General features: G+C 36.2%; 16 protein-coding genes and 1 non-coding gene across 30 annotated transcripts; 9 read left to right on the top strand and 8 right to left on the bottom strand.

The window, feature by feature from the left end:
• Positions 1-11359: 11359 nt before the first annotated feature.
• LOC122301487 (high mobility group B protein 1-like) lies at positions 11360-14734 on the bottom strand. 8 transcript variants are annotated; one of them, XR_006240191.1, is made up of 9 exons: positions 14463-14734; positions 13690-13776; positions 13374-13502; positions 13199-13280; positions 13063-13107; positions 12464-12544; positions 12279-12376; positions 11746-11852; positions 11360-11597 (listed from the first exon to the last, which is right to left on the bottom strand). XR_006240191.1 is itself a non-coding variant. In XM_043112871.1 (8 exons), exons 2-7 carry the CDS (start codon positions 13758-13760, stop codon positions 12287-12289), a joined length of 498 nt encoding a protein of 165 aa, XP_042968805.1. In that variant the 5' UTR covers positions 13761-13776; positions 14463-14734; the 3' UTR covers positions 11360-11597; positions 12279-12286. The 8 variants fall into 8 exon arrangements, 4 of the variants coding, with proteins under 4 accessions (XP_042968805.1, XP_042968803.1, XP_042968806.1 ...); XR_006240192.1 differs by having other exon boundaries at positions 11750-11852; XR_006240193.1 differs by having other exon boundaries at positions 12302-12376.
• Positions 14735-16771: 2037 nt separating this feature from the next.
• On the top strand, positions 16772-20070 carry LOC122301486 (protein yippee-like). Of its 2 annotated transcripts, XM_043112868.1 has the most exons (6): positions 16772-16926; positions 17120-17247; positions 18920-18963; positions 19468-19576; positions 19672-19727; positions 19824-20070. In XM_043112868.1, exons 2-6 carry the CDS (start codon positions 17152-17154, stop codon positions 19906-19908), a joined length of 390 nt encoding a protein of 129 aa, XP_042968802.1. In that variant the 5' UTR covers positions 16772-16926; positions 17120-17151; the 3' UTR covers positions 19909-20070. The 2 variants fall into 2 exon arrangements, with proteins under 2 accessions (XP_042968802.1, XP_042968801.1); XM_043112867.1 differs by lacking the exon at positions 16772-16926 and having other exon boundaries at positions 16933-17247.
• Positions 20071-20908: 838 nt separating this feature from the next.
• On the bottom strand, positions 20909-26895 carry LOC122301485 (arginyl-tRNA--protein transferase 2-like). 3 transcript variants are annotated; one of them, XM_043112864.1, is made up of 7 exons: positions 26716-26895; positions 26437-26636; positions 25510-25548; positions 24529-24703; positions 22443-23576; positions 21756-22062; positions 20909-21276 (listed from the first exon to the last, which is right to left on the bottom strand). In XM_043112864.1, exons 2-7 carry the CDS (start codon positions 26579-26581, stop codon positions 21145-21147), a joined length of 1932 nt encoding a protein of 643 aa, XP_042968798.1. In that variant the 5' UTR covers positions 26582-26636; positions 26716-26895; the 3' UTR covers positions 20909-21144. The 3 variants fall into 3 exon arrangements, with proteins under 3 accessions (XP_042968798.1, XP_042968799.1, XP_042968800.1); XM_043112865.1 differs by having other exon boundaries at positions 26437-26619; XM_043112866.1 differs by having other exon boundaries at positions 24553-24703; positions 26437-26893.
• A 3267-nt stretch (positions 26896-30162) lies between these two features.
• On the top strand, positions 30163-34355 carry LOC122301482 (uncharacterized protein PB18E9.04c-like). Its single transcript, XM_043112862.1, has 6 exons — positions 30163-30615; positions 30752-30956; positions 31225-31342; positions 31858-31972; positions 32513-33499; positions 33657-34355. The coding sequence occupies exons 1-6, from the start codon at positions 30601-30603 to the stop codon at positions 33912-33914; spliced, it is 1698 nt and encodes a 565-aa protein (XP_042968796.1). The 5' UTR covers positions 30163-30600; the 3' UTR covers positions 33915-34355.
• Positions 34356-35293: 938 nt separating this feature from the next.
• Positions 35294-37799, bottom strand: LOC122301484 (clathrin light chain 2). Its single transcript, XM_043112863.1, has 3 exons — positions 37333-37799; positions 36791-36944; positions 35294-35876 (listed from the first exon to the last, which is right to left on the bottom strand). The coding sequence occupies exons 1-3, from the start codon at positions 37719-37721 to the stop codon at positions 35520-35522; spliced, it is 900 nt and encodes a 299-aa protein (XP_042968797.1). The 5' UTR covers positions 37722-37799; the 3' UTR covers positions 35294-35519.
• Positions 37800-39752: 1953 nt separating this feature from the next.
• Positions 39753-43735, top strand: LOC122301481 (zonadhesin-like). Of its 2 annotated transcripts, XM_043112860.1 has the most exons (6): positions 39753-40454; positions 40744-40867; positions 40940-41054; positions 41511-42563; positions 42721-42974; positions 43445-43735. In XM_043112860.1, exons 1-6 carry the CDS (start codon positions 40259-40261, stop codon positions 43509-43511), a joined length of 1809 nt encoding a protein of 602 aa, XP_042968794.1. In that variant the 5' UTR covers positions 39753-40258; the 3' UTR covers positions 43512-43735. The 2 variants fall into 2 exon arrangements, with proteins under 2 accessions (XP_042968794.1, XP_042968795.1); XM_043112861.1 differs by lacking the exon at positions 43445-43735 and having other exon boundaries at positions 39755-40454; positions 42721-43133.
• Positions 43736-44927: 1192 nt separating this feature from the next.
• Positions 44928-49863, bottom strand: LOC122301480 (probable zinc metalloprotease EGY2, chloroplastic). Its single transcript, XM_043112859.1, has 12 exons — positions 49549-49863; positions 49340-49412; positions 48909-49049; positions 48365-48415; positions 48156-48266; positions 47654-47728; positions 47460-47565; positions 47243-47336; positions 46622-46775; positions 45865-46072; positions 45482-45642; positions 44928-45288 (listed from the first exon to the last, which is right to left on the bottom strand). Exons 1-12 carry the CDS (start codon positions 49692-49694, stop codon positions 45034-45036), a joined length of 1575 nt encoding a protein of 524 aa, XP_042968793.1. The 5' UTR covers positions 49695-49863; the 3' UTR covers positions 44928-45033.
• A 1168-nt stretch (positions 49864-51031) lies between these two features.
• On the bottom strand, positions 51032-56840 carry LOC122301479 (auxin transporter-like protein 1). The gene is made up of 10 exons (XM_043112858.1): positions 56665-56840; positions 56045-56573; positions 55769-55957; positions 55460-55645; positions 55241-55353; positions 54915-55098; positions 54676-54773; positions 53107-53314; positions 52536-52793; positions 51032-51520 (listed from the first exon to the last, which is right to left on the bottom strand). The coding sequence occupies exons 3-10, from the start codon at positions 55934-55936 to the stop codon at positions 51311-51313; spliced, it is 1425 nt and encodes a 474-aa protein (XP_042968792.1). The 5' UTR covers positions 55937-55957; positions 56045-56573; positions 56665-56840; the 3' UTR covers positions 51032-51310.
• A 7887-nt stretch (positions 56841-64727) lies between these two features.
• LOC122301478 (60S acidic ribosomal protein P0) lies at positions 64728-68355 on the top strand. The gene is made up of 5 exons (XM_043112857.1): positions 64728-65225; positions 65330-65398; positions 67289-67387; positions 67464-67856; positions 67991-68355. Exons 1-5 carry the CDS (start codon positions 64968-64970, stop codon positions 68135-68137), a joined length of 966 nt encoding a protein of 321 aa, XP_042968791.1. The 5' UTR covers positions 64728-64967; the 3' UTR covers positions 68138-68355.
• A 5059-nt stretch (positions 68356-73414) lies between these two features.
• Positions 73415-75206, top strand: LOC122301477 (nematode resistance protein-like HSPRO2). The gene has a single exon (XM_043112856.1). The coding sequence runs from the start codon at positions 73543-73545 to the stop codon at positions 74950-74952; it is 1410 nt and encodes a 469-aa protein (XP_042968790.1). The 5' UTR covers positions 73415-73542; the 3' UTR covers positions 74953-75206.
• A 2404-nt stretch (positions 75207-77610) lies between these two features.
• Positions 77611-80872, top strand: LOC122301475. Of its 2 annotated transcripts, none has more exons than XM_043112853.1 (3): positions 77611-79443; positions 79597-79726; positions 80356-80493. In XM_043112853.1, the coding sequence occupies exons 1-2, from the start codon at positions 77987-77989 to the stop codon at positions 79691-79693; spliced, it is 1554 nt and encodes a 517-aa protein (XP_042968787.1). In that variant the 5' UTR covers positions 77611-77986; the 3' UTR covers positions 79694-79726; positions 80356-80493. The 2 variants fall into 2 exon arrangements, with proteins under 2 accessions (XP_042968787.1, XP_042968786.1); XM_043112852.1 differs by lacking the exon at positions 79597-79726 and having other exon boundaries at positions 77621-77815; positions 77907-79443; positions 80356-80872.
• A 291-nt stretch (positions 80873-81163) lies between these two features.
• LOC122301476 (glycosylinositol phosphorylceramide mannosyl transferase 1-like) lies at positions 81164-84728 on the bottom strand. Its single transcript, XM_043112854.1, has 5 exons — positions 84254-84728; positions 82695-83091; positions 82006-82169; positions 81810-81880; positions 81164-81607 (listed from the first exon to the last, which is right to left on the bottom strand). Exons 1-5 carry the CDS (start codon positions 84448-84450, stop codon positions 81447-81449), a joined length of 990 nt encoding a protein of 329 aa, XP_042968788.1. The 5' UTR covers positions 84451-84728; the 3' UTR covers positions 81164-81446.
• Positions 84729-91603: 6875 nt separating this feature from the next.
• LOC122301474 (probable aquaporin PIP-type 7a) lies at positions 91604-93434 on the top strand. Its single transcript, XM_043112851.1, has 4 exons — positions 91604-92061; positions 92255-92553; positions 92684-92824; positions 92976-93434. The coding sequence occupies exons 1-4, from the start codon at positions 91725-91727 to the stop codon at positions 93066-93068; spliced, it is 870 nt and encodes a 289-aa protein (XP_042968785.1). The 5' UTR covers positions 91604-91724; the 3' UTR covers positions 93069-93434.
• On the bottom strand, positions 92131-92203 carry TRNAK-CUU. Its single transcript has one exon. It is a non-coding gene; the product is annotated as a tRNA-Lys (tRNA).
• A 1862-nt stretch (positions 93435-95296) lies between the features above and the next one.
• On the top strand, positions 95297-98865 carry LOC122301472 (eukaryotic translation initiation factor 3 subunit F-like). Its single transcript, XM_043112850.1, has 6 exons — positions 95297-95625; positions 96072-96151; positions 96753-96982; positions 98012-98133; positions 98208-98321; positions 98559-98865. Exons 1-6 carry the CDS (start codon positions 95404-95406, stop codon positions 98646-98648), a joined length of 858 nt encoding a protein of 285 aa, XP_042968784.1. The 5' UTR covers positions 95297-95403; the 3' UTR covers positions 98649-98865.
• Positions 98866-101273: 2408 nt separating this feature from the next.
• Positions 101274-105104, top strand: LOC122301471 (putative receptor-like protein kinase At3g47110). Of its 2 annotated transcripts, XM_043112849.1 has the most exons (3): positions 101274-101411; positions 101544-104100; positions 104395-105104. In XM_043112849.1, exons 1-3 carry the CDS (start codon positions 101385-101387, stop codon positions 104829-104831), a joined length of 3021 nt encoding a protein of 1006 aa, XP_042968783.1. In that variant the 5' UTR covers positions 101274-101384; the 3' UTR covers positions 104832-105104. The 2 variants fall into 2 exon arrangements, with proteins under 2 accessions (XP_042968783.1, XP_042968782.1); XM_043112848.1 differs by having other exon boundaries at positions 101283-104100.
• Positions 105105-106349: 1245 nt separating this feature from the next.
• Positions 106350-108150, bottom strand: LOC122301470 (uncharacterized acetyltransferase At3g50280-like). The gene has a single exon (XM_043112847.1). It carries the CDS (start codon positions 108096-108098, stop codon positions 106626-106628), a length of 1473 nt encoding a protein of 490 aa, XP_042968781.1. The 5' UTR covers positions 108099-108150; the 3' UTR covers positions 106350-106625.
• Between the last annotated feature and the right edge of the window lie 10976 nt (positions 108151-119126).

Raw genomic sequence — 119126 nt, 5'->3', positions numbered from 1 at the left:
TATGTTTTAGATCTTCAACAAGTAGGACATCTTCAATTATGAGAGAAGATTCATTACCAATTTTACATATTCCCACGATCTTCCCTTTCGAGTTGTCTCCAAATGTCACGTGTCCTTCTTCTTTAGATCAAGATCAAAGAACTTAGTCTTGTCTCCCGTCATGTGTCTTGAACATCCACTATCTAAAAACCATTTGTTTTTGCTTGTGGAAGACTTCATGCATACCTATAAAAACAATTAAAATGATTTTTCTTGGTACCCAAGTTCTTTGAGTCCTTTATTTATTAGTATTAGAAGAAACAAGATTTTTAGGTACCCATATGGCCCTAATAGTCATTGTAGAATTTCTTCTAATAGGACAAGTATAATAATTATGACCATTTCTATTACAAAAATTGCAAATAGCATGTGACATATATGAAAAACTTGAATGATTATAATAATATCCTTTTTTGACCAAATTATTTTTATGAAAAGAATTTTGAATATTAGTCTTTGATGTAAAATGATTATCAAAAATTTTTTTATAAGGTTTGTATTTTTGTTTTGGCATATATCCCAAACCTGCCTTGTCAAAAACACATCTTTGACTATCAAGAAATTTTTCAAAATTTCTTTTTCCATTCGTAAAGTTTTCAACAATATTTTCTAAATCGGTTTTCTTTTTATTCAATTCAAGATTTTCATCTTTCAAAATGATACTTTCTTTTCTTAAAATTTCAATTTCGTTTGTTAAAGAAGAATTTTTCTTTTTCAAAGCAGTATACTTGATACCCAATTTTTCAAATTCCCCATATACCTCTTCTAAAACATTTTACAATTCTTCATATGAAGGATCTTCAATATTATCAAGATTTGTTACCTCAATGTCATCTTTAGCCATAAGACAGATTTGCTGATTCTCCATTGCTTGCTTCACTATCTGAACTACTTGAATCATCATCCCATGTAGCTTTCATTACTTTCTTGCCCTTGTTTCGATCTTTCTTTAGCCGAGGACAATCTGGTTTGATATGACCAGGTTTATTGCATTTATAACAAATTAAAGTGTCATTTTTACCCGAATCTTTCTTGGAAAACTTTTTGAAAGATTTCCTTGGAGGAGTTCTATTTTTCTTTAAGAACTTCTGAATTCTTCTTGTTATCATCGCAACTTCTTTATCTTTATCTTCATTTTCCCCATCTTCATCACTTTCACTTTCATGAGGAACAGCTTTAAGTGCTAAGCTCTTCTTTGGCTTTCCTTCTTCTTCTCCTCTTTTCAATGTGTACTCATGGGTGAGAAGTGACCCGATGAGTTCATTGACTTCGAGTTTCTTGAGGTCTCTAGCTTCAAGAATCGCTGTCACTTTTGATTCCCAGCGTTTTGGTAGAGAGTTGAGAATTTTTCTTACTATCTCCACTTTGGAATAAATTTTGCAAAGAGTTGTCAAACTGTTTATGATGTTAATAAAATGAGTGTGCATACTAGAAATAGATTCATCATCATTCATCTTAAACATTTCATATTCATGAGTAAGAATATAAATTTTTGATTCCTTTACTTGCGAAGTTCCTTCATAAGTAACTTCCAAGTTATCTCAAATTTCTTTTACCGTAGCACAAGTCATTATTCTATTAAACTCATTTCCATTGAGAGCATTAAATAATAAATTCATAGCAGTTAAATTCAAAGTATAAAGTCTATCGTCTTCACGATCAAACTCTTTTTCTTCCTTTTTGACCTTTACTCCATCAACCACTTTTGTTGGAATATAAGGTCCATTTACAATACATTTCCAGATTTCTCGACCTTGAGCCTGAAGGAATATTCTCATTCTAACTTTCCAGAATGAGTAATTATCTCCACAAAAGAGTGGAGGCCGACTGCTAGATTGACCTTCACCAAACGAAGCTGAAATGTTAGCCATAAGATCTTAACTCAAAAAATAGTTAGTCTTATAATAGAGCTCTTAGCTCTGATACCAATTGTTACTGATCATAGGCCGCACCTATGTCACCTAACAATTGTACCTACCAGACTAGCAGGCCACCGTCTCTACCAGTGCACCGTCACCCATGGTCGGAGAGTCTTGCTTCGGTGACACAGTCACAAGCGAGAGTTCCCATGAGTGATCTGCCTGTATGAACAGTACAGGTCAACTGGCTCTGATACCAATTGTTGCCGAGATGACTAACACAAGAAGGGGGTGAATTGAGTTGTATTAAAAAAATAATAATTATAAATCAAATATATAATATAAAATATAAACAAAATATGAAATAACAATAAATATAAAGAGTAAGGGTAAAAGAGAAGCAAACTCAGTATGTTAACGAGGTTCGGCCCCACTGCCTACGTCCTCGCCTCAAGCTACCCCTTGAGGATTCCCAAATTCACTATTCAACCTCCTTCAGGTGGAGATAGAAACCTATTACACCTTTGAACAACACCGTTACAAAGGATCCGTGTAGAACACCCTCTACACTTGCAATCACCTTACACGTGGTGATTCAACTATTCTCCGTGTAGATACTTTCTACACACAAGGGTTATACACACCCTTTTTCTGATACAAAAGCTGATAGTGGGTAGGTTATCAGAAAACACTCTTCAATGAGTGAAATAAGAACAATACATCGCAAACTATATCTCTCAAAATGAACAAAGATTAAGGCTCAATGCTTAGAAAAGAGAGAATGAAAGCTTTGAATGAATGTTGTATGCTCTTGGTGTTGTGAATGTGAAGCTCTCAAATGATCTATTTATAGGCATATGAGACTTTATATTCAAAGTTAAAAAGATTCACATGTCAAAGACAACATCATTCACTTTTTCAAAAAATTCAAATAAAAGGTTCTTCCTTTTCAATTGTCAAAGACAGCATCATTCATTTTTCAAAAACTTCAAATCTAATCTTTTACTTTTGGCATATGACAAAAGGAGCACACTTTCATTTTTCAAAAATTCAAACCTAATCTTTTACTTTTTGTATATGACAAAAGGAGCATACTTTACTTTTCAAATTTTTCAAACAAAATCATCTACCTTTTGTATAAGTCTAAAAAAGCATCAATCACTTTTAAAAATATTCAAATAAAACATGCATATGTGAAAGATGACAATCAATCATCTTTAATATTTTCAAAGTTTAACCCTTTAATCAAGGTATGCACATGTGAAAGTTGATAATCAATCATCTTTCAAAATTTTCAAATTTAATTTTCAAAATATTCATGCACATGTGGAAAATGTATTTTAATGGTTTATGATAAAATATTAATTTTTGAGCATTAATCCTAATTTTGAATTTTGAAGAGATTTACAACATTACTCTATAACTTTAATGTGAACTTGTTCCCTTCTTGCTTATGCTTGTTTCCTTGATGTGCTTAACTCCATTGTGTAGACAACTTGAGTTTGAGACTTCTTTATTCTTTGAATTCATTTGTTATCATCAAAATTTATGTGTAGATATATAATTACACAAAACTTGAAACCTTTGGTTCAACAAGATGAATTGAGTTGAATTAAGTTGAGTTGACTAACCAAACACAGCCATTAGTATATCCAACAATAAATGCTGGGCAGCCCGCTTGCACCGTCCGTTTTTATTTCTCTAGTTTGTGAGGTAATATAGAGGGTACCATCATGACGTCTAAAATGGGTAAAAACTAAAGTATTATTAGTGGTAATCGTACGTATGAAGAGTTCTTATTTTCTGAGCACCGTATAGTTGAAGTAAATTGGTTTAAGATTTTAATTATGTGTTGTTATGATCGAAAGTTTGGAAGGCTGGTAGGTGAGTGGTAGGCACGACATCATAGAAATCAATTATGATATTGCGGAAGGAGTTGGGGAGTACGTTAATTAGGCTCATGCTCCTTCTAATTGTTTCAAAATAACAAAGCTTTCTCTCGATCTCTTGTTTTTCCTCCTCGATCATGACTTTAAGACATGGCATGATTACGCACATATGCATGCACCTGTTTTAAGACTCTCTCTCTCTATATATATATATATATATATATATTGTATATCTCTGTTGTGCATGAGTATTATTATGCCTTCGACAAAAGATTGTCTGACCTTTATATGTAATTATCTATCATGATTATTAATGACTTGTACCATAGTCTATCAAATAAAAGAAGTTCCTTAAAAAGGAAAATTTTTGAAGATGTGTTTAATTTATGGAATTTTCTGAAAATAGTTAAATGCATTAAAAATATGTTTAGATTGGAAAACTTTTCAAGAGATCATGTTTTTACTGAGATTCGACAAAAGTTGTGAGCACAGACGTAGGTATTGATCATCAGCAACAAATTTTCATAAAAATGGCGTCTGGTGTTGTTAGCTGCTAACTCTTCTAATTTCCCTGCTAACTCTTCTAATTTCCCTGGTCCTGTTCTTCTAGTTATCAGTAATTAATTGCTGTTTTAACTCGGTACCAATGATGAGCTACTTCTAAACTAGCCAATCCCGATCGAGATCAATATTCTTTACATAGTTGATATATATATAGTAAGAAGATGCTACCTCGTTCACAAGATCGAGTAGTACCACATGCATGATATTGCGGTTTGTTTATGAAATTAATGCACATGATATGATCATCTTAATAAATTTCCTGCTAATTTGATTGGGCAAACCGAAAATCCTCTTTTCAGGGAGATGAGCCGGCCAATTGGATGAGAGGCAATGCAGCAGTACTCTTTTGGTCGATCGGTGAAGCTGAATGGATGGAATTTATTCGCAGTTGGCCAGGCTACGTAGATTGAAGTGGCCGGGAGGGATCGGACTAGCTATCTTGGGAAATAAGCGATCGATTGTACTAGTTTTAAATCTCTTCGTGATAAATAAAATATTAAAGATATATAGATGAGGAGTAAGAGATCAATATCCTCGATCGATGGAGTGAGTTGATGATCAAGATCAAGATCAAGATCGAATGATTTTTTACAGCTAATTGTTGTCGTACTTACGTGCTTTTTTATCATCTAATAAAAAATTATTTATATATATATGAATTAATTCGTTAGTAGTAAATATTGGCAGAGCTGTACGTTTTGGATTAATATTGATTGATTCCTTTACTTGAAGGATTAATATTGTAGTTTTTATTATTATATAAGCATATATATGAAAATTGTTAAATTAACTGTGAGTGAGTCTCTACTATCACGTTAAAGTACTATCACTTATCCTAAAAATTTAAAGTACTGATTAGAAAATATAAATTTAATTATTTATATTATATCTTAATAAAAATATCTTCATTTCATACAGATCTCATGATGGCCACGTAATAAGTAAAGCTAGCTTAAGAACCGCCGGCATGTGTTGATAAATAATGAGGAATATGGTTCGATTATAGGGCTAGGACGTTTTAATATGATATTATGCATGTAGCATGTTCATCCACATGGTCCCCATAAAGGGACATCAAGCTTTTCACCCACTAGACAGCGCCATTGAATCATGATCTCGATCTAAGTACGTAGCACCCACATACACCACCTTTTTTTATATTGCAATAAGAAGCTTTAGATGAGAGATAATGATCGTGTCATGTGTTTGTGCCCTCTCCAACCTGATCTTTAGTTCATTTGATCAGCTGTTCATACATGAGAGATACATGAATCATGTAACATTCTTAAAATCCCATTATTATTGATGTTACATCAGACAATCTCTTCAAAGCAAATATCTTGCGTTTTTTAATTGAAGAACCTGTCATTGTCCATTTAATAATTATTGGAGGTATAAAAAAAAGGGATAATTTAGTTATTTTGCGACAAATTAGCATCATGATTTCCGGCATTCAACAATTTAGATTAATATATGCAATTAATAAGCTTTAAACATTTAGATTATGATGTTTTATAGGATGGATGGATGCTAGATTATGAAGCTTTGGCACCTCTGTCGAGAGTTACGGCTTCGTAACACCACTTGAATTTTTTGTGCATGAATCATTAATGCATCGTACGTTCGAAGTCGAACAGCTAATTAAGTTTCATTTCTGATTTTATTTTTTTATTGCATTGCAATTAACGTTTTTTTGGAATATGTTTGTTGGGATTTTTCATCTCTATGTATTGTAATTTTATTTTTATTTTTTTCCATGAAATATATATATATATATATATATATATATCGTTCTACCATATCAAACAACTAATTACCGATCGAATATTCTCAAAATAATTCCTTGCTTCTTTCTTCTACATGAGACATGCAATTACAACCATCTCTATAATGTCATTATAGGAGGCAATTTCCCATACTTGTATGCATGAAGAAGTGACGGCTTTAGGCAAATGAAAGAGTGATTGGGTACGTATGAACGTAAAATGTCCTTTCTTGGGGGACAGGGTCCCATATCAGTTATTGCACTTAGGAACGTACAATTGGTGACAGTAATGGCTAACCGAAGGAGAGCTTCAACCAAGAGAGTAAAACTCGACCGCGCGCACTCAATTAATTGGTATGGGGCGGTGCTCTAGCTAGCTATCTGATGCAAGTTCTAGGATCAAATTAAAGATGAAATATATAGTTAGATTATTGTGTTAACAGGCATATCCCTAGCTCAACATTCCAAAGATCAAAAATCAGATCAGCATGTTATAGTTGGAAGGTTAGCTGCAAATTCGAAAGATTCTCATAGCTTGCTCATATTAAGTTTTAGATGAAAAGAAGTGATCAGTACCTTAGAGACTATGTAATATTTATGTTTGGCTGTACATGATATGCATGCTAGTATAATCTTTCCTTTAATTTGTATAGTATTGTAACTCGTACCAAGAGTACGTTGCATATATATTCATGTATAAAATTAATAGAAACATGCACTGCATGGTTTGGTCTGGAAAACCAAACCATTTCTCTGTCCAATTTTTTCGGTTTGAACGACGTAAGCGAGAATGATATTATACCTTTTAATATTATAGCACAATATTATTCAATTGAAAGTTATTGATCATGGGAGAACAAAACACGTGCAAGCTGTCATGTACGTACTGATCAGGTCAATTGCTTTTTGAGGAAAGAACAGGCTGCATGTTCGTCATAGGTTGTTCACGTGAATTGAGTGCCACATATAAAATCTATGTGCATTAATGCATGCTTGCCGACACTATTTTTCCCATGATGTACATGATATAATATTAATATAAATTCGCAAAGAATTGATTTTTCGTTCTATATAATTTGTGGTGCAGAACTTATAATTAACATGTCAATGAACGTCGCTATCGATCTAAAATATAGGACCGAGCAATGTCATCAAATATTAGACCCGACCATTTATTATTTTGTGAAGGGGACCAAAGAATTCATGCCAATTTATTAAATTTATAAGTTTATAACTCTTTGAATTAAGTGCTCTCTCTCTCTCTCTCTCTCTCTCTCTCTCTCTCTCTCTCTCTCTCTCTCTCTCTCTCTCTCTCTCTCTCTCTCTCGTAATTAGAACTAGAAATTACGATCTGATTATCAAATACATCGATGTCCCTAAGTTTCTACTTTAAAAAGTATAGAATTTTTTTTTCCCGAAATATTTTAGCTTCACAAAGTAGTGGATCCTATCCCTCTCGGGCAATAACATTATTCAGAACTACCTAACGTGCTTAATTTGAGATCTCTCTATGTATCATCTGTTAGACTTGTCATTTGATCAATTTTCTCTTCTTTCTTCTTTCTTCTTCTTTTTTTTTTCTACTCCATACTATTGATGGGGTTTGGCATTGGACATAATTTAAATTAATTATGGCGGCTAATTTAATTTAATGTATAATCGAAACAAGAAAGATAAAAGATTCTCCCAAAATACAAAGAAAACAACCATGTTTTCAATGGAGAATTATCAAAACTTCATAGTTGTCCAACTAAACCCACAAGCCAAGTTGAAATAGCTGTAAATTCAAAAATATCATAATTTTACTAAAAATAGAAAAATTCCAATAAACACGTCAAAAATAAATATGTAATTAAAGAAGCAATCTGACAAAAATTTTGCCAAAACCAAGTTCAAAATCATTTCTTAACCGAGAAACGAAATATTATCATAATAGGTAAAAAAAAATTTAAAGTTGGAGATTTGAAAGGAAAACAGCTTATTTTGGACTCGAAACCATGCATACTAATCGTAGGTAAGTGACCACGGCATGAGTCTCGAAAAGAGCTATTCGAATTAGAGTTATATACGAAAATCCGATACCCATAATTAAAGTTATAGCTAAAATACTAACACATACTCAAAACCATCCCAAATCAAACAAAATCATTATTTTCTATTATCTTTGTACTGATATGATGTCTCGAGATAGTTCAGTACCATCAACATGCAATCTATTCAACAACATCTGAGTCGGATCTCTTGCTTCAAAGTTTCAATTAAAAAAATAAATATTACAGTAGCTCTACAGATAATAAAAAGAATTTCATAAAACTAAATCAACAAACTTGTAATTTTACACTAAGATATAAAATTAATTTTTTTTTGCTTGAAATTGTAATTACGCTTACTCCAAACGTAAAGAGACGTCGTACAGTGGCGCCAGAATTCAAGCTGGTCAGGCTTCCGCTACGGGAACCGAGGTCTGTCGCACACTGTGGACCGAGCCCTGGCCTGCTATTAATAATATTTTTTTGATCTGCTACTCGCACGAATGGGTGCACGTGCGGTTCTATTGTCAAAAAGTGAGTTTAATGACATTAGCGACATTGACCCTCAGAAGAGATCGGAAGAGGGAGGCCAGGGTCGACGTCGGAGATAATTAATTAGAGGGCTACGATTAAAGGCGTACAAACGGGGCAACTTCACATGCATTGCTCAGTTGCTTTGTGGCTGTTTCTGTGTTTTTGGCGTATAGCTTTGCAAGCGAAAGTGATTGACATGAAGTTAAAACCACCACGTTCCCCAGCTGCTTAACAGCTCAGCTATATATGCATGTTTTGTTGTCTTTTCATAAGATATTTGTATTTATTTATACTGTTTTTAGGCTTTAAATTTTACTAAAGGAGAATATCTTGAAGAAATCCAAGTTACTCCTGCAACTCCCCATTAGATGGGAAAATATCAAATCATTAAACCAACTAACCAGCCACGTGCAACGTTTTGCTTGCCAACGCCAAGAAATTTGCATAAATCACTTAATTCACCACTGCCAGCTGATCACAGGCTGCGCCTTTTGGGCCATGCCTGTAATATCTTGAAACCCATGCATGCAAGATTCCCCCTCGTAATTAATTAACACGTTCAAGTTTCTACTGACATTCCAACCTCAGGATCAAAAGAAATGTTACATCACCCTCCATGCCATGCGCAGGTGAAAGCATACACTCATATCAGTCTACGAAAACCCATGCTCCGCCATGTACAGATCAATTTATGTTTCTAATAAAATTAAACATCGGAGACTTTCTACCGTGTTATGGATGGGGAGGGGTTTCCTGATTCCCTTTGCGCTGGAGCTGTTGGCGAGGTTGATATCGGTTTGAAAAATAAGTATTTATAATAAGTTATTTATGATTATTTGTAATTAAATAATTATTTTAATAAAAAATAATTCGGAGTAAAATAAATAATTTTCTTGATGAAAGTCTGAAACCCATTCCTCTATTTTTCGTCAAATTTCCTTTTTATTTTTTAATAAGGCCGGTGTGCTGCAAGTGGACTTGAGAACTCTTTAATAAAGTAAACACGTGCATGACACTCTTAAGGAAAAAAAAAAAAAAAAAAAAACAGGTGCATGACACAGGATGTTTTCGGCGTATAAGTGTATTAACTGTTAAAAATATAATATAAATAATGAAATTTGAAATTAAAAAACTAATTTCAAAATACGACAAACATTTAATGAATTAACTTCCTCCAAGCGGTGGTCAGTGATAAGTTTGACGGAAAATGTTAGGCAAATTCTGTTGAATTTTTAGTGGGTTTGGTTGCTTTATAATACAACTGTTGTTGCATGCTAGTTGCATGTCCTCTAGTGCCCAATACTTTATTCGAATATTGAAGCAGCATTTCAAGACTTTTTTCAACCCCATGCATGTGACATGTCCCCTCACCAATCATTCCCCAATCGACTCAGTTATTCATCTATAGCTTAATTTTCACAGAACTAAGCTAGCAACAGCGCAAAAGAATTCTGACCCTGCCACACGTGAATGCGTAAAATCAACGACAAAACTCCTACGCCAACAAGTGCAACGACATATTCACACTACTGACAGAACCATCGATCATGTTGTTGGAACTGACATCAGGAATTATTAATGCTGGAGATTATGCGATACAATGATAAAAGCCTGAGCAATAGGTTAAAATCGTGATTGGCATAAAAACACAAGAAAATAAAAGAAGATAGGTTTTGTGTTGCCATTGTGGGTGGCTTTTCTTTTAGCTTTAGCTTTAGCTTTTGGTTGATGATGATGATGATGGCGCTTGTAGTCCACTTTGGCGTGTCGGAAGCGACCATGTGGCCATCATGTTTTGGCTTTCCGGCAACATGTTCCGACATCAACACGTGTGAATCATGGTTAATTTCTAGGTGTCCGCATGATCATGTTCCGACATTTCAAAGCCGGATTGTACCCTATAACTGTGTATAATAATGGGTTAAAAAAAGTCTCTTGCTTTTTATATACAAGGATCAGCTTAAGATGGACAATGATTTGATAAGACTTCTTCACCATTTGATTAGGAAAAAAAAAAAAGACTTCTTCACCATTTGATTAGGAAAAAAAAAAAGACTTCTTCACCATTAAACGAACAGTTAATTTTCAGCTCAATATATATATGGACCACAGGAAACTCGCATCCAAATTGATCGAACGGCAGGTAACCTGCCATAAGAAAAGCTTAGATGATAATCACAAATTGTTATTCGGGTGAATCTGCAGGTAGCTTGGGTTGGAGTAATGGCATCATGGGTGGGCTGTGTTTCAGAACCAATTTAAAAAACGTAATATATTTCTTGAAAAGGGTAGGCCCATTTTGACCGATCTCGGATGTGTTTAGTACGTTGAGCATGTTTTATGGATCCTATATATGGGCTTCACATGGAACCAGTCGTTGGAAGTACGCACTTCTCAACTACCTGTTTCTCTCATGAATTGATCGGCAACACGTCGTGATCCGTGGACGTGGCTGACAACTGTGCTGGGAATCCACGGACGTGGATACGAGCCCCTGGTGTTGAACAGAAGCAACGGACAGGGAATATGCCGCCGAGTCTAGACGTGAATCTATGATCCAACACTAATATCGACCGACCTAATATCAACCTGAAAGTTATAGTTAAGCATGGTTGAATTCTTGTAGAATTTTAATATCTGTGTCAGATTGATATTGTAGGGCAATCCAAGTACTGCAGATACAAGAAACAGATGAGGAATTATTATAGATACACGTGAACTTTCAACTGACGAGGGTGGTTACATAAGCAGTCTGTAAGGGTTGCATTTTCAATCTCAGGTAATCAACCTTTATAAAAACATGCCCAAATGTACAACAGTACAAGGTCTATAGCTCGTGCACTGGACACTTCACATAATCAAATTACATGGCATGCAAGATTCAGTCATCGTCCTCATCCTCGTCATCATCTTCTTCCTATACACAAGTAAAAGCCAACTTGTGTTAGGAGAGATTCATATAAATGAAACAATCTGATGGATAATGGAGGGTAAATAGACAGCCAGTAGGTATATACGATAATGATAACAAGTTAACAACAACAAAAAAGTCAAGTACTGCTTACAAACCAATTGCCCCTTTCAGTTTTTACCAACAGCAGGCCAAATAAGTTCACAAGTTCGCAACTCTCCACCTAGGCAGAAGGGTAGTTCTCTCATGCATTCAGTAAAGCTAATTGTTTTCAATCCAAGGATGCGCGTAGGAGGCAGGTAAAACAAATTCTCTAATCAATATGATGAACAAAAAATACAGAGAAACACAAAAAATGAGGTTCAGAAAACTTGAGTTGTCAGTGATTTGATATGGACACAGAGAGACAGAGGAGAAGTAAAACAAGGGTGGTAGGATATTGTCTCATGATGGATAACTGATGACATTGAATTGTTTACGTAAATCTAGAATAATTCAGTGTCGAGTGCTTTAAAATTTGAATGCTTATGCTGCTAAATGGATTATTTCAAAGTGCAGTTTATATTTCTAACTGGACAACCAAAAACGTAAGCAATGGTTAGAAATTAGGAAAATGAGAAAATTTCTTTTACTATTAGATGAAAACCACTACAGTAAGGCCTGAAAGGAAGGATATGCAGCTAGTACATGGAGTTTTAGAGTGTAGCTACCTCCCCACTTTCCCCATCATCTTCATCATTCAGTGCAGATTTTGACTGTTCATCTTCATCATCATTGACACTTTCCTGAGTTAACAATTGAGTCAAGAGACTAAAAGAAGTAGCAAAGGATGAAGCCTTAGATTCTCCTAAACAAATGTTCCAAAACCTTACCTGTTTTTTGTTGTATGCTATCATAAGCTTCTCATAATCTGACTTCTTTTGCGCAGCTTTCACTTCATATGGAGATTTATCCTGCCAAAATCGATTCCAATAAAATATCAGTTAAGAAATGCAAAGAGCATCTATATTTCTGTAGCTACGAATCATGTAAGGAGAATAGAACTTACAGCACTAAAAAAACTTAATACCCTTTCCATAACTAGCTAGTTATAACAACCAGTTCACATATCTACTAAATTTCCAACTTGCAAAATCAGTCAAGGAACACATGCATATGTCCATTTCCGTCATCCAGTCCAGTCCTTTCCTCAGCCAAAGCAATACAAATTAGTTAAGGGCACCTGTAGGCTACACAAGACTGGCATTTGCCTGGCCACACCACTGAAGTTCCTAAATCTTCGAACATCTGCTTGGTGCGTAGCCAGGTCTAGTTGAAGCAATAGTGAAAGGTTTATGCAGCGCCTTTACAAACAGAATCCACAGGCTTTCAAGTTAAATTAACCAGCTTCAGAGGCAATTGCACGACTTATTGTCCTCAATTCATTTTAAACAGTTCAAGTACCTTTCAAGGGAAACACTAGAGTACTTACCGCAGCAGACATGGATTTCCACTTCCCACCCCCTGCTTTCCCAACCTTCAGCACAGCATCGAGTAGCTAGATTAGTTTCTATTCCAGATAAAATGGCTTATCAAAAACTCTCACAACACATGGAACTGATACGGACACATAATATTAGGAAGCTGCTTACAACTGAAACAGCCTTCTCGTTGGGATGCTCTTCCTTGTAAGTCTTTCTGAACTCTTCACTGCAGTAATTCCATTGTATGCTTTCAGTAAGTCTTTACGAATATGAAAAGGAAAACCCTGCACGCCAACCATTGGAAAAAGGATAGACTTACAGAAAAACAAAAAAGGCAGTAGCAGGCCTCTTTGGTTTGTTAGGATCTTTCTTGTCCAATTTTGTTTTCTTGGCCCATTTCAAGTGACTCTTATCAGCCTTAACTGCTGCCTTTCGCTTTCCAACCTTTCTGAAAATGGAAAACACGAAGACAACAGCATTCACTAAAGAATGAAACAAGGATGTCCCTAAGACTTGCTAATCAATATTCCACGTTGAACCTAACATTACAAAATCTGACGAGAGGTGGCACTTAAAATAACCAAGTTATTCAGAAAACATCGATGGATACAAAATTTAACAGACATGAATAGTACCTCTCCTCAACTGGCTTTGATACTTCCAATTTGTCCTTCCTTGTTGACGCTTTTCCCTTCGCAACCTTCATTTCAATATAAAGATCCCTGACATAACATAATTCGATCAAAGACAAGTCTATGCAGGACACCATTACCTAACTAGCAGATGAAGAAATGGAAATTATTTGAGTTTGGCTAAACTTCGATCATCACGATTGCAGTCCACGCAAGAGATGATTGTCATCGTTACCCAATTTATTCCTACATATGTTAAGATGTGTTTAGCGCGACATCTGAGTTTGGTTTCAGTAGCAGTGATCACATAAGGTATTACTTTTGATTGTTGAAGCTCTCATGCGCAGAATAAATGTTAATTCTTCGATGCATAAGCCACAAAGTACAATACTTTTGCCCTTTATTTTTACCAAAAGAAGATTGAGGTTGACCGTCTAAACACATCACATGTCAGCAGGCTCTTTCTTTCTCTTTCTTTTCTTCTATTTTCTTTGCAAGTAGCGCATGGCAGCTTAAAATAAATAACTCCTATAACAACTGAGACAAGATACCCAAAAAAAGAGTCTAAAGTTCATAACTTTGTAAATAAATAAGCCCAAACTCAAAGGAACAAATTTGGTACCCATTTTATTTACTCGAAGCTTGAAAAATACCCATCAACGGGGAGGAAGAGAAAAGAAAAAACATTTGATATAGCCGATGAATATCTTCACCATAGCGTGCCAATTTTGCAATTAAAATTTAATAAAACTATTAAAAACAGAAACCGGACGTACCTCTTTGATGGAAGAGAAAAGGGTATGACAAAAACAGAGCAAAAATACCAAATCCAAAGACAGGGTAAAGCGATGATCGGGCCAAAGATGCCAAGATGATATTTGTGGAAGGTTCATCAAGTCGACACGTGGCAACGTTTCGGGGCGACTTTGGTGCGTGCTTGTTTTCGCCCACCCCTCCGGGGTTTTCAGCTCAAGTTGCTCTGCTGCAATACGACGTACTGTTTTCGATTTTCTCTCTGATCTTTGAGTTGGGAGAACTGCCGTTTGTTGTTGCTTAAAAATTAAGGCCAACATTGCAAGTTTGCACGGCCCAAGAGGGAAGAAAATAAATTTAAGAAAAATTCTATTATTCGTCCCATAAATCACACATTATATTTTTTTATTAAATATGTAGTATATAGATAATAAATAAAAAAATTTAATTAATTTAAAATTAAAATTAAAAATTTTAAAAATTTTAAAAAATTAAATTAAATATAATATATGAGATGATAAATAACAAAACTCTAAATTTAAAACAATAAAATTAAAAAATAAAGAGTTATTTGCAAATTATAGGCCGCATATAATAATCGAAAAATATATTAACAAGTCTATTTTTTGACACCTCGATACCATTGAATTTTATTCTACAATTATAATACGAGTAATGATATATATACTTCAAATTTTATGTACAAATTCATTTTATTAATTCTTTTAAAAAATTTAAATTTGATAATTTCCTATATTTCATAGCTAACACGTGAATAAATAAGTTTTTCTTAACGTTTCTTTTATAATAAATACATTACCAATTTAGTTTCTTGGTGAGTAGAATAAGCCCTACAATTATTACAAAATAAACAAGTAAAGTCGGAAGGAGCTATTGGATGGCTAGTTTTCAATTATGGGCATTTTTTTTTTTGTTTGTAATTTTGTCATTTTGTAACCAATTGACATAAGTAGATCATATTCACGATTTTGCTTTCAACTTTTAGTTGACTGAAGGTTGGATTTATTATACTAATATAAACAATTGCATCATTACAAGATTAGGTTTGGTACCAAACGTAAGATATTTCATTCAACAGAGCATCCACTTACATAAAAAACTGCCCTTTTTTTTTTTTTTTTGGTTCTATTTTTACTCAAGGATCCAAGAATTGATCTGAACACTTAAAGCTGATGTTTCAACATACATTCCAAGGGGAAAAAAAAAAAAAAATGTTAACGGACTTGTACAAGCAAAATTAGGGGCTGGACAAAGAATTTGTTTCGGAGTTTGAGTAAAGAACTCGAAGGCACGTTTGGCAGTAGAAAATAATAATTCCTCAAAATAGAAAAACTAGTAATTCCTTTAAATAAGATTAATGCTATGTATAATAGTAGATTATACAAGTATCGTATAATTATTTTTAAAAAAATAATTAAATTTATTATTAAAAAATTAATATTTTTATATACATTCTGTATTTAAATATTTTTTTCAAAACGATTACGTGGCGCTTACATAGTTTACGATTATAAATATTATTTTTTTATTTAAAAGATTGTCTATGATGAATTTGGGTGTTGAGAATAATTATGAATAGTAATAAAAAAATATGTAACAAATAATAATAAAATAATAAATAAAAATAAAAAATATATAAAAATTAATAAATAATAATAATAAAATAATAAATAATAATAATAAATATTGAGAATACTGAAATATTCTTAAACGCTGCCTGAGTGAAGTTTTTTATTCAATCCGAATTTAATTTAAGATTTTTATCACGCATAATTATATAAATAGAATTATAATTATATAAAATAATATTTTATATAGTTTTAAAACGCAAAAGATCCGAATATTCCCTTTAAAAACATAAATTCACCGTTAAAAAATAGTAAATTTAAAAATTCATTAATTTATTTACAAAGATTTCCCAGTTGCCTATCGTAGCATTATTTAAATAAAAAATGATATTTATAATCATAGTTGTACAAGTGATATGTAGTCGTTTTGAAAAAAATAAATTAATATAAAATATATATGAAAAAAAATTAACTTTTTAATCGTGAATTTTATTTTTTTATAAAGTAATTATATGAGATTTATAATTTTACGACTGTGTATAATATTCTCTTTATTTAAATATAAATAATATTTTTTACTACAGCGCAACGCACCAGATTCAACATGTATTCTTTACGTGGCTTATATCTATTGGTTGCCGTTGTTCACTCCATCGGATAAATCTCTTTGAAGTTATTCTCTTTCTCCAATTAAGTTATTAACTGTGGCATTTTCCAAAGAGCTATGGCCAGACCTACCGAAAGAATCTAGCCTCGGGAGAGAGGGAAAAAAAACCGTAGTATACACGTCTTGTCTTGTCAGGGTTCACTTTTACAGACTCAGTAATTTAAAACGGATGGAATGTGATGGCTTCTCGGTCCGCGTTTATTGCAACTACAGCCTACACCGAAAGCAAGGGTAATATTCAGCGAATCTAGTTTTCTTCTTTCTCTTGCATCTCCCTTTTGCTTTCTTTGGGCACAACTGCTTCATCTTCTCTTATTTTTTGACGTGCCTTTTCATTCAAGCTAGTGTTTTTATTTTTCTGTCCACTTTCTCAACGACCACCCTCCTTCTGATTTTTCATACGCTCTTCGGTTTTGTTTGATAGATTCGGGTTATATAAGATCTTTGTGAGAAGGCATGGGGAGGTTGTTTGTGGTGAATCTCGAGGGGAAGATCTATAGCTGCAAGTACTGCGGGACCCATCTTGCACTTTCTGAAGACATCGTTTCCAAGGTTGCTTTTGATCACTTGCCTTCTTTTAATTAGTTAAACGTCTCTAACTTGGGACATCGATGGAATTTGCATCGGGGTGTTGTTGATTTGCTTGGTTATACCGTTTTTCAACTCGTTTGTTTGCTCTTTGATGAATTTTGTACTTGCATTTGTTTAAAAGTATGTTTATGGGATAATCAATACTGAATTGCATATGGTAATATCGTTTTTTAATAAGTTAGTTTATCGGTAATCTTTTTTGATTAGTAAACTCTATTGATAGTACAAAAGATTAGTAGGATTTTTATCATTGTGGAGAACTAAGTTAAGATCTGAACAATGAGAAAAAAAAAATATATATATATATATATTTAGGTGTGTGATCATCATTACATAGCAGTATTTCGTTCATTATGGGTAGTAAGTAATTGGTAAATCTGCTTATTTGGTTGAGTATTGATCAGACTGTTGGAGTATTTTGACCTCCAAAATTAGGGTTGATTCAGGCATTATGTCTTTTGATTGTAATAATGTACATATGATTCTTGTTTTTAAGTACGCTCAAAAGCGAGCTTGAGCTTGATAAGGCTTCCCGAGTCATGTAATCTAGGATATTGTGATTAGAATCCTGATTGCTTGCATTCCCGATACAATATAGTTATTTGTGATCTAGAAGCTCAGGGGATCTATCTCTTTCTCTCGCTCTGTTTGTAATTTCTTCATGGCAGGTTGTTTGTTTAATTGTATTTGGGGTTTAAATTGATTCTAATGCTTCATTGTTGGATATCACATATTTACCTTCTGTATCTTAGGCCATGTTTTGGGAAGGAAGATGAGTTGAGAACATCTCATTTCATCTTGAAACTTCTTATAAATTCATTACCAAACATCACTCAAATACAAAACACTTTAATTTCAAATTTTTAACCTTTTCATCTAATCATTACAATTTTCCCAAACTTCCAAACAAAACATAAAAGATTATACAAATTTTTCAAAATTCAAAATAAAAAGAATATTCAAACAATTTTTTAACTTTATAATATTTATATATTCAACTCTTTCTCTCTCTCTCTCTTCCCAAATCCATAAAACATCTTAACTCAAACTATTTCACTACCATTCATGAAATTCTCATCTCATCTCATTACCCAAACATGCCCTTAATGAGGTAAAATACGTATGAAAAAATCTAAATTGGGGTGTAATGATAGTAATCATCCCCAACAGTATTAAAATTTGGGTATGTTTTTTAATTGAGAAGTGAATTTCTTGTATGTTTGTGTCTTCAACTTGTGCTTCTTAACCTATCAAAATGGTTTTTAATCAGCTTCTAGTTGTATGAACTGCATGCATACAGAGGGAGCATAGACGACTTTCTCAGAACTTCAGGAATGTTTCTAATAAGGGAGAACTATCTTTGTCATTTTTATTTTTTGAGAAAAGCATCTATAACATTTTGACCATAATTGTGTCTTGCAAATTCATATAGATGCTTTTAAGCTTGGATACACAAGTCTATGTGTATATGTGCACGAATGTCTATCACCACAAGTAATACAATTGAACAGGACTAATTGGCGCCAGTTACTTTCTACATGTTTAATTTCCACCGTCCAACAACTGTTGATTGAGAGTTCTATAATTAGCAGATTTTCTGATTACATGTTCTGCGTGTGTTGTTTTTTTTCAGTCTTTCCAATGCAGGCATGGGAAAGCTTATCTCTTCAAGAAGGTGTAAGTTTCTTTAATTTTGGGCATATCATCATCATACAATAACACCAAGTAATCTGCCTATAGCTATTTTTGAATTGGACCAAAAACTCTAAAACTTGCCAATGAAAAATTTCAAGTTACAAATATTGTACTGATTGACCAAGAAAATGCTGTGCTATTGAAACATACTACTGTTTTGTGCTTCAAGAGACATGAACAAGATCCAGTTTGTACATATTATGCTCATTCTGGAACTGTCTAAAGATATACATTTTCTCAGTTGCCTTTACGCTTTACTTATCATATATGGTTAAATGAACTTGGTTTGTTGTCTGTAAGAAGTTGTTTTTCTTTATTTGCACCTATGTTTTTTTGTATCATTTTCGATCCTTAGCTGATTCGAGTAAATGGGATATTCCTGGAGGAGATGATTAATATGGCCAGCCCCACTCACATGCTTATTTGAAATCATAATAATTGATGCATTTTCTTTTTGGTTTCATTCTCATCCCCTATTCTTGACAGAGTGAATGTGTCTGTTGGTGAAAAAGAGGAGAGATTGATGATGACTGGGATGCACACTGTTGCAGACATATTTTGTGTTGGATGTGGATCGATAGTAGGGTGGAAATATGTAAGATTTAGAGGCAGGGAGTTAAAAAAATTTTGGTCCATATTTGTTCTGTGATAGCTGTTTTGATGGGTTTTTGTTTCCTTTTTCTTTTTCAGGAGACTGCCCACGAAAAGAGCCAGAAGTACAAGGAAGGAAAATCTGTGCTTGAGCGGTCGGTAGATACTTGGAGAAAGAAAATTCTGATTTTATGTATTATTATTATTATTATGGGTTAATGATGGTTGTAGAGTTCATTATTTTTGAGCAGGTACATGGTGTCAGGTCCTGATGGAAGCAATTACTGGGTAAGCCATGGAGCACATAGTGGTGGCAGTGATGCAGATGATGTTTGACAACTTCATTTTCAATTGTGCATTTTTTAATCCCCAGTCTTCTTATTTCAACTCGTGAAATGCGAACTTGAAATTCCTAATTTCGGATGCTGGCCCAACTGTCAGTAATGGAAGCATTTCCTTTTAAAAAAATTAATTAAAAGTATTTGTTGTTGATTCCAATTTTGTTGTTGTTCGGGCATCCGTTGAATCCCCTATTACTTTTTAAATTGACCAGTTTCTGCCCTGTTTGGATTGAAAAATGATATAATCCATCTCATTTTATTATTACAAGTTTTTTAAAATTTTATGTAAAATATAATAAACAATTAAATTTTTTTAAATTTTAAAATAATAATATTAAAAAATAATATTTTATTTAATTTTTAATTCAAATCATCTCATTTTAACTCTCTATTCAAACCACTCCTGACGTCGATTGGGTGTAGTAGGTGCCCTGTAGTTGTTTCTTTGTAGTCGGTAGAATAGGAACCTAGTGATCTATTCTTTATGAACTCACACCAGAAATACTAGGATTGCAGCCACTGTTAATCGGTTTTTAAGGGTCGCAAAAATTTTAAGTACAGTCATTTTTATGCACTCTTTTGTGCACTTTAATGATATGATTGGTTAGATATTAAAAAAAAATTTAATCCAACTAATCATATCAGTGGAGTACGCAGAGAATATGCAAAAGTGACTGTATATAGTATTACTTTTTAAAGTCGTGGTGGAAGCTTGTTTCTGCCTAATAAAGACTTTAGTTCACTTCTTAGGTTGAGAGACATTGAGTTGATATCTCTGATTTGGACTGAAATTTTGTCATATGGAACTGCCACTCAATTGGCCGACTTCAAACTACTCGTGACATTGAAGAACCAAAAATTCAATCTAGTGAATCTTTTTTTTTTTTCCAAGTACTAATCAAAAGTTGAATATATTGCAATGCCAAATATATATGGAAACGTCGGGTTGTATAAAAAAAAAAAAATCCATATCATTTTATCAGACAAGCAGAACATAAGCAAACATGTTGCTTAAACCACGATTAAAATCTGTACTTCATCATTGGAAATGGACGATGGATCAAATAAAATAAATCACAGGTTCAAGTAATGATAAAATTCCACAAAAGCTCTCACTTTCTAGCTCCCAATATGGTCAACATAAAACTCCAGCAGTTAAAACCGAGCTTGCATCCTAGAGCGTACATCTCTTACTTGAGATGAAACTCGAGGGAGTGCCCTTCCCAAAGAATCAAAACCATCCAACTGAAAAAACCATTCGCTTGGAGAGCTCTGCACCCACAACCTTCATGTATCTGTGCAACTGAGATTCCAAGGAGCCCAAGTAACCCCCTCCTGTTGCACCACAAGCTTCTTGTCGATCCTTCAGGAAAAAAAAAAAAAAAAATACAATATCCAAGTGAGTAAATGCATGAAGAACTTGAAAAAAGTGTTCAGCTGGATGGTAATCCCTTGCATAATTGCATTGGACTCAGGTTTATATAACTATAGCTCTATATAACCATATCATGCCAGTGTACGAGCGGCCTTCTGTTGGTGGTAGGATGTGATCTGAACCTACAGAGGAACACTAGAAACCAGCAACATTGCTAACAATCAGATAACCATATTCAGTTAGATGCAGAACCAGGACTCCCTCTTTGGGTGGCTGGCCTATTATTTTAATAATTAATGTTTTCTACATAATCTTGCTATAATGTAATTCATAAAAAACCTATAATGTAATTCATGAGTTTTTTACAGCCCCAGCCGTGGGGGAATTGAGATGGACGTGTGCCATCTGCCCTTAGAATAATAAGATGGTCCGGAGTCATCAGTGCACCTGGAAACGCTTACACATACCTTGTATCTCTGGCGAGATCCGTTAAACTCAATTAAAATATCACTGATGTCACCATCTTCTCCTTCGATAGAAACCACATCGCTGCTTTCTAAGCATGGTTCATCATCAGAGCTTCCATATTCAGGGTCAATCATTTCTACCCCAAGATCATTCGAGTCTTGGTGAACGTCAAATTGTTGCGTTTCTATGAAATCTTCAGAAACAGGAGGCGGGGAGGACTCTCCATTCTTTAAAGTTGCAAAATCTGATAAGACTACATATGGCTTCCTGTCAAGCAAAGGCCTCACAATGTGAAAGGGAATCCACCTGGAGACAAGATTTCAGCTTGTCAGCTCAATCTGAAACTTTGAACGCAACAGAGGCAAAGCAGAAAGTGAGCAGGACCCACGTGGTGCAGGAAGGCATCCGACATCTGGATGTCTGAAAGGAAAACTTTAATCCTCATTTTTTTTATATGTTTTAAACCAGTGTAACCATGTTATCTGTTCTCTAGGTAAACAGGCATTATAATAAGTTTCCAGGGATTATGGAGATAATGGAGAATGAACTCTGGTTTTCCTCAGAATGCTAGCAATTTGGAAAACCAAATTTTAAGATTTATATATGGGGGTGAACAGCATTCCGGTATACCTTAGTAAGATAAAAAAGAACAGGGGATTCAAAAAGTTGATAGATACAGAACTTACTGGTAACGAAGAGGACAGAGAAGCTCAGACGGGTGATATGCTGCTTTATATCTCATCTTGCTGCAGGAATGAATATAATACCCAAGATAGTAATACTGAAGAGTAGGACAATGGACTTGATTCTCTCTCACCCAACCTATTTCTTGCAGGGCTGTGTACTTCCCTAGTGATAGGGAGGCAAAGTCTGGGTCCCAGAATAAGTATTTACTTGACAAACATCTGGGAAGGATATCTATTACACCAACTGCAACTAGCCTACCATCAATCACATACTGCTGATGAAAAGAACCAAAGCCACAACGAGGGACAGTACCGTCACCAGTTGGTGGGACAAATACTAAGGGAGTGTGTACCAAAAAATTGCGGTATGAGCTTTCAGTAACATGATCTGGTGTATCCTTATGCACTTTAATCTGATATTTTTTGTATAAAGAAAATTCTTCAGGATCAAAGCAGGACCTTTTCAAATAGATCTCAAGCCTCCGCCCTTTCCCCAGAGGTTGTTCAGAGTTCTTCAAGCATTGCTTTTTAGATGCATGACCTGCTGCAGATTTTGAAGCAGTAGTTTGAACACTTTCATTAGATGACAGTTGGCTTCCAGGCGAATAAAAGTTTATATGTCCATTGCAAGCTCTGATTAACAGATTTGAAGTTTTTATTGGTTGACTTAAAGAACTTGCCAGTTTTTCTGCAATAACTTTTGGAGACAACTCATTTTCTTCTGCAGAATGTCTTGATTGTCTTAACTCGTGGTTATCACATGATTGTGCCCGCCTTATAGCAGCTGCTATTTGGAATGAAATATTGCTGGAGTAAAGCAGATCTTCAGATCCTTCAACTAGTATCTTCCTTTTGGCTGGTAAAACTTTTTTGACAGATGATTTTGGTAATTGGATGTTGTATATAAATTCCCCACTTTCCTTGCATAGGCGTACCGCATTGTCAATTTGATCGGACAAATAATGCAATACTTGTTCTGCTTCATTATTCGTTTCATTGTTACTGGGCAAGGATTCCTTTGTGAACGAGCTAGAAACTTCATTACCAGAAAGGCTGGATATATCATCCTTAGAAGAATTTGGACCCTCTATTGGCTCAACTGGTTTTGTAATATCCAATGCACCATCTAAGAACCTAGACACATAACGCTGTCAGTACCCTTTATGGAACAAAATTCAGACCAAAAGTAATCGGTGCTTAGAAACAAAAACTAACTAGCAACATCGAGTGAAGTAGTCAGCTGATATTGATGGTACACGTCATCAGCTAGGCCACAACCTATAAAAATCCATAAGAAGACCCAGATAGAAAAGAAACCCCATCTAATATGGGAAAGTGAGAAGATATTCAACAAATTTTTTTTTTTTTTTTGGGGGGGGGGGGGGGGGGGGGGGGGGGTTGAAGAACCATCAGATATCCGAAAAAATAATAGGGGAAGAAACACAGGCAAGATGAGATCATTTTAACTTCCAATGTTTGATTGTCTAATGGGACTTTTTGGTCTAGCACATGCAACTGGAGGATCAAGCCTTAAAAGACTTAAAACCCATCAAACCCATCTCCTACCTCTCTTATTTGCTCCCAGCCCCCGATACTAAGCCTTCTCTATACCCATTTTCACGGCCTCTTGGCTCCTTCACGCAAGCCTCATTTCATGGTGCCTCTTTCATTTTCCTCTCTTCATTTTCCATCATCAAGTTAAGTATACTCGAAGCCACTGTTTTTTTTGTTTCTTTTTCAGTTTTATGTTTCGGCATATAGATAGATGAAGTATGTGTGGAGGATTTTTGATTTTAAGAAGCATTGGGCTGTTTTGTTGAGCTGAGTTGCCTGTAAATGAGTTTTTTTTTTTTTTTTTTTTTTTTTTTTTTTATATATATATATATATCTACTCTATACATGTATTGAGGACAAAATACACCCCTTTCAACTCTTTACATTCATGATACTCGGCAACCAGGGTAGCTCAAATTTTCTAAGGAAGTTATATGAAAGTAAGGACAAGATATTCAATTAAAGCAAAACATAAAAAGGGGTCCTAAATAGTAAAATATAAGCTAATAAGGGAAATTGAGTTGCAACTGACTTAAAATTCAAAAGCTTAGCTAACCGTTGCATTCGTCTAGACACTCGTAGTTGTTCCTTAGAAGGAATAAAATCAGCTGCCCTTAAACGAATAGTATAAGAAGGGCAGCATGTCCTTTCCATCTCAGGTTTGTAGAGGAAGGAGCCAGATCTCCTCCAACCTCGGTCAAGAAGATCTGCCAAAAGTCAACAAATAGTTAGAACCAGCAAAAGTGCTGAAATCCTAAAATATAAATTAATAGACATTTTTTTTATGGTTGTAAAGCACTGAAAACTACCAAACCAGAAAACAAGAGAGAAGTGAAATTCTTTAATATGCATTGCAATATCACAATATGCATATGTACACTCTTGAGAGGCACTTGTGGCAACATCATTACTCACGCTAAATGTCCAACTTAATTAGGGCACGGATAGCACAATAAGTAATCATAAAAAAGATCTAACCTTTTTTTTCATAGGAAAAATAAGATTTTATTTGATCAAGTAAATAGGCAAAGCCCAAGTACAGAGGAAGTATAAATGGAGAAACCCTAAATCTAACCTTTCCTTGAATAGGTTGTCACTCCTACTTAGTGTCTTTCTTGTATATGTCCTGTTTACACAGGCTATGCGTATTGACTTCATCAATAAAATCCTTGATTACTTACTAAAAAACAAAAGTCTAACCTTTAACATACCAAAACAAACTAAATTTTTGCTCTAGGCCCTAATTATTCTCATAGTCTATTTCAAAGATATGCAAAGGCCCTCAGTTGCATCACTAGGCCCTCCGGGGATTGAGGCAAAGACTTGGCAGTGGACAGCAACAACGCGCCACCACAACTTTTCTGTTGGTAACAATGATGACTTGTGACCTTTTTCTGACATAAAATTCAATTGACTAAGATGGTATTAAATGCATTCTGAAACTCTATCCATTCAAGTGCAAATAACAAGTGTTTGGTTTTTCAAAATGGAGCAAGAAGCCATATTCACCAACCTTGGTAATCATCAACAGTAATGCTATGTGCCCATAAACCTGCAAAACAGTAGAAAAGTAAAAAAGAAAGTGAAACTATAAATGCTTTGCCTTATTTACATTTTTCTAAGACAAAGAATGAAGATAGAAACACACAAGCTTGTTTACATGTGCATGCACTCACCCGCTTGTATGTTTGTGTGTGTGGGTGCAACAGCTAGTTTATTTCGTTTTCAAAATCCTATTGGGGAAACTCAAGCCATGAAATAATAATAAAAAGTTTGTACGCATCTATATGCATAAGTCACTGCCTACGCTGGATTCCCGACAATATTGGTATTACCCCTGTGATACTCCATATGATAAGGATAAAAGTAGATGGTAAGGATAAAAGTAGATGGTATATGAGATTCTATATTGCTTTGGAATGAGAATTTCTCACTCTTTATAATATTCTAATGGGGCTCCAATTGAATCGGGCCTTTTGGAGTATAGGCCATATGGTTTGAGCCTTACAACCCATCCAGTCTCTTCCAGTGGTCCGTCAAAGAATGCTAACAAGCAATGTTAAAGGAGTTAAGAACGTTGACAAAGCTCCACAATTTATTGTGGATTCGCAAATTCTCACAGCTGCCCTCACAGCTCAACCCTCAAGAGTTTAGCAAAATTAACACATGAACCTGACCTCGGAAGTATCCAAGTATTTACGCATGGAAATGAACTAATAATTCCTCCAAAATCCATCAGAACGCACTCTTTCTCAATACTTATCCAGGAATTAAAATACAAAAGAAAAATCAACCCCGGGCAAACGCAAACAACTCAATAAAAAATTGTAGATTTTAAGCAAATGTTTTGTTCAATCACAACCAATTCACAAGCTAACAACTAAGTAAACATATATGTCTGTTCTTCAAGAAGAACATCAATTGAGAAAGAATGACGGACCGTGAGAGATGCTGGAGCGATTGGGGGATCTGCAATAGCCGCAAGAGCCCTTGCGCCTACCGCAGTCTATCACAACGCTTTCCCCTCTGCTATTGCTATTCGTATCGCCGCTACCACTGCTGCTACTGCTTCCGTCTCTCCGCATCTTCCCCGCCGCTAAACACCCCCAGACCCTTCGTTTCTCTGAAAATTACTCTCAGCTGTAAAAAAAAAATAATAATAATCTAAGAATCGATCTCTGCGCTGAAGATTGAAATTCTCATCGATTGTTTTGTGTACCTGTGAACGGTAAATGCTCCCCGATCAAGCCAGAGTACAAACGTAGAATGAATCGCAAGCTGCCTTAAAAAAATTAAAAGAAGAAAAATGGAATAACCATAGCCGTCTGATATATCAGATGCTGATCACAACATCTTCTCTCTCTCTCTCTCTAGCTTGCTGCTCGTGTTTGCCTTGCGGGCGGATGAATGAAAGTTGCACAGTAACAGGAGACACCATTATTTTTTTTTATTGAATTTTGATGCATATAAATAAAATCGCGTATTAATATGTATATTAATATTATTTTTTTATATTTAAAATTTAAATTAATATTATTTTTAATATAATTTATTTTTTGACTAATCATAATAAATTAGTATACATATTAGTATACAAATATACTTGCAACTAGATTTTTTTTTTATTTTTGTTTTATAAAATTTGGAAAAAAATGTTGTATCTTCGTAATTTTTTTCTTGTATATTGTTATTTTATTGACTTTTGATAGAATATTAGTAATGGTCTCAATAAATTTTAGTTAAAATTTGATTAAAAAATTTATTTTTATAAATTTTAACTAGTTAATTTTTACAATATCAAATAATAGGCTTAACAAATATTTCACTATTTTATTAAAATATTGATTTTAAACTTTTTATTATTTTAATTTTAATTATAATTAAAATGTGATTATATTAAATATTATAGTTACATTACAATTTATTGTTGTATTCACACCGTAATCAAACTCTCAAAAATCAAAATCACAATCCAAAAGTGGGGGAAAAAAAAAGTACACATGGAACCAAGAGAATCGCAAAGAAGAAGAACAAGTAGGCGAGGTGTCATAAATCCTATAATCTTACAACAACAAAAAAATAAAATAAATAAATAAAGGGAATTCAAAGTGGCTCATGGTGGCGACAATGGCGTTCCACAGTTGCAATGGTGGAAATCGATGGCATTTGGTGTGTAAGTTTTGTTCAAGTGAAAGAGAGGAAAGGTAGACAGCATTTGAGTTTGTCTTTCATTATTTCTTCTTGTACGAGAGACAAGCAGGCAACGAGAAGATAATATTTTAATTAAAAATAATATTTAGTCAGTCTCTTTGACTCGACATATTTGACCAGTCATATAGTTTTTTGTTAAAATTACTGTTTATTTTTTAAGTTAATTATTGTATTTTATTTTATATTTTAATTATTTTTCGACTAAAATTTAACTTTGTTGAACCTACTACTAATGCTCGTAGGGTTTGGAGATGATAACTTGATTTTCTAAAATTCATCATAATTTTCTTGGTACTTATCTCGAAATAATTAATTATTTTCTGAAAATTATCATGTCCGACTATAGCATTAAAATTAAGTTAAAGCATAAGTTTTAGAAATAGAAAGTAAAATCTCATAAAACCAAAATTATTTAAAAAACTAAAAACTCAAGCATTTTTAAAACTAAATATTTGTTAGAGTTTAATGATTTGTGCAGATGTAAAATTGGATAGAGATCTTTTAGAGTTATTGACCGAATTATAAAATTGGACAAAGTGAAATACGACACATGAATTGAGCCATAGCATTTAAGTAGGTATTTAGGTCATGTGTAGGTAACTAAAAACCACGAGACGTTTTATGGTTTCATCTCATTTAAATCCCAAGCATATAAACATAAAATTCATCTCACTCGAATTCTTAAAAATATAAAATAACATACAAAATGATTTCCTAAATTATATTTTATCATTTTCATTTTATTTCATTTCAAAATAAAATGTACAAGCAAGGAATTTCACCACCATGTTGGCTAGATATTGGCCTCGAATGTGGATGATATCATATATGGGTTGTTCATCGTGACCACGATTTAGGCCGCCCATGGTGGTGGTGGCAGCCAACTTGCCTCCAAGATTTGTCTTTTATAGATTTGTTTTTATTTTTAGTCATTATACTAAAAGTAAAATATTTTGTTATTATTCATCAAACACCTCAAAAACCTCATCTTACAAATATTTTATAACATATTTTTGTTATTTATGATCTCACCCTTACATCTAAATATAGTCTTAAAGTTGTTGAGAAATTCATTCTTCGAGCAAATATAAATGATGTGGAATTCAGGTCCATCTCTACGGCAAAATCACTCGCTCAATCATAAAGAGTAGTAACTTTCTCCCCCATTCATTCTGTCCTCTTTCATCTCCTTGGAGGATTTTAGACATAGAAGCTTTAGCTCTTACAAACTGTGGTCGAAATGGGAAATATTTTTCAATAATCTCTTCCAATGCAACCACCCCAAAAAAACGTAATCACAACTTCATTTCTAATTATAGATATCTATTTTTTCAAGAAAAATATTTTAGGTCAAAAAATAAATTCATAAATTGAAATGTTTTGATGTGGTATGTTAGATTGTAAAATTATTTTTATTTTAAAATAAATATAATAAATCACAAAAATAAGTCAATGTGTAGATATTAAAAATCTATTTTGCAGTTACAATATATATTTTTTCTAAATAAAATAATTATTTTACTTGGAGATCACATTCATGCTTATATGAACATTAAACTGAGTTGAGATAAGATGAGTTCTTTATAAATAATATTGAGTTAATATGGTTAAATAAATTTTATGAGATCCACTTAAGATAAGTTTAGATTTATTTAAATATTAATATGTATTTATAGAAAGTTGAAAAAAATTATAGATTTCATGTATAAAGAAATATTAAATTAAAAAATATCTTAAATTTCATGTGTAAAAAAATTTTAAATTAAGATAAATTTAATAATTTAAAAATTAAATATTTAGATAATACGTTGAACTTAAAATTAGACTGTTCAACTTTCAAACCGGGCCGACGGTGGCATTGACTGTTCAGAATGGTTCTAATAATTGGGCATTTCTTTTTCTGAACCAGCATGTGATAGTTCAATTATTTTGTATAGAAAAAGGCTTGGTCTACCGTCAAGATTACGATTGCCCACCGTCTCATCCTAAAACACATGTTACTGAACAGTTCAATATGAATTTGTGGTTTTATTGTCGCGTTAAATTAAAAACTCTGCCATTTACAAATTTATGTAATATCTATTATGAAATCAAATTAGTTATAAAATGTTATCAAATATAATTACTTTTTATCACAACCATCTAAGGTATGTAACAACTTGTAATGTTAGAAGTTTATGTCTTTAAAAATATCTGTTAAAATGAAAAATAAATTACAATAAAAAAATTTAAAAATAGAAATAAATATAGTATGTGGGGGAAGATGAATAGTAATTTTTTTATAAAAAAATTAATAGTTTTATGTAGTAAATATAAACAATGGCTCGGTCAACAGAAATGAGGGGTGGAACTGCAAAAATTACGGTTCAAAAAATGAATTCGAAGAAATAACTTGGGAAGAAACAGGGCGTTATCGTGAGCATATATTACCTTTAAGCTTAAGTGATAAAAAACCCCGCGATGCGAGATGTAACATAGGTCCGTCCGTCTCCCTCTAGTTTCTCCGTTTCGGACTCCAGTCCCCATATATTTACCATTAAATGCAACTCACCCTGTCACCCACCCCTCCTTCCATCTCTATTGTGGGATCCTGATCCCGATTTCTCTCTCTCTCTCTCTCTCTCTCTCTCTCTCTCTCTCTCTATGTCGTCGGCTTCGTTCAGCTCCATTGGCGATTCCTTCGATCTCTTTCGCCTATAGGCTTCATCTTTGCTACGATGCCGGCATTCTCGAGCTGTAGCTATTCTCTCTCTCAAGCTTTCAACATTTGCTGCAAGCCCCTGGCATTGGATGAGGTCGAAGTTCTGATTCGAAGTATGACTTGCGAAATGTGGTAGATTACGCTTCTGTCTCAGATCCAGATTGTTGTTGATTGTGAATCGGAGAAAGAAGGATGATGAGCAAAACGGTGCGTCTGGTGTTTTAGAAATTGTTGCGGTGGTTAGAGACTTGATAAGCTAAACTACGTTTTCTGTCAGGGCTTTGGGGCTTTCTTTACTTTGGTCTGATTTTGTTTGGTTTCTATTATTGGGGTTGTGAGCTAGGTCTTGGAGATGAATCGGAGTTTTAGGGCTCAGGATTCTCAAATGCAAGCTACGATGAGGCAGAGACAGCAGCAGTTGGCTCTGAGGGCTTCAATGATGAAGGACAAGGAAGAAGAACTCGCCTTGTTCCTTGAGATGAAGAAGTGCGAGAAAGAACGGAACGATCTTCTTCTAGACAACTCGGAAGAGTTCGATGCGCCATTAGGTACGTATTTCTTCAATCGATGTTGGGGAACTTTGTGCTTCTGAGGGCTTAAATAATGCACCATGTAGAATTAGTGTTGCAACTTCGATGTTATTCATAGAATGTAGAATTACAGAATAGATATATCTTGCTAATCTACAGGGTTTCTATTCTTCTCCTATACTCCTGATAACGGCGTTCTATTTTTGCTTGATTTGTACGAAATCTTGCTGAGTTTAGATAGAGCGATTGGTCTTGATGATTAACATTGTGTTTGTTCGAATTGCAGGATCAAAACCCGGAACTTCTCCCATATTTAATATTTCTACATCGACTACTGCACCAGCCCGCAAGACCGGTGCTGATGATTTCCTCAATTCTGAAAATGATAAAAATGACTATGACTGGTAATGCGGGCATTTCCTTTTAGATTTATATTGTAACTTCTACTTTAAAAAAAAAAAAAAAAGTGCTACGGCTACAAAAGGATTTCACAAAAATAAATACACAAATTGATATGGTTTTAATATGATACATTAGATCTACAGTAGCTTGACAATCTAAGGTACCACATTAAGCCACTCTAATTTGTGAGTTTATTTTGTAGGATATATTTGTGGCTAAAGCATTTTTTTTAAACGGTAATATGTTTAGATATTTAACTAATTTGAATAGGGTTTGTTGATTTCTCATGTTATTATTATCATCATTAGCTCAGATGTAATTCAGAGTGAAATCAATTTATTATAAGTCTTGCTTTTGCAAATGAATTTACCATAAGTATTGCTTATGCCAATGAAACTGTCTCTGGTCCTTCAACGAGTGAATTATCAGATTCAGGTTATATTTTTCACGGATGTGTAACAAGGTTTGAGTTAGTGTTAAATAAGTCGGTCCTAATAGAATTTTATTCTATTTACAGGCTTCTAACCCCTCCTGGTACACCTCTTTTTCCTTCGTTGGAGGTGGAATCACAAAAGACCATGAAGAGTCAGCTTAATACCCCAAAGGCTCGCCCCACTGTGCTGAAATCTAGGGTAAGCAGCATTTACAATTTTATAGGTTATTGCTAAACTTCCATCCTCAGTAATTGATGGTTGGTTGAGGTTCAGAATTTCGCTTATGCATTCTTCAGACCACTCTAATTTTTGGAACCAATTAATATATTACAGGTCTGGTAGGGTGCTATTGCGATTGCTTGCGTTTAAATTGTCGCCTTTCTTAACATGACTATAATAAATAACACATGTTTTAGAAGTACGAAGCAACTTTTTGCTCGTGTATGTCCCGAATACTTGGGCTTTTGCCTATTCTCTTTATCAATAAAATCTTGTTTACCAATAGAAAAAAAAGAAGTATGAAGCAACTTCAAGACTTTTGTTTCCATTGAAGTTCAAGATCGTGATAACCACCACCCCCCCTCCCCAACCAAAAAAAAAAAAATTCTCAAATATATATTAGTCTTTTGAAATTCCATGGTCACGAGGCAATTTTAATGGCGGTCTGCTATTTAGTTTTTTGGGGGTACCATTACGCTTGCATTCATGACCCAAGTCATTCATATGTTTGTGTTATAGTTAGCAAGCCTACAGCCAGAGCCTACTACAAGGAGCAACTTAGTATCTAAACAAGCAGCTTCCTCCCTTGGATTGAACACTTCAAGTGCGGGGACTCGCAGGCCTTCATCATCAGGGGGCCCAGGATCAAGACCTGCCACACCAACTGGGCGCCCCACATTGACCATGGGATCTAAACCTTCAAGACCCTCAACACCTACATCAAGGGCGACCTTGCCTTCAACTAAGCCCATAGTTCCTGCAACTAAGCCCATAGTTCCTGCAGTTAAGCCTATAGTACCAACAAGATCCTCTACACCATCTAGGTCTACAGCAAGGCCTTCAACTCCAACTGCCAGACCCACTTTACCTTCATCCAATTCCACATCTAGGGCCGCAACACCTACTAGGCGACCATCCACATCATCGAGTGCCCCTAGTATTTCTGCTTCACTAACTAAGTCATCTTCTTCAGTTTCAAAGCCAGCTCCAATGACATCAAGAAATCCTGTGCCATCACGTGGCACTTCCCCAACGGTGAAGTCCAGACCATGGAAACCCTCAGAGATGCCTGGTTTCTCACTTGATGCTCCACCAAATTTAAGGACATCAGTTCCTGAAAGGCCACTATCAGCCCCAAGGGGTAGGCCTGGACAACCAAGTTCTCGATCTTCCTCCATTGAGCCTGGTTCTAATGGAAGACCAAGAAGGCAATCATGCTCTCCTTCAAGAGGACGAGGGCCCAACGGCACGCTTCATGCCAGTGGTAGTTCTGTTCCATCTGTAGGTTATGGGTATTCTAAAGTCAATGACAATGTGAGCCCAGTCTTGATTGGAACAAAAATGGTTGAAAGGGTAATAAACACACGGAAACTGGCACCACCAAAGCTAGATGACAAACAATCTCCTCACAGTAATCTCTCAGGGAAATCATCCTCATCCCCAGACGGTTCTGGCTTTGGAAGGACACTCTCAAAGAAATCCCTAGACATGGCTATAAAGCATATGGTATGTATAAGTTCTGCAGATTATGATAACTCTGGCATGACTTGCTCATCCCTGTTTCATGTCAAGGCATGGCATATTTACTTTACTTTGAAGACTCAGCATTTGTTTCCTTCTCATTGTCAAACTCAATTTTCTGATTCAAGTTTCCCTCAAGCAGGATATAAGGCGGAGCATTCCAGGGAACTTACGGCCACTGATGACAAATATTCCAGCGTCGTCCATGTACAGTGTAAGGTCCGGGCCTGCAGGAAGTAGAGCTATTAGTGTTTCAGACTCTCCTCTTGCCACGAGCAGCAATGGTAGTTCTGAAGTTAGTGTGAACAATAATGGCCTATGTTATGATGGGATTGAACTAGAAGATGATAATGGCAGTGACAGAGCTGATCGGTCAGCTGCTAATATGCTTGGCAGGTGATTCTTCTGAGGCCTACTATCCTGATATATTAATTATTGAATTGTAGTTTTCCTATATTTTCATTTTGAATCTGAATCACCCCAACAGCTAAAGAGAATCCACTTCCCATAATGAAGTGACCGAAGTCTTGCTTCTGTGATGAATTTAAATGAGGATTTGAGATCATGTAATTCATGGTTGTTCAATTAGCGAAACTAGTTATGTACTGAACAGCCCTGCCCATTTTTCTACACGTGAACACTTGCTTTAAAAGCTTTGACCCTTGTAATCGAAAACTAGAATCAGATTACTTCCTCTCTGCCTTGACTCCCTGATTCAAGATCACGAATCAGCTGGCGAACAATTTACTTCTATTCTTTTCTATTCTTATGCTTTTGTCAGAGTCAAACTGCCGTGTTTCCAATCATTATGTATTTCAAAGTGTTTTGTGTATTTCATCAATCCTTTCTTTGTGTGTGCAAGCTTTTTAATTCTTCTTAATAATAGTAATAATAAAAACAAAGGAAAATGTGGCATGCATCCCTATTATTATTATTTTTTTTAAAAGGAGCATTTCAGCTTATAAACGTGATTTTGTTTTTGATCTGTCTAAATCGAAAGTTAAAAACTTGGATTTCAAATGTTCACTTTTTGAAAAATCCATGAGTTCCAAATCACCCGTGGGTTTGCATATCTTCCCACCAAATAATACAACAATTTAATAATGAAAAAACACCTCCTACTTCGCAAGGAATTCTAAGGCGTCAATTGCCTTTTCAGATTAAATAAGCTATAGAATATATCAATCCGGTATGGTACACGGAAGTTCTGATTAACTGCCAAAAGATTTACAGAAGCAATGCTCAAGCCTGCTGTGCAACAGAATATTTCTATCGTCTAAATTTAAAAGTTGATCGCATAAATAACCCCACCTAAAAGTTTTTGAGCCTGCCCTCTGAAAGGAACGGAAAGGAATGGGTCTGCCATATCAAACACGAATACGATTTCCCAGTCACAGATTCAGTTGATGGACCACATGTAGGCGTATCAGTAGCAAATTTCAAAAGCCATTAAACTGCTATCACCAAACCTTGCTGACTCCTGTGCCACCATTCTAATGTAACAAACACGTCTCAGATTGCGATAGTTGCATTTCACCAGGGTCACCAAGCTTAAGTACAAAGCAAGTTGCTATCAGTACTAGGAATTTGAACAGTCAATGAACTGTGAATGAAAAAATCGGCTTTCAGGTAGGTGAATATTTAAGGTAGTGACAACATGGGAGTAAAGCCGGAGGCGCCAAGAACATGTCCAGAGTGAATGGAGTTAGCCGAATCAAGACATGGTTTGCCCATGTACCAATCTTGAAAATTATCAGCAGGGGGCTTGAAACCAAAAAGTAAAATGGAATCATAAATTCTAGGTCATAGACCTGCCTAATTGAAATGAGTTTTATACAAAAGAAAAGGAAAAAAAAAAAACACATTAACTATTCGCAGTGTCGCACCATCAAACATACCCAAGTGATGATATTCAAAGGTCTTAACTTCACACAATCTAACAGTCTAACCTCTTACAGTGAAACATACTCGGGTTCAAAGGCTGGCATAATGCAACAAGAAACTATCAAGCAGCAACAACAGCCTCAGGAGTCACGGCAACTGTGGCCTTAGGAGGAGCAGCTGAAACACTTGGTCCACTGGTTTTAGCATCCTTTGCAGGAGCTGGTGCTGGTGGTGAAGGCTTCAGGCGGGGAGGCGTGTTGTGCTTTAGTTTTAAAATTATTTGGCGCATCCTTGAAAGGTCAGTTGGCTTTCCAGGTTTGGGACCTTGGACAACGGCTATGGAAGGCTTTTTGTCCTGATCTTTCTTTCCTCTTTTTTTCTCTATAGTTGGCACTTCATTAGGAATGAGCTCTGCAATTGACTTCCAGTAGCTCTTATCAACCTCAGCATGGAACTTCTCCAGATTGGCCAGAAATAACTGAGGCAAAAGAAGGTATGAGATACAATTTATGCAAAATAACAGGTGACATCTGCAGGTTCACAGGCTGCCCATTAGGTGGCCCCTAAAAATTACAGATTGAAAGTGTAAAAGAACTGCATAAAAAGGACAAAGTGGCCGTCTCATATTTTACCAAGGAAAATCACTGAGAAAGACATGAGAGACGATCTGTAGTGTAAAAAAAAAAAGGGGAAAATTTGTGCCAGCTTTGCAAGCAAAAAGTAAATCAAATCCTGATATAAATCCAGTGTTACCAGAAACTTTTTTTTACAGGACAGTATATGTGAGCATAATATATACATATATGTATGTATATGTACACATAATGACTGCCTAGTAACCAATACGAGTTACTTGCGGTGTGATGTAACACAACCATCATAAACCACCCACACGTCTCTCTGTTTATCACTCTCTCATCAGTCTTCTTAAAACATAACAAAGTTATAGTAAAGGTAACAGTCCTACACATAACCAAACCAAGATCATCTGCCTCATTTTATGGCAATGAATTACTTTTAAACAAAATGAATAGGTTTTACAGCCATGAATATCCCCCTATAGACTCTGTGGTATATAATGAACTCCAAAACAGCCCGCACCATATATAGTCAATTGCATATATATATATATATATCAGCAAGTGCATTTTTTTCTGGTAGTCCATCCAACAAGAAATCTATATTTGGTTAAAACTTTTAAACACGCTTCATTTAAATTAACCAAGTGTAATGAATTTTCAAATCAATTAGACCCAACATTTATTTCTATTGAGACTCCATTAGCTCCCAGAGTCCCATATCTTGCTGTCGTTCATGAGTTGGAAGTAACAAGTGTAGGATCTCGTGACGTGTGCGCACATGAATAGCTCTAAAGGAAAATATAAATTTTACCTTCTCCTTCTCCCTGTTAGTGCCTTTATTGTTTTCACAGGAAATTGTCCTCCTCCTGTAGAAGTCAACTTTGTATTCCTCAGCTTCATCGATTATCTGGCTCAACAACTCCTTTTCAATCTTCTCCTTCTCCTCCAGACGGATAGCATTTTGTCTGCGTGTCATAAATCCATAATGAAACATGTATTCTACTCAATTAGATCTATCAAAAAAGTTCTTCTTAATTACTGCACAAGATTCCATGAATATATATGCCAATGAACATTAAAAGAAAAATGAAAACATAAACCTCTTAACTGATCGGTGATTGTAAATTTCCACAATTTTATTTGAATGTCTGTATTTCCCTGTTTTGGGCTTCCAAAACAGTTTTGGAAAGAAGAAGTTAATTCAAAAGAAGATATTCTAGTGTTATAATTTCAAACATAATCCAACATTTTGATAGGATGATATTTTTCATTCTGTTCACAATCCAACGTAATCAGATCGAATAAGTTAGGTCCAGGAAAACTACATATACAAAGTAAAATTCGAAACCCTACCTCCTCCATTCCCTGAGAGCGAAGCCCTCCTCAGGCTCCATCTCTGCCGGTGGTGGCAGAATCGGACTGTCCGATCCGGCAAATGATCCATTGGAGCCCGTACCATTCTCTTCGGCGTACATCTCCGACGTTGACTGTGATACGAACACGTCATCTCCGGGGGAGAAAGAGTTGTAATTTTTGTTCTCGTGGAAGATCGGTAAGTCGGTAGCCAAGACCTTGACTGAGTCGGAGTCGGCAAAATGAGTCGCTGTGAACGACTCAAATTGCTGGGAATGGAGGCGGGGAACGTAGCCTAGGTATCCATCGTCACCGAATGGACGACTCGGACCGGCGTCGTGGACAGCGTCGCCGCCGTGTTGAGTGAACGAGTCAGTGAAAGATGCCATGGCTGGCCGTCAGTTGTGTACAGTTGTGTACGGACACTTGAAGGCCTGGCGTATTTTCAAAGCGAAATACTCACCACACGCGAGCGTGGTCCTTCGAGTAGGATAGAACTGGGCTATTGCATACCATTCTCAACTTTTGGCCCAAGCCCATTAGTAGTATGTGCCTTCTTTTTTTTTTTTATTGAGAAACAATAAAATACTAGTTTTATTTTTATTTTTTTATTTTATATATATATAACTTTGTTATAATAAAAAAATTATTTTAAAATATTTACATCAGTTTTTAAATTTTGATTTTTGTAATATATTTTTATGAACCAAGCCATTTTCCTAACATCAATTTTCACACGAATATTTTTTCATTTTGTACCTTTGCACGAGTTAATTAGTTAAAAAAATTAATTTACCTGGCAAGATCATTGGCCTTTTTTTAATTCTTCTTGGTTTATCATTCAATTGAAAGTATTTGGGGGTATGTGAAGTAGAGGATGGGGTTGAAGTAATTGTTTATAAATTATAATTATGTGATTATATTCACCCATTTTTCATTAATTTAGATACATGGTAGTATAACATATATGACTCTTGAGTTTGAATCTTACTTCAAATTTGCATCTCATTTTCAATTAATTATTCAATATATTTGTGATGTCTCGTATGATAAGGATAAGGGTAGGTGGTGAATGAGATCTCACATTACTTGAGAATAAGAAATTCTTGCTCTTTATAAAGTTATAATGGGGCTCTAATTATATCATTGACTAGCTCTTTTAGAGTATAAGCTATGTTGTTTGGGCCTTCCATTGAGGCATTACAAATGGTATTAAAACTCATCTCAATTAAAAATGTGAGATTTAAATCGTGTCACCTACAACAAATAGGTTCAACAATGACGTCATGAATTTAAGGGAGGGAGATTGTGATACCCTATATGATAAGGATAAGTATAGGTGATAAATGAGATCTCACATTACTTGAAAATGAGAAATTCTTATTCTTTATAAGATTTCAATAAAACTCTAATTGTATAATTGATTAATCATTTTAGAGTATAGATCATATGGTATGGATATTCTATTGAGGCATTATAATATTACATCAGATTACATAAAAATTCCATAATAAAAGTCACATGTCGTTTAACAAATTAACATGTTGATTTTGAAACTTTATGTGACAAGGGAGTTGGATCATTTGCATAGAGGGGGGGGGGGGGGGTTTTAAAAAATATTTTATGTTTGTTTTGGTTGGTAATCTGAATTCAAGGTACTTGGTAACTTCTAGTTGAGGACAACTCATAAATCTTTTTATTTGGACGGATAGGTACATACAAACGTGTTTGGATTGTACCACATGGCCAATCTTTTAATAATACTAAATACAATTATAGTTATATAAGTCTCATATAGTTATTTTAAGGAAAAATAATAATAATTTACCATAAAAAATTGGATTTTTATGTGTATCCGAAGTAAACTCGATTTTTTTTTAAAAAAAAATATATATAAATCATTTGAATCAAACAAGACACGTGGGCAATCAACTCATTTCAAGAGGTATGCCACGATCAAAAACCTTTGGATATAATCGTTATTTATAATTATAATAATAATGATGTTTGTTCCCGCTAACGTGGTATTATCTTAAAATAGTAAATTTAAATCATTGAGTTAATTGCAAAATTAATGATAGCTTGAAAACAACGTAACAACTTTAATAGTTTGACGTTACAAACCATCTTCACATCACCCTACTAAGCTCAACAAAATAAGATAATAATTTTAGTATTATTTGTTATAAACATCACAAAAATGCTAGATTTTTCAAAAAATATAAACATCGATCAATAGAAATTATAAACATACAAGAATTTGATTTATAATAAATCAATATAACGGTGCTATTTTTTAATTAAAATAATAGTCTTTTATTTAAATATTAATTTTTACATTAAAAAATTGCACGAGAAGATGGGAAAAGAAAGGAGGAGGAGGAGAGGGCATTATCGTGACTAATCCCACCTAAACGTCCAACCTCTAAACGTAGTCTTCAAGTTGAAGTGATAGAAACCACGCAAGATGTAATAGATTCGTCTCCCTCTATTTTCCCCGTTTCGGACTCCATTCCCCACCTATTTACCATTCAAATCCCACTATCTCTGCGATATTTCTCTGTGTCTTTGGCTTCGTTGAGCTTCATTGGCGGTTCCTCCTATCTCGATCTCTATCTCCTATACTTATAGGCTTCAGCTTTGCTTTGCTATAATGACGGTTTTCTTGAGCTGAGCTTTCGGATTTTTCTGCAAGCCACTGGCATTGGGTGAGGTCAAACTTATTATTTGAAGTGAGCCTTGCGAAATGCGGTAGATTACGCTTCCATTGCAGATCTAAATTGTTGTGGAGTGTTTAGAAGTTGTTGCTGTGGTCAGAGACGTGATAAGCTAAGCTACGTTTTCGTTCAGAGCTTTGGGGATTTCTTTACTTTGATCTGCTATTGTTTGATTTCTATTATTGAGAGCCGTGAGCTAGGTTTTGGAGATGAATCGGAGTTTCAGGGCTCAGGAGTCGCAAATGCCAGCTGCGATGAGGCAGAGGCAGCAGCAGTTGGCTCTGAGGGCTTCAATGATGAAGGAGAAGGAGGAAGAACTCGCCTTGTTCCTTGAGATGAAGAAGTGTGAAAAAGAACGGAATGATCTTCTTCTAAACAACTCGGAAGAGTTCGACGCGCCTTTAGGTACCTATTTGTTCGAGCGATGTTGGGAGTTTTGTGCTTCTGAGGTCTTTTAGATAGTGTACAACGTAGAATGAGCGTTCTCACTTCTATGTTATTAATGGAAAGTAGAATTACTGAAAATAAAGGACATATATCTTGCTTCTACTGCGTTTGTAATTGTTCTTCCATTTCCACTGATAACGGGGTTCTATTTTTATTTCATTTGTACGTAATCTTGCTGAATTCAGATAGAGCAATTGGTCTTGATGATTGATATTGTGTTTGTTATTTGGTGTTGTTCGTATTGCAGGATCTAATCCCGGAACTTCTCCTATATTTAATATTTCATCTTCAACGCCGGCGCCAGCGGCAGCCCGCAAGACCGGTGCTGATGATTTCCTCAATTCTGAAAATGATAAAAATGACTATGACTGGTAATTAAAAATGACTATGACTGGTACTGTGTTATTTGTGTTGGTGCTGATAGAATTTTCATCTATTTTCAGGCTTCTAACCCCTCCTGGTACACCTCTATTTCCTTCTTTGGAGGTGGAATCACAAAAGACCATAAGGAGTCAGCTTGGTACCCCAAAGGCTCGCCCCACTGTGCTGAAATCTAGGGTAAGCAGTATTGAAACTTTTATTATAGTTTTTGAGATACTTTTATCCTCAGAACTTGATGGTTGGTCGAGGTTCAGAATTTCACTTGTGCATTCATCAGACTATTTAAACTTTTGGAACCAATTAACATATCACATGTCTGACAGGGTGCTCTTGCAATTTCCTGAACTTAAAATTTCCAATTTTTAACATGACTAAACTAACACATCTTAGTTTTTAGAGTGTTAAGCGATTTCAAGGCTTTAGTTTCTATCAGAGTTAAAAATTGTTGTAGGTCCTCTATAAATTCTCCAATATATATTAATCTTTCGAAATTCCACAGCCACGAGGCAATTCTAATGGCAGTCCGCTATTTATATTTTGGCAGTAACATTATGCTTGAATTCATGGCGGATACATACTAAGTCATTCCTTCATTCTTGTTTTTTCTTTATAACTCCTTCATTCTTGTTTTAGTTAGCAAACCTACAGCCAGAGCCTACTACAAGGAGCAACTCAGTATCTAAACAAGCAGCTTCCTCCCCTGGGTTTAAGACTTCAGTTGCTGGGACTCGCAGGCCTTCATCATCAGGGGGACCAGGATCAAGACCTGCCACACCAACTGGACGGCCCACATTGACCACAGGATCTAAACCTTCAAGATCCTCGACACCTACATCAAGGGCAACCTTGCTTTCAACTAAGCCTGCAGTTGTTGCAACTACGTCCACAATTCCTGCAACAAAGTACACAGTTCCTGCAACTAAGTCTACAGTTCCTCTAACTAAGTCTACAGTTCCTGCAGTGAAGCCCACAGTACCGGCAAGATCCTCCACACCTTTATCCAGGTCTACAGCAAGGTCTTCAACTCCAACTGCCAGAACCACTTTGCCTCCATCCAAGTCCACATCTAGGGCTGCAACACCTACTAGACGACCATCCACACCATCGAGTGTTTCCAGTGTTTCTGCTCCTCTAACTAAGTCATCTTCGTCAGTTTCAAAGCCAGCTCCAATGACATCAAGAAACCCTATGCCATCACGTGGCACTTCCCCAACGGTGAAGTCCAGACCATGGAAACCCTCTGAGATGCCTGGTTTCTCACTTGATGCTCCACCAAATTTAAGGACGTCAGTTCTTGATAGGCCACTATCCGCTACTAGGGGTAGGCCTGGACAACCTAGTTCTCGATCTTCCTCTGTCGAGCCTGGTTCTAATGGAAGACCAAGAAGGCAATCATGCTCTCCTTCAAGAGGACGAGCATCCAATGGCATGCTTCATGGCAGTGGTAGTTCTGTTCCTGCGGTAAATCGTGGGTATTCTAAAGTTAATGACAATGTGAGCCCAGGCTTAGTTGGAACGAAAATGGTTGAAAGGGTAATAAACATGCGGAAACTGGCACCGCCAAAGCAAGATGACAAACATTCTTCTTACAGTAATCTCTCAGGGAAGTCATCCTCATCCCCAGACGGTTCAGGCTTTGGAAGAACACTCTCAAAGAAATCCCTAGATATGGCTATGAGGCATATGGTATGTGCAAGTTTTGCAGATTATTGTTTGACAACACTGGCATGACATGCTCATCCCTGTTTCTTGTTAATTTTTGGCATATTACTATACTTTGAAAACTCAACATTTGCTCCTCATTTTCCAACACAAATTTCTGATAAAAGTTTCCCCCAAGCAGGATATAAGGCGAAGCATTCCAGGTAATTTACGACCGCTGATGACAAATATTCCAGCATCGTCTATGTACAGTGTAAGGTCCGGACCTGCACTAAGCAGAGCTATTAGTGTTTCAGACTCTCCTCTTGCCACGAGCAGCAATGCTAGTTCCGAAGTTAGTGTGAACAATAATGGCCTATGTTTGTATGGAAGTGAACTAGAAGATGATATTGGTAGCGACAGGGGTGTTCGTTCACCCGCTAGTATGCATGGCAGGTGATTGTTCTAAGGCCTATTATGCTGAGATATTACTTTGTTGTAATCTTCCTATATTTTCATTGTGAATCTGAATCATTCCGACAGCTAAAGAGAATCCACTTCCTATAATGAACTGACCCAAGTCATGCTTCAATGATTATTTTAAATTTACTGGCATTATGGGAATTTGACATCATGTAACTCATGGTTGTTTAGTTAGGGAAACTAGTTGTGTACTGAACAGTCCTGACCATTTTTTACACGTTTGTGTTGTGTACTTGCTTTGAAAGTTTTGACCCTTTTCATTGAAAACTAGAATCAGATTACTTTCCCTCCCTAACTCCCTGATTCAAATCAAGATCACTAATCAGCTGGCGAACAATTTACTTCTATGCTTGTTTTATTCTAATGCTTTTACTGAGACAAGTATTCGAGGTAAAGGAAGAAGCATGCTTGCTTACACTGCCGTGTTTCCACTTATATGCAAGGATGTTGAAATTAGCGAAATCAAAGTCCTCGTTGTCACCAATTGGGCTGCATGTCTATGTAGAGTAAACCCAACAATGAAATCGGTTGCAGTGGCGCCAATCGTTCGGCTAGTGGTAACAGAAATACCAATCCATCAAATTGTGAGTAATGCAGTGGAGAGTAATCTTAATCCATCAATCTGCGCACCCTTTTCTGTTATATGTATTTCATCAATCCTTTCATATGTAGGTAAGCTTCTGATTGATATTTACAATATTAATAACAAAAATAACGGAAAATGTGACCATGCATCCCAATTTTTTTTTTTTTTTTTTTTCCTTCCTTCTTTTAAAAATGCATTCAAGATTACAAATGTAATTTGTTTTGAAACTGTAAATTAAAGATTGAAAAACTTGGATTTCAAAATGTTCACTTTATGAAAACTGGGGTCTCGAGACCCAAAAGTGCCAAATCACGGGTGGGGTTGCACATCTTCCCAATTAATAGTAATAACAAGTTTAAGTGATGAAAAAAGAAAACCTCTACTTTTCATGGAATGCCAAGGCTTCAATTGTCTTTCCAGATAAACTGGAGGGCGATTAACGGCCGAAAGATGCATACAAGCAATGGGTCAAGGTTGGTGTGCAACCGAGTAGTTCCCTTTTTCTAAATTAAAAAGCTGGATCACAAAACAGAAACCCCGTGAAAGGAGTGGGTCTGCCATATCATACATAGATATGTTTTGGGAATCACAAATTTAGGAGATGGACCACATGTAGGCGTATCAAATGCAAGCTTCAAAAGCCATTAAACTGCCATCACCAAACCGTCCTGTGCCACCATTCTAATGTAACGACACCCCCCATATTGCGACAGCTCCCCTTCATTTGGGTCACCGTCACCGCGTTTAAGTTGAGAGAAACGGGCAATCAGTACGAGGAGTCTCAACAATCAAGGAAGTGGGAAGGAAAAACTCAGCTTTCGGGTAGGTGGTGACAACATGGAGTAAATCCAGTGGCCCCCAAACACGTCCTAAAGTGGATGGGTTTAAATGAATCATGACAGAGTGCCCTTTCTGCAGAAAGCAAAAGATTATACAATCCCTAGTTTCTGCTATCAAAATTAAAGAGACCCAACTGCAATGACACAACTCGTCTCTAGCACCATCTTGAATTTCAAGTTGCCACATTATACTTGAAATCGTAAGTATTATTGCCAAATAGTCATTATTATACGTTATACCGAGGTACCTCATCATTCTCCTGGTGCTTAGATTGCATTTTAAAAAATCACAATCGCCATCTTTTATTTGATAGGCTCTCTGTTCTCGACGCTCTCTCCCTATTTATCTGCCAAACTGTAACCAAATATGTGTATAGCCAGACCTATTTGTATCAGGACCAAGACGTCAGCTGCCAATCATTGGGGGAAGAGAAAAGAATCTCTCGAAACCAATGTTTCCACCCTAATTTGTAGGCAGAATGGCTTTAGACGAACAAAAAATTTTGTGCAACATCAATTTTCTCAATGATGAAATAAAAAAATATCGAACATGTTTTTCAAAGTATAATTTTTGTCCAACAAATACATTTGGGTTCTAAGACAAATCCTACAAAAATGGACTGGTGATTGCTTCATCTGTAAAGGGAAAGGGGTATGGTAAGCATACCAGCAAACCTAAAGCCAAAACTAGTACTCCAAGGGCAATGTACTTTTCATCAGGATCAGTTATTTCCTCTGAAAGTGGAGCAATTGGCCCTCTCTGTAAGAAGAATATCAGAACTACCCAATAAAATGCCACATCATTAAATAGTGAGGATAGTCCAAGCAGTGCAATAGAGGCAGCTGTGAAGCGAGATGAAGCCTGTCAGATGAAAAGCTTAATCAGTATATTCTCTCTACATCTGAACATCCATAGAAGATCAGATGTTTCAAGGGGCTCGGCAGCTTAGTCCAGCTTATTAGCAACGTGAAAGAAGACTTTCAGTAGTAAGAATAATAATCAGGTTCAATGTTCCCCGGTTCTAGTAAAGTATATTCAACTTCAAAAGGAATACCTTTCTTCCCCATATGGCGAAACATATTCTTCCCCCATCAAGCTCTCCTGCCGGAATACTGTTAATGGCATTAATTAGGAGTCCAGCCCATGCCCATAGCACGAGAGGATTAACAGATATGGTACTGCCTTCCTTGAGCACATTGCCAAGAACCAGCTTAGCTATAAAAGAACCAAGAGTCACAAGTCAATGTTTTATTTATACACAAATGAAACAAAATCCAATATAACGCGATCACGGAATATAGAATACACGAGGGATTTCTGGAAAAATTTGCTGGCATATCCAGGACTGAACAAAATAAAAATCAAGATACTCAAACCCACAATTTAACATGTGAATGCATAAAGTTCTGCAGGCAACATATTGACTGAAGTGCTCACCAATACCCCCAGCGAGAAATGACTCATGAAATACAGAAGCATCAACGAGGACGCCAATACCATCATTAGGTGGTACGATGAACCCTAAAAGCAAAAGAACAAGACCAAGTGAAAACCCGGCTAATGGGCCTGCTGTTGCAACCTTCAGAAGATCTTCTCGCTTAGGTACAATATTTATAATCCTTGTAATGGTACCAAAAGAGCCTATCTGCCACCAAAACAACTAATTAGATTTTCACAAAAAAACAAAATACCACAAATTGGAAGATAGCACAAATTGATTGCCAACATAACTGCCCGGTGGTAATAATGCCACACAAATTGTTAGGGGATAGCTGTTTAAGTAATTCCATATCAGAGTAGGTAGGAAGCAGAAAAATCAAAATAACCGGTATAGCCACTCTGATTATACTTGCTCCACATTTCTTGCAACTTGGGTCAAGACAATCATTGAAAGTAACATCAAATGCTGCAGTTACTATTTGTTAGGGGTAGGAGAAGAGCATTTCCAGAAGACAATTTCTCATTTAGGTTATTTAAAGTCAGTCCGGCAACAATCAGATGTCAATCACCAATAAAGTTACTTCTAGATTCAGTGTCGCATTAGGACTGGTATCTCATTAAATGCATCCGGGAAAAATAAGATAAATATTAAAAAAAAAAAAAACTACAAAGATCCATCGACGTAAATGTAAAAATCATACATAAAAGATTTCTTTATAGAAAAGAATCACTACAGAATAAGCACATATGTCACCTGCCAACTGGGAACAAAATATGGCACCCCAAGCTTAATTCCAGTGCTTTTTGCAACTAAAATGTGGCCGAGTTCATGTGCCCCAAGTAGAAGTGCAGTTACTAATGCTCCAGGAAGTCCATCCTTTAACAAGTCGAGATTGTCAAAAGTTGATCTGGGACATTAATATTAAAACGTTTGAGGTAAAAAATTAATATACAGCTGACTGTTGACTTCAGTTAAAAAATAAATGCTAGCACAACAACACATCGAAGTTCAAGATAAAATCTCAGAAGCAGATAATTAACTAAAAAATTTCTTTAACTAAAAGAAACAAGCACTTATAATTAAGAACATTTTCAAATAGGAGGAAATGTCTCCATAAGCTAAAAAGAAGAATTTGATTAAGTCAATGTCCTCTTACATGATAAGTATGCTCGGCTTAAAGGAATCCTTAATAAACTAGTTTACTTGAACAAAATCTAAGAATCTTAAATATGATGTGTGCCAAAAAATTAGAATATTTAACTCTTCTAAATTGGTAAAGGAACAAGAATATGAAATTGATTTTGTGGGTTCAAAACAAGCCATACTTTGTAGTTGCTTAAATAAGACATGAAACATAGAAATAGGATTACTTACAATAAGTTGGACTGCAGTGCAGGGACATTCCGAAGCAGTAAGGTAAACGCTGTGACCAATCCAAAGGCCCCAGCAGCAAACCACTCTGGGACAGCTGCAAAACATAATAACAAATTCATCATATACAAAATATATAGATATTCAGATTCATAGCGTCTAATGGAAAATATTATGAAAATTAGAACAAGTAATTCATGTGCAAGATCTGAATTAATACCTGTTGTTTCTGGCTGCAATGTCTTCCGTGGAACTACGACTGCCACGGGTTTATCATCCTCAGGATTTACTAGAAGAAAAAGCTTATATGCATCCCCAAATTTATCCTAAATATAGAGGGTACACAGATTAAGTTAAACAAAAAATCAGTAGAACTTTATAAATACAATATGAAAGAAGCATAGTTACAGATACCTGCATTCGCTTTGCTATCTTTTCATAACTTGTAGCTGCCTGCCCTCGCAGGTTTCCTTTAAACAACACTCCACCCTGGCAGAAGTAACATAATAAACCCAACATGTTATAATGGGGAGACTTTAATAGGTAGCACCGTAGTAGGTTAAGCCAAATATGAAAAGAAAAAGAGAGGTAGAATTGCTGGGGCTAGAAAAAGTATAACATGTTGCAAATCTTTTCTCTTTTTCTTTTTTTTTTTCCTTTTGTTTCTAAACTTACTTTCAAATAGAAGTTGCCAACTAGCATTATGGGAGGGAACAGGAGGGAGGGAGTGGAAGAATCTTGCTACTTGTAACACCCCAAGTATAACAACCGTGTAATATCATTGACATGGTAGGCATTGGTATACCTGTCACATCAATTATAAAAAAAAATATTGTCTGACACGACAGTGAAGTTATATGGGTGTTACGAGTAGAATTCTGAGTGAAATTCAAACCTGTCTATGCAATTAACTCACCTCATACGGATCTTGGCTTGTCACAAAAAATGTATCAAAGCCAAATACTTGATTCTTAAGAATTTCAATCGTTTCCTTTGGTATCCTGATCAATTCATCCAGTTGCTGTGGCTGTTCAGAGATTTTTTACGAAAGAAATGTCAAAGGGGAGAGATAAATAATACAAGTAATTTCTAATGCAGGGTACGTTAAGCACTCATCATAATCACCTTCACACCTGGCAGAGGAGATCCGCTTGCAACTTCTACACTATCAAGGTCCTGTTTCAAACAAAATCTCAACACAATTAAAGGCGCAGAGTTCCATGCTCATGAAAATAACTGTCTTGCAGTAAACGAAAACATGTAAGGTAAACCAATCCTGAACACAACCCTTTCTAGAGGGGGAATGAAAATTTAACTGACAATTGCCTTAAGATGAAGTCAACATAAGTTCATGATCGAAAAACATAATGGAGTCGAATTTTCTATGTATAAAAAGCAACCTGGGGAAATACGGCAAAAAAAAAAAAAAAACTCTCTGGCTTTCTACTTTAAAGAAGCGCCGCTTGAAAAAGAATATCATCAAATTTTATTTACACATCCGTCAAGGAGAAAGGCTAAGAAAGTGACATCCAATTGCACTAAACATAAAGAGAGAAAAAAAAAAAAAAAAAGTGACATCCAATTGCTCGGAGTGTGCCATATTCATGTTCCGATCAAGCAGTAACTATGGCGTGTTGACTATTACTTCGTCCATATTAAACAAAAGTACCTGGACAGCACCTTGAGTCGGAGTTTCCTCATCATTATTGCTTATTTGTTCCGCAATAAAAGGCCTAGAATCAAGCTGAGAGTTATCTTCCACAAAGGAATCAGTGGAAGGTGAAACCTCATCTTTACTCACTTCTTTGTCCTAGAAATAGTCAGAAAAACGTCCAAAATCAATTATGGTTATTGCCAATTTTGAAAAAAAAAAAAACAAAAACAAAAGCAATTTTGTTGCATTGAACATAAGTTCGTAAAACATAGGAGTTAATTTTTTTTCATGGTTTCTGTTGCACCCTTTGAACAAATTTGTAACTAAAACTATGTTGCAATCGGTGAAAAAATTCATAAATCAAACGTTCTGTAATGCATCGAATCAAGCAATATAGAATACCATCCTCAACAAAATTAAGAATTAAAATAAAATAGTGGAGGTACCTTATCCTCATTGCTATCTGGTTCAGTCTGTGTCTCAGTCGCTCTACAGGAAATCTCTCGCTTCCCACGAGGTCTTAATTATAACAATATAACCAATTGGAAAAAAAAAAAAAAAAAAAAAAAAAAAAAAAACGAAATGTAAATTCGATAACCATTGTACAATTCAAAATCGCGACTGATAAGCCTATATACTTGCAAAAAATAGTTACCTAGAAACCTGGTACAACTTCGACTTCGAGGTGCTCCAACGACAAGGTTGTTTCCAAGAACCAGTCGAGAAAGCAAAGTAGGGCTGAAAACGGAGATCGCAGCAAGAGCTGCACTGTGATATGCGAATAGTAGCTGGAAAATTCATTTTCTGAGTGAACAACAGGCTTTAGTCTGATTGAAATCCCAAAGCCATAGAAAGCTTGTAAAATGGAAGATTCGAGAGTCTTTGAGGCTTATCCAGTGAGAGCGAGCAAGCCAAACTAGAGAGGGAAACGAATGACCTTGCAAGGTTTGTGGGTTGCTTAAATACCAGTTTGCTGATATTTTCCTTTTCTATGTCTATTTTCAGACCATCGAAAGAAGAACCCAGGACCACCAATTACAAATGGACACGTGAGCGATTTAGTGGATATGAGGGGCTGGCGAGAAATATATTTTAGTCCACGTCCCGGTGCCACATACCTCCGAAAGAAGTGAAACCGTTTTGGTTTACGGAGTTCCACGGGGCTATATAGATGTCTTGCCTCTTAAGGCGACTAGTTCAGTTGTTAAGGCGAAACACCATGCGCTCTTATAAGTTATAAATAGCATGCCATATCAAACTAGGAAACTGACGAACAAAAGCCTTAAACGAGAGCACCAAGCCTTTTCCTAAACGACAAATTTTGGTCATGGGGGGAAGAAAGCAACCATTTTTTTGGTTACCAAATCATCTTTTGGCTACTTCTTTCTCAATCAAGAATATAAAAATCCTCACAACAGCTGGGAAAAGAAGTTGAAATGTTGCTTTCACACTCTCTGTATGTGGAAAGTTCGATGCTTTTAAAGAAAAATAACATATTGGGAAGTTGTGCTTTAAAGAGCATTGGTAGAGCATCTTTTTAACCAAGCAAGAAGGCATTAAATTGATAAAAGAAAATCAGGAGAGGTTCGCTATAGGAGACAGATTCGCTATAGGAGAGCTACTATCTTCTGAATTTTCTTCGTTTTGGAAAATTAATCTTCGGTACCTAAGATTCGTGAAATCTCAATGAAAAACTCAAGTTTTTTTGCCCGTTTTGGTTTAAATGGATCACTCGCCAAACACATGAAAACAGCCTTTTCAAGCCATTCACATCAACGAGGACCCCAAGTAAGTCCTTTGTAATTTGACCAGTCAGCCTTATAAGACAGCATAATTATGCAGCAAAAAGATATGTAAACAAACCAAGAGGAAAAAAAAACGATACATAACGTTGTGGTTCATGTGAGTGGGAAAATAATAAACAAAGAGTCAGGCAAAGGGGGTTTAATTTAGACTATTATATTATACAGAGTATACGGTTTTGTACTCATGTGAACTCACATGTAGAGAGCTTAATGCTTGTCAGAACTCGGAAGTTTCCAAATGTGCAAGCCATGTGAAGCAGATACGACAATACAATGCCCCATAGAATTTCCTTGTGATCAAAGTATTCTTTAAAAATTTGGAGGCCCTAAGTATACCAAAACTCATAAAAAACTGACATCTTTTAGCTTTTGTAAGATTTGATATCAAATGATAAATGTTCTAGGTTGGCGCTCCCCTTCAGCCTTGGTATCCTTTGAATATATTTTCATTCATATATAGGGGAAAAAAAAGAAATCCAAATGCAAGTGTTGCTTTGATACTAAAGGAAACATCCCCTTTCACGATACTAGACTTAACAAAAGGATAGGGAAAATACACCACATAGCAAAAGGAGAAATGCTGATGCTGCTTATGAAAAATGCAGGAAGAAATTAGTGATTTTTTGCTCCTGGGACTCGGGGCGGGCACTGATAGCACTTGGCAAAGAGCCCGAAAGTGTCAACTTGGTTGATGAAATTGTTCATGCTAGCCCACCCTCCAAAGCCAAAGCCGACTACCAGCACCCAAACCACTATAAATGTGTTCACCACAAACATGACAGTCCAGTTGGGGAGGAAGAACGGAAGCTTCTCAGCCGCATTCTACATTCACAGATAGTTACACAAATAAATGTTAAAAGACAAGTGAAAAAGAAGTGTGCTACAAAGTTAAAGGGACAGTTGATTTTGAAGCTTGAAGTCTGTGAGTTTTGCTTGAACGAGAAGGGAAAGAAAGTATTGTCAACAGATTAACCAAATTTAAAGTAAAATAAGGAGATAGGATCTGTTGATTAGTATAACTTAAGTAGAGTCAGCTCGATGTATTAGCCCACCAAGTCAATGGAAGCATCAGTTAGGCCTAAGGATAAGATTGGTGGGTTAAAAGCACCCACATAGACTGGTTAAATGTTCTAGTTACTCTAAAATTAGGATGAAATCTATTAAAACCACCTGCATCAACTAGCTTAAATCGAGAAACACTATTATTTTGCTACAGAGACTAGCCAAATTTGAACCATTTATTGTGTTCCCAATCCAAACACTACAGCTCACTAGATGGACTATATAAGAAAGTAAAGCAATGGTGCTTGCAGAAAGAGTTTCTGAAAATTCACCCCAATGGAAAAGAAATAAAAAAGGAGTTTTGTGTAGAAGTTGTGAAGCTTCTCAGAAGCAACAAATCATGAGGTTAACATTGAGAGGAAGACAAAATGATAGGCTACCAGAAAATCTTTACACATGACCCTGAACAGATTACAATTAGGTAGGCTCTTGACTTGTGACTAACAGCCAGGGAGCCACTACCTCGCTAGGACTAGGAGGCCAGAATTAGACCCTCTCTAATAATTCAATTGCTGAGATTCACTTAATTAGCAAGTAGGTCCCATTTTAAGAACGTGTAAATGACCATTATGCCCTCTTACCTGACTATAGGAACTATTTAGGTCAAAGATATATAATAAGCAGGTTTGACCATTAAATTGCTATAGTCAACATTATGGATGGAAGTGAGGCAGGTGGTAATGCATTAGATGGTAGACTAGGCAAAGCCAGTTGGATAAGAGTTACACACAAGGTAAAAATGCAGAAAAGTGGTGGCCAGATTAAAACCATTTACCTTTCTGGCGGATGCAGATCTGAAAGTGAGCATATGTGCCAAGGAGGGGATGACATAGACCGTGAAACTGACCAAAAGAGCCCCCACAGCGGAGTTAATGGGACCAAAGAACGGAAATATAATGGCCAAGAACCAGATTGGAATCACCACAGGCAACCGCACCAGCGCCCTCAAAAATATGCTCTTAGTGTCATGCATTCCTATAACTTTCTCCCACACGAAATAAAGCGGCGTACAAGCAAAGCCAAATGTTATGAACTGCCAATCATATGAGGTACATCAGCTAAAACGTGTTAGATGATTTTTCAAAGGAAAAATGAAATTTGCTAAAAACTGCTGGTTTGTTTGCAATATGTATGGATCTGTTTTACATGTTGTTGAAAGCAACTGTTATATCTTAAGCAATTACAATTTCCCGAAATTTCATTTCATTAGTACATTAGGCTAAATTGGTATGCAATTACTATAAATATCTCTGCCAATTACATGCAACAACTCAATTCCTAAAATTCCATCAGTGCATTAGACTGTAGAGTTACAATAATCGAGTCAAAAGGGAAAATGCATGGACCTGGTGAATGAGCATTAAAATGACTGCAGCGTCACGCCATCCATTCCGGGGAAGGAGTGCAAATGCGTTGGCATGGGTGAGGAGTTTGTCTCCGTAGGCCCAGTACATTGCAATTGCAGATGGAAGAGTAAGGGTGAACACATAGAGGGTGGCCAGGAGGTAAATGTACTTGAATTTCTGAGGCTTCCACATTGCATGCATGATTTCCCTGTAAAGAACATGAACCTAGAAACTTTACTTTTCCCCACCACACATCAATTGCCATTTATCATACACAAAGCATTTTATTATTTTGTTAAAGACCGATGGGAAAAAATGACTACATGTAAGGATGACGCTTTTAAATTAAGAAACTGTCTATCTAGCCTCGTTTGCTTTGGTAGATGAGATAAGATGAGATGAGATAAAAATTGAAAGTTAAATAAAATATTATTATAATATATTTTTTTAAAATTATTTTTGTTTTGAGATTTTAAAAAGTTAAATTTTTTATTTTATTTTATGTGATAATTTAAGAAAATTGTAATAATTAGAGGAGATGGAAATGGTTGTTGAAAAGAACGAGGAACAAACTGAAAGGCCTTGTGACTTCCTACTTATGAGGCACAAAGTAGGACAAAAAAATGAGGCCTTTCACTTGTGACTTCTGACTTATGAGGCACAAATGAGGCCTTTCACTTGTGACTTCTGACTTATGAGGCACAAAGAAGACAAAAAAATCAATCCTTTGCACTTGTCTTGCTTAAAAATAAAACAGTACAAAAAGAACCAGGTAGCAAAATCCCACGAGATCCTGTGGCCTTCCACTGAGTGGACTCTTAAATACGAACCGGGTACAATGAACAGTGTAAGGTACACTAGGAGTCCAATATTAGATGTCTGCCAAAATATATTTGAAAGAAGATTCACTATTTTATGAAACTCCATTTACTGAACAAAGCATACAGCAATCCCAACTTGGATATAACAAACGCGTAATTTTTGGAACAACTATTCAATGAACCCACTACCTCAAATCTTCCATTGTACTGACATGCCATTTTTTTAATGGAAGGCCGCGGAGGCCATGTCAGATCAGTGGAAGACCAAGTGCATAAACTTTGTAAATGCAAGGCGACTGACTTAAAAGTTGAGATTTGTCAAACAAATACATCGCCACATGGTCTGGTATTAGAGTAATCAAAAGGCAGAAGAACCATAACTTATGCCGACACTTCGTTTATAGAGATTAGAGGGAACCTCACCCTTTGCTTACCAATTATAAAGAACAGAGCATATTTTGGAAATCAACCAGAAAAAGCAAATTTTGTAATGAAAAAATATATTTGTTATATACTTTACTTCCTTGCAAACGTCTAAGTGCAATTAACTACATGTCGTTCATTAACGAAGCCCATAAATAATTTGTTTCAAATCTCATTAACATCGGAATAATATCAATTAGTGCAAAACATGGATACGGGTTCCCATTCATCATGTGGTGACAACCTTTTTATTTTCTCTGAATTTTCCAAAAAGAAAACAGCATTATGGACTGTTTTTAAGAAGTTGAGATTTAATCAAACTCACACGGTGACGGCGTGCCCGCCGAAAGTATACAATATATTGGTGGCGCCTGTGAAATACAAAACCAACTTTGTCGGGCCACTGTGCTCGACACCCTCTACCTGCAACCAGTAGGAGAAGAAAAAAAAAAAGAAAAAAAAAAGGAGAATGCAATGGAGCTTGGAATTAAATCAAGCGCATATAAGGGAGGAAGAAGGTCAGGGGAGAGAAGGAAAGTAGTTAATTTTGTTAATATTGTTTACCTGTCCATTAACAAGGGCTCCGATGGTCAAATACCAAGCAGTGTAGGTGGTCATTCCCAGTCCAAGGAAGGACCAAATCCTGTAGTTGTGGAATGAAGGTATGAACACGGTGGTGGCACAGCAAGCTCCAAAGATATATGTCCATGTCCTCTTGTCTAAATGGTCATCTATGTAGTATATGTTACTGCATAATCACCCATAAAAATACAAACTTTTGAGTAAATTAATCGTAACCCAGCTTCTGTTATCCCCTTCCAGCTGAAAATCAATAAGCAAAACTGGAAAAGAAAAAAAAAATAAAGTTTATGAAAAAAAGGGAAGAGGACCTCGCACAGGCTATAAGTTGGATAACAGATCCAAAGAGGAGGAAGGTACAGTTGAAGGCCAACCCAACGGCTTTCCAGTACGGACCAAGTAAACCATCTAGCACCTCAAACCACTGCCCATAGATTCACAAAGCAAAAAAACATGCTCTTTACTGGAATTCGGACTGTAAATTTGAGTTGCATGAAATTGCATGGTGTTGTTGAAAGGCTTTTAATTACCTGAATGACATGGTTCTTGAAGCTGACATTCTCTTTCTCCTTTCGGCTTCGGTACTCGATGTAGAGAATACTGATAAGATAAGCAGTCCAGCTTCCAAGTATACCATAAAAGACCTGCAGTATGATCCCTGAAAGCATACCCATTTGAGAGAAGGAGTATGGAAGCGTTAACAGAACCTGAGCCACCTGTAAAACCCAAAAATAAAAAAGAAAAACGAGCAAATTTCTAAGATAAAACTGATGGGAAATAGTTAATTGAATCCGACATATGACTTGGATTTTTTTGTGTGTTTTTGTTCTAATATATACCTGGTTGGATGCACAGCTGAACCATGCATCATAGACAGACCCACCGTGCCAGAGAAAGTTTTTGAAGCCAGAACCTGGCTCATCTGACTTCTCATCCTCTCTGTCATCACGCTCAGTCAAGTTGAAGCTCGAGACCATGGCTTCCTCTGCTTGTGGCTGTGGTAACATTTTGTTACGAACGAAATTGGTCTGTGACATAGAGAGTAAAAAAGAGTCACAAAATCTCAAAATTAAACACAAGAATATCTTTCGAAGAAAACATCGCACGCAGGATACCAAATCTCAGTCTCTGACTCTCTGTGGCTCTGTGCTTGAGAGTTTGACAAGGGATTTATAATGGGACAAGCAGAAGCAGAGTAAAAGCAAGGGACTTTCTTTGTGACAAATGTGTGACAGTCCGCAATCCGTAGTTTTTTGCAACTCCTGAGCAAGAGAGAATTTGCTCGCCCGTTTTCTTTCCTTCCGACGAGAGTAGTGCAAAAGTGCTCGTATTGGCTTGGCCGTCCGTTACAGCTTAACAGTTTTGCATTAATGTACCCAGATTCTCAAAAGTCAACCTGAGTCCAAGATTGGCAGTTCCTTAGTTGTCACACAATGTTGTCTCTTTCTCACCTAAGATTGCCATATTAGCGGTGCTAAAGAAAAAAACAGAAAAACTGCAATAAACACAACGGTGACACTCTTTCTTAGAAGGGAAACTTTGAGTTGGAAACCACAGAGAAGCGCAAGACCCAGTAATTGCTTCTTGGAGCTTGATTCGGGATTCCTGGACTTTGAGAATCGAGATCCGACGAAAAGGGAACACCTGTAAGAGGGGAAGTAAGGATGTGGTTTTGCAGGAAAGGGAGCACAAATTGATGGTATTTATGAAACAGAGAAAACAAAAGGAACACCACACTCGCAGCACCAATCCTTATTTTTCTTTCTTTTCCGCTGCCACTTCGTTTTCTGTTAACAGTTGCAGAGATCTTATGATCTTCTGGCAATGTACTTGCTCTATTTTGTTTTTTTTTTTTTCTGCTCTCTCTCTCTCTCCCTGATTCCCGACTCCCGAGTGTGCTGCGTAGGCTTTATAAAATGATTGGACGAGTCTGTGCACTTGTGCAGATCTATATCTCAGTACAGTAATTTCTCACTACTGACAACTGTAATCCCGTCGTCGTAGTTCGTGTTCAATTCCCTTGCGAGTGTGAAGTTGAATAACAGCGCCTACAAAAATAAATGTGAAAAGGTTAAATCAGGGAAATAAATCTATTTTTTAATAATGAATCTTAATAATTTATTTTAAAGCGGAAACGTGCCAATCTTTCCTATTCTATGATTTTGCTAAATTTGGACTGGACCAGCTATGACTTTAATTTGAAGTTAAATTTAACATTTAAATAACTAATTTTTAAATTATTAAATTCATATTAAATTTTTATATGTAGGTTCACAATATTTTTTTATTTTTTATAAATATATGTAAATTTATTTTAATATTTAAACATATTTAAATTCATCTTAGATAAGTCACAAAAAACTCATTTCACTAACTTAACTAACTTGTAAAAAATTCAACTCATATTAACTCAGCTCAATATCCAAACAAAGCCTTAGAGTAGGGGTGGGCAGCGGAGCCCCGTTACCCGTTGCCCCGCCCCGTTCGCCCCGTCCCCGCATAGTGCGGGGCGGGGCATCCGCACCGTCAGGGTCGGGGCGGGGCCCCCCGGCCCGTAAGCTATAACCCCAACGGGGGCAGGGGATGGGGACGGACCCCCCCGGTCCGTTTTTCCCCCGCCCCATTACGTATCATATATAATATATATATAATATATAACCATCTTAGATAAACCAAATCCGTAACCCAAACAACATAATCCTAACAATCTAGAAACCATAATGTTGCGAAAAACATCACTTACCTTGGGTTGAATCAGTCCAAGTAGGCTACGGCAGAAAGGGGTGAGTGGTGAGTAGTGGCACCATGCGGTGAAACTTGTTGGATCACAGTGGTTTGAATGGAGGGCAAGTAGTGGCTAGGCTTGATGGCAAGATCAAAGCAGTGGGTGAGAAACAGAGAGGGAAACGGACAGAAAGAGAGGCGGGTAGAGAGGACTTACCGGTGGCTTCGTTCGACGTCGTGAGCAACGGTGTGGCAAGTGACGTTCTCGAAGCGGAAGGGCGGGCTGATGAAGAAGGTTCGCGAACTCGCCGTGCTCTGCGACCCCGAAACCCATACCCAGAAAGTTTCTCCCGAGTCCCTCCCCTCCCCTCCTCCCTCTGCCACGCCGGACGCACGCCGTCCCTCCTCCCTCTGCCACGCCGTCCCTCCTCTCTCTGCCACGCCGGACTCACGCCCAGAAGGGGGGTGCGGGGGGCCGGACGGACTGCCCCCCCACCCCGTACCCCGTCATGGGGGACGGGGTACCCCGCCCCCGCACACCGGAGGCGGGGGATGGAGGGGATTTTGCCCATCCGCCCCATGCGGGGGCGGGGGGCGGGGGGGTGCCTACCCCGCACCGTATGGTGCGGGTAGCACCCCTACCTTAGAGCACTTCTAATGAATGCTGTAAAATACAATAATCTGTAAAATTTGAAGAAATTTGTTCAAAAAGGACCTACAATGGATGTTGTATTTAATCTTCATTTTCTATTTTGCTACAGTGATCCTGCTATATCTAGAGGACATTGTTTACGCATGTAAAATATTTTTAATGAGTTCCTCCCTCCTGTGAATGCTTGTTTCCTCGGTATTGAACTTAAAATTTAGCCCCTATTGATTGTTTGGCGCAAGGCTTTCCTTTGCGTAGCCGTTGTGCCTGCAAAGCAAAGTTCATTACTGATCTTTGTTGGTTATTAATTTGGGCTACTTCAGTTCAGACGAAAAAGCTCTATTTTTATTGTTTCTATTTGGCGTTCATTCTTGGCTAGAAGTCTTGACACATTGAAAAAAAATTAGGACGTTGAGGCCTTGAGAATGGGGTCTTGACACATTTAAAATATGAGCAATGTTACATACAGTCGTAGAATTGCAAACGCCGTGCAATCGCTTTGAAAAAGAATGTGGTCCATAATTAAAAAGTTAGTTTTTTTTTTCATGTGGATCTCATATTAATTCATTTTTTTAAGTGACTACACGCCGCTTGCACAACCACGATTACAAATATCATTTCTCATAAAATATTGGGGAGTGTAAAATATGTGTGCTTTAGTTTTCTCTCTCTCTCTCTCTTTTATCTAGGTTATGTGATTAGAATAAATTGGTATATATTTGCATTGCTAGTCTTACAGTTTACTTAGGCTTTGTTCGGTTGTTGAGAAAGTCTTGAAAAATTTCACTTACTTGGGTGGACAAAAATATACAACAAGTGTTCTTTTTACTAAAACTATTTTCAAGTCTATTACTAATGATGATTTTTTTATTCATATTAGTTTTTGGGTGATGAAGATATTGAAGATGGAGAGATATTGTAAATAGTAGAAGATATGCGAAGATTGAGAAAATATTTAAAATAAATAAAAAATAATATTTAAATAATATGAAAAAAATATAGATAAATTGATATATGGTATATTATAAAAGTTAATATGTAAAATAAAAAGAATAGATTTTGATTATGTATTTTACAGAATATGTTGTGAAATCTATTAGAAGTGCTCTTAGTAAAAGATCTCAAATTTAGCATTATATAAGTTAGGTTTTCTCAAACTCATCTCAATTTATTTCAACCCATAGTTAATAGGATTTATTATTTTTTAATCTATAAAAGGCTACACATATATTAACTTATTTTATACATTCAGATACATATTTAAATTTATTTATATATTCAAACATATATTTTAAATACATCTCAACAAAATTCATAAAATAATACTATTTATAAATAATTTGAAAGAGATTCAACACCCAAAGCTACGGCCTTAATCTAGTGATCCCTTTTTTCTTCTCTTCCTGGACGTATGAGGGATGGGTTTTGTGTGGCAGGATCGTATTTTTCTGGGGGTTCGATATAACATTAGTGAGTAGAATCTGACGTTGATGATGCTGCTAAGCCCTCTCGTTGCCATCCAGTTGTTTTTTTCGACCCTCTAATTTGCCTTCCATTTTTTTTTTTTGAGATTCCCTTTCGAAATTAGCGCCATTACTTACTCTCGATGAAAGGGCCCAAATCAATGTCCTAAAGTACCAACTCAAAATATTTGTTATTATTTGACTACTAACTCATATTTCTTTTAATCTCATTAGGTTGATAGGTCTATATTTTTTAAAATAAATAAAAGAAATAGTTAATATTCCTCCTTTTTCAACAATAAAACTGTGCCGTTACCATTGAACGGATATTTAGTACCCACTTCTTAAAAGGCTTATCGAGTGTAATGGAAGCTCAACGGTGTACGAGCTCAAGAATGGGTCTCGTGAATATATATATACATATTGAAAAAATTTTCTTATTATCCTCACACTTCATACATCACATTTATTTTAATTTTTTTTTATTTTTCCTATCATAAATATGTAGTGTGTGGATGATAAATAGAATAATTTAATTAGTTTAATAAGAATAAAATAAAATAATAAATAATAAATAATAAAAAATAATATTTTAATATATAAAATGTATGGTGTGGGATGATATGTAGCATTCCTCATATACATTTTAGATAGGAGGTAATGCCTCCGATTGAAAAGAAATGTGATACTTCAATTAATGTGGAGAGTTTTTAAGATATATTTTGAAAATTAGTCATCATCACCACTTTATTTTTATAAATAACACCTAAATAATTAATTCTTTAACTTAGGCATCAGAGTTTCTATGAACTTTCCTTTCACTTTTTCATTTATTTGCAAGTGTTTGTATAGTTAATGGTGTGAAACACGTCCTTCACAACCATATTGATCCAAGCTGTAGTTTTGATAACCAATACCATCCCATTCAACTTACCATTTTAAATAAAGAAGCCTGAGAACATATAATGTGGCATCCTTTCAGTTTCAATTTCCAAATACGAGGAGCAGTCATCTAATGGAGATTGGAGGGGCCAAGTTACAATAGGAATATACCCAAGTTGTGCCAAAATGAGAGTCTTGTTGAATTGAAACTTTGACTAAAACGTTTAAAAGAATTTGGTGAACAGCTCTTTCAGGTACTGAAGCCAGCCTTAACAGTCAAAAAGGTTTTGCTTGCAGCATGCATTTAATCGGGACTTTAGTCCCCTTTTTTAAGGAAATTAAAAAAAATTAAAAAATAAAATAAAAACCTCCCCCATTAACATATGTTTCCCTTATCATGAGCTGAATAAACAAGTTTAGTGGGTGGGAGGGACCACATTCTTACTGGTTTCCTGATCTTTATTCAACTTTTTCCCTAATATGCTCCCTGTCTCGCTTTTCCTCTCGACTCTCTTGACTAATGATGCAGTCCATAGTAATTTGCATGGCTCCTCAGTCCTCCCTCCATCTTCTTGATTTTACAGCACATCATCCCCATTTCAATTCCACCCATCAAATCCATTTCGTCACCGAATGCGCTTCTCAATGCAATTCGATTGCACACCATTATACACCCACCTACTTCACTCATCTAACATTTATGTATGTATTGATTTTATATAAATTATGAAATGTTTTATTTATTAATATATAATAATAATAATTTTTTAATTCTATGTCAATAATTGTCAAGTCCGGATTGTGGGATTAGACCCCCCTGTCTCGACAATTTTGTGTGGAAAACAAAAATAAACAAAAGAATAAACCCCTCGGACTCGACAATCTTTACCTATTGCAACTATCTCTACACCTCCGATAATATCAGCATGAAAATTTGGATGGTGGGATGGATGGTGTTGTTTCCATTCTTATACGCAAGAAAAAAAAAAGGGTCCAAACGTATAATCATGATCAGAAGGATTTTTCTTTTTTGGTGGCCACAAGAAAGAGAACATTGCTTGAAATGACATTATTCTAAAAAGGAAAAGGCTTGGATTATTAGGATTTGTGACATTTAAAAACTGCGAGCCGCTGCAAACTAAATTAACTAATTAGCACTTTATATTATTGGTAATTTCTGTCATTTTCCCCCACCCAGAATCTGAGGGTCACGGAACAAAGCATCCTAGGACATGCTCTAGCTTCAACTTCAAGTCCCCACAAGTTGATTTATTAAAAGTTCAATTATTTATATTTAACACGAAACAAATCATTATGCAGGGTGGGTCATAATTATTGGTAATATTCCTTCTGCGCCATTTTAACTGCCCTAAACTTTGTTTATAGATATAGTTGCATTAGGACAATCATGCAGCTTTGTAATCTGCCCATCCCAAATCTACATTTTAAGGTTTAAGTAAACACTACTCATTGGCGTAATGGTGTGGTCTGTGATCAGTCCATTAGCAACGGCAGAAAAGTAAGCTAAAGTTGCCCCTCCAAAAAAGGGGCTGAAGTTTAGAAAAAGCCCAACATTATTACAAAATATTCCATACGTTGGATTTAAAGCATTGGAATATGATTAATCTTTATTTCTGTTGTTTTTTGTTCTTATTTTATGGGTCGTGGGTTATCATTAATTTCTACCGGCATGACTGTCTAGCAATCACTGGTATGGGTCCTAGAATATGCCTTATCCAAACTTTGGGCTCGGGGCCCATTTATATTTTATTTTCAGAGTTAATGCTAAAAGCCTAAAACCATTGACACTTAAACCTCCCCCAAACCAAAAATAAATAAGCAAATAATAAAAATGCAACATTCAAGGAGCTCGAAAGTGGGCACTCCCATTGTATTGCATTTATTGACAAGAAATGTTAATCAGCTCAAAGGTCGAGAAGAAGTTATGTAACTCACAGGCCTAACAAAAATCCATTCAAAAAATAAAAGGAAATCCTAATTAATCAATTAATAAGTATCCTGGCCAGCATATAATTCAGCCTTTGTAATGATTTTACATGCACTATATATAGCAAGTTTGTGATTCTATTTCTTTCATAGAAGTTGTTGTCGATGAACCATTACTCATGGGTACACCTCAGTGACATCATAAGATCGAGGTGTACAAGGCAAATTTCCAAGTTTAAATGGGAAGATGATGGAACCATCTTTTCTCAGCAGGGTATTCAATTGCGACATCATTATAGCACCAAAATCAATGAAATGTTACATCAATTTTGATATGTACAAAGAAAAAGAAGCAGGAAAGGTCAATCGAATAATACAAAGCCATGACAAAATCTCATCACACCACTCGTCCTGCCTACCACAAAACACAACTCCTTTCCGTGCTGCTATTCCCTTTCTTGCACAACCACACTGCTAAATGAATTGAAGGTTTTGTCTCCCATTTGTCTGCCTTAACAGTGGAAATCTTATGCATCATTATGAACCACTGCAAAAGGAGGCCATGTATCATGTTCTTCAGGCATAGTGGGAAACTCATCAAGTTTCTGTATCCCTATATAGTTATTTTCAAAGAGCCTCTTCATGGATATGGAGACTTAAATCTTGGACTCACGTCTAGTCTTCTTCCATTGATAACTTCGCTGCCAATGCAAAGGAAAAAGAAATAATTCAATCACTGGTTTTCTGTTGAGGTTTAGTAGTATTTGTTTCATTGCTGGAGTAGTTGTTAAGGTTTATTTTTCTACACTGCCTCCTCCATTTCAGCAAAACATGCAATCAGGGAACAGGCCAAGAGTCTAACTTTTGTGGAGGCCGCAGTTAGCCCAACTTTAGTTGCATCAATCAGTCGCGTCGAGTAAAATGCACCAAAAAACTGAAACAAAACATAATCAAACCAAACATAACCCAATTTCCAAGGCTTTCCTTGACCGCCCAAGGACTCTTCTGCTTTTGATCCCCACTGTGAAAAATTTGCCTGGAGTACACTACTGACAAAATGTGTGCCATTATCTTCTATTGTTTTCACTTGTATACTTCTCTATAGTGGGAAAGCTAGATCAATGTCAGATAGGATTATCATCTATAAGCATTGGATACACTTTATGAGACAAACAATTTATCAGTTTCAACCTCATTTGAACTCTTTCAGAAATTGTAGTAAAAATAAAGATTCTTTGTAACATGGAAAGTCTTATCTCATGTATTGCAAAAGATCAAAGGCAAGAAAAGCAGGGCTCTCTCTCTCTCTCTCTCTCTCTTTTTCCCCCCCGCTTTGTACGTATAAAATCAACTTTTCTCCTTTATATCCAGCTTTTCAGTTGATGTCCATGTGGGTAAGCGGGATATATCCATTCTTGCGTGAGCAGAAGATGTCGCGCGCTCTTGCTCTACTAGTTTATTAAACCCGGACAGACCCATGCATTCGGTCAGACCCGAACATATTTCCTTACTAAATTACCAAAGGAACACAATAATATCTACGAACAGTTTAATTCTCACAACGGCAATAATAAAGAAGATATATAGTTTAATTCTTCATATGACCCAGTAGCTGATGAAGCTGGGCCATTTTCGAATTGAATTGATTAACGGTACTACTGATTCCTCCGATCCTCTTCAATCTCCGAGAGTGTACGGAGATCCGACGTCCGATCTCTGTAAGTGATTATGTCGGAATCCCGGGGGCGGGGGGCGATATCTCAGAGCCATGGATAGAAAACGTCGTCGGGGAGAGAATTGAGGTTCGACGGGAGCACTGCTGGGCTCCGCGAGCAATCTACCCGGACCTAATTGAATATTTTGGAGATCTATCTCGGATTTGGGCTTCATGACTAACCTTACCAACATCTTATTGGTAAATTTTCATTTTCTAACCCATCCTTTTTCCACGGGCTCGATTCGGGATTGTCGGCCCAGTTTAGGGCCCATTTACCTGTAATGCCCAGATCACTGCCTAACCGAACCACCTTTTGTTGACCGTCGGATCCCTGATGAATATTGAATATTAGTCGTCAGATCCAGGTCTTCCTGGAAAAACCCTAATCCATATGTTACTTCAATCTTCGGTCCAGTATATATGCCTACCTCCGCGACACAGTTCTTTCAGTTGTCCTTCCACCTCTAAAACCTCTGCTCCGTAATTCTCATCTCCTAGTATACCCAGAAGAGGTTAAAGAGACGGCATCGTTTTGCTGTCCGCCTTGACTGAGCCCTTAGCTTCGTCTTGGCCCTCGATTTTACCTTTTTCTTAGGTCCAATCATTCTGTACATTTTATCTTCTACGTTTTCTTCGAAACCCATAGAATCGTAGACATGGTAGTGAAGCTCTCGAAGTCGGAAAGGAAGATCGCGTACGACGCGAAGCTATGCCAGCTGCTTGACGAGTACACTCAAGTCCTGGTGGTGGCGGCCGACAACGTCGGATCCAACCAGCTCCAGAATATTCGGAAAGGTCTACGTGGCGACTCCGTGGTGCTCATGGGTAAGAACACCATGATGAAGCGCTCCGTCAGGATCCATGCTGAGAATAGTGGCAACAATGCTTTCCTCAACCTCATTCCCCTTCTTGTTGTACGTCACGCTCTTTTATTTATTTTAATTTCGTGGTATATCTTAAAACGAATCTACTAAAAAATCTTTATCACCTTAGAATTATGACATTTTCTTTGGATTAGGGAAACGTAGGGCTGATTTTCACCAAGGGTGATTTGAAGGAGGTCAGCGAAGAGGTTGCCAAGTACAAGGTCCTTTGTCTAAAACCCTTTACCTTGCATTTTGAATTATTTCTTGTCGGCTTTTTGCTCTTAGTGTAGTGTATTTATGATTTCCATGTAGTCCACTAGTGGAGAATTCTATGATTCGAGTGGTTAAAACTGTTTTTTATATAAAATAAATAATGAATAAGTGAATAAAAATAAATAAAGAGAGGCATGGGGATTTAGGTAGTTTGGGATAAAAACATACGTCAACAAATTATTTGAGGATGAAATTCAATATAATAGGTGATTTTACAATCTTTCATGGCTTCACATATCTTTCAATACAATGAAGTAATTTGAGGTTTAGGGATGTTGAAGATTATGCCTCCCTTGAGAGAAGATTCTTTGAAGTCCAGGCGTAGAGAAGTTGTAGAAAGCCCATCAGATTTTTGGGGATCTCCTTCTTTATGTAGAGGTCTATTTTCTTGAAGTGATTGAGTCTAACTTATTTCGCGAATTCTTTTCTTTTAGGAGTCTGAGTCTATTTTCTTTTAAGAGTTTAAGTCAACTTATTTTGGTTTATCTCTTTCTTGCCTTATTTCTTGGCTTTATCTCTTCCATTATGAATAGTGATACGTTTTTGATGGGTTGGACCTAGTCAACTTTATTCGGGTTCCTATTTATCAATTCTTTGCGAGTATGGTTGGTCACGGAGGAGAGCTAGAAAACAGAGGACTTATTTTGGACTTGCAGTTCTTAGCAGTTTGGGGCCAAAGAATTCTCATCTCAAACTTAAAATTCTCATCTCATCATTACACCTTTCTCAAATCCCCATACAAAATATAATAAATAATTCAATTTTTTCAAATCTCAAAACAATAATATTACTAAAAATAATATTTTAAACTCTCATCTCAAACTCAAAATTCTCATCTCTACTCCCAAACCTTCCGCGAATGTTAGCCACTTGTGCTGGTGCTCATATAAGTGTATTGCCCAGTGTAACAGCCCAACAAAAGGATTTAACAGGGTCGTGCGCTTGTGGGCCTTATTTTTATTTTGTTATGTTATTTTCTTTAGCTTGCTTTTAACTAGTTGGACCTAAATTTAGCTAGCAGGCTGGAGCCCATAAAGAGACCTAAATCTTGTTCTATTCTGCATGTAGTCAGCCCCGTGCCCAAGTTAGGGATACCCCATCACTCTCCCAGTTATGTGGGAGCCTTCACCCCATCTCTCTCCCAGTTATGTGGAGCCTTACTGCTCTAGAGGAATTAACCAGAAAGTAAAAGAAACTTCTTCCTATCATCTTCTTCTTCTGAATTTTCTTGGGGGTTTTCTCACCTTTGAAGTGAGTTATTTTATTTCATTTTAGTATCAATCCATTGGTCGTGTCACACTGAGCCTCTGGTAAATGTCTCTTTATGTTAAATGCAGTTTTTGTTGCCAACGACAAAGTCACTGAAAATTGTTGGGAAGCTTGTTCAAGAAATCGCAACAGAAATAAGTTGTGCACAGTTTTCTTTATTCCTACAAATTTTGGGGTTTGACCAATTTGCTGATACAACAGCAATGTTGTTTGTGTTGCCAGAGTATTTTTTGTTTTTTGCTTATGGGAGGCTTCTTTTATTACCATGGTTGGCAATAGGTGTTTTTCCTGGTTCCTTATCAAGTCTTCAATGAACTATAACTGTTGTTTGGCTGTGTTGCAAAATAGTTGTTTTCATTTCTTCTTGAAAATGAGTTATTGATTTTCTTTGTTGAATATTGTCATATAATCATGTTCTAAATCTTATGGGGTTGTAATTTTGTGAGGTTTTTACTAAATTTCTCTCTAAATACCTTGTAATTGATCGCTGATTCTTGTGTTTAGAATGCGCTATCTTATCTTGTGTTGTGATTCCATGGCTGTAAATATAACTTTCCATACTTCAACAGGTTGGAGCACCTGCTCGTGTTGGTTTAGTTGCTCCAATTGATGTTGTTGTACCTCCTGGCAACACCGGACTCGACCCTTCTCAGACCTCTTTCTTTCAGGTCTGTGTTCTCAATTGAAAATACTTTCATTTTTCATTAATTTGAAACATACGAGTCTTATGCCATTGTCTTTCAGGTTCTTAATATCCCAACCAAGATTAACAAGGGTACTGTTGAAATTATCACCCCTGTAGAGCTTATTAAGAAGGGTGACAAGGTTGGCTCCTCTGAGGCTGCCCTGCTTGCAAAACTTGGCATAAGGCCCTTTTCTTATGGTCTTGTTGTCCTATCTGTTTATGACAATGGCTCAGTCTTCAGCCCTGAGGTACTTGATCTGACTGAGGATGACCTTATTGAGAAGTTTGCCGTTGGTGTGTCTATGGTCACTTCATTGTCACTGGCTCTCTCGTACCCAACACTAGCAGCTGCGCCACATATGTTCATGAATGCCTACAAGAATGCTCTTGCTATTGCTGTTGCCACCGAGTATTCCTTCCCCCAGGCAGAGAAAGTTAAGGAGTACCTAGAGGTATCTCATCCGCTAAAACGATTTTGACCCTTTTTATGCATCAGTACAGTAGACTCTGGCTCTGTTACTCTAGAGCAGATTTATAAATCCCATTTTTTTCCTTGTAAATGTAATTGTTTTGGCTATTAATGCAGGACCCAAGCAAATTTGCTTTTGCTGCTGCCCCTGCTGCTGCTGCTGATTCGGGTGCTGCCCCTGCTGCTGCTGCTAAGGAGGAAGAGAAGAAGGAAGAGCCAGCTGAAGAGTCCGATGATGACATGGGTTTTAGTTTGTTCGATTAAGTTCGTGTAGGTTATGTTTTTACTATGGGACTGTGATCCTTGTGTTTACTTTCTTTTGGGTTTTCACTGATGGAGTTTTATTTATTTATTTTATGCATTTCTGTTTACCTATTTCTCTTGGAGAATTAGCCAGTTCACATGCCTTTTGTCTTTCGTGTTTGGGGAGTTGTTGTTCTGGATTTATCAAGTTTGATATGCCATATAATTACCATCTACCATATTTTATTGTTCGCGAAACTTTCGCACCATTTCAGTTCTTACGTTGGATTAAGTTAAAACGGCTCTATTTTTTGCTGCTTTAACTTTAGGCTGCTCCAAGTTGAATTATTCATGATACTTCTTCTGTCTATGAGCTCATGGTTGGTAATATGGTATGGTATCCACCATCCGCCAGAACTTCTATTTTGTGAAGGCTTTTTCGAGTCTTTTGTACCCATCCATCCCCCACCGAGGTTCTTGCAAAAGGGATCATGGGCTAAAATTAAGATAATTGTGTGAATTTAACAAGGAAAATTCTATGTGCAGTCATTTTTGCGGATTCCTTTGTGCACTCCAGTGATATGATTGGTTGTGTATTAAAAAAAAATTAATCCAACCAATCATATCAGTGGAGTGCGCAAAAATGACTGTATGTAGCATTACTCATTTAACAATCCTCATTGGGCTGAAACCAGTTGGGCAAAAACTGTTAAACGCCGGAATGGGCTTCTCGATCGGTCGACTTGTTTTCAAATGGTGAGTTTTTGGCCCAATAAATGTAGCATGTCCCCCCCCCCCCCCCAACAAAACAAAACCTCATTGGGCTGAAACCAGTTGGGCAAAAACTGGTAAACACCGGAATGGGCTGAAACCAGTTGGGCAAAAACTGGTAAATACCGGAATGGGCTTCTCGATCGGTCGACTTGCTTTCAAATGGTGAGTTTTTGGCCCAATAAATGTCCATGCTGTCCCCCCCCCCCCCCCCCCCCCCCCCCCCCCCCCCCCGCGGGGCAGCCGCTACCTGACTAATCTTTTAACGAGACTAACTTTATATCTCTACTGTATATATTTTGAATTCAGATTATTTAGAGAAAAATGTAAAGATACAAATACTATAAAGGGATCAGCATCCCAATAAATATAAAAAAAAGTTAATAGTTCTTATAACATTTGTGATCTATCTAATGCTGCCAAGTAAACATACACAGAAAATGTTGTAGGGTATACCTATAATATCCATTTCCGATCTAGATTTTGAAAAAATAAATTCTAATGAAAATCAATGAGAGAGAGAGAGAGAGGTGATAAGTAGGGGTGGTAATATATTACATGATCCGTTAATTCAACATGAACACGATACGATAATAGCGGGTTAGGGTTTAGTCTTTAATGGGTTCTGGTCAAAACGGGTTGACCCATTACTTAACGATTGCTTAACAGGTTGATAATGGGTCAATCTGTTATGACACGTTAAAAAAGTTAAAATTACAATTATACTCTTATACCTAAAAGTAAAATTGTTAGAATTCTAATATCGATATTTTTATTGTTTGAATTGTAATTTTAGACTTGTATTTAGTTTTATAATTTTTATAAATATTGTGATTTTTAAATTTATATAAAATTATAATAAATTTAATTAGGTCAAACTTGTTAATTTTGGATTTATTTAACCTATTTACATAAACAGTTTGAAACAGGTCGTATTATATTATGTTAACCTATTTCGTAATATTCACTAATTGGTCATAACGGGTTGACATAACACGACTCGTTATGTTAACGGGTCGTGTTAGGGTTTGAGATTTATACACGATAAACTTAACGGGTCAAGTTTGAATTTAGCTATACAGTATAATATACATATTTTGACACGATACAAATACGACCCGTTAACACGATGTGACACATAATGATAAGTAATGTCTCCTATCTAAGGAGCCGACCCATCTAAAATTAATAATGTTCGAGATCTTTCATATGATATATGGATTTCATGAAATTTAATAAAGTAGTAAGATTGAATCGGGCAGACAGGCCAGGTGGACGGACGTCTCTGTTTCTGCTTTATTAATTTGGCCGGATAATTGTCTGTAATTATTATAGTTAATACTTAGTTGCCACACCGACAAATCCCCCAATGGGAAAACTTTTGACTTGCATGATATTTTAATAAGGAATAGCATTAATAATGAAGATTTCCAAGTCATGACGCATGACTGCTCAACGCAATTTGATTAGACCCGTCCTTACCTACAAATTCTACCAAAACTATGTATATTTATATTCCTTCTTCCTCAGACTGTAGAGAAAGTTAAAAAATAAAATAAAAATCCAGATAACACACACGGACTTGCCGTTTAAGCATCTACCAGAAATTCCGATTCCTCCCTATCTGTCGACCACAAACATCCAAGAGTCTTAAACGGATAAAATCATAACACAAATAAAAGGAAAGGGACGTGGAAGTAGAAATAGATATGGGCCAATTCTAAGCGCATGATGCTGATATTTGTTAGTGCGCCTCGATACATGCTCCCTTACCAGGAAACCACCTCACCATTGACTTTTGAATCCCTTCTAACTCAATTCAAAAAAATCACCAACAATTCCTTAAATTAATATTATATACAATTATATAGGAAATATTATATCAATCACACGAATAAAAATTATAAAATTCAATATGAAAATTTAATTTTACCCCCATTTTATAAACTCCACTCAAAATATATATATACACAAGTAACTAATTAAGTAATACTATATACTATATTTTTATTTTATTTTTATTCCACTATATAATACATAACAAAAAATAATATTTATAATTTTAGAATGTGCAAATCTCGTGTATTTTTTTAAAAAAATTAAGTAAATATAAAAATTTACATGAAAAATTATTTTTAAAATAATAAACTTTATTTAAAAAAAAAAATAGTATACATTACTTACGTATCCATAACTCAAATTTTCTTAATTATATATATGTATTACATAAACTTTGAATGGGCTACCGTATGAGCCACGTGGCACAAATCGTGAACTTTAGTTTGGCATCTACACGTAACCACTGTAACCTGATCTGTCCTCCACGTATTTGGATAGGTATAGATAGAGTGGAAAATAATGGGCGAGCCACGTGATCGGAAGACCACGTGACGGGGGCTGGAAACATGTCACATGCGTTCCCGCGTGATAGTTTGCCCCTAAAGCACATAAGGATCGCCGAGTTGGAGGCCACTTACTACTCCCCTTGGGTCGTTGCGTTGAAGGAGGCAATTATAGGTGACACGCGTGTACCAATATAAGGCGGTGGGATTGGCGAAGAGAATTTGAAGCGGCAAACGCGGAGAGATCGAGTCCCTTTAAAGCTTCTTTTTATATCGCCAACCTTCGAATCCAGATGACAGCGTCGGAAAGGGACGAAACCAACGGAACTAAATGGCCGAAAACCAACGGAACTAAACAGCAATCAAGGACAATTCCTTTTTAAATATCCTTCTTTTTTCGAAGAAAAAAAGAAAATATAAGATTTATATAAAATAATTAATTTTTTAATAGAAGAAGAATACTATACTTACCCAATTTATGACTGCATTTAACATTATTTTCTTTTTGTATAGGTTGTCCTTCTCATTTTTAGTAGAGTTTCAAAAGGAGTAGACTTACCTGTATGATATTGAGAATTTGGGATCAATTGTTACCCTTGCCATTTGGTGGTTAGGATAGGTACGTCAGTTCTACAAAGGAACTTCATGTATAAATTTGAGTGTTTTCTTTTGATACAAATCATACAAGCAGTACTCTGCATTTCTTGTTGGGTGAAGTTAACTTCCGATATTGACAAACTGTCAAACACTACGGGATCAAAAACTTTCGATCGAGATAGAGAGGATGGGGATTGTCAAGCAAACAACAATGATTGGACTTTCTACTGATTTGCTAACCTGATAAAAAAAGAAAAAAAAAATATTATGCTCTTTTAGGCTAGACTATTACACAAAATTATATTATTTTATTTCATTTCATCTTATATAATTATTAAATTTATTAAAATTTCTATATAAAATATAATAAATAATTTAATTTTTTTAGATTTTAAAATAAATTAATATTATAAAATTATATTATAATAATATTTTATTTAACTATTAACAAAATTTCTCTTTTTATTTATTCTGAACTGCATAACCAACGGCTTAATTGGGCAGTCTTGAAATATTTGTCTTGCAGAGTGGCCAGAATATGTCCGAAAGGATTCTTGAACATGCAAATCCTCATTTCTTTTTTAAATGTTGCATATCTGACAACTGATCTCGTAACAGTGGGTCATCTTAGTCCTTAGTTTAATAGTTTTCACTCTAAAAATATGGATTAATTGATTCAACCTGACAATTAACGGAAAAACAATTTTTTAACCTTGTAGAGGTCAAGCCGATCTTTTGGGCTGAAGATTTAGCGGTTAAAAAAAGAAAAAAAAAAAAACAGTTGGTAGTCTAATGAGGAAACTAAATCCTAATCCATTTGTCCAATCTTTATCCAAAATCCGAGCAAGTTGCTCTATTAAACTACTATATTGTCTTAAACACAATCCGAGAAGGTAAATTCTGACTAGAATTGCTCTATTTTATGTCGGTATTGTCCTTTTCACTATGTGAGGAGCATTTGTCATCGGTTTAATCTTTATACTTCATAGCATTCTTCATGCTGTGGGCGCATGAAATGGAAGGAAAATCTTCGCACATTCCATGTGGCAACACGCCGAAATATTAATTAGCTGGTATTTTTCTTTGTCCCTCAAAACGCGGACTAATTCTCGAGTTCCCAATTCCCGGTACACCTACAATTGCACAGCTTGCAAATGTCAAGCTGGAAAACATTTAGCAACATTGGATGCCTCATAATTCATTATTATATGTGTATCACATTTTTTTTAAAGTTGGAACAAAAGTATAGTGTGAACGGAAATGTGAACTACAAAACAAAGATGTTGCGCCTGTAATTGTAGAATAATACCGAGTCTTTAATCCTTATCTACGCCAACAATCTTTAATTGAAAGACAACGGGAAATGACCCAGGTCCAACTTAAAACGCTACTGTTCGTAGATTCCAACAACTATGTACAAACTACAGAGACACTTTAACGTCTTCTACGTTAGGTGAAATGGATAAGGCTCGTTTTCCATTCTTTCTTTAATATTTCTTCCTATAATAAAAAATGAGAAAATACCTGATTTTTTTCGAGAAAGTTAAATTTGTAGGCACAGGCGACTTTCAAATTTTTTCCATTCTACACGCCTTTTTGCTGTTCAAATATCCCCCACCTACTATAAATACAACTTCCTGTCTCTGGCTCCCTCAAAACTCCCACAAACCCAGAAATTACACGATACCAATTCTCACTTGTCAGTTCAAGGAAAAAATGGTTGATTTAGATTGCAAGGCAAAGATAGCCTCAACCGACATGCCTAACAAATCCCCAAAACTCACCAACAAACTTCAAGTGTCGGTTCCCTCCACCTTTCGTGCCGCCCAAATATCGGAGGCTCCGGCTGTGGCTTGCTCCGCTTACGACAACTATCTTCGCCTCCCGGAGCTTCGGAAGTTGTGGAGCTCCATTGAGTTTCCCAGTTGGAAAGACGAGTCCGTTTTAAAACCGGCTTTACATGCTTTAGAGATTTCGTTTCGGTTCGTCTCCACGGTCTTGTCGGACCCGCGGCCGTACGCCAACGGGCGCGAGTGGAGGCGAAGGCTCGAGTCTCTCACGACGAGTCAGATAGAGATCATTGCTAATATCTGCGAGGACAACGAAGAAGACGGTGCGACACGAGGAACGGCTCCCATCGTAGATCTGAGGTCATCGAACGGTGTCCTGGCTCGCGATGGTAGCTATACCGAGGTGTGGAAGATGACAGGCGACACTACCGTTGTAAGCCGCACCAGCGAGTCTAGCTTGCTTCCTAGGCTTGCGACGTGGCATAAATCGGAGGATATCGCGCAGAAAATCCTCTACTCCATCGAGTGCGAGATGCGGAGGTGTCCGTACACTCTTGGCTTGGGAGAGCCGAACCTTGCCGGTAAACCGAACCTCGAGTACGACCTGGTATGCAAACCGAGCGAGCTTCACTTACTGAAGAAGAGTCCGTACGATCACATCGACAACTACGAGAACCAGACGCTCTACTCGTCGCACCAAATTCTAGAGTCGTGGATCAATGTGTCGCAACAGCTTTTGAAACGAATCACAGAGCGAGTCGAGATCAAAGATTTCGTAAGAGCTGCGAGCGGTTGCTATTTGATCGAACGGATCTGGAAGCTTCTGGCCGAGATCGAGGATCTCCACCTCTTGATGGACCCAGACGATTTTCTTAAGCTCAAGAATCAGCTTTGCATTAAGTCGATAAACGAAGCGGGGCCTTTTTGCTTCAGATCAAAGGGGCTCGTGGAGATCACGAGGCAATGCAGGGATCTGAAGCACAAGGTGCCATGCATACTAGGCGTTGAGGTGGACCCCATGGGTGGGCCCAGGGTCCAGGAGGCAGCCATGAAGCTCTACAGAGAGAAGAAAGAGTCGGAGAAAATTCACCTGCTTCAGGCTTTGCAGGCAGTCGAGGCGGCCATGAAGAGGTTCTTTTACGCGTTCAAGCAATTGCTGGTGGTTGTGACGGGGAGCCTGGATGCGAACGCGAACCAAGTCATCTTCAGTTCAGACTCGGGTGACTCACTGAGTCATATATTCCTTGAGCCAACCTATTTTCCGAGTTTGGACGCGGCAAAGACGTTTTTGGGGGATTTTTGGAACCATGAACAGGGTGGGATGCGGCTTGGGTAAATTGACTTGGAAGACACCAGCCGAGTCTTTATTCGGTTCGACTCGAGTTGCAAACTCGTGTTCCTCAGCGGAGTTGGAGGAAATCCAGCTATTAGTGTTAGGTTTACACACTTGGAAGATGAAAAGTAAAATTAATTCTTAGTATTGTTATACTTTTTTCTCTTGCTGAGTTTATGTACCATTAGTTCATGATTTGTATATACAAAAGGATGACGTTCGTTAATAGTCATGATTTTCTTTCCTTTTTGGCTGAATCTATGCACCATGAGTTCATGATATCTTCACTTAATGTTCCGAAAATTGGAAATCTGGGCAGATCACGTTAAACAATTAATTATCAGTTGCATATACATTTACAGTTTGATGGGGAAAAAGCATCAACTTGCCATCCACCACGGCACCAAATGGATGGGTCTGTGTGTTGAAAAATGATGAGACTGATATGAATCTAAGAGAAGAAGTAAATGGAAAGTAATAATAGAATATTAAATATAAGTAAAAAATATGTGAAAAGTAAAAATAAAATTTATGAAAAATAATAATAAAGTAATGAATAATAATAGAGTATGTTAAGAAGTGTTGATATATTTTTGACACCCAAACACACCATTAAGACCCATCACGCGATGGTTGTTGGTATTTGAATTTTGATCTTAAAGAAGTATCAAAGAGAGGGATATTCTTCTCCTACTCTGTTATTGGATGACTTCTTGTTTACAAGAAAGGAACATCATGTTGTTTTTTATTTTTATTTTTCAAACAGTGATACCTCTATTACTGAAATAAGTGTTCATTATATGATTATAAACTTGAAATGAAATACATTACAACATAATTGAACTGTTATAGGAATTAGAGTGAAACTTAAGGTGGGTCCTTGTCACTGTGAAATTTTAGCATACAGTTTAAAAATTTGATGAGGGGTATTTCTCCAAAAAGATTGTTTGAAGAAGCCCATTAAGCCAAGATATGTGCGCATAGATTCTGAGTCCATTGTATTTTAACTGCCTCTCATTTATCAAAGTTGTTGAGGGTTATTCTTGCATCTCCTATTATTCTTTTAATGGTCCAATCTGAAATTTGCTGAGGATTATTAAAAGTTGAAATTACCACATGTGAATCTCATTCAATAATTACATTCTTCCATTGTCTTCCTGCTGCCATAGAGATACCAATAAAAGCCGCTAGAGCTTCTCCACTATTTGGATTACAAATGGGAGAGAATTCAGTAATGCATACTAGAATGTTACTAAGGTAATCCTTATAAATAATTGTTGCTATGCTACCATTTTTTGTTTAACTGAAACATCAAATGCTATAAAAATTTGTACAACAGTAGGGGGTTTCCAAGTGGGGTTCTCTTGAAAAATCCTAAAATACCAGGCAGACTTATGTTCTTGATAGAGTGTCAACGTTCTAGCTACAAAACGATCTAATAGAATTGGTTGAGATCCATGGATTATTTGATTTCTATAAAACTAGACACAATCCATAGAATTGCAAAAAGTTGAAAACTTTGGATTTCATTTAGATCAAGATTTAGTTTATCCCATGGATCTAGGATAATTTGAATATAATTAGTGATATCATTCCTAGTTGAGAGTTTAATGTTTAGAGGCCAAAAAGATTGCCTCCAAAGGATTCTTGAGAGAGAGCAACTAAGAAATAAATAAAAAGTTGTTTCCTCTGTAATTTAAAACAAAGGATAATGAGTCTGAGCCTGATTATCACTGAGAGGAAGATACTGTTTTAGTAATGATCTTGTGGGGAGAATGAACATCCTGTTGTTGTTATCTGAAAGGATATACGAAATCGAAATTAAAATGGGCATGTCCTCTTATCCAAATTGCCAATTGGATATATATGGAAAATTTGAAATGCCAGGGATTAAAAAAGCAAGTCATTACTATCTGGAGAATAGGGGAGGGAGCTGGAACTGGGAAGCTGGCAATGCAATATTGGTGGGCCAAATGATATTTGCATTTACATTTTTGTAGTTATGGCTCAAGATTCAGCCCAAGTGGATCAAAGCTCTCTCTGCCTCTCTCAAATTCTTGTTCGGATTTTAAGGAAACAGACATACCAAATTTATATTGAACAATTAATTATGTCTGAAATATTTATACAACCAATAATAAATGATATAGAACTAACTCATATATACCTGAAACTCTCAAATTTGAGAAAGATGTTGAGAGAGTTTTTTCTAACCAAGTCTTATCCTTTATATTCCATTAGTCTTCTCATTTTAAGTTCTCGTTCGTATTGGCCATTATTTTAGTTTAAATCCGACGAATAGTGTACTGTACTTGTTGTACATTATGCTCATAAGAAGCCTATTCGTGCCCCAATAAGAGTGCAAGGCCAGCGGGTTGTCATGGATTAGACAGTGGTAGAACCTCCAACTTTGGGCTTTCCCAAGACCATCGCCAACCAGCCCAACTTTGCTATGAAATTAGGCCTCCAGTGAAAAGAAAAATCTAAGCCTACTTTGACTAGAAGTGGATCCGTTAAAAAGGCCGAAAAAAGTTTCGTCACCTCGAGACCGAGCGTGATGTCCGATCTACAAAAAGGCACTTCACATGACTCTGACCTTGGACCTTAAAATCCGTATCCGAACGGCCACGTGTTGGCCACAGACCCCTTCACTTGGCATGTTCCAATCGCCTTTGTCACCGATCAATCACTATGAAGCTCGAGAAAGTGCCTGACACGTCTCTTTTTTCTTCGTATCTCATTCATACAACGGGACTGAGATATATTTGATTTTCCATAACGAAAGATTCTCACTGGAAATGAAGGCAGAGCCAAAATCCCAGCATCGTCATCCTTTCTGAGCTATCAATCTTTCATATTCTGATCCGTAATATCTGTTGATCAGCTTTGATATATATAGCTTATATACGTTTTTTGGGTTCCTGATTTTAGTTGTATTTTTATGTGTGTTACAACAGCGAGGAGGTGGAGGGAAATAACAGGTGCTGGGATTGTGACACTTGACAATTGGATGGCCTGACCTTTATCTGTTTGAGAAATGTACAAATATGGAAAAGCTTCTTTCCCCTCTTCTTTTACACAGCCTTGCCCGTGCTCTGACTTATCAACCCCTATTCCTTCTCTTCCTTCCTTAATAACAGCACCTCTCTCTCTCTCTCTCTCTCTGATCTACTCGTGGGTTCTCTGTTACTTCTTGATCAGCGAAATCAGGGCAGATATGGGATTGAGGATTGGCCAAAATCCAACTACTTGGCAGCCTTTCCAGTTTGCATCCCCTTTTCTATTTTGTTATGCCCCAAACTCAGCAGAGAAAATTTACCCTTCCATGTTGAAAACATGTGGGGGAAGCAATACATTCCTGGCTTACCGATTGGCTTACCAGCCCTCTCGTTCCCGGTCACGTTATTGTAGAGAAAATGGCATAAGGCAAGCTTGTGGGGCGAATTTTGATGAACTCTCCGATGAAGAAACGATGAAACAGATGCTAAATCTTAGAGATTATGACGAGGAAATTGACAAGAAAAATGCTTGCACAGTATCGGAAACCTCGGGAAAAACTAGGCACATAGAAGGTGAAGATATCGTCAAGTTATGGCACGTTGCAGCTTTGAAGCTTAATGCTTTGGAGCCTTCTTTGCTGGGTATCAAGCCTGAGCCACCGCAGTGGCCCGAGAGAGATGAGGTTCTTCGCATTAGCATTCAAAGGAGAGTGAACAGAATGGAAATCCCCATATCGCTTCGCATAATCAAGAGGAAGCAGCAATGGGACGAGAGTTTGAAAGAACCGGGCGACTCTACTTACTGTTCTATAAAGAGGGCCTTCTCTTCAATGGTATTTATAATCAGAGAACTTCAGAGCTGCGCGCTACAAATGAGGGAAAGTCTCTATTCTGAAGATTTGCGTGGGATTGTTGAGAAGGTACAGAGAGAACTGAATGTGTCATTTGTTTGGGTCTTCCAACAAGTTCTTTCGCGGACTCCGACTCTTATGGTTTACGTGATGATTCTTTTGGCTAATTTCACGGCATGTTCTATGGCCCATTACTTTGTGACTGCCGCTGCAGCACCGGCAGTATCTCATGGAACTATCACAGAGAATGAGAACAAGGATCGACCTCAGTTTAAGCTCGATCCTATGGTAATTAGGCCGATTTCAATTTCATCTTCGAGTATAGGTGCTGCTGCTGCTGGTCGCAGCGACAGATTAAACCCTGCTGTTGATGACACTGAGGGTGGGGAGGAGGTAAATTTGTGGAATTCAGTGGTGGAAGAAGCTTCAAGAATGCAGGCAGAGATGAGCGGGGAGGCCCTTGATCATAAAACGAAGCAACATTTAGTGTCACCGGTAACTGTGGAGCTAGAACGAGAAGATTATGAGGATTACTTTAGGAGAGATCTCTTTTACCAGTTGGAGTTATCCCGGGAGCCAAATAATACTCTTCTGCTGTCCAACCATGCACAATTCCTCCACCTGATCGTTCATGACAATGACAGGTGATTGCTAATTAACTCTTCTAGTCTAGTTAGTGGTGTTATTTTGTTTGCATATTGAAAGTGGGTTGAGTTTGAAAACCAAAAGAAATTGGTGAAAGAGACAAAGACTAGCAAACTGAATCGACATCTAAAAAGAATCCTAATTGCTTACAGATTTGGGGTTCGAGTGGGACATATCAGATGGGTTACTCTTGATAGAGTCATTCCATTCTTGATTACACGGATCAGCTTGAAAAAAAGGTTCTGCTAGTTGGTAGAGTGAAGATGATATACATTAAGACAGGTACCCTTGCTTGAGTTGAAATTTCTATGTGATTGCGGGAACAGTCAATTGCATTGGGCAGAGATAGGATTGTCTTTAGTGTATGTCATGTTCTTCGATTCTATTTTAGGCTTTGGGATGAGGAGTGGCTCCCTTATAACTGGATGTCATATATTTCTGCGTAGTATGGGGAATTTGTCCCTTCAGCATGCAGTGCTGTGAAGCCATGAAATGCTACCAGGCCGGGGATGCGCTAGCCATGTCCGAAGACTACTTACATTTGGGACTCGAGTTTAGTTCTTGACTCAAAGAAGCTAAGCCATGGCCCGTAGATGTAGACAACACTAGAACTCTCAGAACCAGAACCATAGCCTAGTTCAACTAGTTCATAGCAACCAAGTAGCACACACTTTATGTCGAGTAACTCAATAATTGAATGGCCTGTCAAACTGCTAGAAATTGTACAATCGATTCAATTTTACTGTATTTTACTTGAGTGCATAGTGTTAGCATATGGTATCAATATCGTGAAGTTCAAGTCTGACAATTAAGCGGGAGACTAGTAAAAACATACTTATATTGGGTTGTGATTTTATTGGAGTGAAGATGCTGCTAAGTTTGTTTTCTTTCATATTTTCATGGCTTTGCAGGGCAGAAGAGTGCCTTAAGCGTGCGTTGCTGGTAGATCCTATGGATGCCGAAGGACTGTGTCGATATGCAGACTTTCTGTGGATGTCAAGAAAGGACCTGTGGGGAGCAGAAGAGAAGTATGAGCAAGCAATGGCAGCTGAGCCAGGCAACCCTTATTATGCATCCAAGTATTCTAATTTCCTTTGGAGCACTGGTGGTTAAGATACTTACCTCCCACTTAATACATTTTACGATGGCTACAATAAAGTTTTGTGATCGAGGAGAGGTAGTGTCAAATTGTCAATGGCAGAACGCCATTAGAATCTCATTATGCTATCCATATATTTTAGTTTATTATTCCTTAATTTCTCAGTGCTGCCACGAAGTTTGGAATATACGTATGTGTATGTGACGCATGTATATGGCCCAAAGGCTGTGGAGCAGAGAGATATTCTCAAGCCTTCTTGTTTCCATGAATTCCCCTTTGATTACAGAAATAACTTGCAGCGAATCCACTTTCAAAGTATGTTGCAAAGATGCCTTGTTTTCTATGAGTAATTTGCCTGAGAGTTATCAAGAGGGAAAGTCACTTACCTAGTAATGGTAAGAAGAATCGGTTATTAACGTGATGATATTGTTATTGAGAGAAAATTTACCAGCTTAAGCTTCTGAAGAAGTTGAGAGTGACTCTTCACATGATGAGAGAGCATTGGAGTGATTAATGTTTGCCTGGTTTTATCAAGATTGTGAAATTGAAATGGCGTTGACAGATATATCTAAAGTTCCTACAAATGCTTTAGAGCTGCAAACCATGAAGCACTGTCTTCATTCTACTCAAGACAATTAATATAAGTGATTTTCTCAAATGGCAACTGCCATTGTGTTACAAAATCAGAATACAAGAAATCAATCCAATGGATATGTTAACTTCTATCTCCAACACACTAAAAGAAAATTTCAATATTTTACAACTCAGGAGCCAATAAGAATCTGGAATAGCTCAACCCCCCACCCCCACCCCCTCCTCCTCTCTCGGAATAACTCAACTTTTGAAATCAAAGAAAAAAAAGGGGAAAGTCAGCAATTGAAAGGAAGGACAATTGCTGCGTGATCACCAAAACCAGACGTTTCGGGTATCAACAACCTTTACAGTAGTAGGTATTAGAGGCATTCGCCCGAACTCTGCAACAAATCTATTGACACATTGGGTTCTTCTTTCACTATGACCTCCCATGCTACTGATTCCAGTTGAACCAATCTCATAGATATTACCTACAATAAGACAACGACTGATTTGAAATAATTTCTAAAAGAAGTAACACGAAAAGTAGTAACAAAATACCATGAATAAGCAGAAAAGGATAATCTTTCCGACAATAAGTTGCATCATCCTTTGGGAATAACTGACTTGTAATTCAAGTTTCCACTACCACCACAATCAAGAAACAGATAATGCAGGTGCTGCCACATTTACCTTTTACCCATATAGGGGGAGCCCCAGACGCATTCGCAACAAGAAAAGACATCGCGATATCCTCACAGTTCCTGCAAAATCAATTTCACAATTTAGTGATATAAGCTTGTATGACATATTTCAAAGGATGAATACACTGCCAACAAAAGCAGGGGAGAAGAATATTAAGCAATGCATTAAATAGATGGAGAAGAACCTGTTCTTGGTAACATATTCTCTAACTGATGTCGACATGTCATTTGTGTACAGACTGAAATACTTTTTGTGGAAGAAGGCTGCTTTTGAGAGGACCATACTGTACGCACCTGTCCACCAAACTGACCACCACCCACCATATATGTAGTAATCATTGTTGCCTTTCTGCAAAGAGATGGACTTGTTAAAATGGCAAGTGTTAACTGATCAATCTTGCTCATCCTTTAAGGTAATACCAACAGAAAATAAATAGTTCACACTTGCATCATAAACCATACATAACCATAGTAACATTTCATGGAAATGTTGATTCTGCAGATTGGTCCGTAAGTTATATTCTTGACAACTTGTCAAATTTGTTTTACTCATAATTCAGTGTGCTGTAAGAGAAAATGTGCTTTACCACATTTGGTAGGGCAGAAACTTGAATGGTGACAAATAGGATAAGTATTCTGCCTATATTCTTCAACAGCATAGATACGAAATGACTGAGAGATGGGGCTGAAACTGAGAGGGATCCAATCAGGCATATGTATACTATGTCATTTCATTTTTCTTTAATGGAATCCGAAATTAGAATAAAAAGAAAGGCAACAGTTTAGATGCTTAACTAGCTTCGGTGTAAGAAAATTATCTGAAATAAGGGGTTTAAAGCATTTAATTATATATATATCTAAGATCAATGCATACCGATTGGTCGACCCAATGGATACGTGGCAGAAATCCGACCATTGTATCGGGTGCACTTCTCCATACATTGAATGCAAATTCCACGGATGAGCAAGAAAATATCACATCATCATCAATTGAAAAAACAGCATCTGTCATTAAATCCTTAATCTCTTTGAATCTATTATTCAAACTGTCTTCCTTGTTGATATCAAATTTCAATTCAACTTGTCGCTCATGTCCAGAGTTGGATTGTACAATGTGGTTCAGAAATTTCTTAAGAGAACTGGATGGAGGACTGGGCTCACTCCAGACAATGTGTATAGATTCAAGTCCAGGACAAGATGAATAGTGAGAAATGGACTGCTTCAAAAGATCATATCTTTTCCACGTGTTCATTACGATAGCATATCCTTTCCTATAAAAAAAATATACATCCAGAACGAATATATAAGAACTCGTAATTCCCTTTAAGGGATGATAAAATGATCAACAATTTCAATAACAATAATAATAAAAAAACAAGTATGGGGTGTTGAGTCCACCAATTAATATATTTTCCCTCCCAACACTTGTTAACTTTGTGTCAAAAAAAAAAAAAAACCTTTGTGATCATGCATCCTGCTCAAATCTCGCCCTTTTCTTAAACTCTTGAGTCATAACATAACGGGTCCTTTAAATAATTTGTGTGAATTGTGTGAACTCCGAAGTCTCTCTTCCTCAACTCGATGCTTCTTTGAGTAATATGAAGCTCTAAAAACATTAATTAAATACATGCGAGGTTAATGAAGTGAACATTCACACTAGGAATGTCTACTCTTTTGCCCCACTTTCCAAGATCAACACCTTTGAGAATATTCTACAGTTTGAAAATAAAATGCATCAAATATTTTTCTTTTTATTTTTTTATTCAACCCAGCCACTCTATGACACCAAAACCAACTGCTTTAAAGCAGAACAAGAAACCCTTTTTTTTTTTTTGTTCTTTTTCTTTAACATAATGACAAAGATGAAACTATCAAGAGGAAGAAGACAAACCCGAAACGGAGAAAAATAGAGGGCAATGAAGATTGTGAAGAGTGAAAGAGTGAAATTGTGTTATATTATACTGAACCCTACGATAAAGGTCCATACATACAACAACTGTATATACGAGAAACTAACAACCGATTCTTCTTCTAGTTGAGCTGTACATTCATGTAAGGTAACTAACTCAAGCACTCCAAGCTAAATAACTCCACAATAAGTAAAGAAAAAAAACTAGTTATTTTCTTCAGGTAATAAATGATGAAGTAACTAAAGATTTGTCATTTCTTTTTTTGGCGGCAAAGTTTTTAAAAAAACTTGTTACTAAAATGGAATTATATCTGTTTACCATAACTTAATAAATAAACTATAATAATAGAAATGAAGCACATGAACTCGTAAACTAGAAAATGGTCAAGCTGAGTTGTTTTCTAAGACATCCACTGAACATGGAAACAATCTAAATTTTATGGACGATACAATTACCTATGCAGCAGATATATAATTAAAAGTAGCTAAATCAGAGAGTATTTTCTGTATCTAACTGTACGAACCGGGGAATAGATAACCGTTCCAAAGCAACACTGCGATTGGTCCATCCTGTAAAACCCGAAGCACGACTCAGTAGCGCGATAACGGTGAAGGCGATACAGCAGCAGAGGACGAGCTTGATTTTGATCGATCCGGCAGTGCAGATTAGGAGTTGTCGAAGCCTCCGTACCGTGCGACGACTCAAAAAGCTCTCTCTCATCACCTCGATCCCTCCGAGTCCGAGGCAGTTTCAGGCACTAGTCGAGTCAACCTCCCTTGTCGCGGCCCGTCTAGAACGACAGCAATTCATCCAAAAGGCCGTTCTTTCTTACTCCCGCCGGTGCCGTCCAGTTTTCGGAGAGAGAAATGTGAGGGCGGCGTAGGCCTAACAATTCATAGTGGAAAGAGTAAAATGGAATGATGGCAATGACGATACAGTTGGTAGGAAATTTTTTGTCGATGCCACTGATATCACCAGCCAATGTCTCGTTCACGTAGAAACAACGGTCTAATCTCAAGTTTTCTTCGCATGCTTTCGCTGAATGGTGGGGATTGGGGGCCGACCCGTCTAGAATGTGGGACCCGTAGGCGTGGAAAATCATTACCCTTGTGGTATGGCGGATATACATCACATCGTAAAGTCTGTTCTCGCCGTTCGATGAGCTAGATGGGTGACGTATTATGTGTCGTTCGATCTCGTGTACTCTGGAATTGTAGGACACGCAGGGTGGTTCTCGATCATAAAATATGGGAAAATTTTATGTGCATTTATTTTCGCGGATTCCTTTGTACACTCTAGTGATATAATTTGTTGTGTATTAAAAAAAAATTAATCCAGCCAATCATATCAGTGGAGTGCACAGGGAGTGCACAAAAATGACTGTACGTAGCATTACTCTAAAATATGTAAAGAATTATTCCAAACAGCCGATTTTATTTTGGTTTTATTTTTTCCCTTGCGTGAGGCCACTTCTGCTAAAGACTTAAGGAGCGAAACAGCCCACTCAATCTGATTCTTGTGCGAATACCTCCTAATGCCAAAACCATTAGATCGAAAATGCATTTTCTAACAGTAATGATGATTTTCTCCAAGAATAAAAGACAAACAAGCTGTATCTAGATGTTGAAACTTGAAACCCATCCCCACATACAGGTATGAAGACCAATATGAGGTAAGGAGAAGTTTAACTAGCCTCACCAAATGGGTTTGTTAACAACGTGTTCCACACATCAGGTACATGGCTCAATTATCTACAATACAAAGAAGATGAGAGGCTTAGGGTTGATGAGTTACTTCCGATTAATTTATTGGGAAGAATTCTAGTGAACCAAAGAGTGTAAGTCCAGCATCCTAACCCAACGTCCGGCTTTTATACGGCTAGTCGAAAGGGTACTCCGTATCCTGTGTCAAATGCCCAGTCTCCCGTACGGGATTTCACGTTATCATCTTTAATGCGGTATAACCTCCCCATGTCTTGCCTTAGTGGTGGGTGGGGGTGCGGCCACCTTCTGCGTGCCTTGTCAGTGATAGGAGGTTTTGCTAGGGGTGAAAACCGACCTCATCAGTGCGGTTTTTGGTTAAAATCAACGCCGACCGATGAGGTGAGATTCGCCGGAGCAACCGACTGTAACTGGTCGATGGGGAGGAGGAAAACCATCCGTATCTACTCCGGCGGTTCTATGGCGGTTCATGGTTTGTTCTCGGTTCCTCTAGCAGCGCTGGTGCTCGGAGAGAGTAGAGAGAGGCAGAGTTACAGAGAGAGAGAGAGAGAGAGAGAGAGAGAGAGAGAGAGAGAGAGAGAGAGAGAGAGAGAGAGAGAGAGAGAGAGAGAGAGAGAGAAGCTGTGAAACCCAGGTGAATCAAGGAAGAAGAATAAGAAGGAAGAAGGAGATCAAAACGACGCCCTTTGGTTTTAAATCCAACGGCGTCGTTCTACTTATGTTTTTTTTCGTTTATCATAGATAAAACGGCGCCATTTGCTTTAATACAAACGGCGTCATTTACATGTGTTTTAATAATAAGAGGATCAAACGACGCCGTTCCACTGCGTCGTTTTATTTAGGTATAAATTAAAAAAATATATATATATGCTGTCGGCCGGTTCAGTGGTTTGAGCCAGCCCCAAACCGCGACCGAACCTACGAACGTCGGTTTTGTTTATTTTCTGCTGCACGCCGACCGGTTCCCTAGCGGTTCCGGCCGGTTCCTGACTCCTGCGGCCGGTCTGTGTTGGTCACGACCGATTTGTCGGTTACTTGTACACCCCTAGGTTTTGCCGTGATTTATATTCATGTCCGGTATCTGATCCTTAAATGCGGTGTGGTTTTGACACGACTTTCTTCTATAAGGTTGTGTCAGGGTAGGGGGCGTCCCACTTTTCCATATCAACCACTTTCCTAAGGGTATAACCAGTCCAGCTTGGGACATATCTTATAACTGAATTGATATATTCCGATTTTAATATTTGAAAAATTGATATTGTACCCGTTACACCCTTAAACCAATACTTTCAATTTTACTGGTATCGATCCAGTTTAGTTCGATTTTTTTGATATATTATATACTATATTATAGTGTATAATAACATAGTAATATATTATAATATATATTACAATTTATTATAGACTGTAATGATATATTCTAATATATAATATAGTGATAATGTATAGCTATTTATATATAGTAGATTACTAACAATAGACTATTAGTAATCCACGCCCATTATAGCCCATATATAGTATTAGTATTTCCATATATAGTATTAGTATACCACACTAATACTATATATATACCATGTAGTGATATAATGATATAATACTATGTATATAGTTATCTACTAATACTATATGTTAGTGATAATATAGTATAATTACTAATACTATAATATTATATAGTGATATAGTATTAGTATAACTACTAATAATATAGTTATTTATATAGTTATTTATATATAATGGATTACTTGTAGTATTAATATTAGTATATAAATATAATAGTATCATATAGTGATATAGAAATTGATTATAAATGTTAGTGATAATATGTTAGTGTCTGATTTATTTATATATTTGATTATATATGCAAGTCATAATATGCTTGGTTACATATATTTTAGTGATAATATGATGGTTATATACATTTTTTATATGAGTGTATATGATCAAATGTATAGAAATGTATTTATCAAAAAGAATATATATTATAATTTATTATGCTATAAAATATATTTATCCTTAACATATATATATAGTTTATATTAATAACATATGATCAAATCTTTATGTTTAAGATTACAATTTTATGTTATTTAATTTTGATAATTTTTTTTTATCAAATGTTATATTAAGATTGATAAGATTAATCTATATATTATATCAAATGTTATATTAATTTTATGTTATTACATTATTATTATAGGATTTCAAATTTAATTTTATATTAATTAGCAATTAGCATATAATATAAAATTATTTTATATATAACTATATATAAAAATTATATAGATTTTATATAATATAAAAAATTAATATACATGTATATGAACCGATCCGATCCGGTGTTAGAAAAAAAAAAACTAAAAATGGATTGGTTTGAAAAAATGGAATTGGTACCAAACCAAACTGCTTTTGCACCGGTTCGGTTCATCGATTTTTTTTCACCCCTACACCTTCCTACTCAAGCCCTGGGCCCGCTTCTCCTTTACGCAACTCATAGGCTAGCCGGCTATACTATTGAAAACTAGGCGCCTAGGATAAACTTGGCCTGGCTCAAGAGGGACGTAAATATTCCTCCTAGTTAGGCCCAGCCCAATAGTGGAGGCAAATATCCCTTCATGAGTTCTTCTTCCAAAAAAAAAAAAAAAACAGCTCCCTTCCCATTATTTAAAAAGAAAAAAAGAAAAAAGCCCTCCAAATACAATGCTAAGATGCAATTCTTTCCCTTGATTTGGAGATGAATTTTCACATTTTTGGAGGTGCAGCCCCCAACAATCTCCAATAATTCAATTGATTTTGGAGATGCAATTCTTCCCCTTCACGGTTGTACTCTCTCCCGCATAAAGAAAATGAAGGATTTGAATCTTTGATGGTCGTTTATCGGCTACAAAGAGCTAGAGAAATTGGGAAAAAAATGGTGGGTTTGCGTTAAAAGATATGTTTCCAAAGAGTGAGTTTTTTTTTTTTTTTTGAATGAGTGGGTTTACGTTTTGCGTAAAACATCTATTAAAATGCTATTGTGTATTCTTGTACTGTATAAGGCTGCCCTAAAGCAGTTAAAACATCTATTATCTGTTTTAATTAAAATGCCGTTGTGTATTCTTGTACCGATTTGGATATTTGCATTATTGAACTGTTCAGATTTCGTAGTAGTCTTTTTTGAATTTTTTTGATCTGATAAGTTGGAAATATCTTATTTGTTTCATACACTGAAAAGGTGAATAGTTTGTGTTTTATCCTGTATCCCAATCGACAATCTAGGGGTGGGCAGCATATATTTTATATATATATATATATTTACAAGAGTGTGAGTTTTGTTCATAAGATTGTATATGATATGGACAATTTAGGCCAACTTTACATAGAACTTTAAGGCCATACAAAAGCCTTACCTACACATGACGAATGTGATGTTTGTCCTGCCCCCGAGCACCAGGATGAGGAAGAGGTACCCCTGCTTCTGCATATGCAAGTAGCACACCTACGACAATTTACAGCTAATTTAATAAGTTATTATATTATCAAGTCCATATGTAAAATATATCATTTATGTACTTAAATAGTAAAATTTAATTTATAATATTTAAATTTAATATTGATCTTTTAAATTAAATGACAGTAAGCGTTTTATTAGACGTTTTCTACGCACAGACTTAAAATAAATTTTATCCGATTTAACTGAAGTTGGTAACATCAATAAATGTTATCCCATTAAATATTTTCGTTTAAAAAAAAAATGCAAATTGTGAAATCCGTAAGATAAATTATAATAAAGCATCTTTTGATGGGCCCTAGCCCAAAATGGGATTTCTTAGATTATAAGAGGTTATTAGCCCACAAGGCAAGAACCAAAACCCAGCTCCTGATCGAAACATCCCTCTTCATGTTCATTTATTTGTTAATCTAGTTGGGCTCTAGTCTCTACACGTTATCCATAACAAAAACATCAGCTCCAATAAGTTGGACAAACAAAAATTAGACAAATTTCACAATTCTTGCGCAGTGACCACAACGTGATCACCGACCGACGAATCAAACACACAGGGTAGACAAATCCAACTCAATATTCCGTTTGGGTGTGCTGTCTTCACGCACAGCTGCATGCCTAACTAAGTGTGACTAGACCATGTGCGGAAAATATGTGGCCCAAATTAAACAGGCGGTTGCTCAACAAAAATAAATATGCTTTTAATGACGTGTTCTGTCACCAATATTTATTCAGGATCGAGAATTTTCTATAATAAATATTCAAATAAAATATTACTATAATATTATTTTTTAATATTTTATTATTTTAAAATTTTAACAAAAGTTATAATGATAGTATGAGATGAGATGTTTTTTCAATCTAAACTGTTATTAATTTGAAATAGTTGTACGTTGTCCTTATCTTATCCATATATTTATTATCTAAATTTTTGAATTAATTTAGTATTTTTATGCAATTAGGTTCTGAAAAAGCGAAAGAAATTAAAAAAAACATAATGGAGTAGTATTAAATTTCCTATCAATTGAATAAAGCCATGATGCTAATTAATGTATATTAGAATTTGTAAGAAGAGGTATTAGGTTAAGCTACTCCACTTACTTTTTCATTTCAATAATGTTTGAGTCAAGATGATTAGACCTCTAGTATCTTTACGAGCCATCGGCTCCCTAGATCTCTACCTAAAGTCTAAAGTTGGGTTCTTGGCTTCCAAGTTGAGACCAACATGATTTACGGACAATCTAACGTCCATGCTCCAGTTGCGTAGATAACAAAAACCTAGCTAGCTAGCTAGCTCTGTAACAGTTGTTGTATTGTCTATGAACAACGACAGATCATGTAGGACGACGTGTTGCCAATGTGCCATCTATACTTTACTCAGATGTGATGCGAGCCTTGCTTGTAATTTTCTCAGGGATGAGATCATGATGATGATAATGGTGGTTCATTTCAAAATATAATATTCGACGATAATGGCATCCGACATGCCCATTATTTTTTGTTATCAAGACATGTTGTCACCTATTAATGAATTATATCAACCCACAAATTGATATTAGTCGTGGAGATTAGTGTAATCATGTTACAAGAACCCACTACCATTATCATAATCTAAACAAAACTACTCCCAGCATGATTAATTTGCACTATGAACAGATTATGATGATTAGCTAGCTCCCACCTACGTACACTGAGAGTACTCTCATATAAACGTACACAATATAATTAGAAGGCCCAAGAATAATGATTTAATTAAAAGATAAACGATGATGAATCTCAATTATTCTGAGAGACTGAGGTATGTTGAAATTATTTGGCTCCATCTGACCTCTAATAATTGAAACTACATATTTGAGCAACCTTTACTCAACATGCATGCATATTATGGGAACAGAACACGTATACCCCACAAACAATCATGAAGGGTCGTGATGATTATTCCCATCCATGCTGATGATCACCAAAAGAATAATTCATTTCTCAAGATCAAGATGACAGATTACATGAGTAAAGCAAAAGAAAAGAGAGGATTATATTATGATCTAACGTTAATCAGAGGGAGAAATCAAATATCTGCAATTTGCCCTTCTAGTTCTAGCTAGGCTGATGAGAGCACTAGCACTGATACAATATTTAGTCCCCAGTGACTGACTATATCATAACTGATCCTGGATTGGTTAAAAGTTACTTTTTCTCTCATGTGATTTGGTCATGAACTCGGATCAGAAAAAGCTTACATCCCTCACCCTACTCTAGACTCAAGAGTACCATTATCGCACGTCATGAATTGGAGTCTTTTAAGTACTGAACTAGTGGTGGTGATCCTCAGGCAGTTTTGGTAAGCCACGTGTCCAGGAAAACAGCAGGAGCCAAACGTGATGTGATGGCAGCAGAGACGCAAGTCCCAACCAGGAACCGACGCATGGCCCAGGAATTGACTTTGGACTAAAACTACCAGGGGAAACGAAACCCGCATTTTACTTGTTCATACATTTTTAAGAAGATGGACGGTGGACTCATTCAGATAACTTCGCCACGTGTATGGACATGGTTAATGTGCCAACTCGGATAATTTTAACACGAAAGCTCTAGACCAAGAAAATGATTGGTCGGCCACGAGAAAAATAAATACAATTGAAAACACCTCTAGGTCCCAGCATGCACCATATCGTCTTATTGTATTGCCCCATGATCATGCTTTATATAATCCCACCACACCCACTCACCACACTCATCGAGACAGCTGATCAAACCATTGGTAGATCAGAGCTTAATTTGTAGTCGGAGCTGAAATGGAAGGTAAGGAAGAGGATGTTAGATTGGGAGCCAACAAGTTCCCAGAGAGGCAACCGATCGGGACGGCAGCTCAGAGCCAGGACGATACCAAGGACTACACTGAGCCACCGCCGGCGCCGCTGTTCGAGCCTGGGGAGCTGGCCTGTTGGTCCTTTTACAGGGCTGGGATCGCCGAGTTCATTGCGACTTTCCTATTTCTGTACATCACAATTTTAACGGTGATGGGAGTTGTTAAGGCCCCCACTAAGTGCACAACGGTAGGCATTCAAGGGATCGCTTGGGCATTTGGCGGCATGATCTTCGCCCTCGTTTACTGCACCGCAGGCATCTCAGGTTTGAAGCTATTCTACTTTCATTTTCTTTATTATTGTAGCAAGACGCTGGGAAAAAAAATTGAAGCGGCGCCCACCGTGGGGCTCGAACCCACGACCACAAGGTTAAGAGCCTTGCGCTCTACCGACTGAGCTAGACGGGCTCACATGAGGCCCCTCGACTGGCTGACTTACTTGACTTATTTTGACGACAGGGGGTCACATAAACCCGGCGGTGACGTTTGGGCTGTTTCTGGCGAGGAAGCTGTCGCTGACGAGGGCGGTGTTCTACATGGTGATGCAGTGCTTGGGAGCAATCTGTGGTGCAGGTGTTGTCAAGGGATTCGAGGGAAGCAACCAGTACGTAAGGTTGAACGGTGGGGCCAACTTTGTTGCCCCTGGTTACACCAAAGGAGATGGCCTTGGAGCTGAAATCGTTGGCACCTTCGTTCTTGTATACACTGTTTTCTCAGCCACTGATGCCAAACGAAGCGCCAGAGACTCCCACGTTCCCGTAAGCAATATCCCTTAGCTCCCTGATCTCTCTCTCTCTTTCTCTCTCAGTAAGAATCTTGTTTGGTGATTCTTGTTTTTCTCTTTAATTCATCGATGATTGTTGGTGATGGTGTATAATATTTTATCAGATTTTGGCACCTCTACCAATTGGGTTCGCGGTGTTCTTGGTTCACTTGGCTACCATCCCCATAACTGGAACCGGTATTAACCCAGCTCGGAGTCTTGGTGCGGCAATCATCTTCAACAAGGACCGCGGTTGGGATGACCATGTAAACAACCCGGATTAATTCAATCACTTTTATTATTATTATTATTATTATTATTATTATTATTTCTGTAAGAATCTGGCTATCACGTATAGGATCCAAGGAACGTTTCAATGTTCTGAACTCTCTTTTTTTCTTATTTATTTATGCGCAGTGGATTTTCTGGGTAGGACCATTCATCGGTGCAGCACTTGCAGCTCTATACCACCAGGTTGTGATTAGAGCCATTCCTTTCAAATCGAAGTGAAGTGTTACGCTTGATCACGCAACTCGTGACGCTTTTATTTGCGGCCACTGACGACGTTGAAGTTAAATACCAAGCCGAGTCTGTCCAGTAGTTTCTCTGTTTTCACCGTGTACGTGAATGTGTATGTGTACGTACGTAAGATATGTAATACTAGCATGCTCCTTTTGAATTTTGAGGTCCCTAGCTTTCTTTTTCTTGTTTTTCCTTCGAATGGGGTGTTGTTATTGATGGGCCCCATTTACAGTGGGTGGGCTTTGTCTGTCTGGCTGTGAATTTGAGTATCGAGTAAGTGCGTACTGTTCTTTTTACCTTGAAAAAAAAGAGAACGGTACATTTTAATGAATATTTCAAGTTACAAAGTCCAAACCAGTACATTTTAGCTTACGTGTAGATGTGAATGAGTTAAGATCAATTATATATTTGAGAGTTGGAAAGGACATCTACCTGCTCCCACCTCAATGGGATGGGTCCTTCTTCTGATGTGATCTAGATCAAGTGTCATAAGTATTATTATTAGTTGACGAAACAAATAAACGAACTGTCAATAATTTTGATTTTGCAAGTGCTTTTTCAATAATAGGTAATCCTTCGATATTATGTTTAATAACATTATGAATGGTTCTTTTGTTTCAGTTTTGAAATATTTATCTCACCAGTATGGAAACATTCTAGAATAACTAATAGTTAAAATAGTAACCATCTCAAATTATTTGCTATTGTTATTATTATAAACATTTTAAGTATAGATATTTTACTAATGGTATTGAGTGGACTCGGCAAGAATATGCTACAAGTGGGTTGCAAATGCGCGTGCCATATATGTGTCATGACAGAAACCATTCACGTACATATGCAATTAATGACTCAGGTTACGTACCCAAAGCACATAAAAATGGCAAATGGCAGGAACACGAAATGTATAATAATGCCGTATATACATTCGGGCGGGTGCTACTGCTCCGCTGGGATCCCGGCGTCCCGCTAATGCTTTTGAACTTTTATTTTATTTTAATATTTTTTTACATATATATTTTTAACACATTTAAATATTTTTTAAAAAATAAAAAAATTTATAATATTATTAAAAAATATTTACTTAATTATTAAATAAATAATAATAATAATAATAAAATTACAGCAATAGAAATTAGCGATAAAAACCATCAATAAGACAAGCATTTTCCATGCTGTATATATGTCTGCTGATGGTAATAATGGCCTCTTCCTGGCTAGAGACGTCTAAAGTTCCCGAGTATCTCTGTTCTAAAGCTTTATATATACATGAGAATAGTTAAATAGAAATGAATCTGATTTACCAATCTTTTAATTGGTAGATGCTCAACAAAACAAGTTAATAATTATAATATCGATTTGTTTTTATAGGAAATTATAATATCGAATTTAAACATGTTTAAAAGATAAATAATATTGCAAAATTAATTTGCCCTATGATATTTTTGCTTGCTCATATATTTTATTTTATTTTTATATAATAATCAAAAAAGTGACTATTAATAAATTTTTATATATTTTAAGAAATGTTAAAAGATGTTTAAAAACTCTTGAAAGACAAAAAGAAATTTTGTGTTAGTGGTACACTTAGTGGTAAACGTTAAGACTGCCAAGTAGCACTATCCAATGATATTTTTATCAAGAAATACTATAGATGCGATTTCATAAACTTACAATTGATCTAATGATCTGTTAGATTTATTTTACGCATATCACATTAAGTTATATTATTTTATAAGTTTATTTTTGTATAATTTATTTTTGGCTAAAGAATTTATATTTTCCATATCACACATATTAATACAATATCTTTTTATTTGTTATTTATTCAAGAGGTAAATGTACATAATCATTTAACATAATTTAAATCCATAAATGCGTTTAAAAATAATAAAATGTAAGATAAAAAGTAGCATGTTTATCAAATGAGTTTTTCTATTCAGCAAGTTTATACCTCACACTATTGTTGATTGTTATTATTTATTTATTTTTCTCTCGACAGTTGTGTGAGATAGGACTGTTGGAGTAAAACTTTTCTTAAAAAATTGTCTACGTATACTTACCCACTTTGGTTCTGACTCGTATGTAAATTGCGGGCCTCTTTGAAAGAGGCCTATTAGTCTCGGAGAGGTCTATTCGTCTCGGCCCAACCTCGTGATATAGAGAGGTCTAAGGCCCGTTGTAACAGAGCTCTTGCCAATCAATTATAATCGAACAAAAAGTCCATACATCTTTCCCTCCGCGAAAACCCTAGCCCTAGCTGTGCGGCACTTCACACGCTTTCTCTGTACCCAACTGAACCAGTACCAATTCCGAGCATATCATGGCGGCGAACGAGCACACTGTGTTGCAATTTACATCGTCCTCTGCGAGCTTGTCTGCGAGGGTTCACCCTCTGGTCATCTTCAACATCTGTGATTGCTACGTAAGACGCCCTGACCAAGCCGAGCGAGTTATTGGCACTCTCCTTGGCTCCATCTCGCCCGACGGCACCGTTGAGATCCGTAACTCATATGCTGTCCCTCACAGCGAGTCCTCGGGCCAGGTCCTCCTCGCTCCCTCCCCAATTCTCACCAATCCTCACATCATTATAACTTTTCTTTTGGATCTTAAGATGTTTTGAATGCTAATTGTTGGGCGTTTCCCTATGATATTTTGGGTTGCCGTGAAAAAGAGGTCGAAAGTTAAAAAAATGCTGAAAACTTTGTGGTGTTAGGTTTTTATGATCCCGTGATCTGAGTTTGGCTAATGATATGAGATTTGTCGTGTTTAAGAAATTGAATTCTTGTTAGATATTGATAGTGCTTTTTTACTTCGGTTTATAAATTTTATTATCAAGATAAATATGCAAATTCAGTGTCCCAATGTCTCTTACACTTTTATCATGTGCTCGTGAGTTGTGATAGCTGCCATCGATGGTACTATTCGTCAATAAAATCCATATTTACTGATATCTCGCTGGCTTTCCTTTATGGTTTATTGTAATTGCAGGTTGCTTTGGATATCGAGTATCATCACAATATGTTAGTATCCCACCAAAAAGTGAATCCGAAAGAAGTTATCGTTGGATGGTATATCTCATGTCGCTTCTTCAACGTTTTAAGTTAGTTATCGCTATTCTTCTAAACAAAGCATTTTGATAGCGTTGATTGTATTGATAGTCATATAGTTGGTGTTTTCAAAATGTTACGCTGCACAATAAAACATGCACATTGAAATACGCTTGGTGTAATTGTAATCTTTTCAATTGACCAGAGTTGCGCATAATTGAACATGGTACCTGTTACTCATACAACTTTAGAAGATTGGGAAATGTTTGTGAACTCTTATTATGTTTCTGGCTTCTAACTTCTATATAGTAATTGAGTTTAGATAAAACAAAAATTAGGGGGGTTGTTGGTGCAAAGATTTATATAGGGAACTTTGTTTGCAATGAATGTGAACAATTAATCGAAAAGGAAAATGAAGTCAATGATAGAACTATTTCTTAGAAAGAAAGACAAAGAATGAATATAAACTAAGCTTGCTTGGCCACTCATTGGTTTATGTTGGGGTTAATTTGTAAGCTGTTAATTAATTAATTTATTAATTAATTAATTTTTTAAAATTTTATTTTGTTTTCTTATGAGATGGTTTTAATGTTTTTCTTGGTACATCTTTGAATATATGCAGGTATTCAACTGGTCTTGGAGTTACCGGGGGTAGTGCACTGATTCATGAATTTTATTCTAGCGAAGTTCCCAACCCTGTTCATTTGACTGTCGACACAGGATTCAGGAACGGACAGGGCACAATAAAAGCTTATGTTTCTTTCAATTTGTCACTTGGAGACCGGCAGCTTGCAGCACAATTTCAGGAAATTCCTCTGGATCTTCGTATGGTTGAAGCTGAACGAGTTGGATGTAAGAAAACCTAAAGTTCTGCATTTTTTGTAAAATTGTTGATAACAGACTTATATCTGCAGCAAAAACCTTCTGGTGATGATGAACGCCACTTTCTTTCGTTTTTCCTGTTAAATGTCTTACTTCTAACTGAATGGAATTGTAGGCACATATAAAGACGAAGGATCATTGCTTATCCCTTTTTTTTAGTCTACTAACAGACTAACAATTGATTTGTTATCCTTGGCATATTTTCAAAAGCTTCTCTGATGCAAGCAACTTTCTGAAGTCCTTGGCTTATAGATTTCGAAAATGTCTCAAATTCAGAAAGATTTTATGCTTTTCAGATTTGCTGAAAATTAATTTTCACCACTTAATTATATTCTACAATATGTTTAACCGTCAGTAAGGATTTGTTTACCTTTGATCTTGATCTGACTTAAACTGCCTTGCATGAACAATACACTCTGTCTTTGTTAATGTACAATTCAATGCACATGAAATTAGTTAAGGGCTTTAGGTAATCGTTGAGAAAATGTCTATATAAGAACTATCAGATTGGAAAAAAAAGGTTTAGTTAATTTTTTTTAGAACTTCTTAAATTGGTGTGGCACAAAATATGGCATTTACATATAAGAAAAATTCTTCTTGTCATCCTCACACTTCACACACTACACTTATTTTAATTTTTTTTTTCATTTTTTCTATAATAAATATGTAGTGTGTGGATGATAAATTAAATAATTCAATTAGTTTAATAAGAATAAAATGAAATAAAAAATAAAAAATAATATTCTAATATATAAAATGTGTGGTGTAGGATGATGTGTAGAATTTCTCTACATACAAATCCCTATCGATTACTTTCACCTTGTGGTTTTACACATTTTGTCGTCTGAACTAGTTCTGCTTTTATTGGTTACAAGTCTTAAGCTTTTTTCCTTGGAATGTGTTGGTTAAATCCAGTGTTTTCTAGTGGCTTATATGTGTGATTGATTAGATTTGTAATCTCGATTCAAGTCTGATGGAGAATAAATTTCCTGACAACAGTTGATATTCTAAAGACGACTGTGGTTGACAAACTCCCAAATGATTTAGAAGGGATGGAAGCGTCAATGGAAAGGCTATTAGCTCTTCTTGATGATGTCTACAAATATGTTGACAGTGTTGTGGTAATGTAGCAATATCTTCTCAATTAATGCTCACATGCTTTTTGTTTGATATTGGAGATGTATTTGTCTTTCAGGAAGGGCGTGTTCCTCCAGATAACAACATAGGGAGATTTATTTCAGAGACTGTTTCATCCCTTCCCAAGTTGTCACCATCAGCTCTTGATAAACTTGTAAATAACAGCGTACAGGTAACTCAAAATTTTGGGTTATTTAGTTGGTAGAAGTCTATGAACGAACTGACATCGAAGTGGCTCGTTCCCATGAACTCTATGTCCACGCCTTACCAAATAACATTGTTTTTGATATATTTGAGATGGTTGTTCCCGTTGTTAGGTGTTTGTTTCCTATGATTACCTTTAATAACCGATTGCCAAAGTGTCTGTTATTCTGAAAGGTAAATTTGTACATTTTCTTTTGCCTTACAGGACAATTTGCTTTTGCTATATTTGTCAAGCATCATCAGGACGCAGCTCAGCTTAGCCGAAAAGTTGAACACGGCTGCTCAGATACTGTAATGCGGCCTCAGTGGAAGGGGAATCCACTTACCAAAAGACAATTTAATTTACTGAAGTGATCTATCTCCCAAGTTTTGAGGAATGCTAACATTTTATTTAGAGGCAGTTGTAATATTTTTGCATGATTTTAAATATGGTTGTGTTCTCAATTTGACGGAAGAAGCGTGCTTTGTAGCTGTTCAATTGTTTCCTATAAGCCAGTTATGTTTGGAGCAAATTTTTGTGGTCGGTGTGAGATACTATATCTCTAATGGTCCACAAAATTATGAGAAAAGCTGCCGTAATTTTTTTTTTTTTTTAAAATTTTTTTGCCTGAATTTTTTCATGGTAGGAGGTATCTTACTCATAGTCACTGTGGATGGGAAATATTTGAGAGCAAGAAGTTTGGGACATCTTTTACGGGTTCCACAACCACAAAGGCTATGGAAAGGCAGAAGCGCTGCACGGTATCCAGTGATAAAAAGGATTTGATCCATCGCGACAAGAAGATCGCTGTCAAAACGTGCGTTTTAGGATCTATTAAGACAGCGTTTCACTCTTTTCAAAATAAGTTCGTGTCATTGATCTTTTCAAGAGCGAGGACAGCCTAACTTGTGCTTTGGTAGCCCGAGAGAGATCGATTGAGACTCTTTTAACTTTTCCCTCTAAATTCCTTTGAGATTATGAGTCTGATCAGAAACTGACACTGCACTACAGCCTTTTAACGATAAATGATATATATAAACCTCAACTTGTACTTAATATTATTCTCTTTCAATATAAAATAGTGAATAAAATGGTGAATATATGAAAAATATGTACTTTTTAATAAATTTTAAAGATAATTTTAATGAATCTAATATTAAAAGCGTCTGGTATTGGGCTTCTCATCGGTGCTCATTGCCTAGATATTGGAGAGCGGTTTTAACTTTTGTATTAAAAGAAGCCCACGTCCGGTCCATAATTTAGGGAATAAGTTTCGTTGGAACGGTAGCTTCCTATAGTTCCATACCCAAAAGTAATTCCTCTTTTCCACGTTGTAATTATTGCGTGCGCCCATATCTTGCCATACAAATCCGTTCTATGCAACAGGCGATTGCCTACCATAGGCATCTAACATCTTTTAATCTCACAAAAATGTTAATTTTTCCATTTGGAAAAAGTTAATTTTTAAAAATATTATTGTTACAAAAACACAAATCTTGTAAACAACACCGCTTGCGATAAACAAATAGGGAAATGATTGAATAGTTAAAAATGTAAAAAGAAATGATTTAAAATAATAATAAATAAAGAATATGAAAATATTTTTTTAATAAAATAGAAAAATAATAGAAAATGGAATCCAAGATATTTTAAAAAGATGAATAGTCAAAATAGAAAAATATGATCAAAACTTGGAAAAAAATTTTTGGTCATCCCAACATGTGAATGCCAATACCTCTCTTCTTTTCATTTTCGACTTATTGGTTCCTGAGAAAGGGACTGATGTGAAGACCATTGAAGAAGCAGACCATAACTTTTCTAGTCGTCTCAATTAATGTAGAGTACAATACCCGCCAAGTAAAAAGGAATACGAATAATAATTATATAAAAAAAAAAAAGGCAAAACAGAAATAGAACTTAGATATTATCCACATTTGCATTGTGAATTTATTTTAACAAAATTGAAAATACTGAGAAAGTAAAGATTTTGTGAAAGTCGTTGAACGCATGTTTGAGTCTATAAAAATAGTGAGAATTTTACAGCTAGTGTTTTTTTGGAAGTTTATGTAGAAAATTAATTTATTTTTTGTTGGTAAATGATTAAATGAATATTTTTTAAGAGATAAAAAAAAAAATGTTTTGATTAGATTGAGACCGAAAAAGTTGTCAAAATTCTTTGAAAGTTGTGAAAATGGTGTTGGACTTTATGATGATTGTGAAACAGACTACGATTCTACGCCCTATATGACCCCTCTTGTCTGTGGAAGATCGTGTTGGTGATGAAAGGTTGTCCGCAACGTATTGATCACGAACGAACACTATGAGACGGGCCAACTATCTCCATGGTTGACGTGAAACCAGTACTAAAGGATCGGTCGTGGCCGTGATCAGTACGGTCTCACTTACTTTTAAATTTATTGATGCAAAATGATAATTACAAAATATTACTATTTATACATTTAAAATCACTTCACCATTCAAATACAACTTAAAAACTTATGGGAGTGGCATATGCACAGTAAGTCAGAAATGAAATCACAAAATATATTTACAGATCAATTCAAATATCAACTTATTTATATGTTAATACATATCAATTGAAATCATAAGATATAACTATTTCCATATTAATTCAAATAATCTAAAATTATTTCAACATTTAAATGCAACTTAAAACTTATGAGAATGGTATATACACGTAACTAACAGGGTGAGTCTTAACATTTATTAAATATTTAATGTTGTAGCCGAGTGGCAAATAAATAGATATTAAGATACTGTTAAAGCCGGAGTTGACGGAATGATTGACGCTTTTCCTGTCGGCTCCAATTGCTCATTTCCAGTCTGCACGCTGCTATTATGTTCACATTGACTAAAAAAAATAAAAATCTTATCTAGTCACCCTCTCGTACCCTTTTTATTCAGGAAAAAGGCCAAAAAAAAAAAAAAAAAAAAAAAAATCCATGCAAGAGGCTACCTAAAGCAAATATCCTGGTCTTCCCCAGCTCGCACCAAAAATTATTTCTCGGGTGGTGGCAAAGATCTCCAAAAATGGAGCTTCGAAACTGCAAATTACCTGTATTATACTTTACTCACTTTCCTGTGATTCTTATTTTTTCTTTAAGCCTATTATGCTTACAACAAAGCAGCAGTACTATTGAAGGCGCTCCAACATATGAGACTGATCGTTTGGCTTTGCTCAAATTCAAGGAATCCATAAGCAACGACCCAGACGACATCTTGAGCTCATGGAATAATAATGCTTCTATCGACAACTTGTGCAACTGGCATGGAGTTAAATGCGGCCGCAAGCACCGGAGGGTCATTGCCTTGGACCTTCAAGGCTATGCCTTGCGAGGCTCCATATCATCCTTCATTGGCAACCTCAGCTTTCTTAGGCTCATCAACCTCCAAGACAACTTCTTATCCGGTGAAATTCCACTACAGGTAACTCGCTTGTTCCGACTGCAACAGCTCATTCTTGCCAACAACTCCTTGGTGGGGGTAATTCCTAGCAACTTGACCCACTGTTCTGAACTCAGAGTCATTAATTTCCTAAGGAATAAACTTACTGGGAATATTCCTGTTGGGCTGGGCTCTTTTGAGAAGCTGGAATATCTTCTAATTGCAGTGAATAATCTGACCGGAGGCATCCCAGCTTCTTTGGGAAATGTTTCTTCACTCCAAGCACTATCCTTAGGGATTAATAATTTTGTGGGCAATATTCCAGATGAAATTGGTCGTTTGAAAAACTTATTTTTCTTTGAAGTTATAGACAATGGTCTATCTGGTACGGTGCCTTACTCCCTTTTCAATTTATCGTCTTTGACCACCTTCTCGATTGGAATTAACCAACTGCATGGCACCCTTCCAGCCAACATAGGCATTACTCTCCCTAATCTCCAATTTTTGTCCGTCTCTAAAAACAAGTTCTCTGGTCCTATCCCTGTTTCACTACCCAATGCTTCTCAGCTTGGGAATCTTGCTCTCGGCCAAAACAATTTCGTGGGACAAGTTCCAAATGATCTGGGAAGCCTATTGGATCTCAAGTGGCTAAGCATTGCTGAGAATAATCTTGGAAGTAATTCAGCCAAGGACTTGGATTTCTTAGCTTCTTTGGGAAATTGCACCAAATTGAAAACGCTCTATTTTCAAAAAAATAACTTTGGAGGTAATTTGCCAAACTCCATAGGAAATTTGTCGCAACTCCAGGTACTAATTCTTGATGGCAATCAAATATCAGGTATTGTTCCTGCACCTTTGGAGAATCTCATCAACTTAACTCTCCTATCCTTGGCTGAAAACCTCTTTACTGGCATCATTCCAACTTATTTTGGGAAGTTTCAAAAGCTGGAAGCATTGGATTTGGATGGGAACAGATTCTCGGGAAAGATAGCCTCCTCGCTAGGTAACCTCACTCAATTGGTCTCACTTTTCATGTCACAGAACAAATTGGAAGGAAGCATTCCAATAAGTTTTGGAAAAGCCAAAAGTTTGCAGGAGTTGGACATTTCTCAAAATAACCTCACTGGAGCCATATCCAAAGGCACTCTTTCATCCCAGTTGCGGGTACTCAATTTATCACATAACTCATTGTCCGGCACCCTACGGCCGGAGGAAGTAGGGGGTTTAAGGAGTATTAATCTGTTGGATGTCTCCAACAACAATTTTTCCGGTGAGATTCCTATAACCATTGGGGATTGCTTAAGACTGGAATCCCTTTACCTTCACCATAACTCATTTCAAGGTAAGTTACCTCTGTCTTTGACTGCCCTAGTAGACCTCAAATATTTAGATCTTTCTGCAAACAACTTGTCCGGACTAATTCCTAAAGATCTACAGAAAATTTCTTTGCTACAATATTTGAATCTTTCTTTTAATAGTTTGGAGGGTGATGTGCCCACGGAAGGAGTCTTTCGTAATGCAACCGCAGTATTAGTGACAGGAAATAAAAAGCTTTGTGGGGGTATCCCGGAACTGAAACTGCAAGCATGCGACAACAAAGTTAAAAAGAGGGCGAAATCCCGTGCTTCTAGAATAATCATAATTCTTAGCGGGGTTTTAGGTTTCATTCTCTTTTCGTCCATTTTGGTATTGTATAGGAGGAAAAAATCAGAAAAGAAATCATCTTCCATACTTCCCAAAACTGACCTGCTTTCGAAGGTGTCGTACAAGGAACTCTATCAGGTGACTGGCGGATTCTCTCCCAGCAATTTAATTGGATCCGGTAGTTTCGGTTCGGTGTACAAAGGAGTTATGGGTCAAGAAGAAAGGTCGACAGTTGTCGCTGTCAAAGTCTTGAAACTTCAACAAAAGGGAGCTTCCAAGAGTTTCATTGCCGAATGCAATGCATTGAGGAATATACGGCATCGGAATCTCGTGAAGATCTTGACATGTTGTTCTAGCATAGACTACAATGGTAATGAGTTCAAAGCTCTAGTTTTTGAATTCATGCCTAAAGGAAGTTTGGAGAAGTGGTTGCATCCAGATAGAGGCAATCATGAAAATGAATCCAGAAATTTGAATCTTCTTGAAAGGCTGAATATTGTAATGGATGTCGCTTCTGCACTGCACTATCTTCATGACCACAGTGAACCGCCCATTATTCATTGCGATTTAAAGCCAAGCAATGTTCTTCTTGACACTGACATGGTTGCGCATGTAAGTGATTTTGGTTTGGCGAGGCTCCTCTCAGTAGCCGATGATGTTTCTCAAAATCAAACCAGCACAATTGGAATAAAAGGATCTATTGGTTACGCTGCTCCAGGTAATTGTTTTTTTAGTCACAATTTAATTTGATCCAGATATGACACAGACTATTTTACAACACTACCTATATAAATGATGAATTTTTGTAGGGGCGTGATCGTATTGATTAACAGGAAAACGAGTTGTAAAATAGTTATAAATGACCGCATGCATGATTGATCCTGATCATTGCCTTTCTTTACTTTTCCATGTCACATGTATCATATGATCAATAATATGACCTATATAATTTTGAAAGTAGCTACAAGAAATTAACTCGTATGCATATTTAAGCGAAATATTTGAACTGTAGAATACGGATTGGGTGGAGAGGCATCGACACAGGGAGATGTCTATAGCTACGGAATATTTGTACTGGAGATATTCACGGGAAAGAGACCCATTGACAGCATGTTTCAAGACATTTTCAACCTTCATAACTATGTTAAGATGGCGTTACCGGAAAGATTTGTGCAGATTGTGGATCCAAAACTTCTCAAACCTAGAGAATTAAATGAAATAGAAACTGCAACCGAAGAAGAAGATGTTATTGAGGCAGAAGAAGAAAGAATTCAAATTGAGGACCAAAGCCAGATGAACGCCAATATACAGAAGTGCTTACTTTCAGTTTTCGAGATCGGCATTTCTTGTTCATTACAAGCGCCAGAAGAGAGAATGAGTATGGGGGAAGTCATCAGGAAACTACATCGGATCCGAAACACTTATCTAGGAACTGGGCACCATGGATAAGGAGCGAGCATGCTGGACAATCTGCTCCGTAAGTCCTAGAAATTTCGAGTGTTTTCTATCTTCGGTTTATTTTCTTGAGTTTATTCTGGAGTACTCTGTTTTTAAGTCGAAGATTGTTATAGAATATAGATAGGTAAATGCTGTCGAAGACAAATGCTTTAGATTATCTGAATTTTCTGTACTGCACATCTACACCGTGCTTGAAATTGAGGCATAACTCCCTGTCGGCGAGACACCTACAGGCAACAAGAATATGGTTTTCTCCTTTCGTTTCCTTTGGTTGGCATCTGTTTCCAATCTGTTCCTTGCTATTTGTGCGTGTTTCTACTTTCCTTAAATCAACTTCAGTATTCAGTATTACCGTTAACGTGATTAGACGATATCTTTTCTTATGAAGATGCACTTCAAAATACACTATTCATGAATTGTTTATGTTTATGTGCAAGTAACACGGTTTGCTCTTAATGAAATGACATCAGTCTCCTTCAAAATGTGGAATGATTAGTTTCACATTAAACGGATGCTATTTATTTTAAATAAAATAGAGATATCTTATTCTAAGAAACGATAGTGCTCGTGAAAATGTGATCATGATTAGGTTTATATTAAACGGCCGGATGCTATTTATTATAAATAAAATTATAAACGTTATGGTCATCTTATAAAATTAAATTTATAAATTAATATGTAAGATTTGTAATACAATTTAACGTATTATATAAAATCATATCAGTTTATATATTTATTTTTTTGAGATCCTTAATGGCTACAACATTTCATTATTAATTAAAAAATTATAGACTTTTATTGATTTGATTTTAAGTAATTAATGTACATAATTATCTAAAATGTGTGGTATTAATCTTTTTAATTGAAGATAATAAAAACATATAGGATAACCTTTTATTCTTTTTTTCTTTTAAGGTAATATTTTTATTATGACTTAGGCTCGTTTAGAGAGTGAGATAAGATAAAAATTTTGTGAATAATAATAAAATAATTTGTGAATAGTAGTAAGATAATTTGAGTTAAGTATTTTTTGAATTTTGAAAAAAATAGAGAAAAAATTGAATAAAAAAATATTATAAAGTTAAAATATTGTTAGAATATATAGTTTTATGATATTATTTTTGTTTAAAGATATGAAAATGTTGATTTTTTTTTTTGTTTAAAATTTTGAAAAAATTATAATGATTAGTTTGAAAATATTTGTACTTAAATTATATTTGGAAATGAGATGAAATGATAATAGAATTTTGAAAGGAGATATATTTCCAAACTAACCGTGAGAAATTCAGATATGAAAATAACAGAAAAAAATATTTACAATCCTGAATTGTGCAACCGTAGTGTAATCATTTTTAAAAAATAAATAAAATATAGGACTCACATGAAAAAAATTAATTTTTTAATAATAAACTTACTTTTTTTTAAAGCGATTATATATGCAGCATTTACCTATATACTTCACGATTGTACGTAGAATTATTAGTAAATAAACAAATGACAAAGATAGCATATGCAAAGAATTATAAATAGGCAAGAAATTAGGAAACATTAATTAGAAATTAAAATCTATGTCACAGATTGACAAAGAAAACCATCCCTTCCTATACGACTTCAGGATCTCCACACGGTGCTTTTGACGCCGTTGGTCGCGTAACCCCATCAATACCATCGCTAATTTTTCCTTACAATCAATGGCATTATTTATTTTCGGAGTTCACGTAATTTTGTCTTTAGGAAACCATATTTCAAACATGTCCATGCAAGTTTTTTATTCTGTTCTTGCATTTAATTCAACACATATTGCATGAACTCCGAATCCGACTCGAGCCCCGCCATCGTCTCGGCCGCCAAAACCACCTCCAGCTCCACGCTACCAACCCCTGCTCTTCCCGGGAACGCCGATATCTTACCGTCGAACTTGTTGGCACCACCGCTCCGAATTGCTAAAGGTCGGCCCCAACCAAAATCATTGTCGTACATCGGAAATCTCGGTGAGCTACCCATCGTGACGGATGCACCGTCAAAGTTCCCTAACGGGAAACACTTGGGATTTCTCTCCCAATCCTCTACGAAGCGGCGCACCATCGAGTCGTCGTGAGCCATGACATTCTTGTTGAGCTGCTCTGCGCACCAGCGGAGATCCCGACACAAAACGTCACCGACTGACGCAAGGGTCGGAACGCTTTGAATTGCGTTCCCAAAGTAGTACGCATCCATCTTTGGTTGGAGCCTGTGACGGCAGTTCACTGCCATTCTAAAAATGGTCGTTTTGTTAGAGGGAAGTTTCCTCGCGCGAGTTACCGCTCGCCAGAGAAGCGCAGAGAGCGACTGAAACGATGAAATTTCCGAGGTTATGTTTTTGTTTGACTCCGTGTCCTTTCTTGGTTTCGAAACGGTGTTGTTGAACAAGCTCTCCAGAATAGTCGTCACCTTACCTTTGTTGTTATTTAAATAGGGGTCGTTACTTTGCTTTCCCAACAACTCAACGGCATCGACGCGATCGTTATCGACCCGTTTCTGATTGTTGGTCATTGCTTTCAGCTTCAGAATTGCTTCTCTGCCGAAGCTGAAAATTCTTTCCCGTAACGGCTCGTTGATAGAGAAGGAGACCTTCGGACCACCCTCCGGTAATCTCAGCACCGCCGGAGAAATTAGCGGCGAGTTGCGGCTAAAGTCCGGTTGCTTCCAGACCCTCTTCACTCCACGAGACACCTCGGCGAAAGAATTGAAGAAATTCCAAAACGACGTACCGTCCGTGACCGCGTGGTTCATAGCACAACCGATGAAAATGCCGTCAGCGAGCTCCGTGACCTGGATGGCCAGGATGGGCTTGAAATGGCCGTCGAAGCTGACGGTCCGGTCAAACGGGAAGAACTCGTTGAAGCTATCAGGCACGCGGGTCGGAACCAAGACATCGCGTACGAACAAATTGGGAGCGGTGGCATGGACAAAGTCGACCCCGGCGTCGTTGCACTCAATGTAGACGTAGCCGTGGAAGTCGGTCTTCAATCGGCCAGCGAGGGGCGGGAAGTGGGAGAGCGCTTGAGAGAGACCCCGCTTGAGTAGAGAGATTAGGGAATCGATGGGGATGGAAGGGCGAGTGAAAAGGCAGCCCTTTTGGATGTAGTGGACGGAGAGCATGGGGAGGTCTGAGACGGAGAGCTTGAGGTCTGGGAGAGTGGAGATTTGATCCGGAGACACAGTGCATTTGGATATCAGAGATGGAGAAGAGGAAGCTGTTGAGCAAGGCATTTGCATTTTTTTTTTTTTCCTTTCAAAATAGATATATATTGTTTGGATTGTGTTCGCAGTGAACGTGCAACTTCTCACTGAGACTCTGGGTATATATGGTGGAGAAGGTGGAGGTTGGGTTCATGCACTTGCTGAGGTGCTGTATATTTCCCGTTTAATTTAATTGTCTCCGTTCACTTTAATTTTTAATTTTTAATTTTTTTTTTTCGTGCTTTGATTTGATGTACTTTGATAGTTATCTACAGCATTACGACGGCTATAATAAATTAAGATGGATAAATTATGGTAGATAATGACATCAATTGAGATAATAATTAAAAATTAAATAAAATATTTTTAAAATAGTAATATTATTTTAAAATATTAAAAAATTAAATTATTTATTATATTTTATATAAAAATTTAAAAAAATTATAATAATAAAATGAGATAAAACTCTTCTTATATTAGCTTTAATTATCTGTTTTTTTTAGTAACACATAGATAAGTTTTAAATAAATAAATTTTCTATAAATTTTTTTTAAAAGATGAATTTTACTAATAAAAGATAATTTTTTTAGTATATTTTTTTAAGGTAATATCTACTAGCTTACAAAAAATTATACCGAACTGATCTAATCTTGTGCAATTGATTTCTCTTTTCTCCGAGTGAATTGCAGTAGTCTCTGATGGCATGATTAGGAACTTGTGCCCCCCCCCCCCCAGTTATTTTATCAAAACTTTGCTTATTTAATTTCAACTTATAATTTTAATGATAAATATACCAAATCATTTGAAATATATAACGCGAATGAGCTTGAATGAGACAATAAAATTTAAAACACACAGAACCTGATAATCTCGTTATTTTAATTAATATTGCTAGTAAATTACTCAAGAGCACCTAAATAATAATATAATGTAGTACGTATTTATCTTTCTGCATCGAATTATATATTCAATTGATCAGTTTAGAGATTAATGGGGGTTTTAAGTTGCTAAATATCATTGGAAGGACTCTTTTATCCCTATCAGCCCGGCAATGTAAAGTGGAAGAACCACTAACTAGTCTAATTAGAATAGTCAAAAGCAAACTCACTAATTTCACTAATTTTATTTTTGTCTATTCTATTTAAATATAATCTCTAAATTAAATTTTTTATTTATTTTCTATATAATAATAAAATATTTCTAATAATTTTTTATTTAATATTTTTTGTCACATTTACAGTTCTATAGATTATATGTTAATAATTATATTTTAATGAAATTATTATTTAAAAATTCATATTTTAATTATTATAGAACTGAGAGAAATGTTGTGGGGAAACTAAAAAACAGCCGGCAAGAAACCGAGGTAAAAGACTGAAGAGAGAGTGTTCTGGAGGAAGAAAATATTAATAAAAGGCTTTGATCGTTCTACAGTTCTCAACCAAGTATGACTGAAGCCTTGATTTTACTGTAGGTCAAAGTTCTTATTCCCATAACTTGCCTAATCTAATGTGGTATGTTTTTATGTTTTATTGGTCATTTGTGTCAATGTATTTACATTTACCTATTCCGTTAAGAATGTTCTAACACAACCTATTAATCCAGCCAATAAAGAGTATATAATACACCCACCTTCAGAGGATCACGCCCCCAGCCAAGATAAGTAACCACCATAAATAACAATAGATCTCAAATAAAAGGAAATGGTGAGATATTTGTCAAAAGTTGTAATCTTTTTCTTCGATGGATATGGATCATGGTCTTAATAATCAAGGCCCTGATATTAAAAGGAGAGGATCGTGCTGTTATTTGATCATCATCAAATAAGATTCATTCTTATATAAAAGGTCGAAACAAGCAATTAATCCAGATAAGATATTTAAAATATGTTTATTATTGTCTTCTCAATCTGTTGGATTCTAATTTAAGCATCAGAGATACATCGAACATATCGGGCTAGTACTGCATCTCTTGGTGCAAGTTGATTGGTTCAAGAGTGGAAAACACATCATCAACGAGTATCGACCAAGCGATTGTTGCATGCAAAGAGGACTTTGATTTTCACATGCACACTTAATCTGGAGAGTGCCTAAGTCTTATAAGAATCTCTCTAGATTTTTCCCTCAATTGAGTCTTAACTCTATCCATGCTAAAAGTCAATATGTGATATTTCATATGATAATAATGAAGATATGATGTAAGAGATTCTACATTATTTAAGAATAAACAAAATTTATTCTTTATAATATTTTAATAAAACGATTTTAATTATATTATCAACTAATATTTTTAAAATATAAATAATATAATTTGAAACTTCCATTAAAACATTTCGTAGAACGCTGCATTTCTATCAACACAATGCCCACACATATAGAGCAGATACGCATGCAATCAGTGTGATCTTAAATTTTTATCTTAAAATTGATTTGTCCCGTTGTTCTACTCATAATTTAATACATGTTTATCCATCAACTACAGCAAAAGTTAAAAAAAAAAAAAAAAAAAAAAAAAAAAAACAGCCCCTGCGGCATGCAGTCCCAATCTATGGGACAGTACTAGTGCGTGGGAGGAAATTCTTGTGTCCCAATCCTACTTATTGGCTGCAATCGGTCTATGTAAAGTTGCCGTCCTAACAGGTAGAGTACTATAATTACTGCATGTGATCGCACCTAAATGAAAAGAAGTATATCAACGTCTAGTCTTTCCCCATAAAGCATGCATCAACTTAAGTCTAGTCACTATCTCTTATCTTTTTCACTTGGAATTTTTTATTTTTTACTTTTCAAACAAAGTTATCTCTGGATAAGTAAAATTACAGGAGTTGTATACTATATTTTGAATATAAGCGTTACCGGTTAAAGCATATAAATAAAATATTTTAGTATTGATTTCGTTTCGAGATAGTTGATATATAAATAAATTATATTTTAAAATAACAGTTTATATATAAATAATTTATACATAAATACATATATATAAATTATAAATAGTCTGGTATAGATTAAAAGTTAAAAAATAAACTTATAGTTTGAATAAATAATAAAAATGAAATTCAAAATACCGACAGATAAGATTAGTATTCAGACCGGTACAAAATAGGTACAATACCTGCATCGGACCAGTGACCAATACGACATATTTCAGCCGTACAGATTGGTACAGTACGGTATTAAAAATTATAATTATATAATTAATCAAGATGAAGCAAAAATAAAAAATAGAAAATTAGTTATCAGGAGCTGATCGTGTCCATTAAACGTACTCGTTTTTAAGATCAGCAACCTCTGTACAAGTACCAACGAATCCTATAGTATTCATGTTTAAGATCAGCAACCTATCTCATAAAAAAAAAATAGAGAATATGCATATTAATTTGGTTGGTTGCGTCCAAAATATTGATTCATTAGATTTTTAATTTGAGTATATAGTCGATCACTACAACAAAATTATTCAACTGTAAACAGTTATTTTCTTTTAAAATAATTATTTTATACCTAAATAAATATTTCTTTATCACAAATTAACATTCTTATCGTATTTTATCCGTCACATATATTTTTTTTTAAAATGGATAGAAGTGATCCACCGTTGAGACGGAAAATAAAAAACAGTACTTAATTAACGTCAATGACAAGCATGCATCAGTCAATAGTACTACTGTTGAAAATAATTATGCCAGAAAATGCTCAGGCCACCGTACGCTGATAGCTTTCGTTGAGGGATGTTACTGGCTATTATTTATTATTTTTGGTTTAATGTTTAAGTAAATATTTTTTAATAATATTATAAATTAAAAATATTAAAATATATATATAAATAATTAAAAATAAAAACACACCTTATAACTAGCAATACTCCCAACTGGCTATCCGTAGTGCTACTCATAGATTGCCAATCATAATTAGTTAGGAAAAATAAATTACAAGTTTATCATTACTTTCCGATCCGCTTCATCTTTATGTTCCTCTCCGTTCCTTACGCTCTAATATCATCGTCTCGATCCTCACAAATTTCTAATTTCCTCACTAATTTCAAAGTTCCTAAGTAGCTAGGCACGAGTACTGTCTCACGCAATATCATATGTGATGCGTGAGTGTCATAATACATTATTCCAAGCACGTGCGCGCGAGTGTTATATATGTACGCATGATCATAATCGTGTACATGAGCGTCATGTACATCACGAACTCATCTGATCCTCTAATGGACATGACTAGCTAGCTATATCTCCAATATCGAAGAAAAGCGACCAAACAGTACGTACATGACCAATTTTCGATCGAATCATGAGTACCCTAGCTAGCTCTTTACAACCTATTAAAAGGATCACCCGACTTAATTGGTTCCTTTCCCCATCATTTATTGAGTAATTATAGGCATGCAATAGATCTTAATGTATATTCATTTGTTGTATCTAAGGTGGAACTATTTCCACCGGTTCAATATATGTATATACATACTAAGTGAAGGGTACGTGTAAATCATATTTGTCTAATTAAGTTAAACAGATTTTTTATAAAAATAATATACTTAAAAAAAAACTTGATTAATGAATAATTTAATAAATAGAGACAAAGAAAAACAAACTTTAACAAATATATTTGAATAATGATAAGTCGGTAAGTATAATAATTATATATTTAGATACGTTAAAGAACAAATAGATTAGTTTAAAATTAAAGTCAAGATATATTATAATAACATAGACAAATATCATGAAAGGAAAACATGTAAGAGAGTGAGTTTGAGGGAAGTAGATAGAGAGACATATATCAGAGAGTGAGAGAGAGGTTTGAGATGAGCGGAGAGAGCGAGTTGGGAATGAGAGAGAGGTAGAAAAAGACAATCGTATCCCTAAAACAAAAAAGTAACGGACTTAATTACAATACAAACGAACTTAATGAAAAAAAAATTAACGAAAAAATAAGAAAAGTTACCGTAACAATTAGATAGCTACTTATTATAATAGAATATATATATATATATATACAATCTTATGCTTTTATTAATATAATCATTTTTTGAGACAAAAATAAAAAAAATAAAAAGACAAAAAATAAATAATCCACCTTAGATACATTGAACCGGTGAGGAATGGATGATCACTATACAAATAAAAAAGAGGGATACGGCCACCTATAATTCACTATCTTTCGAAACGTCGTAATATCATGACTCAATCGATAAGTACAAATGAAGACAAAGATTAGGTTATTAACATGAGCTAAAACATAGCTCAGCCATGCATGAATGCAAATACTTATCACCAATTTGGAAAAATGTAAAATAATTCAACTTTTGAGAAGACTCCACGACAACCCAAATGCTAGATTTAATAATTCATATAGGAATGGCCCTCAATCAATCTCTTTTATCTCTCTAAATGCCCAGAATTCATGCATGGCCGGCCGGCCTTAGATTCTATCTATTCTAGCCTTAACTGTTTACCTATATAATAATGATCTTGAACTTCATTAATATCTCTCGAGGAAAATTAATTACGCCTACTACTACTTTATATATTTTATATATAGCTTATGTCACATATTGATGCCTAGTTTATTTATATATTGATATAGTTGTACATTTTAATAATGCCCAATATTTAACGAGATTATCTAGCTAGCTAGCTGATGATCATGCATGATTATCAGGGAAAAAGGTCGGTTAACCAAGATAGAATCTCCTACAACCGCTATTCTGATTTGTCGGCTTCTGGGCAGTGCTCAAATTATAAATATAGTTTTTAATTGGGTACATCTATGTATGTACGTACGAACGTGGCCTAATTAATTGTTTGACTTTAGAATTAGGTCAGTTAATGTAAGGTATACCAGCAGGAGAAAAATATATATATATACATAGATAGATTAGCCATGGTGTCTAAGTACTAGGACCCACGAAATTAATCTTAATTAGCTGTTGCGTTGTACCTTAGTTTTGTCCACGTGTATGAAAGTTCAGGAACAACTTGAATTTTAGGAATTCGGGAACGTCCCTGACTCCCTGGCGTGCATGCTGTTGTGCCCGAGAAGTTAGAAACAAAGCTGGTACTCCCAAAAGTGCATGCATTAATTGTAGTCAACTTTGACACTACTTGCAACACGTCTTCCCAGTTATGTCCAACCGTACGTCCAACCATGCACAAAGGAAATTTATAATAGAATAATATGACTCAAATATACACCTAAAATTTTTATAAAAAAGTAAGTTTTTTTTTTTTTTTTTTCTAACACAGAAGAGTTTCATTCATCAAGAAAAACAGTTCAGTAGTAGTTTAATTATACAATATTGGAAGGGGTCCTTGCCACGAGGGAAGTGTAATACACATTGGGAGATTCATATAAGGAAAATGCTTCCATATACTTAGTTGGAGGTTACACATTACGTTAAATTGTACGGACATCAATTCTGTGATTAATGATTTTTTTTTTTGTTTTCCATTCTTCAAAGCTGCAAAGTAGATATTAGATGTCTCTAGCAGTTGCTTGCATTCCAGTCTGTTGGTGTTTTTGACTTGGTGATGGCTTGTATTATCTGTGCAGAATCTCCTTCAATAATGTTTGTTTTTAGCCTTCTACTCGCTGCCTCTTGGACTGTCAGTAATGCCGCTACTGCTTTGCCAACATTTGAATTTGTGTTGTGGATAAAATCTGTTTGTGCAAAAACTAGAGTTCCCTTATCTGATATGCATATGGTAGCTATTGTGCTTCCATAACTTATGAAAAAATGTAAATTTTTTAATCCACTTTTTAAAAAAATTTTAGCAAAGAGTTATATATACTAACTTATCTCTAACATTAATGTTTATAATAAGATCCCAACCCCTCTGGCAGTTTTAATTTTATCACCCTAAAAGTATTTAAAATATTAATCCAAGTTTGTGGATGATCTGGTCTGGAGTCCAACCATTAATTTCCAACGTAGCCCACCCATTTTATCTTCCAATATACCGGATTATTAATTTTCCCCGCCGAACGATCATTCATTTCCTTGAAATAAAAGCTTGAGTAACTAATTATTAATGTCAATGCCCATTTTTCTTGAATTCAGAATCGTAAGTGGAGGATTTAATCCTATATAAATTAATATATATAATATATCTAATAGTCTTACAGTTTTTTGATATGTAGTTAGCTCTATATTAAAAAAAAAAACTATATAAGATTTATAAAATAATGTTATTTTTTATTTTAAATTTTGCCTTCTCTGTATACACCTACTAACGAGATATATACATATTAGAAAATGGTTTTACATATGCACATAGCCTGAATGAATGGTAATTAAAAATGTATCACTTCACTTCACGAAAATGTTAAGATTTATTATGAAATTAATACAATATTTCTGAAATATATATGTTCTTAAAACGTATTGTAAGGAGATTTTTTTCCTTGGGCCGAATGGTCAGAAGACAAGCACAAACATGGGGTAGCCTGGCTCGATTGGGCGTCCCCTCGGCCCATTAAGGTTCTTTGGCCTTGAAGATGAGATTGTTTCATGGCCATAATCACGTGGGAAGTCCCAAAATGTAAGGAAAGATGAGACACATCATCCCGACATCCCCTTACGATGTATAGCCTCAAAGAGCCTGTGAAGGCAGGTAGACGGGAAACATAGGTAGCTCTTGATCTTCTGACAGCAAGTGATGAGGGGTAGAATAGAGTGCACTTGCAAGACATAAAGTACAGGAAATCACGCTGTATTTATTGTGCCACCCTCGGAGTCATGTCGCATTAAAAAGATTCTGACCAAAAGAACAGTTGATGGGACATATTCCCTAACACAGGGTATGGGCAGTCAACCCCCAGAAACCTAGTATAAAAGTCGATCTCCCAAATACAAAGAGCTCTCTCTGACTCCTTTACTCTCCCGCATGAACTATTAAGGTGATACTAATTTAAATATCAGAGACTCATCGGCCTCTACTAAGGCCCGACTCTCTGTATAATCTTTAAATATGCAAGTGCAAGACCAAAGACTGGAGTTATTATAGTCTGGTTCAAAAGTATACGAAATATGACATTAACACCCATCATCTCTTATATGATAGAATTTGGATACTCATGTCTTTATTTTGGTAGTGCCTCAAATGATCTCAATTATATCAATTCTAATTAAACCTAAATAAATTACGGTGGAAAACTATGAGTTAAATCTATTAATCGATCTCTCTAACAAATATAAGATCAAAGTTTTTTTAAAAAAGAAAAAAAAAAAAGAAAAGCAAAGTCCATCATAGCTAGGGACCACTTATGTGACAGAACTCGATCTGATCGAGAGCAGAGGAATTTCAGAGTTTTGCCGGTTGATAGTGGACATGGAACAATGAATCTTCTATGAAAGTTAACATGATATTTGCCCATACATGGTACCACCATCTTTGTGTCATTAATAGCTTACTTTATCGCCAATAATCTCACTCATGACGGCACAAGTCCAAAGTTTGACACCCTTATATATAGCTATATATGTATATTAGTCAGTTTAGATTTATAGGGTAACTGTTCGTGCACCAGAATATGTAGTCTGCAGCATGGGTACTGCTGTTCCCGTTGACGTACGCTCTTTAATGATGTATTTAGCCATCCATCCATGCTTCCTTTCTGAAAGGTTCAGACAACTGAATTCATGATCTTGGAATGAATCACAAAATATTATAATTGAGTTTGATCAGTGGCCGGTTCATACAATTTATAAAATTCACAACAGCGTTCATAATTCGCATAGAGAAATGGGAAAATGGATTCACATGAAAAGAATCAAATGATAAAGAAACAACACATGCAACGAAATTTACACGTATGTTGCGTTTGGTTTGATTTGTTGAGACGGTAATATTATTGTATGCATGTTTGATTCTCACGTTCTATTGTTTTCCATTTTCTTTCTTGTTTGGTCCTGATGATGATCTTTAATTTGTCTATTCTGATATGATTGTGTGAGTACAAACAGGGAAAACCTAATAACAGAGATTACAATAAGCGTTCCCATGCCTCTATTATTTCATAGTCTAACTAACAATTATATTTTCTAACTGTTTGGAGGAGAAACTTTCTACATACTAGGCGGCTAGGCTAGCTATAAGGGATCAAAACCCCAATGAGGGAGATGAAGGAGGAGCTTCAACTCGACAGGTTGTCCAACCAGCAGAAGTAACATTTGAAATTGCAGGTATAAGATTCCCGATTTAATTTGTTGTGGGTCTTGAGGTCTGGGCCCCTAGCTCTCTCTCTCTCTCTCTCTCTCTCTCTCTCTCTCTCTCTCTCTCTCTCTCTCTCTCTCTATATAGTTCCAATTGTACATATATAATATATAAATTATAACTCGATGGCCTGAACGTGGTCGTTTCCCATCACCTCATCAACTATTGTAAGCTGTCGTCAAGCAAACATGCATCTAGTATACCTCGGCAGCTAGTAATTAAGCTCTATTATGCCCCTATAGATTACACAATTGTTCAAGTTAGAAATAAAAATATTCAACAAAATATATCTAATAAAAATATATTATATGATGACTACATATATGTAGCAGCTGAATATGTGAATATATATATATATGTATAAATTAATATATATTCATTTTGTATGAATATTAATAATTTTTTTGAGTTTAATTAGATATGTAGCTGAAATGACTTGATCTTGTCAGTCAAGTTTTCTTTTGTGACCTAAAGGCTAGCTGCGTGCAAAGCTATTTGTTGTGCCTTCGGTCTGTCTAAAAATTACACAAGATGATAGAGAGACAATATTTAAGTGGTTCGGCAACTTGTTTACGTCCACTGAAGCGGAAAATCAATATTTTCAATATGTTTATACAATTTTACAAACACTCATAAATAACTCTCTATCTCTCTCAAATGGCCTCTGTTCTGGATTTCTCATGAACCCAAATTTCACCCAGCCCTCTGCCTTGATCTTTCACCATAGTGAGGATGATTTTCATCTTCAGAATTTATCTCCTTTTATAGGAGAACCATGGGGGACAAGACACATGCAATTTTCAAGTCTTCTTTCGGTGCAACTTGATCAAGAGCTCTCTTGGTCAATATTTGCTGCAGAATTACGATGGAGTGGGTGGCTGGCTGGGTAGGTAGCTGCACATGCAAATTCCATTTCACACTTGGGGGGTTTTCCAACAATCACCCCCTCCACCCAAGTGTGCCATACTAGGATGCTACAAACGGTTGCATCCTTCAAATGATTGCACTCCTTCATTGGAATGCTTGTCAGCCATGAGAGATCCGCTATCAAATGCATCTGTAGGTACGTCTTCAAATGGATATCCTGATATCTCTCCAAATGCATTTTCAAATGCATTAGCATTGTCTACACCCACGGAGCTTGTAAGGAATTTTCTTCAGAGGAGATTTATAAGTACTCAACTGCACAATCTCAACTCTCTATGGTTCTTCTTTTGCTCGAGTCCATGAGTCCGCACTCATATACACCTTGAGCAAACTGAGTTTTGCTCGAGCCATAGTTGAGCAAACAATCTACTTGGTGTCTTTGCAGCTTTCAAACCAGGCTTCATAATCCTACAATCACACCAATCTCCAACTTGGAGACTGGTTCTCAACATGCTAGCCTCTATCTCCAGCATGATCCCTTATCATCTATACAATTTTACAGCTCATGACTTCATCTTAGAAGACTAACTAAAGTGATGCATAACTTTAGTTCATCACGTACAGTGCCCTTAATCAACATATCTATTTAGGGCAACACATCTCCCACTGCACTGGGAATCAATGGTCTCGCACAGACCTTGACACATATCAGAGAACCTGTTGCTGAGGTCTCCATCTCTGACCTAGCCGACTGACTCCTCATCCTGCTGCTAACATACCCTTTCTTCAGTCGATGTGCCCATTTTGTGTGCAGTCTCCGACTTGCATAATCTCCATTCTTGCAAGATTTTTCTTCATACCGTAGTTCACTACCTTCATTCAGCAGGATATAATTTAAGATAGTAACCACCATGAAGGTCTGATCGTCTTGGCAGTTATGTGATCATCAACTTTAGATGTAGATATCCCTGGAACATCTGACGTTC

This window comes from Carya illinoinensis, chromosome 2 (genome assembly GCF_018687715.1).
Source record: "Carya illinoinensis cultivar Pawnee chromosome 2, C.illinoinensisPawnee_v1, whole genome shotgun sequence".
Taxonomy (NCBI): Eukaryota; Viridiplantae; Streptophyta; class Magnoliopsida; order Fagales; family Juglandaceae; genus Carya; species Carya illinoinensis.
This window is presented reverse-complemented; position numbering and strand designations above follow the sequence as displayed.

Bases quoted from the DNA above. Each gene is read 5' to 3' on its own strand.
- LOC122301485 (XM_043112864.1), bottom strand. From the start codon at position 26,581: ATGCGGAGAGACGGAAGCAGTAGCAGCAGTGGTAGCGGCGATACGAAT. The intron at 25,549-26,436 runs GTCCGTCATTCT...ACTGTTTTGCAG, and splicing joins TCGCTCCAGCATCTCTCACG to GTTTATGGGCACATAGCATT. The intron at 22,063-22,442 runs GTAAGTTCTGTA...TCTTGTCTCCAG, and splicing joins CTCTGTCCTCTTCGTTACCA to GTGGATTCCCTTTCACATTG.
- LOC122301487 (XM_043112869.1), bottom strand. From the start codon at position 13,760: ATGAAGGTTGCGAAGGGAAAAGCGTCAACAAGGAAGGACAAATTGGAA. The intron at 13,281-13,373 runs GTAAGTCTATCC...GAATTACTGCAG, and splicing joins ACTGCCTTTTTTGTTTTTCT to TGAAGAGTTCAGAAAGACTT. The intron at 12,377-12,463 runs GTAAGGTTTTGG...TTGTTAACTCAG, and splicing joins TAGCATACAACAAAAAACAG to GAAAGTGTCAATGATGATGA.
- LOC122301477 (XM_043112856.1), top strand. From the start codon at position 73,543: ATGGTTGATTTAGATTGCAAGGCAAAGATAGCCTCAACCGACATGCCT.
- LOC122301471 (XM_043112848.1), top strand. From the start codon at position 101,385: ATGGAGCTTCGAAACTGCAAATTACCTGTATTATACTTTACTCACTTT. The intron at 104,101-104,394 runs GTAATTGTTTTT...TTTGAACTGTAG, and splicing joins TATTGGTTACGCTGCTCCAG to AATACGGATTGGGTGGAGAG.
- LOC122301484 (XM_043112863.1), bottom strand. From the start codon at position 37,721: ATGGCATCTTTCACTGACTCGTTCACTCAACACGGCGGCGACGCTGTC. The intron at 36,945-37,332 runs GTAGGGTTTCGA...TATGACACGCAG, and splicing joins GCTCTCAGGGAATGGAGGAG to ACAAAATGCTATCCGTCTGG. The intron at 35,877-36,790 runs GTAAAATTTATA...CTTTTGCCTCAG, and splicing joins CTAACAGGGAGAAGGAGAAG to TTATTTCTGGCCAATCTGGA.
- LOC122301474 (XM_043112851.1), top strand. From the start codon at position 91,725: ATGGAAGGTAAGGAAGAGGATGTTAGATTGGGAGCCAACAAGTTCCCA. The intron at 92,062-92,254 runs GTTTGAAGCTAT...TTTTGACGACAG, and splicing joins CTGCACCGCAGGCATCTCAG to GGGGTCACATAAACCCGGCG. The intron at 92,554-92,683 runs GTAAGCAATATC...ATATTTTATCAG, and splicing joins CCAGAGACTCCCACGTTCCC to ATTTTGGCACCTCTACCAAT.
- LOC122301472 (XM_043112850.1), top strand. From the start codon at position 95,404: ATGGCGGCGAACGAGCACACTGTGTTGCAATTTACATCGTCCTCTGCG. The intron at 96,152-96,752 runs GTATATCTCATG...GAATATATGCAG, and splicing joins AAAGAAGTTATCGTTGGATG to GTATTCAACTGGTCTTGGAG. The intron at 98,134-98,207 runs GTAATGTAGCAA...TTTGTCTTTCAG, and splicing joins AATATGTTGACAGTGTTGTG to GAAGGGCGTGTTCCTCCAGA.
- LOC122301479 (XM_043112858.1), bottom strand. From the start codon at position 55,936: ATGTTACCACAGCCACAAGCAGAGGAAGCCATGGTCTCGAGCTTCAAC. The intron at 53,315-54,675 runs GTGAGTTTGATT...TGTTCTTTACAG, and splicing joins GGCGGGCACGCCGTCACCGT to GGAAATCATGCATGCAATGT. The intron at 51,521-52,535 runs GTAAATGGTTTT...CTGTGAATGTAG, and splicing joins GATCTGCATCCGCCAGAAAG to AATGCGGCTGAGAAGCTTCC.
- LOC122301481 (XM_043112860.1), top strand. From the start codon at position 40,259: ATGAATCGGAGTTTCAGGGCTCAGGAGTCGCAAATGCCAGCTGCGATG. The intron at 40,868-40,939 runs GTAATTAAAAAT...ATCTATTTTCAG, and splicing joins GATAAAAATGACTATGACTG to GCTTCTAACCCCTCCTGGTA. The intron at 42,975-43,444 runs GTGATTGTTCTA...CTTATATGCAAG, and splicing joins CCCGCTAGTATGCATGGCAG to GATGTTGAAATTAGCGAAAT.
- LOC122301476 (XM_043112854.1), bottom strand. From the start codon at position 84,450: ATGAGAGAGAGCTTTTTGAGTCGTCGCACGGTACGGAGGCTTCGACAA. The intron at 82,170-82,694 runs GTATGCATTGAT...ATCTCTTTGCAG, and splicing joins TCCATTGGGTCGACCAATCG to AAAGGCAACAATGATTACTA. The intron at 81,608-81,809 runs GTAAATGTGGCA...GTCTTATTGTAG, and splicing joins TCCCCCTATATGGGTAAAAG to GTAATATCTATGAGATTGGT.
- LOC122301480 (XM_043112859.1), bottom strand. From the start codon at position 49,694: ATGAATTTTCCAGCTACTATTCGCATATCACAGTGCAGCTCTTGCTGC. The intron at 48,416-48,908 runs GTACTTTTGTTT...TGTTTGAAACAG, and splicing joins CGACTCAAGGTGCTGTCCAG to GACCTTGATAGTGTAGAAGT. The intron at 45,289-45,481 runs GTATTCCTTTTG...TTCATCTGACAG, and splicing joins TCGCCATATGGGGAAGAAAG to GCTTCATCTCGCTTCACAGC.
- LOC122301470 (XM_043112847.1), bottom strand. From the start codon at position 108,098: ATGCAAATGCCTTGCTCAACAGCTTCCTCTTCTCCATCTCTGATATCC.
- LOC122301486 (XM_043112868.1), top strand. From the start codon at position 17,152: ATGGGGAGGTTGTTTGTGGTGAATCTCGAGGGGAAGATCTATAGCTGC. The intron at 19,577-19,671 runs GTAAGATTTAGA...TTTCTTTTTCAG, and splicing joins CGATAGTAGGGTGGAAATAT to GAGACTGCCCACGAAAAGAG. The intron at 19,728-19,823 runs GTCGGTAGATAC...ATTTTTGAGCAG, and splicing joins GGAAAATCTGTGCTTGAGCG to GTACATGGTGTCAGGTCCTG.
- LOC122301475 (XM_043112852.1), top strand. From the start codon at position 77,987: ATGTACAAATATGGAAAAGCTTCTTTCCCCTCTTCTTTTACACAGCCT. The intron at 79,444-80,355 runs GTGATTGCTAAT...ATGGCTTTGCAG, and splicing joins ATCGTTCATGACAATGACAG to GGCAGAAGAGTGCCTTAAGC.
- LOC122301482 (XM_043112862.1), top strand. The intron at 31,343-31,857 runs GTAATGCGGGCA...TTCTATTTACAG, and splicing joins GATAAAAATGACTATGACTG to GCTTCTAACCCCTCCTGGTA. The intron at 33,500-33,656 runs GTATGTATAAGT...TCCCTCAAGCAG, and splicing joins ACATGGCTATAAAGCATATG to GATATAAGGCGGAGCATTCC.
- LOC122301478 (XM_043112857.1), top strand. From the start codon at position 64,968: ATGGTAGTGAAGCTCTCGAAGTCGGAAAGGAAGATCGCGTACGACGCG. The intron at 67,388-67,463 runs GTCTGTGTTCTC...ATTGTCTTTCAG, and splicing joins CTCAGACCTCTTTCTTTCAG to GTTCTTAATATCCCAACCAA. The intron at 67,857-67,990 runs GTATCTCATCCG...CTATTAATGCAG, and splicing joins AAGTTAAGGAGTACCTAGAG to GACCCAAGCAAATTTGCTTT.